This window comes from Drosophila grimshawi, unplaced genomic scaffold, assembly GCF_018153295.1.
Source record: "Drosophila grimshawi isolate 15287-2541.00 unplaced genomic scaffold, ASM1815329v1 contig_44, whole genome shotgun sequence".
NCBI lineage: Eukaryota > Metazoa > Arthropoda > Insecta > Diptera > Drosophilidae > Drosophila > Drosophila grimshawi.
Window position 1 is genome coordinate 11,204,629 of NW_025063240.1, and position 142,246 is coordinate 11,346,874.

Here is a 142,246-nt window from a genome sequence, read left to right on the forward strand (position 1 = left end):
TTATCAGCTGCAACCGAATCCGCTTAGCTAAGCAGCAGCTGAGGCAAAACTCTTCACATTGTTCATCGTTTGGGGTTCTTGTTTTTTCTGTTGGAGACAATTTGCTGGCCAGCAAGGATTAAAAAAAAGTTGCCACACCAGTCTCCATGGGATTTGCATTTATGCAAGCAAAACAGCCAAAACAAGGGGCAGCTCCAGCTGTAATCGAGGGAAATGGGGGTTGATTGTGTGGGTGGGGAGAGTGTTGGTGACTTTCGAATGTTCTGCAGGATATGCTCGGATGCAGGCCGTGCAGGAATTGCTACTTTTGGGCTGCGTGGAGCAATGTGAACTCGTTGGGCTATTTGCATTTTAAATCCACGCTCGCTGTTTAATAAGCCTAGCACGGCTCCTGGACCCGGATACGTACCCGGACCCGAGCAGCTGTTTGTCCCTGCGTGGTCCTGTTTGCCTGCATGTTCACATACGGCTAATGCAATCTTGACTGGCAGCGTCTGTCCGAAAATGAGGCATGTCGCTTCAGAATCTGATTTCTGATTTCCAAGTGCCAAGTGACGGAGGCAGGAAGAGCTGTGTTTTTGCCACACAACGTTGCTTGTTGAGCCGCCTGACAACATGCTATGTGGGTGTGTGTGGGTGGGTGTGGGTATGTTGGGGCTTCACTTTTTGATGACATTAAGAATGCGTACGAAATTGCCAGCGCGTTGCTTGTTGTTCTCCATTTTTGGGCGAAAGCCATGAAAAAGCAGCAACAAATAGAAGAATTTGCTACAACCGTTCAGCGGTATTTTTATTTCACATTTGTTGATTCCGTTTGCCACAATTTATTTTTAAAAATCGCATATTTTACTATTTATTTTTTATAATTTCAAATTCGATTGTTGACGCGCTCAGTCAGTGTGTTATCGATAAGAGCTCTGTTACAGAGCAGCGCTGTTAACGTAAAAGCACTGTTCATGACTGCAGACAGTTCGTGGTCGATTTAAATTCACGCGCTGTATTAACGGGCATCGCGTGGAACTTTTGTGTTTCTTTTCTAAGCAAGTAAAATATAATGTTTTTAAGCATTTGTCAAATTTAGCGCTGATTACAAGCAAAACATATAACATATTTCGAAATTTGAATTGGCCGCCAATTCAAAACAATTTTAACACATCAACAGTGTTGCAAAACATCTAAAGTTTGCGCTTCTCTCGCTCTTACACATGCTCTGCCTCTCATTTTGCGCAACGCACAAAACATTCTGCCTGCTGCTCACCAGTGCTCGCATCCTCTGCGGTTTCGCTCTCTTCGCTTTCATCTCTCATTCGCATTTCAATTCTCGTTGCGAGCGGACGTCTTCGATTGTTGCTGCGGTAAATTAAAGCGTTGCGCGCGTATTTCCCTACCAATTGAGTGATTATTGTTCGTTTCTCGCTCTTCTCAACAAGTCGCATCGCAAGTGAAAAACTAACAGCTGAATTAAATAATCAAACATAATCAAAAACAAAACGAAATAAATCGAAATCAAGTGTTTCCAAATTAGAATTCAGAGTGCAGTGCAACCAACAAAACACACACAACAAATTGGAATCGCACAGATACAAAATGAAATGAAAAGTTAAAAATAAATACATATATATATGTATATGCCATCTCGCTCCTCTCTCTCACACACACAGACACACACATCAGCAGCGGCAACGTCACAGGCGCGAGGGACGTGATTTCTCTTGTGCCTGTCTGTTCTGTTCGGTCTGTCCCCCCATTCCCCTGTTCCCCTTCGTTAGTCGACCGAGGCCAGCATCATTGCTCATACAACAACAACAATAAATAGAAGAAAAAAATATGTATAAATTCATTGAATGCGCCACATGTTTTTGGCCGCCTTTCCTTCGTCTCCTTCCTTCGCAATTTATTTTGCGCACATTTTTCGCTCGTTACTTTTTGCTGATGCTGCTACTGCTGCTGCTGCTGTGCCTGCTTGTTTATCCTTTGATCCTTTTCTCACTGCCATTCGCTCTTTTTCTGATTCGATTTTCCATCGTTCTCTGTCTCTCTTGCGGCAGCAGCATCAACACACACAGACAGACACTCAGCTGCTTTTGTCGGTGTTTGCATTTTGTCTTGTCTTTCTTACATATTCCCATTCAATCAACGAAAACTAAAAATGTGTGTGCCAGATGTGTGTGAGACAGAGAGAGAAAGAGAGAATAAGAATGTGTCGTTGCCGTTGCCATCGCGTAACCAAAAAGTGCATCCAAGCTACAAAGCAACCAAAACAACGACAACAACAACAACAGCAGCAGCAGCAACGCGCCACAAATATTCGAATTGAGAGACAAAGCGTTGCCTTTGTGGTGCCGCCTTCAACTCGAATATGTTGCAAAGAGCAAAAATAAAAAATGAAAACGAAACAACAACAACAACATCGCGAAGACTTATCGCAAAATAAAGCAACCAATAATAACAGCAACAACAGCAACAATAATGTTCACACAGTGACAACAAAAAACTCAATAGTTTTAGTTGTTGTTTTTTCTTTTTTATAAACACATCATTTCATTCAACTGGAAACACATCCCGCACCCCTTGCCGCGGCACTCTCCCCTCTCTCGTACATTTTGCCTGGTCTCTTTTTGTTTCGCGTTTGCGCTGTGTTTTCATTCTTCGTCTTTTTGCGCATTTTCTGTTTTCGTTTCGTTTCGTTTTGTTTCGTTTCGCTTGCCACAGCAGCCGCCGCCATGCAACATCCTTTTTAGACCAGACTCAGCCAGCGGCAGGACGCGAGAACAACCCCTAAACAAAAACAAAATTAGTTTTACAAAATATTCATTCGTTCAAATTACGGCTCAAAAATAATATTCGAATCGCCCAAAAAAATATACGTTTAGAAAACTGCGCAGAACATCATATCATAAAAGTTGTGAAAATATATTCGACTAAATGATTTTTTTTATTGTGCACTTTTCAAATTCAAGTTCAAATAAATTTTGATTACCTCGTAGACTATATGATTGGGAAATTTAAACAATCTTGTGTTTTTTTGCGAAAGTTCTTAGATAATTTTTAAAAATATAAACTTTTATATATTTTTTTGGCAAATCTCAAATCATCTCTAAATTAAGAGCCAGCACTGTAAAAATATTTATATATTTTGTTTCTTTAAATTTTGTTTTTCTGTTTTGGAAACAAAACCGTTAAATAATTCAAATTTGTCATCGCTTAGCAGATTTATTCAAACGAATCGTGAGTTGCAACAAACATCCAAGTGAAATTTACCCAAATAATAAATTGTGCCAAAAAAATAAAGAAAAAATAAAATAAATTAATAAATGATACTGAATTTAATCAAAAATCAAAAGGAAAATTGATGAATATTCAAATCAAAAATAAATCAAATGCGACGTCTGCAAATTCAGTGTTAATTTTATCACTCAACAACAAGTGCAACCAGAAGCCAAGTGAGACTAACCCCATTTAGAGGAGTTGTGGACTAGCCCTAAATTAAAATAAAATAAAACACAATTGAACGGGGCCGGCTGTGCATATAATTTGCGACGCAACTGTAAACACAAAAAGCCGTCAAACTGTGGGGCTCCGGGGCATATTTTCTTCCTCCGCAAGGAATGTATTATCAGGTAAGAAACAACAAAAAAAAAACACACACACACATTAAAAACTAAACGTTTTGAGTGGACATTATGGCGTCAGAGGCGCTGTCAAGGCACAGGTCAAGCGACAACAACAAATAAACAAACAAACATGAGCACAGTGCTCACTATAAATATTGGGACAAGACAAACGGAGGACAGCTCAATTCGTTGTTTGCGTTTTTAGTGCTGCCGTGTTTCGCTTTTGTTTGTCTCTCCGTCTCCCTCTCCCTCTCTCTCTCACTTTGTCTATCGCCTTTAATTGTTGTCTAAGCACAGCTTTTACTATTTTTACCAACTACCGTTGTTTTCACTCTCAATTCATGTCGAATTCTTGGGCGTTGTGGTTGTTATTGTTGTCGCCGCTTATTAGTCGTGCTTGCTCTGACTCTCACTCTTTCTGTGTCTTTTCCGATTTGTTTACCTATTTACATAGCCAACAACAAATATGTGTGTACACGTATGTGTGTGTGTGTGTAAGCGCTATTTTCACACGTGTGCCGAAAACTCTTATTTCCCCCCTTGCCCCCGCTCTTGCTCTGCTTGTTGACTTTGCTTCTACTTGTATTTTTTTCGACAATGCGCGTAAATTGTTTACATAGTCTTCAGCAGTCGCCGTCTCTGTCTGGATCCCTGTCTCGTGGATGAGTGTTAGAGCGGGAGGGGGAATGCGGGGTTTATTTCGGTAATTTGATAGCTTCAAATGCGGGTCGACTTGCGGCTTTTAATTTGTTGTTGATACTTAATCGAGCCACCGCCGTCTGTTGTCATATTTATTTACTCGGCTCACTTTGTGCACAATTTTGGGTATTATAGCGCACATATTCTGCCCCTTCCTCCGATATTCGATTTGAGCCGGCCACACACAAATTCATGTGTCAACTTTTGGCGCCCGTTTCTCGCTTTCAACATTTTTCCCACGTAATTTAAGAGCATTAACGATAAAAAAAAGCAACGCGGAGCTTAAAAATACATAAAATTTTTGTTACGCGTGTTTTATGCAAATTTTGAGCCAACAATTTTTTCATATTATTAATTTATTTCTAATTGTTTTTTTTTCTTCTTTTTTTGCAGGTACGTTGCTCATTCAAATGCAAATCGCTTGGGTAAAATGTAAATATATTTTTGATTGATAAGGAAGTCAGTCGGCCGACCAGAATTTAAAGTGTGCTTCTAAAGATTAGCATCTTGGCCAGTTTTGCGTGACGTCAGCCATGAAGCGAACATTGGCTTTGATCTCCAGCGGGTGACATGAATAAAAAGAAGCGCCACAAGTTGATGTTGGCCTAGTTAATCATATGCTGTCACAGATATGTTTATAACGCCCAACTGGAATTCATTCCTCACAAAAGTAGTTTTATCTTCTATCAAGTCCATACTAAAAGCTGTTCAAGTATGCTAATAGCTATTAGGAATGACTAGACGCATTAACTTTTACTACGATATAATCATAAAATAAACATATAACACGCTTCAATATTATTGTTTTTGTTTATGCTTATAATCAATTCTTGTTGCTGTTCAGTTATTTCCTAATGCTTGTTGCAGCACAGCGCTTCTGTTAATTACAGTTCATAATTTCAACTATAATCTGACCATAATTTGTCATCGTTCAAAATGTAGCAGTTAGCAACATATTCCAAGTGTCATTCTAATTAATTGCAACTAAAAGTTTTTTAACGACAACAACAACAACAACATTTTGCACATGTAACATAAAGTTATGTGTTGTTGCACAAACTATAAACATACATTAAAAAAATGTACAAATAAATATATATATTTATATATAAACACGAGTCTCATCAAACGAAATCTTCCGGTTTGCCGTTTGTCGGAGACGCAATTGAAATATTACACATAAATTGCATAAACTGCCTGCGCTGCCCGTAAATTGTTATTGTAAAACTGAGCGCAAAGATGAATAGAGTGGAGAGGGTGTTAGTATAGTATAGTATAGTATCGTAAAGTATAGCATAGTATAGTCGCTTATATATATATAGGAGCTAGTTGTAGGTGGTTCCATTGTGCGTGCGCAGTTAACCGCAAAGTTGGTTCACTTTTTTTGTTGTATGCTCAACAGATTTTGATATCGCTCGACCTCATCGCTGCTGCTGCTGCTGCAGCTGTTGTTGTTGTTGTTGTAGTAGTTGTAGTTTTATGACTAACTTTTATGATATATGTCTATATCCGCTTATGCAATTCGGTTTTGTTTTTAGTGGCTGTTGCATTACAACTAGTACTATATATATCTATATAAATTTTATGAACTTCAACGAAAGAGACTTTCACTTAATTAGCCATTTGTGTCTATTGTTAGATTTCAATCAGGCCTGTCTTATGGACAACAGCTGCGGCCTCTTAGACTTTTACTTTATTTTGTTTTCTTTTTGGCCAATTCATTTGAGACAGTTCATCAATTCATCTAATGTGTGGGATGATGGAAATTCTGTCATAATGCGAGCATATTTCAATATTTCCAATTTGCTTGATTGATGGCTTTAATTTATGGGCATTTTTAAGTAGCACTCAAGCAGTACGAGTGCCAGAAAGAGGCCCGCAGATAACAGATACCAGCCTAGCCCACATATTTTTCAACATTTTGTTTTTTTTTTTCATAATAATTTTATTTTTTTTTTCATTTTGTTGTAAATTGCTGGCGACGAGTCCATTTTCATTTCCATTTCCAGGGCAAATGATATGACAATTTATTTCAATTAAAGTTGATTTACAAATTTTGCTGTGGCCGGCCGCCTCTCATTCTCCCATTCTGACATGCTCTCACGCTCTCATGCGGCACGGCACGTTGATTGATGAAAATGAGTGCCACAGCAGAGGAGGAGGCGGCACCATTCAAAATGTAACTGTGGCAAAGCCAAAGAAAGCCTCTCCGCTTATTCAAATGATGTTGTTGCTGTTTCAAAAGATGTCTTTATCATTGGAATCGGCCATAAAAATGTAATCGAAAAAAATGAAATAATTACAAACAGCAGCTAAGCAATCTAAAAGCGTTTTTCTTTTTTTGTTCTCGAAAGTGAAGCTTTCTTTGAAATTCTAGCGGATCGTGAAATTTGACTTACATTTGAAGTTACAAGTGAGGCAAATGGTAAAGTTAATATTTATTTTGTATTCTTGTTTCGGTTTTCCATTTTAATACTCATTTAAATGTAATATTTATTTATATAAAGCCTGAACTCATTGTTGGTAATATTGTAATTATTTTCATAAAGTACACATATTTTTGACCAACTTCTAAAGTCGCCTCGAGTTAGCTATGTGCCTCTGCGTGTGTGTATAAAGATAGAAATTTCGATAACTGTTCGCCTTTCGGGAATATCGATACAAAGATTTAGAATTTCAATTGATATATGACATAGTTAGACATATTATTGATGAAATGTGAATATTTTATGAAAATCGAATAAGAAACAAATCTGTGTTTCAAAAACGCATTTTCATATTGAAATTGTGATCAAAATGTCCACTATAAATTTAGCAGCTCTGCTTGCTTAGGGTCTCTTTGTTGAAGATTCTAGCTTCTTCTTTAATGTGTTAAGTTCACATAAGTATTGCGTTCCATTTCATTTGTATCTGTATTCTTGACAATAGCATTCCAAGTTCTTCTGTAGTGTGTTACTTTTTGCTTAAATATTCCATTCCATTCGTATCTGGATTGATTGCCTTTTATTTGTAGCTCGAAAGAATGCTTCTCTAAAAGCATTCCGTACACTTTTTGAATGCCTAATAACTGTAATTTCAATCGCAGATTCGCTTTTACGGAATCTGAACTCCAATCGCTATGCTTGGCATATTTTATGTGTGCGTGTGTGTGCTTAGAAAATGGCGTCGTACTTTTGCATATCTACGCGTGTACATATATATGTGAGTGTGTGTGTGCGTATAGTAAATAAAGATTTGCTACTTGATATTGACGCATGGCGAACACATAACATTCGAATTGAATTGAAGGCTGCTGCTGTTGCTGATAAGAAGCAGCACTCGATTTAATTATAATTAGATTGTACAATCCGCTTACTTGTGACTTTCATTTGCTGGCTTTGTCATTTTTTATATTTGTGCCAAATGCTGCTATTCGCAGGTCATTAAATTGAAGTTCAATAAAAATGCAAATTAAATTCACTTAAATCTGTGAGCCATTTGGCTTTTGCATTAGGCGCAATAATAAAAAATGTGAATCAATTAATTCGACAGCTTCGAATTACACCACATGTCAAATAAAATGTTCAAACAAACAAATTATATTTTTTTTTTTATCTTGCGAAAGAAAAAATAAAAATATATACAAAAAATAATTCTCGTATTTTCGCGACTCGCTGACAAGTGCAAAAGCTTGCAAGAGTCGTAGGCGGCAGCGGGGGCAAGATCGCTAAACAAATCAGAACCTACGGCAATGTGAACGACCCCCCGAACGGCAACAACAGTAAAGTTGAAGCCAATATCTTCATGCAAATTATACGGTTCAACGCAGCGATGTCGACGTCGACGTAGACGTAGACGCTAATCGCTAGTGTCACTCACACGCGTCGCAGTCGCCGTTGGCAATTAGCAGAGCGCCGCACGCCTGCGCGGTGACTCAGCAACTGCGGCAAAGCAGACGCAAACGCAACCGAACTGTAACAGGTTTGCTTGCTGCTGCTGCTGCTGCTCTTGTTGTTGCTGAAACGGTAATTGCAGCACCATTAGCTTCTCGTTCCATTCCATTTCGTTTCATTGCTCGTTTCGCTCTCCATTTCACGCCCACGTGCTTTTTCAACATTCCACGCTCCCCTCAACGTTAGCATTTTTGTTATTTTGTTGTTGTTAGTTTTGTTTTACCGCCTCAGTTTGTTGTTATTTTTTGTCACTTTTTTTAATTTATGCGGCCGGCTTTTTTTTTGAGTTTAGTTTATTTGCATTTCTGTTTAGTTGCCGCTGCAAATATTGTTGTTGTGTCTCTGGCAACTAAATTAACATTTTATTGGCGTGTCATAAACGTTTATGTTTTTGTATTATATATTTTTATTTCCTTTATTTACACGTATTTTTGCTGTTGTCATTTTTTGACCTGCTTGTACAAAATATTTCTCTGTTGAGTAACAAGACAATGTTGACAAATCTAAAAATAAACTCCGATTATAGTTGTGGAATATTTAATAACACGATTTGAATTCAGCTACTATATGCAAATGTGTATCTACAAGTGTTAGAAAATATATAAATGAAAATATATAACTTCAATGTCTAAAATGCCTCCCTTTGCCCGGCAATTCACCAACTGAAAGATTTCTAGTATTATTGGTTAGTTATATTTAGAATATATGTCATGCATGTTTTCTAATATATACAATCCCATTCAATATTTTGTCTTCTATCGCCTGACTCATTCTCTCTAACCGGAAGCTCAAATTTATCGTGCTTGTTCGCTCGATATTATCGAAAGTTAATTTGATAATTGATTCATTGATTGTAGCCGATCGCACTGGAATATCTTTATAATTGAATTCCATTTGGAATTTATGCAAATACAATTAAACAACAATTAATTATTATCGAAAAACAAAAACAAAAACAGCAAGTGTTACACGAAAACAGCAACAATTTAGCGCCCTTATGCATATTTACACGATTTTTTGCCATCAATTTCTCAAATATTTTAGCAAATATTTGTAGAACGAAAATAATAAATAAAAAAAAAGTAGAAAATGACCCGCGCGCGTTTTTGAAACGCGCATAAAAGTCGCGGGCTACTTGACGCTACTCGATGATTTTAATTTATTGGCCATTTAAAATGTGCAAATTTTTTTTGACTTTGTTGTTGCAGTGCTGCTGCGCTATGCTGTTTACTTTGCATTTATTGTTGCCAATTAGCATTAAACGGCAGCTAACAACAGCCAACAACATGAACATTACAAAACACAAGGTAAACCAGGCGAATTGCAATTTAAAGATAAATGAAGATGCATAGTCAACGAACTGGCAGCGGCGCCTCGCCATTGTTTGTTAACTTACGGACCATAAAAATCTGTGACAACATCACCTGGCTGACACTTTGACCTTTATGGTCATTTGTTGGCGACCTTCGTCAGACTCTCTTTATGGCTTTTTAATTAGTTGCAATGTGGAAGCAAAGAAAAACATTCATTTAAATCAGGCAGCCAGCTGTTCAACATAAAAATGTGCACTTAGTTGGATGGCAATATTCTAAATGCAACATATGACAACATCGCAGCATGTTGTACGCCATATAACTTGATTATGCCATAAATGCTGAATGCCACGTGCTACAAATGATTGCTAGATATATGCAATCGTCTACTCTAAACTATGTGATGAGGGGTATTTTTAGTAATTGCAAACATTAAAACGAAACCGTTCAAAATGTGTAAAAAGGGTATAATGGTTTTGGGCAACAGTATGTAACAGACAGACGTACGCGTCACCGATTCCATTATATATTAATTGATGAACATCAAAAGTCCAGTCGATTTAACGATGTTAATTCGCCGAGTAAGCCGATCCCAGAGCCCAGAAGAGCTAGAGAATTAACATTTGGAATATAAGTTCCCGTTTCTCTCGAATATCGAATAAAAAACCCAATTTGAAATTGATAAATAATATTCCATTAAGATCGGATTAGAAATGCAGATTTAGCCAACCAAAAAATATTTGCATATGGAACAAATCAATAACAGCTGGGTTTAGATTCTCTTCTGGTCGATCTCTCGCAACTATCGCATTCGTATTAACTCTTTCAGGACCATTTTTGGCCATAGGCAACAGTGTCACGTGTCATCACATTTACATTTTTTAAATTATTTATATTGTTGGTTTGTACTCATATTAAAAATAATACGACCGCAAATACTATTTTAGACACACAAATTTAATTCGGTTCGGAAAGGGTTAATAATGTCAAACAATGCTAAACATTTTTGCTCACTTCCTGATAGTGATACAGAATGACTGTTTTTATGTAGCATATTTACATATTTTTACATTTTGCCGTATTATTAGGGTATTTAAGTTACATTGTCTGTAAAATATTAAAAACATTTTTGCAGTTTTCAGGCTCACGCAAAATTGTTTGAGTTTTTTTTTGCGCTATTGCAACTAATGTTTTATGTTGTTTTTAATGGCCGCCAGACTTTTGTACAATTATATATTTATGTAGTTTTACATTATTTTATTTTGTTTTGCATATATATATATATAAATATAAATATATGTATTTATATGGATATGTATTTGCTTGGACCTGTTTTTGTCATATTTGCTGACGACCTTCAACTTAGCAGGCACAGGCAGCACGACTTGGCCATCAATTTAAACTTCTCTCTCACTTTGCTTTTCATCTTGTTTTTTTTTTTTTTGTTGTGCACACATTAAATTGCAATTAACAGGTGTATGGGGTATCTGTGTGTGTGTGTGTAATTCAATTAAGGCCTTAAGCGGGCTTAGTGCATTTGAAGACACGTTGCAAGGTGTGTTAATTTCTGTATTTGCAACACCTCAACGTCGATGATTGTTCGTTGCTTGACGCTCGTTTTGAGCATCACTTGAGAAAAACTAATAAGAATACCAATCACGTCAAGATGTGCTTTGTCTTTCAACATTCTGCCCAACTAATTCCCTTTGAATCGAGTCCTGACTGCCTTTCTGCCTGACTGCTGTCTAAAATAGACAACTTCCTTTTCGTATTAAATGCTATTTGTATTTCACTCACAGACCGAATGCCGTTTGACTATTTATTTGTTTTTAGCTTTCCATCTATATGCGGCTGATGATGCTGCCTCTTCAGCCTCTGCCTCCGTCTCTGCTTTTGGTTTGGGCATCATCCAATTACAAACGAAAACACGACCATTTGGTTGGTGGCTGCCGGGTCTTTGGGTATCGGTCTCGGTGTCCGGTTTTTTGGTACGGGACTCATTTTAAGCCGCGCCCCGACACGTGGCCAGCATCTGTTACAGTTTTGGATTCGGCATTAGGAATAAGAAGCATGGCAGCGGCATCGATTGTGTGAAGTTTGGCAACAACGTTTAACAAGAACGCACACACAGTGCCAACGAATTGTATACGTCTGCCCATTTATGGGGCATGCTTTAAACAAATCAAATTCAAAAAATAAAGGCAAGGAAAAAGGGCATATGCAACTGATGAAAGGAAGCATATGAAATGAATATACACAAAGGCAAACGGGATTCGGAATGTTGCTGCGACTACTTGGGGTCAGGGTCGTGTGTGTAGTCGTGGCAGTGCTCGTACATAGATTATATATAGTACATACAACATGTATGATGTGCATGTACTTCTCGTTAACACACACAAACAAACACAGACACACGCACACCTAACCACCATTCATCGCACTCGACTCGGCTCGCCTGCAGCTGAGGGCGCATGAGGGTTGACCCAAGTGCCAACCCCAGAGCAGCAGCATTGTGACATTTAAGAGGCTCACGAGAGCAGCAGCAACAGCAGCAGCAGCAGCAGTAGCATGGGTGGGGCAGGGGGCATGACAAAGTGTTGAGCTAAAAACAAAACACGCACAACCCAACCACACCCACACCCACACAGCAACACCCATCCACACCCACACACGCTACTCATGCTATTTTCGCAGCAACCCTCGCGTTTGTGAAGAAGGTGCGAGGCGACTCTCAGTGTGCAGCCTCTCAAAAGCACTGTATGAGTTCTCTGTTCTCCCCTCTGTGTGTGTGTGGATGTGTCTGTGTGCGCCTCACGAGAGTTGCATACTTTGTGGCGTTGCTGGCTGCTTAAAATAATTAAAAATCAATATTTAAACGCTGCCTACAATCAAGCATTACAGCACGAACCTTTTTAAAATGGTTTCATTAAAATGCGCACACTTCAAAAATATGCCCAGCAAAATTAAATACACAATGCAAAGTTGCAAAACGGAAGAAAGGGGCGGGGCCGGGAGGAGGGCGGAAGTCAAAGCTGGCAAAAAAGAAAGCGTTCAGCAACTTTACAAGCAGAGATAATGAAAACAACATTAAATGTGAAATATTACAGCCTACAACAATATTATCATAACTTTAAATATTATTGCTCGAAAGCTTAAGCAAATCACATTTAACAATTGAGGTTCTTTATCTCATGAACTTCAATAAATGTAAACTATTAAAGCCTTCAACAATATTGTCATAAATTTAAATAATTATTATTTGAAAGCTTTAGCAAACCTTTATCTCATGAATTTCCATAAATGTAAACTATTAAAGCTTAAAGTAATATTTTTATAATTTAAAATAATTATTATTCGAAGGTTTAAGCAAACCACGTAAATATTTATGTCCCCCCGACAGATTTTAATAATTTGCATAATATTTTGTTAAAGAATTTAATTATACCTTCTTGCCTAACATAGTTGACACAATTTGCATACAATTTCACTTGAATTTCAAATTGTGTTCTCACTTCCTCCCATTTAAGAGCGGCCACGCCCACATTATGCTACTTCCGCTTTGAAAAATGTTTGGGCCTTGTGAATGTTTCTTGGCATGTTCATTTTAATTGTTTGGAATCTTTAGGCCATTTGCTTTGAGCGGTGTTTAATTTAAGTGGCCGTCTGATGTTCGAAATTAGTTGGTCAAAGATCAGAAATGGTTTAAAGTAATTAAAAGACAATTTGTTTGATTACAATTTCAATATTTAGTGCGTAGATGCAAATCAATTTCAGAAATAGCCTATCAAAATAAAAACACACAAACATATTCTATTGACCGGGCAACTAATGGAAAAAGTCTGGCACATTATTATATATATATATATAGTTTTTATGTGTTCACATCGGTTATAAATAAAGCGAGTCAATGAAAGGTAAAAATCGTCGGGCAACTGTGCATAAATCACAAAGCACTGAAATGAACAGAAAATTATAGTATATGGAATTAAATATCATACAAACAATATTTAATGGCAAATGGAATTGATTTATAATCCAAAGCCAAAATGCTGATATGAAATTTATGCAAATTGGCTAGTGAAAAAATGATCAACCACAACATTTAAATGTTGATGATGGAGTCAATATGTTGTTAACTAATTCAGTTCGCTATCTTTAGTTTGCTATGTAGTTTAAAAAAAGTAGTGATTACGTTAAATAAATCAATAGTCGGGCCTGTTGAGCTCATCACGTATACGCCACCGTTGGCTTTTTGCTAAACGAATGTTAATTAACGCATTTCTTGGGCACCAAAAGCCCGCTTGAGCCCGCCGTAAACTCCACGTTAACTTTATCCATAGCCGTGCAGTTCATTAAAAGCTCGTCACAAAATAAAGAAAATAAAAAACTTTTCATTCAGCTTACAACTCATTAGAGAAGTATATAATATGTAATATATGAAAATTTGGGAACTTTGGCATTAAATGTCAGTTAGACGAGCTCTGCTTGTTGTTTTACTCGTTGTTTTTCTTGTTGTTGCTGTTGTCTGTTAACCGTTGTTGGTTGGTGGCAGACAGCCAATGGCAATTACGGCTCTGATAAGATAAGCGCCCAAAGCTGGCTGCCTAAACCAATTAAGTGTTCGGGAGGCGCCTCTGAGGAACAGCCCTTTTAATCGCGCGTAGCGGTGGCATATCACAAAATGAAATGGCGGCAGCTGTCACACATACACGCACACACACACACATACACACATGCGAGAGAGTGTGTGTGCTTCAATCAGAAAAGTTGTATTTTGTAAACGGCTTTTGTATCGCAGTTTGGTAACTTTTTGCTTTTAGCCCCGAACAACAATTTGACTGCTTATCTTGATGTATGTTACTGTCACTTGCCAACGCTTTATGTGTGTGTGTGTGTGTGCGTGCGAGTGTGTGTGTGTGCGTGCTAGTGTGTGTGTGTGTGTTGATATCTATGGCAGTTTTGCTTTGTTTGCCTTTTGCTTTTTTATTTGCTGCCAATCACAGCCACAAAAACAGAATTGTGGTTAAGGTGCGCGTCTCTCTCCGCCCCCTGCAGGACAAACCATAAAATATCTTGAAGATACATAGAATTTAATTGGTCATCTCTGGGCATGCCATGTGGTGCAATGGTGTTATCATTCGAATGCCAACTAAAAGCTACAAAGCCGAAACCCTCACTTCCTCCACCCTTAACCAATTCCAAGCCACATGTTTGTGTGCTTTTGTTTTATGCATGGTGCCAAATATGAATTCAATTTTCATGTTGTCCGAAATGTGCACATAAATTTACATTAGCTCTCTGTCCAAGCCATACACATGAGCTAGCTTTTATGTGTGTGTGTGTGTGTACGTGCCACTTGCCTCGGGCGTCAGTGACACAGTGGCAAGCTGCAAAGTTAAATGTGTCCAGGCTGGCGTTGCGTCATGTGTGCAAACATTTTAGTGACGCAGCCGGGGCATATAACCAAACCACACCCAGGGCATCCATGCGCCATGCTCCATGCCTTTGCCCAGGCCATGTACTACGTGCGTTGATATTTATTTTTTTGAAAAACCGAAAACTGTTTGTTAATTATGCGCCTTGGTCGACAGTGTGGCCAATAAAGGTTTTTGACCTGACAGCCCATGAATAAAATATTAATTAAAGAACCTTGACGGTGGGCTGCGGCCGGCCAGCTTTGACAGGCGTCGCTGGACGGATAAGCGAAAATGCTTTTGCCTGTAAATTTATTAAATGTCAACATCAAGCTGAACAAAAAAACACTAATAAAGGAAAAAAAAATGGTCTTCAAACAAGAAATCCAACAAGCTGATAATGAAAGACCGAAAATTGTTGTGTGTCAATTTCGGGCAACGAACATTAATTAATTTCAACTGCGTAAGCCCACTGAGAAGCACAAAGGCAGCTCTGCGGTTGTAGAAGACAAACACAAAAGCCAAAGCTTTAAAGGAGGAAAATTGCCACAACATTTACACATTTTATACTTGATAAGCAGCTAAAGAGCAGTTGACTTTGAACTGAAGTTGCATTACCAAAAAAAATTAACAGTATGCTTTGAAACCCGTTCGGCTTCTCAATGCGCAACTCCATTTAAGGCTCTGTAGAATGTAGGCTAAATCATCATTAGCAGCAGCTGCTGTTGGCAAACGACAAAATGAGCTAATCTAATCCGATGCCACATCTGCAAGTGCTAGCGAATAGTGTGTTATTGTGTGTTGCATGCCGTATGCCGCATGTGTGCCTGCAGCAGCCATCCTGGCTGTCTGCTTCTTTGACATCCGTTTGGTATTAGCAGCTGTCCACAGTTGCATAAACACTGAATGCCTTGCACTTGAAATGCTTCCAGATGCCATTCGCACTTCGAGAAGTGGCCGACTCTCGTCTGTGGCACACACACAACATTTTGTGCATAATTCACAAGTTGTGCAGAGCACATAACTCTGCAATTTGCCAGTCGTTTATTTGTCCATTTGGGAATATGCTTTGTCCCTGTGTCATAATAATATTTGAAAGACTTGTCTCTGCTAGCAGACAAATATTAAAAATTTGTCGTATTGTGTTTATGTACTTGAATTTGTCTGTGATTGTCCATGACTGCAATTGGGCTGACCAACATCATCATGTTGACTTGCTGGCAACTTTTAGCCAGGTGTGGCCCCGGTGAAGGTGTTGAAATCAATTGCTAAAACTCAAGCTGAAGTTGTGTGTAAATACTCATTTGTGATTGTAATTACTTGGCATTCACTTAACTGACATCTCATTTTGGGCTTACTTATTACTTATTTTATCGATTCATCGGAAGACCTCTTAATTTTAATCTTGCTTTATCTTTGGCTGCCCGGAATATTTGTTTTAAATACAAATACCCAAAAGCCGTGAAATTACTTTGGCTACTTTTGGCATTAACTATGACTACAGCGGCTGGAGTTGTTCGAGTTTGAGTTTGAACAGAAATCAAAGAAAATCCAAAAGCAATATTTGAGCTGTGCGTTCATTGGGTTAATTAAAATAATAACTGTGGGCTTCCTGCTGTCAGTAAAAGCCAGCGACGAGAACCCACCATTAAAACGCCAAAGACGTACACGAACCCAGAATGAGAAATAGATCGATGGATAGATGGAAATGAATAAATGAAAAAGATGAAGAAATCGAAACCCGACTCACAACACAACAACAACAACAAGAACAACAACTAATTAGAGCCTACAAAACGTATTTAGTTACACTCGCTAAACGCTGTGATTATTAATTATAATTTTATACGCTTTTCGTGCATATTTCGTATCCAATTCATAATAAGTCAATCAGCACACAAAAGCCAGACAAAATAATTAATCAGCAAAAGCATTTAAAGATTACTTTTGGACTATGAGATGCGCAGTATTTCACTTCAATGTTATATTTAATGATGTTGTCTAAAATAATTGAAATGGGTGCAAAGTGCAAGGGGCAAAATGAGATAAATAATTACTATAATGAGTTCGGCGGCACCCTTAAGCGATGATTCACTTGTATAGAATACACGTTTAATATTGAATGTGAATACTGGGTATTTAAAATAAATTGGATATGCTTTGATTTTAACATGCCTGTCGAAATATATCGAATAGAACTGCTGGCAATCAGAATTTGAAGAGAATCTACAACGCAGAATATTTTTGCACGCTTGAAGCGATTTGTCCTTGAGTCGAGGCTGACTTGCTGAAGTCATCGCCATCAACCATCAACTAGCACCATCAGCAGTGTCGTCATTCGAGTCATCGCCCAACACCAACACTTGAGCTCAAAGCCAGCGTCGTGGCTTACATAAAGCCAGCGGCGTCTGTTGGGCTGCGGTCTTGTTGGCCAGCTTTAACCAGTCCAACACTTGACAGGCAGCTGCGCCGAGGGGGTGCTGCTGCTGCTGCTGCCAGTTGTTGTTGGTTTTGGTGTTGGTGTGTCTGGTCTGATTATGACACCGATGCTACCACAAGGGGGGGCACACAATCGTCACAGACCGGCGCACATTAGAGGAACCGGATTAACCAGTGGAAAAGCGATTACTGCAAATGGCGAGTGCAATAACCCGGTCAACGACAGTGAAAGTGGTTTAACTGACAACTGCAAAAGTGGCCAACAACGGCGTGCGCCGTTATGCCAAGGATTTTAAGCTAGTCTCATTTTTGATGTCACCTGCAAAAATGTATAAAACATATATAAAATCCACAAACATTGCACATAACAATATGGTGACAGCAGACAACAAATATGGCGTTGCGTTGCGAGCATAAATAGCAATTTCCGGTGGGGTGGACAGCAGCAAAAAACATAAATAAATATATTTAAATATGTAATATGTATAATGTAGGAGCAGATGCAGGTGGGTCTTACAACAGACCTAGCTATATGAATGTATATATATTTGTGTGATATGAAGAAAAGTTGTCGCCCATTTGAATATGCACGCGCGAGTGGCTATAATTTATTCAATCAACGCTAAGGCGGCATGAAAAAAAATACCACAACAGCAGCGTCGACGCCTAAATTGTCTAATGATGCCATCATTTGAGGGTCTGTGCCCCCAACCCACCCCCACCCACACTCCACACCTCACATAGAGGGTCCGGTGGGGGAGGCGCTCGAGGCTAATAAAAATTTACGTATTGTGAGCACAGGAAACGCGCCACTGGCAGGAAGCGACACTTGACAGCTATGAAATATAGAATTTAATAAAAAATAAAAAGAAGAAGAAGAAGCAAAGATATGAGTTGAAAAGTGTGAGTCGGAAGGGGAAGGGAGCGAGCACGTGCAACAATAGACAGCTGCAAGTTAAGTGTGTGCCACACACTCAAAAGTGGCTTTAGAAACATTGAAACTCACTTAAAGATACGACAAATGCAGACTCAAGTACAATACGCATACAGACACACGCAGATGTAGGTGAATGTTGTCAGAATAAAAAGGTTCAGAGATGTAGATTCAAAGAATATATATATAGATATATATTGATATATGCAGCTGCTTATCTCATTTGTGTTAGCCCAATTCATGGCATTTCAGCAGCCATCAAAAACTGTGCACATGGCTAATTGCGAATGAAGCGCCTCGCCTTTTGGCACCTGATGGGGCATACAACTATATATATAATATATACACACTAACCGCAACAAGGAAAATAATCATAAAAATAGCCAAAAACTCAAGCAAATTTGTAATGACAGATAGACACACAGAGTACACACAAGGCAGGCAGCTGCGGTTAAAACGATCATCATCAAGATGATCATGATGTTGCACCAATACAATACAAGCCAAATGTATCTTTCAATGACATATGTATATGTATACATACACAGGTTATTCATAGACTTGGTTTCCTTATGCGAACTGTTGAACAAAGAACAAGTCGTAATTGTGTAGACAAGTGTTGTGAAACTGAGCAAAATAAAAACAAAAAAATTGAGAGAATACACTCAATGGTACTTGATAGAATTTAATTATCCCAAAAGCTAAGCGCCAAAGTCTAACAATAGAAATAGCTGAAGGCTGGCCGACCAATCGATAGTTGAGCTTAACGATGTCTATCGCTAGTTCAGCTAAACGAAATGATAAAGAACTAATGCCACAATACACTACAGGTTCAAACAGCTATTAGCTAACACCCATGGCTTATGTAAGCTTTGCTAACTTAAGCGCTTCATGTCCAGCTGCCAAGCTGCTTGTTGATCAAGACATGCCCACATCATTAAGAGGAACATATCCCCAAGTGAGTGCGAGAAAGAGCCCCAGAACGGTCGTTGCTCTGTTGTCAGAAAACTTATGTGCACATATTTTTTTCGTCTATGGACCACCGACACAAACAAATCCGAGCACACACACAAATAAAAAAAAAAGCCAAAAAACACATCATCCAAAAGATCTTTCGTACATTTTTCCTGCTTAGCGCGCTGCGCCGCCTTGTCGCTAATTCAAAATCATCAATCAAAGCGAAGCAGGCGAGGCACAAACCTAGACACAACGACAAACTGAAGTTTCGGTGAGCCATCATTGAGTCATTGAGTCACTCAGTCAGTCGCTCGGGGGAGTTCGCACTGCTCACACAAGACAGATGCACTGTCGCCTAACCTCCACATTGCTATTGCTCTTGACGTGGGCCTTTGGAGCAGCAACAACAGCAGCAACAGCAGCAGCAGCAGCGAAAGACAAATAAAAAAAAGCCAAGACAACAACTGCAGCAGCAGCGCAAAAACTTTTCAACTCTTTTGTCTGATGATAAAAGTTTTTTGTAGGCGCTGCTCCTGCTGCTTTTGCTGTTGCTGCTGCTGCTGCTGCTGCTGTGACTTTGACAATGAATTTAGCCTTAAGGCGCAAAAGGAGAAATACAATCAAAAATCCTGTTTTGTTCGAAGGAATGGAAAACTGGTTTTCTGTTGTGGGAGTGTCGCCACAGCAGCAGCAACAACCCTGCAGAGAGTCGACGTCATCAGGCCAGCTTTTGTGAAAAAAAAACCAATATGATAAAATAGCAACGACAATGGAAACAACTTGACTGGGCGCGTTGACAAGAGAAGAGATTGATGCCCATCTAGAGCGGCATCATGTGCTGTTGCATTGTGTCCGTAGGCTTGTCGGATTGTGGGCATGTTATAGTGCTGATGATGCTATTGATGGATTGGGAGTCGGCTGAAATCGTGGCCAGGTACCAGTGAAGAAGAAATTGCAAAAATGAATGGATCTGTCTCTAAGCGGCTAATTGGCAAACCAGCAAAAGATGGTCAAGAGGTGTCAGAAGCTCCGACTAAACCAGCCGAAAGCACGGCGAAAAATCTTAAAATGTTTCACATTCTCTCGATTAGAACATTAGCCGTGTAAACTTTAACTATCAACAAAAAGTGTGGATGGTTTTCTCTCGCTCTCTTTTCCTTTGGTTGTCATTAGTTGAAGTATGGTAAAAAGTCTACATTACAAGCTCAGTTATTTAACAGTTTTGTTTTTTCTTGTTATGGACTTTCCCAAGCTGCTCGCTGCCACTTTTTTTATAAGCCACGCTTCTCATAAGCATTCTGACTAACACGCTAATTACTTATTTTTCTCATTCTTTGTTTTTTTTTTCCATTACAGGTAAGTTCAACAGCTTCAACGAGTTGGCTCATAAAACCCAGCGGGTCTCAAACATTAATAATATTCACCATCCCCTCCACCCCAAAACGCCACCACATCGAAGTGGTTGCCCCGAAGCCGCTTTAATTAAGCAGAAATCTTCACGCCGCTCGCTAAACTCTGGCGGGGCCCATAAATCTGTCAGGTAAACAGCTAAACAACAGGTGAAGTCCAACCTGAAGTCAAAGTCGAAGTCTCCGCTGCAAGTTAATTGAATTGATGACAACAACAGCAACAACAAAAGCACAGATGAAAGAGGCCTAGACAAGGCGACTGGCGAATGTCGCACCGTTAGAAATGGACAGCCAGAATTTTCAATGTCTTTGCAATATTTATGTTCACAAAAAATCCATGGTATACATTTTGTTACCTGTCAGTAAAAGCAAAAAGCAAAAAAAAAAAACAGCTGCTCCGCAGATTTCCAGCGAAGATAAGTGGACAGAAAGAGAGAGGCACAGAGAGTGAAAGATGGAGGGAGGGTGTGGTCATTTAAAGGGGAAGAGCGAGAGGGGGAGGAAGAGGAGGCAGCTGCCTTTGGCGGACATTTCCATGCTTAACAAGATAAAAATCTCTACGGATTATTTCATACACTTTTGGCTGAGCGTAAAATTTTTTATAACTTTTCTTACCTTTTTTTTGGTTGATGTTGTTGTTGCCGCAACCACGCCCAGTTCAACGCCCAGCTTAGCACTCAAGGCGCTTTGCGGTTGCCTCTGTTTCACTTTTGGTCAAGACACAATTTTTTTTTGTTATGCCTTTTCTCATTTTATTTTCTTAGTCAAAAAGTTTGTTCTGTGTAAATTATTCGCAGCGTCGGTTTTTGTGTAAAAACAACTCAAAGCCAAAGACAAGGCTCTGGCAACGGGTGGGGAATAGAATTGCTTCCATGTGACATGTTTTGGCAGTTTTTTTTTCTTTTCTTTTTATATATCTTATATTTGTTTTTATTTTGTTGAACAGAGATTAGAACGTCGTACAAGTTGTAACTTTTGAAGTTGCAAAAGATTGGCAAACAGTGCCACAAAGTTTTTGCACTTCGACAAGCAAGTTGTTAGGTCTTAAGCGCTTCTTGCCATATATATTAGTTGCAATTTTGAATTTTAATGTTCAACGCATAAGCACACTCTGAACTCTGAGCTATGCACACACACACTGGCAGTCCAATAAAATGTAATGAAAATAATGCAAATGACAAGCTCATAAAAAGATATATGGCATGTTGATCATGATGCTGATGATGATGATGACGTCAACGATGATGCTGCTGGCTGTCGTCTCGCATAAAATGTTGCATAAAATCTCTGTTGTCTTGCCGGTCGCCCTTTTCGTCGCCCTTCTGTTCTATCCTTATCTCTATACGCCTTTCATGAAGCGTGCAACAAGAGCAACAACAAAAGTTGTCATTGTAACTGCATCAAAACGAAATGCAATGAAAATACCCGCAAAATACTCAAACCAAACACACAGAGAAATAGCAGCCGCAACAGCAGCAAAAACAGCAAAATAACAGCATATAAAAATAATTTGAAATGAGCAGCCAAAGGGGGTTGAGTTGGTGGGGTGTTTTGGGGGCTGCTGTTGTTGCCTGCCACAGAAATGAAAGCTATTGAATGTCAAACAAAACCGTGGATTCGCAATCGACAGACCCAAGACAGAGGAGAGAAAATGCGCAAGAGAGAGACAAAGAGAGCGATAGAGAGAGAGAGAGACAGAGGAGGATAAGGGGAATACTGAAATGCATGGCGTATACTTAACCAAAATATTTACTCGCGTAAAATCGTGGGATGTGAAATGTGTGTGTGTGTGTGTGTGTAAATTGCAGTATGGCTACTCTGCTGTATTGCATATATGCACTGAAGATTAAATGGCTTTTATATGTATTTCTCAAATAGTTGTTGTGGCTGTTTGTGGCTTTTCAATGGATAACCAAGTGGTGCATGTACCAATTTGTTAGATGAAGTTTGAAGTTTACTCGATCCGATATGAAAATGCAACCAAGTGTAACCTATAGCCAAAGTTAAGTAAAGGAAGGTCATTAAAATAAAGCTGATTCATAAGTTTTTCGATATGCTTCAATTCAATTCATCATTATTTCAAATCTACACTTTTTAAGAGGTTCTTAAGTGCTTCTATTGTCATAGCGTCAATCTTCAAAATTTTGTCAGAAGAGTAGGCACTTGAAATAATTATTATAATTTATTTAGCTCAATGACTGACTGTTTTACATCTAATTCATTGCCATAAGTTCAAAGCTGCAAAAGCCATTTTCGCCCTTTAACAATTTCGAGTACAATTTAATGGCCGTGACAAATGTGTTTTACAATTTTGGCCAAAGTCTTTTATTATAGATGTCTGCACATTTTTTATTTGCCATACTGTGCACCATATGCTTTCTTCGTGCCACAGATAAATCACTGCGCAACCGTTTTGTTGGCTATTTTTAGGCCACAGGGCCGTGAAAATGGCCACTCAAAGCCATCGATCAATGTAAATGCAAATTCACAGCTGATTTAAAGGAGGACCTTGTGTCTGTGCCTCTCTCTCTCTCTCTCTCTCCTTCTGCCTAATCGCCACGCTTTATCTGATGCTCCTTTGTTCAATGGGATACAAATGCCAAATTTTGTATTTTATTTCAGTTTGTTTAATTAGTTGCCCGTCATTTGTATTCGTAACTCAGAAATTGTCTTGTCTGCTCAGGTCTTTAATTGAATTAAATTAAGTACCCAAAGAAAAGAAAAGAATAGCAATCTAACAAATGCAATTTGTCAAATCAAATAGAAAAATTGCGCTCATTTGGTGGCAGCCAAATAGTTTTTCTTCTTGCTAGTTTGGTTAGATAGACAAAGTACTCAGATAATCCGCTGAGGTTATCCATTAGACAAATCGTTGTCGAGCTTGTGTCGCCGGCACTTTTCTCTAAGCTCTGTCATACTCAAATTAATTGACAGCTGACTTAAGTTGCATTGTGTTAGGCCAGCAAATTGTGGCGCCACTAGCACAAAAAAACTTCCCGTGCCCATAAAAAAAAGATGGGGAAACTTTGAGAAAATTACTTTGGCATGGCCCTTGGCCAATGGGATAACAATCCACTTTGGCATAATTTTAGATCAAAAATTGTGTGCATAATCAAGTGAGCTATTAAAACGCTTATCGCAGATGCTCTGCTGCTCTACTCTGCTCTGCTCTGCTCCTACGGGCACTCAGAACTTCCTAGACCCTTGGAAAACTTATTGATTAAACTCGCAGTAAAGTTTTCATGCAGCAGTCAGTGACTTGATCAAGGGGAGGGGGCAATGGGGAGATGGGAGGCCCTAAAATGCGACCCGACACGCGAGCCAGCAATTTTATACTTTAGTTTTAGCACCCAAGGCGGAGTTGAGTGTGTGTGTGTGTGTGTGTGTGTGTGTGTGTGTGGGTTGGCAAAAGGGGCGTCGAAGCGGGGCGTGTGTGCTAATAAGCCGAGGAATTGATTATTTTTGTTGTTGTTATTGTTGTTGGTCGTAGCTATTATTATTGTTGTTGTTGCTGCTATCGCTGTGACTACGAATTGCTTGGTTCTCATTGTTGTCGTTGTTTATTATTGCCTAATGGCAAATGTAAACAATTTAGAAATTTAACGCTGCATTTATATGGCATAATACTAACATTTTTTTGGTGTACACTTCTGTGACTGCCCATAGTAATGAAGCAATTAAATTTATTAGACAAATTGCTTGTGATAAAAATCACAGAAAATGACAGAAATGCGAATAATGTCTCGACACTTGTCGTTTTAAATACTGGATTAATTGCTGGGCTCAATGAAATCGGAAATTGATTATACGCGGCGTTGCCGCACATATGTTGAGTGCTGTCTACGTATAAATAAATTGATTAACCCAACACGGCGTATGACAGCTTATTGCGACTTTAATGGATTCATACAGCATATTTTAATTAATATTTGAATATATGTACAACATTTTTTGACAATGCACCGTAAAGAATCACTTTGCTGCAATGCCACACAAAAAATGCGCTTCCATTCGTAAAAGATTTAAAGCCGCGTCCGCCGACGCTGACGCCGTCGCCGTGTCTGACGCTGATTTAAAATGATTATACGGAGAGTGCAGCCAACAAACGGTTGCACTTCAAACGAACAGTACCACACTGCCACAAAGCGGACATGCCACCCATTCCCTCACCATGTTGTGTGCATGGACAGCATTTTTATTTTCAAGTTTTTGCCATAGAGTTCTTTATTTTATTTTCTTTTATGGCACGTTGCTCGTTTATAAAAATGTCGAGAATAATTGTTGAGAGGCCAACAGTGCACGAAATGTGCAGCACTTGTTACCATTACTGTTATTGTATCCTTTTGTGGCACATATGCAAATTTGAGATATATTTACTTGCTATATTTTAAATAATAACATAAATCACCTTGACGTGGTGGCATGTGGCGGCGCGTGGCAATCAACTGCATTTTGCGCTTATGCCGCAAATTTGCACTCTGGCAAAATTATTATCTAATTATTGTTGCATCTTAATTACATGTCAAACCTTTTTATGAAAACAAATTTAAATTTGCCATAAGCCAGAGAGAGAGAGAAAGAGAGAGTATATTAAATTAATTCGTTTTAATTGCATTTATAATTTATGCAGTTATTAATAGACTTTTGTATTTAGATTTGGCCGAAATGAAACTGTTTAAAATTATTGAAAGCATAATTTATATACCGTTTTTTTTATGTAAATGTAAGGTAAAGTAAATAGTATTTGAAAGTAAATGTTTCGGTATGCAGGCGTCTCATATTCACATCTCATTTTTGCCACGAACCGTTTTGTGTCCATTATGCTGGCCACCTTTTGGCTTTCAGCGATTTCCTTGAAAATGTTTTCCAATTTTAAAATTCTTGTAGCACTTTCCCCACTGACAGTCACAAATTTGGTGTTGCGACACAACAATTTTTTTCCCCAAATCGACAAACAATTCTTTTCAATTTTGCCTGTCATACTCAAGTTTCTTCAATGCCGTGTGTCGCACTGAACGCAATAGCCCAGCATCTTTATATGTACAGACTTTATAAGCATATGGTACATGTATAATATATCGATATGAACTGTCAATAATGCAGCCGGCTGATCCAAATGGTATGAGGACGACAACGATGCCGACTCATGCATAAACTCTTTGACAATTTCCACGATAAAAATGTGTCAGAAAATATTCAAAATTCACCACCACCTTCAGATGGCGGAGAGAAGAGTGGGTCTTGCACAGCTTACACTTTTCAATTTTCATAAAATTCTTTGGCACAACGCCAGTCACCAACCAACTGATTTACGGCAACAAAGACGCGAGTTTCTCGTCTGACTCAATGTGGCTCTGATGTTCCAATTGATGGATGCTCTGACGTAGCGCTGACGTTGCGTCTCTCCCAGCTGGTGTACTCAGTAGAAAAGCGGAAGTGCCCGACTCAATTATTTATTTAGCTCTCAACAATAACAAAAATTAGTTGCCTTTTGTTATGCAATACAAATATTTGTTCTATGTCCTGGCTGGCCAGCCATGGGACGGACGACTATTGTTGGTGGGTATTGTAGATTTTGGCATTAGCCAGCTCGATGCTCCATCCACCTTGTTGTCTCGATGGTTGCTGATGGTGGTGGTAGCTGGACAATTGCAATTGTTGCTTCTGAAAGCAGACCTAACCCACACACCCATCACCTCACCCTCGCTCTCTCTGTATGTCTCTCTCTCTCTCTCTCTCTCTCTCTATGCACAATTGTTTGCATGTCAATCTGTAGTGCAGGTTGGCAGTGGCTTTGAAGCCCCCAACGCCCCACGCAAACCTCATATGGTTATGCTTGCTTTGGGTTCTGTCATTTAAGTGCCCCATAAAAGTGTCAACTTGTTGTTGCCTCTATGGCACTCGTACTGTCATGCCCTTTGGCACCGCCCCTCGTTCTCCATCGTTCTTCAACAGTGCCGTGCCTGGCACTTTATTCATTTTATTCATTCGCATGGTGTGCCTGCTTTTGTTTGTTTCCCCCTCACAACTATTACATACATGTATATGTACATGTATGTATATGTGCAGTGTCCAGTTATTTGTGTGTGTCTCCTATGTCTGACTGCTGCTGCTTGTGCTTGTTTGTTTGTATGCATGTGTGAAAGGATTTCATTTCATTTCTTTGGTAGTGCTTCTTCTCTTTGTTGTTGTCAACATCGTTTTGTTCGCTTTTCATACCTTTTGATAGTCACTCGGACGGAGTTCGTCTGTCCAAGCACTTAATACATATTTTTGTCACTCTTATCTGGTCAGGGACGTCACATGCTACACGATAACATTCTCTCTTTGTGTGTGCGAGTGTGTGTGTTTCCAGCACCAGTGTCTGTGAAGCAGCCCGAGGACCCGTTATGATTGTCAGGTTGATGGCTTGCCAGGAGCACTTTGGCTGCCTGTATTGGTTGTGTGTGACTGTCCATAGTTACTTGTGAACGGGCTTATATAGTTGACAACTTTATGGTTTCTATATATACATATTCGTTTACACCAATGATTGGGTTATCTCTTATCTGCACTTTGAATTAAAATTATGAACTTTCGTTCTTGGGAACTCAAAATATCAAAATGCCTATCATGAAATGTGACCGAATCCCAAAAATATGCTTGCATAAGTTATACATACAGAATGTTTAAAATATCCCCGGCACTCAATATCACTTTAGTTTTCTTAAAGTTATGTCAGTTTTATCTTTTGGAGATGCATATCTGGAGACGACGGAGCATTTGTACATGTGAACTGCTTTGGAACTCGCATTCATTTTATAAAGTTTTCATTATTTTAAGCACTTAAGCTGATTTCTTATTATTGTTTTGTTTTCAAGATTTGTATCCTTAAACTTTTCTTGATTTTTCTCGCCAAGTTTCCTTAACTTCCAGTGCAACGTGCAAACTCTGCTTTACCAGCAACCCCAAACCCCATCTGTTGTTGGCAACTTTCCGTTTACCCGTTACCCGTTTACCCGTTACCCGTTTTCTGTGTTCTGTTTTCCAATTATAATTTACACATGAAAACCATTTGTCTTTTGCCTGCCTGTTTGAGGCTGCCGCTTACGCGATATTCTCATAATTTAGCCACTTGGCCATAATTTAAATCAGAGTCGCCTGCTTCGGTTTTACGGCTGTTTTTTTCTTTCTTCTTTTCTTTGTTTTTGTTGCAAAGTTAATAAAGCCCACCAGACAATGTCAGTTTCTGTCTCGCTTGCACTACTTCATTTCCGCGTTCTGTCACCGACAACACCCATACACGCACCCACACACACAGACATATGTGGCGGGACTCTCGCAGACAGTACGTGACTTCCGGCCAAAACAAAACGGTTTCTCAACATTTTATGATAATTTATTTGATTATTTTCTTGTTAAAGTGCAAACTTTGTCATATTTTTTAGTACGTTTTATCTACTCTTTTTTTGTTGTTGTTGTTTTTTTTTTTATTTTTCGCACTCAATTTGCGATCCGCTCAGTTTCATAAGCTGACAAAAGTTTATATTTTATTTGTATGAGCTATGAGCATTTTGGTGTAGGCGCCGGAAACGGAAATGTTACACAACATATGCGACACAAAAAGTTATCTGGCTGCGCTAGGGTTGTGTCTATGTGTAGACATGTAAGTTTGTGATCTGACTTTGTCGCATATTGTGTGCACAAATAAATTTTATTGCATATTTTTCGGCAGCACAATATGACATCTCATCCCAACACAGGACTGTATATTTATTGTGTATGCCTGTAGCCCTGGCGGTCCGAAATTTTTTTTGCCCTGTTGTGCTGCTATTCAATCGAGCTGGTAGAAAAATCAAGCGTGAAATAAAAACAAAGCCTCAAAACTAGAGCCAACATTTGTTTTTTCAACAATATTTTTTTTTCCTTTTCGGTTTTTTTTTTTTTTTTTTGTGGTTTGATTTTTGCAGGCCAGTCAAAGTTTGTTTGGCATTGGCAATATCCTGAATGTGGCAGTTGCTGTTTAACCTTCGCTTTGCGTATTGCAAGGTGGGAAACCAACCGAAAACTGCTGAAAATTGTGCAATTTATTTAGTACTAAAATCTCGAGTGTGTGTCAGAGTATTTGCATCGTTGCAATGTGTGTGTTTGTGTGTTGACCAAGCAATCAATGGGAGTGGCTGATATAGAATTGCCATTGCAATTTATTTAATTAATTTTCTGTATATGGATTATTATATTATTTTTTTTTTTACTTTTTTCGAGTGCACCAGCGGTATCCAAAATGTCGCCCGGATTTCCTTCCGTCGCCTTCCGTCATTTTATTTGAATTTTTTTTTTTTTCTTGCACGTTTCATAATTGGAATGCATAAATTTGGTTGGCAGTACTGTTACAAAGTTTGAAAGCATCATTTTATATTTACCATATTATAGTAATATTTTCTGTTTACCACATTTGCATTAATCCCGATGCCATGCCAGCTCCTGCCGCCGCCCCACGCCAGTTCCGGCTCTTCCTGCGCTCGACCTTATTTTGTGCGCTCGATTTGCGGGCAGGGCACAACACAAAAGCGAATTAAATGCGCATTTTACGCTAAACAATTGCCTCGAGAGTCTGTGAGAGTGCCCGAAGTTTTTTTCTCGCTGTGACGTTACAGCCATTTCATCATCGTTTGCTACAATTCGCGCCTTGGTCGAAATGAAAAAAAGAGAAACACAAAAACGTATATATATATATGTAGTTATATATATTCTCATTGCGGTTTACGCCGACATCCGACAGCGCTTCCTATTTTCCTTGCTCACTGTGTGTTTGCCAGTTGTTGCTACCTTTTGGGGCATGCATAAAATACACATTTGGCGCAGCTTCCTCTTCAGCCAGCTAACAGTCACAGCCGTCGTCGTTATCTTCTTTGCATTGTTTCCTTTTCTTGCTTCCCATTTTAATTCCAGAATTAAGGCATACAAATGCAATAAAGCATAAAAATGCGGACAGCAGTGACCCAAAGGCAGTGAGGAGACTTCTCTTCATCCTCCTCACAGACACAGTCACAGAAGACCGAAAGTCTTCGTAACATTTTGGGCCAATTTGGCGAGCAGTAGGCTCCGAATCCTTGGCTCTGGCTTGCTTCACTAATTACTTGCTCTTTGCATAATTGCGCCTTTCATTAAAATCGCCAACAAAAGAAACATTCGACGCTCTTCAACATTTTGTAAATCTTAAAGCAAACGTTTTGTATTTTTCCTCATGCCTCATGCATATGCAAATAATATGCAAATTTCTTAGTGCATATGCGCAGGCGCCTCTGCTGGAAATTGTTAACATGACTGCGAACTGTTGGTGACTGTGACTTGGTGGTTGGCTGGCTGGCTGGCTGGTATAAATTTGCACATGACCATCAAAGTCGAACAAACTTCTGTTGGGCATTCGATAACAGTCGACAACAAAAGCGATTTCCTTTTCTTGTTTTTCCTATTTGCGTGTGTGTTTGAGTGTTAGGTGTGTGTGTGTGTATGTGTGTGTGTGTTGTGGTGTGTGTATTTTTATTGAAAACAAAGTAAGCTGACAACATTTTTTGGCTGTCGGTTGATTTTAATTAAAATGCCCAAGTCTTATGCATCTTGCTGTTTAACAAGTTGAATGACTATTTTGCTAGAAGAAACCTCCTTCGTTTTCATAATAGTTTTTATTCCATATTGATTTAAATTTTCCAAAACCAAAAACTTATCCTCATAGAATATATGCTGCTCTCATATGCTCCACATCTGTTTTATATTGAAGATCTTTAGCCTGACAACGCTTAGCTAATTGTTTTTACCAACGTTTTTAAATCTTAATTTAAAATGATACCGTCAAGATAAATAATTTGAGCTCAAACTCCTTTTATACTCCTCTCTTTCTGTCAAAAAGTGGCTCCGGTTTGTGAATTCTTCGGCACGCAAAAATGACTCAATTTTCGCTTTTGCAGTTTTGCCTGTCACAATTGACACAACAAAACAACTCGTGGAAAAGTTTTCAGTGAAGTTAACACCGTCCCCATTCCGAATCCCATCCCTCCCGTCCAATTTTGTCGTTGCTTTTTTTGTATTTGTTTTTTTTTTTTTTTGGTATATTTCCTCTTTTGCGTTTGCTCGGGCTTTAGAAATTAATTAAGCATGGTTGGAGCGTTCTATACAAATTTTCATTTGAAATGACAGTTGCCCAAGTTTGTTGCTCTCAATGTTTCGTTGCGCTGAAGCGTAAATCTCATTTTAATGCCAAGAGAGTTCTTAATTTAGTTTAATTACAGCAAACACACATACATACTTATGCATGAACATATACATATACATACACTTATACATGTACATATACATATACAAATATATATGTAGATGTATGCATATACATACACGTATAATATATAGTAACCAGTCAACAAGTTTGCTGCGTCACCTCAAAGGCAAGTCTGGCCTAACTGTCAGTTGTCGTGGCTCCGTCAAGTCCTACCTCCATCACAACCAGGCTGGATGTGCTTCAATGCGATTTTAATTACAAGAAATATATATGCAGTGAGCTTTGCTGATGCAGCGTCAGCCAAAGTTGCGACTGCGGCAATCTCCTCTCGTACAACATGACGTGTGCATCATCAGTGAGTGTCAGACACAGACAGAGTAACAACAGCAACAACAACAACAACAACAACATTGACAACAAATTGTTACGCTGATGAGCTGCCAGCTAAATACGTATGTGTGTTCGCCTGTTGGCATGCAACACTTTCGTGCTTGCCACGTAATTATGCGCTCGCGAAATAGTTACAAAATTTGCAAGTGAAAAGCAACAACAACAGCAACATCGAAGACAATGGCAATGGATGCGCTCTGCACCCAGTTTAACTGCCATGTTGATTATGTATCCCGTGTCCTCGGAGCGTTGTGTGTGTGTGTGTGTTTGTGTGTTATACCTTTGCTGGCAGATTTTCGCAAGCGGCAACACTTTCAATTTTCTAGTCCCCGTTTTGCAATTAGCAACGCTGCTGCCTGCAAATTGTTTGTGAAAATATCGTTTGCAAAGAGTTGTGTGCAGCAGCGGGGGCAGCATCAATTTAAATACTTTCATTTGATAAGAGACAAGTGGCCTATCCGGGGCATCTCCTAGTTCTGGCTTTCGCTGAGTGCAGCATCCTTCGAGCGGCGAAACGTGACAATGTAGACAAGCGGACTGGCGGACTGGCGAACAGACCGACAGACAGGCGGAAAGCAAGCCAAGGCAACACTTTATCATGTCAGTTAGCAAAGTAGAAGACAGCAACTATGTGTAACACTTTATGCCCCGCTACCCTAGGCAACTGCAATGCCGAATATTATTTTTAATTTCATGCGACTCGGCCAACGATGCCAAAAGATACAAAACAAACTAAGTAACAAACTAACAAAGTGAACAGGGATGATAGCCAACAAGTCTGAACGAACTTGGCATGCTCTTGAAAACGCCAAGAGAACAGCACAAACTATTCGAAATATACTCGAATAGGATTGATATAAAACAACTTAATTGTTTTTTAAGACCAACTTCAACTGTGGAAAATCATTTAGTTGGGGATTAAACCTGATACCCATAAAATAAACGCTTTTATAGCTCAAGCCAGCAGATGGGCTACAGTGTGTTAGTGCATTTTAAAAATAGAATAGTCTCTGGTTAACATGGCGTAAGTAGAGCTCACAAAATTACACTGTGCAACCTGTTTCCAATGTTGCCAAGCTTGTGTGAAAGTTGTGTGCGTGTTTTGTGTGTGTGTGTGTGTGTGTGTGTGTGTGTTAGCTGTCTCCCATGGGTAAGAACAACTGAAGGAGCAGGCCATGTGGCTTGGCAAAAGTTAAAAACCCCAAACGAGAGCTGTGCGAGGACACCGTTGAATATGCAAATGAAAATGCCACAACAGCAGAGCAGAGGCAGCAATGGCAGGAGGACGAATGAGGTTAAGTTGAGCAGCGTCAATTGTAGCTGACGGAAATGAAAACAAGATGTGTATGTGTGTGTGTCGTTGTGTGTGTATGTGGGAACAGGGCGTATGCGTTACGTTTGTAACTTACTTGGTTGTTGTTGGTGAGTGTGGTACGCTCTTGGGCATAAAATTCAAATGAAAATGTCGCGTGTGTTGTATAAAAAAAAAAAAACTGCAACAATGAAACGACTTCAGAGACGTGCCGAGGATTTTGAAGTATGAGCGCAGCTAAATTATTTTCGTCAACCTTTTGTTTTCTTTTTCTTTTTTAATTTGATTGTTAATAACTGGATATGCTGGCACGTCCTGGCACAAACAATTTTGTTGTTGTGATCTGTTTTTTGTATTTTTTTTTTTAATTAAAATTGTCCCATTGGAAATACATCGAAGCGACAGTTCTAAAAATGTCGTCATCGTTCACTTTTGAAAGGGAATCAATTTTGAACGCAGGCATTGATTGCCTCTTGTGAAAAAAGCACAACAATCCAAATGGGAAATGGGGAATAGTTAAAACTTTGTTTGCAGTTTGCTCCTTGCAGTCGTGCGTGTCGCATAGCAGCACAGTAACATTCACACACACATACACTCACACATGCACATACGCAACAATATTGAAAACTCATTTGGACGAGGCAACAAAAACAATTTGCAAAATAAAAACAAAAAAGCTCGATTGCCACTTTTTTTTTAGTTTTTTGTCGTTGCGTACTCTCAGATAGACTTGACAGCCGTAATGAAACTTCCAACTTTGTTGCCATAAAATACCTACAAATTGTAATAAAAAAAAAAAAGAAGAAAAAAATGGAGCTGATAGATGGGCTGCATTAGGGATGACCTTCAGTGCTCAGGGTCTGGACTGGATGCTGGAGAGTTGGTCAATGGGCTACGCTGATGATTCTCACTGTCATTAGCCAACAACGAGCGAGTTAAGTAACTGAAGCAAGCGCGCGTGAAAAAACTTATGAAATTATAAAGCAGACAACGCACATTTTCTGCACTTTGTGTTTCTCTTCTTCTTATTTTTTTCTCTTCTGCTGGCCTTTTAATTATGTGCCTGGTTTTTTGTTAACAGCTTATGCGTGGCCAAAAAGATCGTAATGCGGCCCCGGCTCGAATAATAATAAGTGTTGTGATCAACGTTCGCTGCTCATTAAAAACTAACAACTCATCGCATTTGAGGCAGCGCTTAACGAGTCTCAACTGCTTGCCATTGTACTAGGCCAAAAGCAAACGTTTCATTTATTTGCCTCGTTTGTTTCCCCATATCAGAAAAGTGCCCAGTAATGTTTAAATATTTACCCCGACCCTTCAGTTCTGTGAGTTAAACATGCCCCCAACATGTGTATATACATCCAACGTATAAATAACTAACAATTGATTAAACAACATAATTTTTGAAATGTTTTGATCGATGCCGCGTGTGTGTGTGTGGGTGTGTGGGTGTGTGTGTGTGTGGGTGTGTGGGTGTGTGTGTGTGTGTGTCTGTGTGTACTGAACGCCATTTGTCTTGGTTATATTTGCAGGTATGTAGCAAATGACAGCTTCGAGTGCCTCCTGCTCCGCCCAACTCTGGTGGAATGTTGGCAAAGATTGATGCAGTATTAAGTAGAAATTGATTATCACATACGCAGCATGCCTAAGATTTTGGGTGTGGTAGTAATAAATTGTTGGTATTACAACGCGAACAAGTCAACACATTTCGCTTATGAATATTACGTATGGTATTTCTTCTGCATTACAAGATTACCAAATGCTATATGGCATTGCTAACATGTAGTAACCAATGAAATAAGGAAATGATTGCCAGCAAAATATGTAGTCTTGGTTTGCTTTTATATCGTTGTTCAGAGTTATTTTCTGCTTTCATTCATTATGTCATATATATTATTTGATTTAGTTTTCCCATTGGAAAATTCTCGCTTCAATTGTAGTACAAAATGGATTCCCCCCTTCTATTTTAGTATGAAATGTTTGAACAAACTTTACAAACGCGCTTTTAAACCAGAGTGGACATAGCCATCTGCTGTTCATATAGTGGTTTCAAATTTTTTATCTACTCTTAGCTGCGTCTCATCTATCGAAAACAAATTTCCACTTACCATCATCAAGTTGATGTTGCACTTCTTCCATGTTGACACTCAACGAGCTGCGAGCCTTGAGTTGCCTCTAAACATTTCTCGCCCCTGATTTTCTCTCCCTTTCTCTTTGTATCTTTTCCTACTGCTAGCGGATAACGTGCCATTTCGCCTCAATCATTTCAATCAGCTTTGGCTCACTTATAGCCTCAGTTACATTGACTTGGCTTTTGGCTTCTGGCTGGGTAACTGACTGACTGACTGGCTGGCTGGCTGTGCGGCTGCTTCTCAAAAACGATGGCTTGATGGTTGCCTGCTGAGCGGCCCTAAGTGTTTATGTATATCCAACGGATGTATCTTTGAAGGCGTTTGCAAGTATGTGTGTGTGTGTGTGCGTGTTCCTTGTGTACTTTGTGCCTTAAGTTCGAACTTTAATCAAAGTCAACTTTTATGCGAGCTTTTTAAGGCGCTTTTTGTCCTGCTCCACTTGGATGGATTTTAAGGCATCACCACTTAAACCCCTCCACCACTCCACAACCTGTTTTTAAACCCATCATGTGTTCATCCTACGTTGTGCGTTTACCAGGGATCCGGGGCGTGGCATATAAAAGTACAACTAAAAATGTTACAAGTTGCTGGGCGACAGAGGTTCCGAGTGAGACAGACAAAGTGTGAGGGAGATGCACACAGAGCAAAGATATAAGAAAACGCAAAACTTTAAATTGAAAATTGTATTCAAGCGTTAAATTGGCTTTTTCGGCATTGCTCTCCAGCGAGCTCTCCAAAAAAAATAAAGAGAAAAAACCGCACGCAGCACACATAAATACTCACCTCTGGGGCGGCGCTCCTTTTCACTCCTTTCTCAGTGTCGCTGCAGCATGTGCTACTGCAGTTTTTCATTTTTTTCCATTATCTTAACTGTTTTTTGTCCCTTTCTCGCTTCGGGCATGCTACGTTTACGTTATGCTTTAACTTTCATATCTTAAATCAACTGTGGTGCCTGTCATTGCCCTTTGGCTGTTATTGTTTTGCCACATGTGACCCCATGTTAATAATTGCATCAAGATTTTCGTGTTTCCTGCACGCAGCTGTGCCCCAATCGCCCACTCCCCCCTCGCTCTTTATCTGCCCTTTTCTCATTGGCCAAAATACATTCCTATAATCGTTGTATGTTTTGCATGTTAATTATGCATTGTGTGGCATTCTCTCTGTCCCTCTCTCGTAACTCTTTGTGCATGCTTCATTCTAGTTTTCAGGCTTTTGCGTATTCAATAAACGCACCAGCAACGGCCTACACATGCCGAATCACTGCCCACCCCGATCCAAACCTCACCTCCCTCGTTCCACCCTCATTGTCTGCCACACCATTTTGATAGTCGATTCTATGATTTTGACATTTGTTTTCGGTTGCCTCTCTGCATGCAAATGACACTAGCTTTGATAGCAACGCAACGCATATGATGGGTGATTAAAGGGGAGGCAGCGGGGTGGGTATGTGGCTTATATACAATACTACAGTGCTTGCAAATGGCAGGCGTAAATGATAGGGAAACGACTGCTTTAACATCGCACACACTCACTCACACACACTTAGATAAGCTCGCTGGTGTCATTTGTTTTGGGCCCGTTCTGACAGCTGTGCCTGAACGTAGCACGTTATATAATGAAGTGTGCGGCATTTGGTACTGTACATACAAGTTAAATGAGTTACGCTTGTGTTTCTGACCAGGTCTGCAACGCATAAACCTTCTAACGAGATATAGACCATAGCTGTTATCTGCAGAATGTCCTCTTTAATGCTGCTGTTAAGCTTAGCCTCTTGTCAAATTATTAATCATGCTGTATAATAATAATTAATTTTAGCATATGTTCGATGCTGTTGGTTTTCTGCATTTTTAGCATATCTTTTAATAAACGCTTTGTTCTTTGACGGAATATCGTTTTATACATCAGCGTTCTTAGCGCTGATTTTAAGTCAACTTATAAGAAGGCAACATTTTATGTGATTGTGGCAAACAGTAGCTGCATCCAGCAGGCAATCAAAACACTTCAAATTATCTTTGCATGATAAGAATGTAAATTAATGTTGTTGCCAAATCGGTTGCGTGCCAGATAGTCATCAATATGCTGGCGATATTTATGAGGCGCGCCCGCAGGATACAGGCTTTAATGATACCCTAAAATAGGGCACTTAATTTCAGCTTCATTGAGGAGCTGCTTCTCCCGTTGTTCATGTTGTTGCACCACACAATCAATAACGATTTGATGAGGGCTGCCACACAGTATCTCACATATCCACCTAGCCGAGAACCACTTAATTGTGTATGTGTGTGTGTGTGTGTAAGAGAGAGCGAAACGAAAGCGAAATAATAATGAGGGTAATATTAAAGCAGCAAAAAAAAAAAAAAAATTGTGTAAGAAGCGAAAAAAAATCAAAGAAATTGGTCAGCAAAAACTACAAGAACGTGAACGTGAACGTGAACTGTGTGCGCTGTGTGTTGTGTGTGGCTGTCAAGTATGGGTTTATTTCAGTAGATTGTTCCAAACAAAAGCGAAAACTAAAAGTAGCCAAGTTTTTGCCTCATTTCTGGTTGTTTTCAGTTGTTTTTACTGGCCGTGTCCTGGCAGCCATTTAATGCGCGACTAACACGCAAGCCTTCCAACTGCTAAGCAATTTGTTGTTGTTTATACCACCGTGGAAAAAATTCTTTTATTTTATTTCATTTTTTTTTTTCTTTATACTGCTTTGTGTTGTTGCTGTTTTGTTTTTTTTTTTAGCGTGTGTGAAAAAACTAATAAAGGGGCAATTTAGGCAATTCTCGTTGATCGTTTGCTGTGGGCTGTGGAAATTTGTGATATCTGTTCGTTTGCCGCCCAACAATGGAATTTATAATGCCAATTATGAGAATTTATTTCAACTGCACATTTTACCCCAATTGCTTGTGAAAGCTGTTGTGGAGGAGGCAAATAAAAATCGCATTGCAATCATATCAGTTACGAACAGTAGTTAAACTGAAACATTATTATACTTTAATTATAAAATTATGTAAATGAACATTAAGCCGCGTTAAGCCGGAATGTGCTTAAGACCAGAATGGAATAATTTATTTATTTTTTTTTTTTACATTTATATCAACTTAAAGCTTTTAATTGTCTGTAAATTTTGTTGCAATATCAAAATGGGATATTATAAAAAGCTGACTGAAATGCGTTTAATTACATCGATATTAGCTTACTGTTCTGAACGTCATATTTATTATTAAAATGTACTTTTTTTTAAATTGGATTTATTATTTGATTTGCCATATTATTGCTTATGAATGAAACCAAATTTGAATACATTATTGTGTCATGCTTGTCAAATGCGAAAAATTGATTTGCAATAACATGTTTAAGTACAAAATACACAACTCGCTTAATGTTGTCAACATGACTGGATAATTTATAGTATTAACATATAGTGTACGAAAAGATATGCTTATAAAACTCTTTGAAAATAAACATTTTCTCCAAGTGTACGTCTTGAATATATGAAGCATCTTAGAATTGCGCATCTGCTTAGTTGGAAGCATCTGTTTCCATTTCACTTTATTCATGTACAAGCACACATGTGCACTTCATCAACGCCTACACACACTCGTATGACATCGCTGCTATACATCTTTGTTAAGTCAGCGCTTTGGAAATCAAAATAATACACAGCTTTTGCCACGCCCCAAGCTAAGATCAAAATAAATGTTACTGATTTTCTTCGGTTGTTCTCTCTCCCGCCCCACTTGTTGTTGTTTCGGTTGCAAAAACCATTAGATTTATTTATGTGTGTGTGTGTGTGCGTTGGCTCAGCCCTCTTGAATGGAGGCTCCTTTTGCGTTGCCACGTTTGCCACAAAGACCGGAGTAGCAATCGCCTCGTTTGACACTGAGCCGTACATTTATATTTTGTTTAATTTCCATGCAAGTCACGCATATCCTGACGTGATGCGCTGCTCGGCCTACCGCTTGTCATTTACTTTTAAAGTTATTTATATATTTTCGCGTGTGTCGTAATATTTGTATCTCTGTTTCCCTCCCTCTCTCCATTTCTCCATCTCTCTCTCTCTCTCTCTCTCTCTTCTCTCTTCTCTGTCAATCTATGTTATCTCTGTCGCGTTGTTAATTTTGTATGGTTTTTGGCATTCGCCTGGCTTACAAGCAACCTGAGCATTTCCTCTTGCTGTGTTTGTCATTTTCCGGCAAAGCGATAATTAGTTGGACTAGGTACGGCGAAGACTAGCACATGGCACATTTTGAAATGCTAATGCCAATGGAATGACATTTCGATTGGAAAATGCCTCCAGCTTATCTATTTTAGAAATTTATAATTTTGAAATGTCGTCGTAAAGAGCCAACGCCCTTGCGACGCCATTCTGAGTGCCGACTGCCTCGATGGCAGAAACAATAACGAAACAAACGAAATATTTCTATCTTAATGAATTTGACCCCCAGTGTCAATTTAGACTGATTAAACGGCCAGACTGGGCCTGAGAGCTGCGCATACACAAAATGTGTAGTTTTTTTTTCCTTTTCAAGTACACAACGAAGCGGAGGCCTTCTCTTACTCTCCAAATTCTCTCTCTCTATATATATATAAATATCTCTATCTCCCATCTCGCTCTGATGCGTCAAGCGGAAGCTACTCTGTCAACAGTTTACGCTCTTGTTTATGTAATTGAAATATTTGCCAAAGATTTAATGCTTTCATTTATTTACATTTTTATGATTTTCTGTGTGTTTTAATCACTTAAAAACAATTCCTGCTTATACGTATTGGACTTAATCACTTAAAAAGAATGCCTGTGTATATATATTGAACTTAAATGTATATTTATAATTTTAGAATTAGTTTTGTTTACATGTGTTTCGTTATTTTTAATGAGTGTTTTCAATTGCTGACATTTACTTTATTGTGGTGTCTTTTGTGGTTTTCTATTTGATTACAAAATTAGCGTAATTCATTCAAAATACATATGTGTGACAAAATACTGACAAATATTTGTTTAAAGAAAACATTTCACAATTGGAATGATTTGGTTTCCTCTAATTATGCAAATTAACTAGTTATGCATTTGACTAAGCAATATTCTGTGGCAATAATTAATCAAAATTTAATTAATTCTGGAGTTGCGCGAAAAATGCAATTTGTGAAATTCACAAATACAAAAAGTTTTGATTGTGTTTTCTAGTACCCACGGGCAATATTTTTGCATTTATTGTGGGAAAAATAGAAAAGAACAAAAGTATTTTAGTTTTAATTAAAATCAAATATTCAAATTTAGTTGCCAGTAGCGACTATTGAACCAATTTGACTTAATTTTGAAAACTTAAATTGTACAATGTTAATATTATTCACATGATTTAGACATAATCTGCTCACTGAAGCTATTAAAATTAAGCTCAAGACTAATTATGTTACTCTTTTCTTGTCTCCTTTCAGGTATCTGCCATGTCAACAATACATAACACGGTAGAGGTATAAAGTAAAACAAATTGTTGTACTTAAGTCTTTAGCTGCCACATGTCTTCCATCATTGTATATAGCCTCTTTCAACAAAATCCACTTTCATTTACCTCCAAAATCCACTTGTATATATGCCGTACGAACCTAAGGCTCAGTCATAAGTGCTATTATGCCTATTTTAAGCCCCATATTTATTATACGCTCCCTTTTGGGAAGCCTACCACACTGCTGTAAGCGCACGGCCACTACGACTGTACGACTGTACGTCGGAGTGTGTATCTATTTATGGGTGTGCATGTATGGTCATGGTTCCCCATATCCATTCCACCTTATTTACTAAGCATTAATGCCACAAATTAAAATGCTGTGCCGTATGTCGTTGCCATTACCATTGGTGCTTAATGAGTGGAGCTCCTACAACTTGCAGTGCCCCTCGGTTGTCTGGAGTCTAATTTTAGCTATAGCTGACTGCCAGCCTGTATGCGGCTTGCCTGGCTCCGGGATCGCCTCTCAGACAGTAGTCCACAGTGGAATATACACAGCATGGGGTGACCGTTCTCAAATCTCAACAACGTTGAAAAGAAAAAAAGATACAAAATACACACTCACTCACACGGTGGTAGCAAAGACGAAATGAAAGAAAACAAAAAGAGCTGAAAAACTTTATTAAAGACCTGAGCAGACTGCTCCGACTGTCTGCGCCTCACTCACTGACGACGACGACGACGACGACGAGCTCTCCATACGCAATTACGACAAAATCCAGTGCGCTGTATGTGCGCCGGGTGATAATGTGAACGAGCGCCCGAGCAGGGATAAAAATAGACAAGCACATATACACACACACACACACACACACATACACACAGAGTTACTCAGTTAAACACAGAGATGTTATCAAAAAAAAACAAAAAATTGAAAACAGAAAAAAAAAACGATGCTCGAGCCAGAAAGGATATTGCAGCAAATGGCTGCAAACGGACAAAGGGGCAAAGCCAACGTTTCGAGAAAGTGCAAATAGCAGAGAGAAAGACAAAAAAAAAACACATCTCTGTGCAGTTGCCGCCATGTGTTGCATTTCAAAGTGTGTGAGTTATGGGGCAAGCAAAGCGACTGCCAGATGAGTCAACAAAATGAGCTGACTGCAATGAACACTGAGCAACAAGAAATTTCATTCGCTACAATTACAATACCCACACGGAATTACTCCTATTATATGCACACACACACAGACACATACATATACATATATTTCTAAATCATATATATCATGTACCACATGCGCTCGACTGAACAACGGGAAATGTTACTCTGTCTGAAATGCAGTTGCAAGTTTAAAGCTACCATTCCAAATCAGATTCGACAATAGAACTAGTTATATGTTTTGAATGTTGCAGTGAGCAGACTATAGTCTACACTCTGCTTAACATTCCATATTCCTTAAATACGCACACAGACATCGTGGTAAGGATTTTCGGTAGCTTGGAGCTTGTATGCAAATTAAATACGTTTAATTAATGCCAAGAAACCTCTGAATATTGCACTCCCCGCAAAATGCGGTTCTCCCCGCAAAATGCGGTTCATGCTGGCTGCATATTGCAAATATTTTTATAAATAGCAAAAGTATGTGGCATAGCATGAAATGTGTATTAATATCGCTTAGTTGGCAGAAGAAGCCAAAAGCATGCAGCAGCGCCCACAGCTGAAGTTTGTGAGTGGAAAATTTGGGGAAAAGGTGAACATTTTCTGCATGCAAAGCCGTTAATATGCATTGTACAATCGCTGTGTTGCAGCTTATAACAATGTGAAGGAGTTGAGGTTGAAAAAAGGTCAAAATGTGAAGTGTGCCCTATCAAAGTCATATAACTTCCAAGTCACTGACTCGGAAAGTTACAAGTCTTTTGAAAAGGTTGATTTACTTTCTAAAAAATATATTTTACTATTTGCTTTAAGTTGTCGTTTCTTGCTAAGTTTTAATTTGCTCTTGGACTGAAAATTTAACAAATGCTTTTTTCTTTCCCCTCTCTTCTTGTTTTCAAAGCAATTAACTTGTATTTTCTAAAATTCCTGCCTGCAAATTCTGCAATTTTATTTCATATCAATTTGAACTATGTAACTGGGCGCACATTTATCACAAGAGGCCAAGGATACTTTACACCTCGTAAGCCTATATGAACAGAGTGAGCCTGGCCATGTGTCTCCGTGTCTCACCCCCCTTTTGTGGCACATCCTATTTCGACAGCCAAAATTTTAATTAAGGCAGCTTCTAGGGCACAGCAGAAGGAATTGGTGGCAGCCCATTAAGTCCCAAGTGTCAATGAGTTGAGGTCACAATTTTTGCCTGCACTTAACCCATAAGTTATGCCGAAATAGGGAGAGAGGTGCCCGAAAATGTGCCAACGTCAGGTGGCGTTGCCACAAAAAGCAGTGGCAGCCAACCCATTTTCCGTACTCCAAGTTGTTGGTGTACAAAATGATAAATTATCCGAAAAATGTGCAAAGTTCTGAAAATTACACATTAAATCATGCAGAAAACACTGGTACCACCTTTTTAGCTATAGCTGTGGGGATGTTATGAAAAGTCATTGTTAAGTTTATGACTCTGATTGCGGGAGTAGTCAGTGATATGGGAAGGGGTGAGGAGGGTGAAGCATAGTGCGTTTCGGGTTATAGGGCAACAACAATTTTATCGCTCGCATGAGCAAGACCTTGTATTGCATTACCTGTTTATTTGATTCGTTTCTTTTTTTTTTACATTTTGCTGGTCACGTTTTTTTTTTTGTGTGTGTGTGTCGTAAATTTGGGCAAACAAACAGAGCAACAAGATGGCAACAAAAGGTAGCAACGATTTTCGTTTCATAGTATACATTTTAAGCAGCAGGTTTGTCTATTTTGTATTTTCATTATTATTACTATCCATGCTTAGTGCAGACATTGTGTTATTGTTATTGTTGCTGTTGTCAGTTACTGTTTTCCTTAGCCTGGCACATATTTCATGGCTATGATTTACTCGTTGTTCAGGGCCGTTGGTTGCTGAACATCCAACAAGCAACGACTCAAGCTGAACAAGTGCCCAGTTCAGAGTGGCCAGCCCCTCATAACACCACACCCCACCCTCCACCCCCAACGACCATCGGCCACCTACTATTCGAGTCGACTGTTTGTTTATTTTGGGCTGACTTGGGTCAACTAGTTGAGACATGAACCTAATTTACTGGCTGAGTGCCTTTCATGCTCAGCACTCTCACTCACTCTCTCTATCTCTCTCTCTTACATCTACTTTATCTCTCTTAGTGCGCATTTGAAATGTCTTATTTAGTTTTGTTTATTTTTCAAGTTATACACATCGCAGTTTATGCACGTGCTGACAGCCATATTAAAGTTGGCTAAGCCATGTATGGCCTTAACTTTAAGTAGCCCCCAGTTGCCCAATTACTCCAAAAACGGCATAATAGTACATTATTTGTTGAGAACAATACAGCAATAGAAGCCATATGAAGAGCAATCCAGCTTATAGGAGAACAAGTATGAGAGATTTAATTAATAAAATAAACTTGTCCTATTAGCTGAGACGGTCACTAAATAAATTGTAATAAATTTAAATATGCTTGATACAAGCTTTAATTTGTTTTACCTATAAAAGTCGGTCTTCATTTCCTTAATAATCAAATTTGTTTATTATAAATCTCGGTTAAATGTAGTATATATCATTCATGCTAGAGCAACTATTTGCCACATCATTTTGTAAATGGTCAAAGTCAAAGCAAATTAAATATACCAAACCGTGTTCATTAGCGTTGGCTGGCTATCTCTGTCAAAAAATCAGAGCAGCGATGCATGAGTGATAAACCACCAGGCAAACTCATCAGTCGGCCAGGCTTGTTAAGCGTCAATGTTTGCCAATTTGGTCACGTTAACGAAGTTGAGCTCACCGACTCATCCTCATTCCGCGCCGTACAGTATGCAATAAAAATTGTCTGTATGTGTGTGTGGTTGTTGTTGTTTTCTTTTTTTTTTTTGATTTTGTTGCTTTACGGTAATTTTCCCCATTTTAATTGTTTTTACGTCTCAAATTACGCATGTGAGTGGCAGTTTGGTTAATGGCTGACATCCCTTTAAGTGGAAAATCAGCAAAGTCGCGTCAATAATTGCAAGTCAGCTGGTTAACTGTACGACACGAGCCACGCACGTCAACAAACCAACACATGTTCGGTTTGAGATTTCGCTTTTATTCTGCTGCATGTTGCGAGTGTGCTTAAACGTAGTCTGTCTGCCCCTGCGTGCTTTCTACAAGCACTTAATAAGCTTTACATGTGTTAAAAGCCAGCTCAGTGGGACAACCAGAGACAAACACACCAACACAGAATGAGTTAGCCGAGTGCTCAGTTTTTAATGAAAGCTCATCAACATTGTCGGTTGGGTGGCAACAACAGTAACAACAACAGCGTCAGCAGCAGCAGCAGCAGCAGGTAACTGTAGCGGGTGGCAGCAACTGCAATTGCAACTGGCAAACTGGCTTAGGGTCTAGTCTGGTCGCATATATAGCAATTAGTAGTCATTGTAGCTATTACGCCCACTTTATACTCGTTGGTCTTGCTTAATTGGCAAGCCCATCTTATGCCACAGCAGCCACTCACTTAGCAACGGCAGCCTCTGCACTTATCCCAAATGCATCTCAGCCACGCATTGAGCATAACAACAATAGCAATCAAACCCAACTCAACCCTAAGTGGCAGAGAACCACAAGCCGTACAGCCACCAATAGCAGCTCAGCCGAATGTGGCCGTTGATACGGAAGGCTTTATCTAGGCAAGCATCCTTAACGATTCAGTGCTCTTAATAATCAAATATATTTTATGATTCCTTGCTCTTAATAATCAAATATAATTTATGATTGCTTGAATTTTGAATTTGAACACAAAATTGATTAAACTGAAATAAGTATAAAGACAATGTTTGCCATGCATCTTAATTTTTGAGCGCTGCGATTCATAGTCAACTTGCCCACAAAATGGATTTGTTGTCCAAACTTGTAAGAGTGTTCTTTAATTATAAAAGTTTTCAATGCACAAAATAAATTTTTGACTGCATTTGAAAGCTTTCAACACACTCGATGTGGTTGCCGCATATAGCTTGTTTATTTCTCAAACAAATCCAATCACAATCTAACCAATAATAATAACATTTCATATTCCATTTAACTAACTTTGCACACTTCTATCCACACACAAGCACACACACACACAAGCACACACACACACACGCAGAAGCACACATTGTGCCACACACGCAATTGACCCACTTATAAAGCTTCAAAGCCTGAGTATTAATTACATTACCAGCAATTCAACAGTCACTCAAGCGAATCCCAAATGCCTATACACAAACTAACCGACAATTTGCGAGCAACTACAGCTACAACGGCAAAATAAACCCAACAGAAATAATTCCCACACTGTTGGGGCTTCCACAATCCTTGTGGCAGTCGAGCATAGTCGAGCTTAGCCGGCGCTTAAGCCAAATGGCCAACATCAGGTGACGACTAACAGGAGCAACAGCAGCACCAACAGCAACAGCAATAGCAACAACAAAATGCTGTAAAATTAATTGATTTACAAGTGTGAAAAGCGTGAAAAGCGCAGAGAGCCACTACAGTCATAACAATAATGTTGAAATGAAAACGGAAACAAGAACTGAAATGGAAATGGAAATGGAAACACAAACAGAAATAATGCCAAAGAGGGTATTTAGTTTTAGCTTAGCTTGTGTGCGTCTTTATGAAATACAATCCGCTTAACAGTAATTGCCAGCTGCAGGTGTATTAGTTCCAGTTGTCGTTAGTACTATACTATATATATCGTGCATACGCCGTGTTGTTTCTCCTTCTTCTGAACGAATTATTTCATTGTCGCGTGCTCTTTAAAGCGTCCCTAACGCGCATTTAATGGCACTTTATATACATATTTGTATATACATATATATATATATATATATACATACTTTGTTGCCACGTCCACGCTTCCATAAGTTGCGTGTAATGAGTCGACTCTTCTGTCCCAATAACATAAAACTAGCGCATATTTATTTTTCATAGCTTGTGCGTCAGGAAGTAAGCTTTTGTTTTTAGCCGTCAGTTCCTTCCGCTTTTGGGCGTTGTTTGTTTTTGTTTACCTAGCCACCCATCTCGCTCGGCCATTTAATAAGCCATAACAATCAGTTTGGGCCCGAAGCCCGAAGCCTTGCGTGCTTGAAGCATTTTCAATATGCAACAAAACTTATTGCCTTAAGGTTAAGGGCTGTCAGGTGTTTCTATTGATTGGCGCACGGCTTGATTTATAGCTAGGCGATGCTAGGCGTGGCCAGCTGATTGCATTTAATGCCAATCCGAATCAATCACACCAATGAATCCAATGTCTTCTGCGCTTCTCTGATTTGTTAGTCAAGCTTCTTCTTTCCTACCCACTCACTCACTTTCTTTCTCTCTCTCTATTGTTGTCGCAATTGTGGAAGAAGAAAAAACTGCAATCACAATCATAGCTGTCGTTGATTTGTTTGTGTGTTTGTGTATTTGCGCTTACCTCTCTGCATTGCCTCCGCTGTTGCTCAATTGCAGTCGCTTAACGGGTAATTCAAGTGGCACGCAGACAACCAGCTGAAGTCCCCTCTCCATTGTGTGTGTGAGTATGTGCTTGTAATGCGATATTTGTGGCTTCATTGCGCTCGCATTGCGTCAAGAGTGAAATGAAATCGCAAATTGTCGTATCAACTGGTTATTCCAGTCCTCTAACTTTCAATTATTTTTAAGTAATTTAATATACTCCTCGCTATTGCTGTCGAATTATCCCAAATTTTTCACTTTGTCAAAACTGAGTCGATTTTCAAAACTGCGTTCAAAGTTGGAAACTTGGAAACGACTGCAGCTCGAAAGTCATGTTAAAATTTTACCTTCAAAATGTGATTTTAGTGAGTAATTTCCACTGCCATAACTCAGTCAAAACTGTGTCGATTTTCTAAATTATTACTGATATGAGCAATAAACACGATTTGTTGGTTCAATTGCCGTAAAAATTGTTTATCACCATCGTAAAAACTAAACCGATTTTGACAAGCAATTCTCTTGTGTTTATGGATTGTCATCCAAATTACTTCATTGAGAAATGTGCATATGAATAATGAGTGTCAAGATTTATAGATTTTCAAAACATCAAACAAGATATATATTGCTTTTGCATATATGTGAAAATATTTAAGTACCATGAACCAGGCCAACAATCAACGCAAACTGTCGCCAAGACATAAGTTTTCCATGTGGCAGCTCGCCCCATTTAAGCGGCTGGTAGAGAAGGGGATACGTAAAGATGAGGACAGTCATATATTTAATATATATAATTATAAGCCCTTTCGACGACGTTGGACACGCTTCCGTGAGCCTATGAATAACAAGAAAACTGTTTTAAATACAAGCAATACGCTTTCAAATGAAAGTCTCTCGAATATGGGATGCACTCGAATAAGTAATAATATTAATATTTATTCAATTTGAATACTGTTTTATTCGAGACTATTGTATTTTAGAAAGGTTGCCCAATCTATTGAACAAACTGTAACATTTTTGCATTGGTCATGTATATGCCCTCGATCTATATAGGGCATCCAAGTGTGCTAAAAATAAAATACCAATTTAATGTTTTTATTTTTTGTTTTTTTGATGTCGTGCAATTTGACAGCACCTTTAAGCATGTGGCCATAATTCGTTGTTGTCTCTTATACTTAATACTCTTCAGCTTCTGTCAACGCATCTTTTGGCTGCCATAATTCAAGTCTGACAGCCTGCCCGCCAACTGGTACACCATTTGCATAGCTAAACATTTTCTCCTTAATACAAATTTCAATGATTTTCGTATGTACTCGTATTTGCACGCGTTTCGGTTTGATGTTTTGGTCTGTGTGTGTTTTTTATTTTATTTTTTTTTTCTTCTGTCTTTACTCTGCCTCGTCGTTATTGACATGGTGAAGAACGTGAAGATTTTGGTAGTGTGTACTTTTGATATTTGTCTTCATTTATTTTTATTGACTTTGCTGCCGCTGCTGCTGACGTTACTGCTTTGGCTGATTTACTATATATATATATATATATATACGAGTAATGTATGTATACCTATATAGTATACATATAAACCAGGAGTGGCCAATGGCCAATTTCGTTTTCATTTTTTAAGCCATTGAATAATCACAATGCAATTTTTTTTATGTTGGTTTGCCTTTAGCAGCTTCCATTTTGGCCTGGCATTTTACGACCTCTGGCAATTTTCGCACACTCTCTTTGGTTGGTGAACGATTTCAATTATTTAATTTTCCACTCACGTTCGTTAGGTCGACAAAAATTTAGCGATATAAATCCGGAAAGTGCATCTTCAGCGTGCACTTCGACGACGACATTCTCACGTTTTCATTGGCATTAAGGTTTAGTTGATCGCCTCCGCTGTTTTTCGCCGCATGCATCCCCCTGGCCTAGCCTTCATTTGGCTTAGCCCACTGCTGCGGCTGGTGGAGCTGCTGGAGCTGATGCTGAAGGCGATTGATGGCACAGTGTTAAAGTCAGAGCTAAAGCCAAAGCTAGTCGAGAGTTGCAGTCACAGACAAGAGTTGAAGTTGAAGTTGGAATGGGGCACTTGTCGGGCTTGCCTGCATAAATTCCATTTAAATGGCAAGCCAGGCAGCCACTCGTATCATCATCATTATTATCATCATCATCATTATCGTGCTCGTCATCATCGTCGAGACATCTTCGGTTTTAGTTGGGCCATTAATAACAACAACTACCGCAATGTGGGCAGCCCAGTGACACACAAAAGTGGTAACTTACATCAACAGTAAAAAAAAAAAAAAAAACAAATAAAAAGACGGAAAAATCTCAAGTTCTGGATAGACCGCATTTGAATGCTAGGCCAGTTCTCTACATTTGGTTGAGTTTGTCTTGTTTGGCTATACGTTTTTGCAGATGCGCATCTAAAGTTGTTGCACCCTCCCCCACAAACTACTCCGCCACTCCACCGAGCCATTAAGCCGACCGGTTTGTGGCCTAAGCCAAGTTGCAGGCCAGTTAGCCGTTTTAGGGCCAACTCTTGCTTTTTTTCTCTCTTTATTTGTTCTGTTGTTGCTGTTGTTGTGCACACCTGCAACTGACGTTAGGGTTTACCGCAACTTTAGTTCACTTACAGTGTTTGGTTCAGTTATTGCCTAGAAAACAACTGCTACTTCAGCAGTTTTGAGTTCATGGCTCAAACGATGTTCGTAGAGTTAACCACACTCAGGAAACATTATATATCCTTCGAGATTAACTAATGGCGAAAAGTTTTCGAGAACTACACTAAAATTATAATAAGAAAGCGACCAAGATGATTTATGTATGTGTTTTTATCAAATATCTTGTGTTAAGCACTCTTGTAATATATAATATATAATCCGTCAGCATTGTAAACGCTGTTGTTGTTTTTCTATAGAAATAGTTTAACATATTATGTAAAGAATGCTGAATGTTTTTATTGCTGACCACCCCTAGGTAATTGCGCACAACGAAATGCTTTTCAAAACAATTTCCTTTGTTATATTTACACTTATATTGAGCATCGAAATTCCACATTCATTAAGAAAATTTTGAACTATATTCCGCTCGAGCTTTTTAATTAGGTTGCTTTGCAGCAACATTCCTATTGAATTATTTGAATGAATGCTGAATGTTGTTGTGCTTGTTGTTGTTTCGGTATTTGTTGCACGATGGCAACTTCAATTATAGCTGAATACCAATTTATTGCATTGCACAGGCCCAGCTGAAAATTACGTGTTCGCCGTGTTGTGTGCCCTGCTCACTAATTTGTGCTCGTTTTTCATTCACTTTCGCATGGCACTATTGCAGACTCTGTCTCTATCTCTCTGTCACCCAGTCCCGTGTTATGTGTTCGCCTTATTAAGGATGGAAGAACGTGTGATGGCATTTCATGGAAAACACGGTACATTTTGTATTTTGAAAATAAATTTCCGGCTCAGCCGTTGATTTGCAAAACAGAAACCTCTTTGCTAAAGCACACTCGTATCTGGTATCTGACACCTACACGCTACATTTGCAGCGGTGCCATTGGACGGCGGCGGCAGGGAGGAAGGGACAGTCGTGGCAGTAGCAGCAATAACGCCAGCAATTTCTGTAGTCATATTACATGTCATGTCGGTGCAGCCATCTGAACTGTACAGTACACACAGACACACACACACACACATACACTGACACCTGCTGTAGATCCTAGACACATCCTTTCACACTTCAACACGTTTTCACTTTAATTTCCTGTGCGCCGAGAGCTAAATTGTAATCCAATACACAGAACTGGTTTACTAGTCGTGTGAGCTTGTATCCGTTGCCTGCCAGCACTAATTCAAAATAACTTTACAGTTATCAAATTCTTTTGATAGTAGCAAGGGCTTACTTTCCGAATATTGCCTAGTTAATTGAATTGACGGCTGGCTGTAATGGAAGTGGAAATGACCTTCATCCGGTCAATTGCAGTTGAGCAAATTGACTTAAACAGTAACTCACAGAATTCACAAAAATATGCAGGGCGCCGTTTGCCCAAATGGAAATGGAAAGGCAATCGTGATTAGCATCGACCTAGAAAACTTTCTAGCGCACGCCCAATGAGCAATCGAGGCACACAAATTTGGCAATGATAACAACAACAACAACAATGTTAAACAATCGACGCGTGTTGTACAAATTTCAATTTCAATTCGAATTTGAATTTGAATTTCAATCGACTGACTGTTTTAATTGGCATGCAGGTCGTCGTGATGTTGGCCAACCAACATGGATTGGCCCCTGTCCACTGGCTCTTGGCCCGGCTTTTGAACGAGTGTCGCCAGCACCCCAAATTTGCCATTGCATTTGACCAAAATGGGCGCTTCGTTGGCGTCTATTGCGTCAGCAGCAAATCAACAGCAACTATTGAGCAATTGGTCAAATGCTTTTCACTGTGTCAGGTTCAAACTTGGAACATGTTTGGTTGCCAATCGACATCAACATCGCCGTCGCAGTCGCAGCTGACGCACAACGACGGTCTGGGAAAGCACAAATTATTTTGGCCTGACAACATATACTGTGTGCTGTTCGCGTCATTGTTTATTAATATTCAGTTGATGTAATGGAACTATATATTTTCGGCACCATATGCAAATATTTGTGCCAGCTTATTGTTGTTTTCTTATGCGTGCATACAATAATTTCAAATTATCAAAAAAGTTTATTCCTTGACTGATTTTTGAATGATTTCCGTTTACATTGTTCAAAAACTTGACTTCAAATAAATTTACGGATTATTTGAGGTACTTTTATTTGGCAAGGTGTATCAGAGCAAGTTTTCTGATATCTTAAATTATTATTAATTGTTTTTTTCATATGTGTTTGAACATGTTTTCGAATTTTTCAAAAGAAATATACAATTATTAACTTCATTAACCATCTATGCATAGCGCAATAGCCTTGCACGATGATTTTAATAAGCTATTCCTTCGTTCTCGCTTGTCACATATTTTGAAATAACAAATTTCACACGATTTTTCCCCATTTTTGGGCCATCAATCAGCTTGGCGGTATGTGACATACTTTATAATCAAGTATACGCAGCGTGCGACGCACGCATATTTCAGCGAGTGGAACATATGAATTAAACGAAAATTGCGTCTTTAATATACATTTAACTTAATGGCAGAGGTAAATATGTACTCTCTGCAGAATGGCTGGTGCATTGATGAAATTTTGCGGCAACACTCAAGACAAATACTTCAAATACCACTAGAAAATGCAAACGCAATTGTTGCAAAAATGAAAAGCGTAAAGTGTTTTGTTGAAAATGTTCCAAAAACAACATACGACTGCTGCGCCGCCAGCAGACAAATGTAAACAAACTGTGTGCACCCGAAAACGACGCCGTCGACGCAGTCCATAAAACTGCGCCAGCTGCTGCCAACTGCTAGGAGAGGATGGGTGCTTGTTAGAATGGGCCAGTTTGGGACGCTTCTGGAACGCCAAATATAAATTGCAGTAGCAGGCTGGCTGCACTACAAAATATTTGCCATGCAAATAGTGCACGAAAATAAAAGAGAATGCTTCACTCTGACAATATTCGAGTGCAATTAAATGCAAAATATATAACAATGCAGTAATGCATAAAGAGCGAGAATCGCTCAACAATTTGACGTTTAAAAATAATAAAAGTGCTGCCCACAATCAATGGGCAAGTTAATTGCTCGTAATAAATGTAGAATATAAGTGTGGCTGTGTGTATGTGTTTGTCTGTGTGTGTGTGCCTGTGTGTGTTTGTGTTGTGTGTGCATTGTTTTAAGTGTCACTCGGTCTGCACAATTTAAGGAGCTTGTACACCAGCCCTAACCGAGATCATGCTGAGAGACCCATTGAGAGGCACACAATGGCAACAGCGACGACGATGACGACGACACATTTGAACATGTTCAACGTTGAGTGCGTTTATTTGATGGCACACATCTCTCTCTCTCTCTCTCTCTCTCTCTGTCTCTCTCTCTCTCTCCTTCCCAGCATTGCCTTTGGCAAGTGCATAATTTGCTGGCGTAAGTAACGTTTGCCCTCGTCGCAGCTTGTCACATATTGCACGATGTTGCATAGCGAGAAAAAATATATATATATATATATATAATAGATGTTTCTTTTCGCATTGGAACATCAAAATGAATTTACGAAGAATTTTATGTAAATTTAACGTGACAATTTTCATTTTAGTCGTGTATATCACTGACATAGAATATATGCATACTATGTATATAAATAATTTATATATCTTACCGCACAACGCGGCGGATGCGCAACGTGTACGCCAATTTGCACGGCGGATTACATCACAGCCAAGGGAAGCAGTGACAAACGTAGGCGAAGCCGGATTATGAGAGGGGAAGTTGGAGAGCAAGAACTCAACATGTCTTATGGCTTGCATTTAATTAACAAGCTAATTTTTCAAAGCACAAATCGCTGAACGCTGCAATACGAAAGAAGCAGAAGAAGAAGAAGAAGATAAGCAGCAGACTTATGAGGCACAGTTGAATGAGGGGGAGAAAGAGCAAGAGCAAGAGCAACAGCAAGAACAAGAACAAGCAATTGCTGCCGACGCCGGCGCCGGCTGTGTGTGATGCCACAAGAGATGGGGCGGTGCCAAAAATACAAGTATGAGCACTGACATCTGTCTGCATTCGCAGCGCATGTCTATATGGGTTGCCTAATGAGATGGGGCACGAACGGCAGCCAATGCATAAGATACGGTTTATTATTGGAAAGCAACTGCAAGAAGCATTTCTGTGTACTAATCTTCTGTTTAGTACACTTTTCTTAACTTTGATCTTTTACCTTCTATGTTGCAGAAAATTAAAAAAAGAAATAAATACAAATTTTTAGCTTATACTTTTCTAAATTTTATTGCTTTTAAGTTTTATTCGCAGAAAAACAAACCGTTCTTGTAAAATTTACACTTTTCTTCTCTACAACAGCAAAACAATGCGCTTGTTAGTCTTTGAACAATAGTCGTACTTAGTATTTAGTTGTTTTCTGGATTTATTTTGTGGTATTTCTAAAACAATTTCATTTGGCTATGTGGCAGCAATCTCATGTCAGTTTCAAAAATTCTGCAAATTCTTCTGATCCTAAATCGCCAAAATTAATAGCCATTTTATGTAGCATTTGCAGTTGCAAAAGAGACAATGCAAACGCTGTTACCAAAATACACAACAGCGGAAACAAATTTACAGTAAAACATATTAAAATGCCACTCACACGATAATCTCCTTTTGCCATCATGCCCCGTCCCCTTCCCTTCCCTTCTCTCTCTCGCTCTCTTGCACTCTTGCACTCTTTGTCTCGCTTTGCTGTGCTCTCAAATGACAAAAAGTTTGCTGACAAAATGTTTGGGACTTGGAGTTGGGGTTTTGCATTAGAGGTTTGGGATGAGGTTTATTTTGCTACAATAAGCTGCAGATTTTGCATATTTCATAGATGTTGACAGTAGCTGTGTGTTCGTGTCTCTGTGTGTGTGTGTGTGTGTGTGTGTGTGTGTTCGCTTGTGTGGGTGGCAGCTAGAAGTTAACCCAAAGAAAATAATAGCAGACATTTATACAAATAAAAATTGCAATTTAAAGCGCGCCCCGCTGCTCCAACAATGTATCTGTGTATTCCACGTGTGCGTATGTGTGTGTGTGTGTTTGTGGGTGTCAGTGTGAGAGTGAGAGTGTGTGTGTGTGTGTGTGTGTGTAACTGTTGCCTTTGTCTACCCGAGAGCTTAGCGGCTGCCATAGATACTGGTCAGGGGTTACCTGTAAAAATAAACTTTATGGATTTCATTTTGCACTTTTATAGCAGGCCAACTGTCCCAGAGAAAAACACACAGAGACAAAAATGCTGGTAGTCCACACAAAATGAAATGTATTATCAACGGCAAAGCTAACAATGATGTACAACCAAGTACCCTGTTATAAGATACAAAGAAAAACCCGAAAGTTGAATTTTAATTCAGCATATAAGCGTAAATAAGCCAAGCTATATGTTGAAATATAAATAAAAAACGACAATTTAAATTGACAAAGTGGAGTAGTTAAATGTCGCACTAAACTTTTAATACTCTATTTTAATATTTCTACTGGTCATCCAAACTAATACATGTAATACTCGTTGTAAATGTAAATACCCAAAAAGGATTTCAATTTCAACTAATCCAAATCCACTCTTTTCCCCGTTCTCATCATTTACAGCACATGGTGCAGACTGGAGTGCCGTTTTCGGGCGCCCCGGCTGCCTATGCGGCCGCACCAGGACCGGCGGCTGCGGCCGCTGCAGCAGCTGCTGCTGCTGGTGCGCCCACAGCGGCCGAAAGTTTGTCGCTGGCCGTCACAGCAGCAGCCGCAATCAAAACTGAGCCTGGCATGCAGCTGAAGGCAGCCGCCGAATGCGCAGCAGCGGCCAATGCCAACACAGGAGCAGCTAGTGTGGCGCCAGCTCCAGTCGCAGTCGCCACCAGCGTGGCCGATGGCGTTGTCGTCAATGCACCGTTGTATATTCAACAAAAGGTGAGTGTGGTCTGCCAACCTACATTCTATAATTACACTCTGTCTACATCCCTCTATCTATTTTTATATATGTATATATATATATGTGCGTGCGTGTGTGTGTGTGTGTGTGTGTGTGTGTATTAGTGTTTGTATTGCATTTTGCTTAGTGTAGCGTTTATTTGGTTTTGGGTTTGCTTTGCTCTGTTTTGATTTGGCTTGGTTTGGTTTGGTTTCGTTATATTGTCCTTAGTAGTCTTTGACTGTGCGTAAAAGTAAGCACACACACACACACACACACACACACACACTCACGCACATTGCGTACGCCATTTTTGTTATTTTTGCTTTGACATTTTTTGATCACGGCGAACACTGTAGATGCTAAATAAGCATTGGCAGCATCTAACACACACAGCACACCAACACACACACAATTTAGCATTCAATACTATTTGTAGCATACTTTTAGTAGCTGCTGCAGCACGTCGCTTTTGTTATTGTTTATGCGCAGCAGCAAATGCTGGCGAACGTTTTGCTCAGCTGCATAGTTTATTCTCTTCGCATACATTTTGGTTATTTTTTTGTTCTTCTAATTAAAACACGTAGCACGAAACAGCACACGCACCACAGCATTGCCAACAACAGCGACAACAAATGAAACCTGAAATCAAATCACAAACTTTGCGTGAAATTTAGATTTTCCTGTCGCTCTGCGAAATTCACATCAAACATTTAAATTTTTTGATCAAAAATAAACTAAATGCTTACAACGACAGCTTAAAGCGAAACGGTTTTCATATTTTAAGAGTAGCAAACACAATATGTGCACAAATTTAATTTGGTTTATTTGCATATGCGAAGCAATTTTATTAACGTGCCTGGTTACGCCCATTGCAGAGGTTAGCATGTTCTTATTTGCTTATGAAAATTGATTCGTGCATTTGAATAATTTACCAGATGAGCTTTGCATTTTTTAGCTAACATTTAATTTTGTGTGCAACACAATCGCACACAACGACACAAAATCACACAAACATACACACATACACACTCGATTGTTTTAATTGTTTACATTTAGTTATTGGTGAACTTTTGCCCCATGTAATAAATAATCAAATATTTAATTATTGGCAAAAAAAAAATAAAAAATTGCTCGCTGTGGCTTTTGAATTTTGGTCCTTTACTTATTGTAACTGTTGGTCTTTTGTAGTCGAACTTTATGTTTATTTTTATGAAAATATGCAATTTTACTAAATATACATATATAGCAATTGGTTGATTATAATGGATCAACTCTCCATTTATTTAAACATAATACGCATACGCAATGTTGTCAAAAATCAATTTAAAAAAAAAACACCATTTGAAATGCAAACTGTATTTATGTATAATAGGAAATTCAAATAGTGAATAGTGTTCTGCAAATGTATTTAATTTTTTGTAGGAATGAGGTATAAAATTAAATTGTATGCATCAAACAGAAGCTATTTTAGATGCTGCTTTAATCAATTTAGTTAAATAAACAAGAGAAAATTTAAGAATAATAAACATTGCTATGAAACGACGAATTAATGACTGAGAAGCTTTGTGGCTTAAACCAATTTTGACAGCCATCACTTATTAACACTTTGATTTGATAGTAAATACTGCAAGTCGTATTGCATTCACTTAGGCAATTCACATTCCGTTTCTATTAAATTCATTTTTAATTGGGATAAAACAAGGACAATAATAACAAATTGATGTCGTAAATAAAACATATCACGTTCATGGACATGAACTTCAGCACAACAACAGCTGATCAAATGTACTGCAAAATGCTGAAAGGAAAACACTTGAAATAACACAGATAAAAACAACAAATAAATACCAAGAGAAGACAGCATTTGAGATACATCCTTCCGTCTGCAAATAAATGCTTAAGGGAATTGTAGTAAATGACAAAGCTCGAACTAGCTTCATCAGTGATGGGTGAATAATGACATGTCTGAAAGGTATCCGTAATAAATCCAAACTAATCTGTAATACGTAGCTGAGCTGGGCTCGAAACCCTAGTTTGAATGTCTTCTCATGTAAATTCCTAAATGATTGCGCATACGCCCCATTTGTTGGCCCGCCATTTGAACTAATCTAGCTCTATATTAAAAAAATAAATAAATAAATAAAAACGTCATATACTATATAATAAATATATACTTATAATATGTGTTGGTCGCATGATTTATTGACAGATTATTTATCTACTTTACTCTATCTCTCTCAATATATATACATATATATCTGGCTCTCACTTATTGTTAGTAAACAACCCCTTCAATGTTAAGCAATGCTTTAAGTTTGACAGTTTTCTAAACTGATTGATGAATTGTTATTGATATTGATATTGACTGGTTGATTGAGTCACATGTGTGCCATTTAGTTAAATATAATCCTTGAGATGTACTTGTATGTTTTTTTTATACATATATATATGTACATGTTTATATATTTACCTTAAGACTGTATAAAAATATCGACAACAAAAAAAAAAAACTGGTTAAACAGTTCTAGTTTCTCGCATTTTGTTATATCACTATTTTTGTATACTTATAATTAACAATATGCTAACTGTACTCGAGGCATGTTCAAGATATAATAAATATAATAAAACAACAACAACAACAACAAAAGCAACTAAACCATGACTCATGCAATTGAATATGATACTTATCTGAAACAAATTACTTATACACATATTGCAATGTAATTATATACTAAGCAATTTTTTGGTGTTGGTCGTTTTGGTTGGCTGCCTGACCGTCTGCCTGTCGTAGTCCTTGTGTCACTCACACTTATCTCTCTCTCACACACACACACACACACACATGCACACAAGCACACTCACATACACAACCACACACAAATATATATATGTATATAGACATGTACAACGCTGAAAGAGCCCGTGATGCCAACTAAAACGCAAATCCTTGTTATCCGCAAATTTATCACAGACAAATCTGTCAACACAACAACAAACACTACAGACACAGTACAATGGCGGCATCAGCAATGGAACCGCAGCCATCGTAGCAGCAACTGCCACGGGCACAACTACCACGCCGCTGGTCACGCAACAACAGCAGCAGCAGCAGCAGCAACAGCAACAGCAGCCACCCGCACCTCTGACAAACGGACACGCCATGGAGCAACTGCAGCAGCAGCAACAGCAGCTACCGCATACGCCACAGAATGTGCTCAGCATTGTGAGTTTGGCCAACACAGCAAATGCAAAAAAAAAAATAAAGAAGAGAAAAAAAATTATAATAAAATATACAGTCAAGAAAGAAAAAAAATATATACAAATAAACGAGAAGAAAAACTTTGGAGCAATGCAAGCAATTCCAAAAATATACGTACTATAAGTGTGCTTCTCTCCGTTTCAGGCTTGCTCTGGTTAGCACAGTGTAGTTTATTATTTTTTTCTATGTCCTTAGCTGGACAGCTCCTTCATTAAGCAAGTCCTTGTTCCCCACAAAGTTGGGCCACATTTATTGCAGCTTTCGCATTAGCATCGCCTTTGCGTATTTTTTATTTGTTTTTAGTTATGCGGGAAAATAATTGTTATGAATTGCATAGCAGTGTGATTTTGTTGTGTATGGTTTTAATTCAAGTTGATGATTTATAATGATTTGACAACAGACTTCGACTGCAAGCAAGAAAAAATGGATGCTCCGAAATTAAGCAATAATGTATATGAGGAAACAAGTTGTGTATTAATTAATATTAATAATTTATTCATATTAAAAAAAAAAAAATACAAAGAACACAAAATTTACACTGTAAAAGAAACATTTTTGTACAGGAATATAGCACTAAGTTAGTCATACAATCTTCGTTCAATGCGGTTTGATTATACATGAACCAAAACAACACTTAAAGTAAATCTAAAATTCTTGAAACGGCAACCGCCCTCAGAAAATGCCAACACCTTTTGCATTCAAATCAAAACATTTAGCTCAAATTCCCGTGGCTCTGCCATTTGCATGTTGTATTTCCTTGATTTTAGGCGACTCGAAGCGGTTTTTTTTTGTTGTACAAATATTTTTGAAGCCGCATCAAAATGCGAGCGACCTTTTTGCTGGCATCGCATCGCGTGCCTCAACCAAGCATTTTATAAACTAAAAAGCGTTAAATGTCATTTACGGTAACCCAATCCTAAACCTGCAATTCCATACCACCATCGACCTATGTTATCGTTAGCCATTTATGCGGCCAAAGTTTTTCACGCCATTTCACTTTGCCCCCCACCGGCAAATGGATCCAAAGAAAAAAGCGAAAATGTTCGCTTAACATGCAATCCAAATCGTACAGAGAATATATATATATGAAGCTTTTTTTTTGTTTTTTAGATTTATATGTCAACAATGCGCATTTAATACGATCATCGAACGGTTCCCAAAATTAAGTTGGCGTCATTTCTATTGCCTACTTTACAGGGGTTGGTTGCTCGAATTTATTTGCTATTATTGTTATTGCAGTCGTTTGCAGTGCACTTTCATCGTGTGCGTAAATTGACAATAATATGATATTATTCAGACCTCTCTACACATAAGGCTAGGTAGTGAGAGAGCGAGAGAGAGAGGGGGAAAGAGTGTGTGGCATGGGCATGGCCTGTTTGGCTGACAACAATGCCGATAGGCAACACTGCCACATGTCATTGTGCATATTCAGTTTTAATAATGCAAAAATACAAATGCAAACATTTCCGCAGGGTCGTCGCTGGGATTTGGTTGCAATGTGGGCAGGGGGCGGTGTAGGGGGGAATGGGAATTGCAGCAATACTTGCGCGACAGTTTTATTGCATAAGTCAACAACAGTCTGTGCCACAAATGTACTATTGCATAGGTTCGACTGTCTGTCCGCTCCGCCACTCTGTCGAACTCTGTGTGCTCAGTAACTTTTTTATTGGGTCACCCACACAGATACACACAGCGGTGCATATTGTGTGTGTGCGTCCCATTCTGCAAACCACTTGAAAATTGTATTTTCATTTCAATTGTTTATTTATTGCGGCACTTGTTCGCATTCGATTTCCCATGCAGCGCCAACAGCAACAGCAGCAGCAGCAACAACAACAACATTCAGTTCGTAGACGAATTGTGCCGCAAAACAGATCTCTCAACATATCCACCAAATTTTTAATAATGCAGTTGTACCCAATATGCAATTGCTAATAAAAGTGCTTTTATATTGCATATTTGTCATTCGATTTATTGTAAATCTGTTTGATGCAACAGTTTAAACAAAATTAAACATTAAACGGTAAACAGTAAAAGAGTTCTAATCTTTTTAGATCACTCAGTTCCAGTTTGACATTTGAATTAAAAATATTTAAAAATAACTCATTCGCATATCAAATTTTATTTGTACTTTTATTGGACTCATTAATAAATCTTTCATGAACCATGAAATGGTTCGAACGAAAGACCGAGCTCAATAAGCTTTTAATTTAATAATATTGAGCTACAATTAAGTATATTTATAAATATAAATCAAGGCTTAAGCGGAATACTCAATTGCAATGGCGATTTAAGAGCGAAATCGGTATCAGAAAAAACATGTGAGCTTAAGCTTACAGAATACAGGATATGCCAACCACACGTTACTAATTAATTTGTACAATTTGTTTTCGTTCTCGTTTCTGCCACAGTCCACAGTATTGATTGCCAATGAGGCAGCGGAGCCACAGCAAAACTCAGCGCTGCCACATGCCGGTGGAGGCGGAAGTGGAACTGGTGGTGGCGGTACGCCTGGCTCACCGCTCAGCACCTCACCGTCCAGCGTCCCAGTTGCTGCAACAGCAATCACACTCAATGGCAGCAGCAACAGCATGCCCAACGAAGGTAACATCTCGGGCAACACATCACCCATTGCTACCGGCGAACCGCTGTTGCAAACACCACCAGCAGCACAGCAACAGCAGCAACAACAGCAGCAGCAGCAACAACAACAACAGCAGCATAATATAATCAGCAGTCCAACAGCAGCAACTTCAGTGACCGCCACATCTATAGCAGCGGGAGCATTGGCAGCCACCAGTAGCAGCCTATCGACCGGACTACTGCCAACAGCTGGACTGGATAGTAATGCTAATTGTGGCGTTGTGCCCGCAACCACCACGCAGGTGATTGCGCATCTAAATGCAGCCGCTGCGGCGGCCAGTGGCATTATGACCGCCTCCGTGCAGTCACCGAATGTGGTCAGTAGTCTTAGCAGCGCTCTAGTCCCGGCACAGTCGGTCTCATCGGTGTCTGCCGCCATTGCTGCAGCTGCCTCGCTGGAGGCCAAGAGTCAGCCCAAACGTTTGCACGTCTCCAATATACCGTTTCGGTTCAGGGATCCGGATCTGCGAGCCATGTTTGGGGTAAGACAACTGCAGCCGCTGGCCACAACACCAATTTGCTTAAGCTAACCGCCATTTTATTCCACCTGCAGCAATTTGGCACCATATTGGACGTGGAAATCATCTTCAATGAGCGCGGAAGCAAGGTAAGTTGCCCGGATGGCTTTTCTCCTCATTGCTGTTGCACGAATCATTTAAATTATGCACATAGCGAGCACTTGAAGCATTGTCAAGTCAACTGAACTCCGGTTGGTCCAGGTACGTTGCTAGGGCAACCTTGGTCCATTGAATTACGGCTACAAATATTACTGGATGTCCTTTTTGCTGCTCGTAAACGACTATGGCTGTAGCACAAATAGCAGCAACAACAACAACAACAACAAGAATGCCAATAACAACTCGCAATGCTCCAAGCAGCATTCTTCTGGCGGCATTCGTTCACAGATATAATTGCATAGTTACGGGCACTGTTGCCATACGACACGAAGATGTGCATAATTTAAGGCGCTGATGCATGCCTCAAGATGCTCTCCCAGCATGTCCTTGGGCCCGTCCCCACGCTCCCTTCATCCCCAGTCTGTTTGTGTGTATATTGTAGCTTAGCATTAAATCTTAGTAAAAACTTTGTTTTAAATCGTAATTTATATATATATATAAATATATATATATACTCTGCCTATATATACTCAATATGTTTCTTTAATTGCATGTTTGATTGCGAATGGCAGGGATTCGGTTTTGTAACATTCGCTAACAGCAACGATGCAGAACGAGCACGCGAACGTCTACACGGCACCGTGGTTGAGGGACGCAAAATCGAGGTGGGTGCATGCAACCAATACCATAAACCATACACACAGATACATCTGTCTCACACCAACACACTTACACATATCGTTCTATTCCGGTCACATGGCAAGCTATTTTCTGCAACTAATTGTAAAACTATCACAAGTTTCTCATTTAATATAAAAAAAAAGGATCCTGTGTGCGAGAAGTTGGATTTTAACTTGCGGCATTTGCGTGTATCGACGTGATGTAGAAAATTTATCACGTATTTTTCAGTTACGTAAACTGCATTTAAGTTGTCCTCTTTTTTGTTTTTTTATTTTTTTTTTGTCGATTACGAAATGTATTTAATGTCGGATTCACGCATTATCAGCGCATTTTTGTTTTTACATTTAAATTGAACGATTGATTTTTAAATTATTTGCCGTTTTTATTTTATTGCCTTTAATTAAAAGTTTTTTATCCATTTATTATTTGGCATTTTCTTTCCGTATTAAAGTGAAGTGGACAACCGCAAATAATTTCCATTTAAAATGTGATGAAAATATGCAAAGTGCCAACAGATATTTATACAAGCACATTAACTGTGACGTCCAAAAGGCAGTAACTTTTTATTATTTATTTCATTTAATTAACTGCACCAGCAATATTTGTTATCTACCTAATTACGCGAAATGTGCAAAAGAATATTATTTGTGACATTATATTTATTTTATATTGACTTTTTCAATGCGTATAACTACGAAGTTCAGGGAAGCGGCATTAATATATCTAAACTTTGTCCTTATCCAGTTGCCTTAACCGCTTAATAAATATTACCACACTCAACACACACACACTTACATACACCCATACACCTCATTCAATTGTAATCGTTTAACTAACACATTTATTTCTACGTTCTTTATACATGCGATATGCGATATGAACAATATATATATAAAAAAAAATATATATGTGATGTGTACATGATATTAAAAAATAAATAAATAAAACAAAAAACCATCACCAATACCAACCACGCTCGCTGCAACTCAACTCAACTCAACTCGTTACTTTGAACTCGTTACTCGAACTCTCTCTCTCTCTCGTTACCAATAACCATTGTGAAGGTGAATAACGCCACTGCACGTGTACAAACCAAAAAAGTGACAGCAGTACCCAACGGTAAGTTGCTTTAACACACTCACACACACACACAGACACACACATACACCTGCTTTATACTCATACACACACACACACACACACACACACACACACACACACACGGAAAGACAGTTACTATTACACCTACATGGAGCTAGTGTAAGCCATGTAGCGAAACAAGTTTAAATGTTGAACAAAGAAATGCAATTACCTCTGGCCTAGAAGAACTATAAGAAATGAGAAGCACGCAAACGGAAACTTAAATACCAACAATAACAACAATAAACTTTAACACAACTGCCATTACATTTGACTGGCCGTTGCCGTTGTTGTGTTTACTATTGCTATACTTTTCGTTTCTTTTTTTTTTTTGTTTTTTTTTTTTGTCTTTCGTTCATTTTTTGGTTTAATTTTTTTTTTTTGTGGTTTGTTGAACTTTTCGCATCAACTTCTTTGGTGGCTGCTGAAATTTTAACTGAAGAACGAATGTTTCTTAATGAAAATGTTTTTGCTCTTGAAAAATGGATGTTACTTTTGATTTCATTTGAAGAACTTGTTAATAGAGTATATGCCAAGGCGTTTAGCAATCAAAAACTTGTTAACTGAATTGCCCACAATGCCACACTAACGACTTTCACTAGAATTGCGGCGGTTAGCCAACAACACACACACATATACACACACACACACTCAAACACACATCTATATTCGTTCTAATTTTTGTGTTGTTGTTCGTTACGTTTTCTTGATTTGGTATTTACTGTCGATGCATTTGAATTCATATTACCGATTACTGATGATTGAACAAATTCTGATAATGGAAAAACAACCAACTTTTTTTTATTTTGTTTTCTCTCACACACCACACAGTTGTACTGACCAAAGACGGTGCCATACCGGCTCCAGCTCTAGGTGAGCAAATCAGAGAACAAATTAAAATGAAAAAAACCATAGAAATGCATTTGTTATATATCTTGTAACATTGTAACTTGCTTGCTAAAATCCAAAACAAAAATAGAGACAATAAAGCCTCATGCATAATTAATCCACACTTAATGTTGTCTATAAACGTAGGCATTGAAAAGCAAAATAAAACCAAAAAAAATAAACTTGCAATGCATAACCGTTAAATGTAACACCCAACTCTACTATAAACAACTGTTCAGGCATGTTGCACGCTCAAGGTGGCATGATACAAGTCCCAATATTGGCTTACTAAATGAACTAAACTAATTGAACTTTAATACCACTATAAGCATTGCCACTCACAGTCCCAGCATGAATAATGTCTAATAAATCCATTGTTTAACTTGATTATACACTTGCTGTATGTATATTCCTTCACATAAAAGTTTGCCTCCACAAATATATAAAACAAAAAGAAACACACAATTCTTTACTGAAACTTCAACTTATAGATATTAATTTTACCTTTAGCTAGAATTGTTCTTTACTAGAATATATTTGGTTCCTTTTGCCTTTTGTGTGGTTTTTAATGCAAAGTTCTATCGGTTTGAACTTCTTAGATATATATTCAATGTTTCATTTCGTTTGCAGTGCGCACAATTTCATTTGATGTTGGGGTTGCTTGAAAGTTTCTTCTCCAACAAATCGAACTGCAAAAAAATGGCAATAGCTAAAAAGTTTTGCACGCCATGTATAATAAATAAAGCTGATGAATAAATCGTCTTTCCATGCAAGTTGCCATTAAAAAGTATTCACAGCGCAAAATCTATACTTTACGTTTGGTCAAATACGATAAGCCGCTTATCAAACCAACCAACCAACCCGAACAAAGCGAGCAGAACTGAAGCAGCTGAAACGTTGCCAGCAGCTGCTCCCATAGAGTTTTTGCCATCATGTGGACAGGACATGCAAAACGCTATTGTATCGCCAACAAACTTGGATCTAGACAACCAACCAAGCAACCAGGCAGGCAGTCAGACAAACAAACAGACGGACCAACCGACCAACCAACCAACATGAGATGGGATGCTGCACATGCAGCTACCAAGAGCGTCTTTAGTATTTTTTGAGACCAGCTTCCTTTTGGGGCAATTGCCTTTACTTTAACTGGGCTTGGATTTTCTTGCCTTGCTGCTTGCCACGTGCACGTAATGCGCTTCATTTGCGTTGCACTAAATGCGAGCTGTGTGGCCGTTGGGACGGCAAGCTATTTATGCGGCTGCCGGCATATTATAGAAGTAGACAGAGACAGTCAGTTCGATACGTATACGAGGGGGATGGGATACGTATAGATGCAGGGATCTTTTAGTAGCAGGCACTGACTGTATCACGTTTCGAACTGAAATGGTTGGCAGCATTAGCAGTAAGGGGAATGCGACCTTATGTTGTTGTCCTGCTCGTTAGGTTGGCGGGTAGTCAGGATAATTACAAATAAACCACAAAGTTGCAAACATGTTGCGGCACACACATAAATTTCACCAAAAAAAAAAAGAATGAAAAATATAGAAAAAGAAAACTTTCCTTGAACTCCAGATGCCTTCATATCCTTCGGCTATTGCAGAAGCATTTTATTTTGACTCCATAGTCGTTGTGTCTTATGCAAATGTGTTCGTTTCGCACACATACACACAAACTGACACACAAAAAATAATAAAATAAAAAAACTCTCCATCTAACACATTCATGTGCATTTGAAGGAAAGTTAGTCGTCTACTTGGTACTCGTATGTTGATTTCCCGTCTGCACGAAACACCCAACATCCATACATATATGCATATTATTTATTTTCGTTTATTTTTTCCTTGATCCTTTGACATGTTAAACTTAATGTGCCCCAGCCAACACCATGAACGACAACTCTGACTGCCTGTCTGTCTGTCTATTTGACATGAATTTCTCTGCATTTTTCGATTTTTCGCTAGTTATAGTTACCCTTTTTATTGGGATATTTATTTAGAGTCGATCGTAAGAAGATTACTTTGAAAATAACCAAAGGGCAATAGTAAACATTTGACATTATTTGTTATTTTACTGACATTTCCATAGCATCATTGTGTTGTGAACACTGAAGCATTTGCTATTTTCTATTGCATACTTTTCTGCGGCACTGCATCGCCATGTGTGACTGCATTTGGTTTATATTTTGTGACACGAAATACAACAAAGCATGCAAAGCTGTAAAATAAACTCAAACAATGGTTAAGTCAAAGTAAATAGAGCCAAAATATTGTTGAACAGAAATCGCTTTCAGCACAATTTCGTCAAAATTCATTTGTTTTGACTGCTTGCATATATTGGAGCTGAATGCGTTATAAGTAAAATGAAAATTAAAACAAAAAAAAAAAAAAAACTGAATATTGCTATACAAATACAACTAAATCAATGTTTGTTGAATGCAAATAAGTGCATGTTCTGTGCTGACCCCACTCCCCGCATCAAAATAAATTGAAAGATTTTGTAAACTATACTGTTACTGCAATAGCACGGCCCAAAACCTGTAAATATAATTGAGCTGCGTGTCATGTAAAAAAAAAAGAAACAGAGTTACTTTCTATACGTACGTGTATATAAAATGACAATATAAATGTAAAACTAATGCAAATATTTTCTCTTGACTTTTTCATGCCTACAACAACGACAACCACAACACCATAATAAATAAATCCAACGAAAAAAAACACAATAACAATTTCTATAAATTGAACTGAGTGCAGTTTGCGTACAATGGCCTGAAGGTAAGCGTTCTGTCACGTTTTATTTGAATTTTTTGCTATATTTGTATTTTGTTTTTATTGCCTGCCTTATTCTGTTATAAATTCTCAAGTAATACACAAAACTGAACCAATCACACAAAATCACACACACACACAGAAAAAAATAAGTTATATTTAATGTATACAAGGCCCTTTCATTTTTTAATATAAGTATAAGCCATGGAATATTTACTAGCATGTAAGCGACAAACTTCCCACATACATATATGACAAAGAAAATATGAAAATAAATGCTAGGCAGGTCTACATAACAAGTAAATATCTCTGGGTTCTATGACAGATCAAGAAATCATTGTTGAAATCTCATTAATTTTTCAGCTAACTACAAGTTTATTCCAATTTTTTCTTTTTTTTACTTATACATTATTTTACTTGTCAGGTTCCGCGTTAAACTGTATGCATACTTATATTATACTCGTATCCTACATAATTATTATAATACTAAATATTTGATGACTGTTTGTAACTGTTTCCATTTGTTTTTTTTTTTTTTTGCGTCATTTACTTTGCATATAATCCAAAAGACTTGAACCATAAATAGAAACAAACGATAATTTAAGAAACAAATTGAAAAGAATAATCTTAACGTACCGCTCGATAATCCATTCTAAAAACAGGCGCGTCGCCATTTACATTCCAGTCTTGATGATGATGATGATGATGATGATGATTTTATGATCATCTAATGATGGTTATGAATTTAGCATATTGCGGCTGTGTTGTCTTATGCATACTACTTAACTACTATATACTATTTATAAATATATATATTCACTATATATTTATATATATATGAGCAATCAATATCATTTTGTTTGACACATCTTTTAACAAGTTTTGTTGTATGTGCGTTTTGTTTTTATGTCCTGAGTTCGTTTTACGTTTTGACATATTTTGGTCTGGTACTTTGGTCTGAACATTGTCGGAAATGCTCCTTAGCGTAATTACTTATTACTTATGTATACACTCACAAGCATACACACACACATATATCACCACACAAAACCACACATATACGAATGTTTGTAACTGGTAACTTTCGTCGCGTTCCAAGCTGCTTAACTTAGCACTAGACCTAAGCAAGACCACAACAATAAAACCAAACCAAACCAAACCAAACAAAAACCGAACCAAGAGATCTCCATTCACTGCATCCCCGAATTCGATATGTAAATACAACACACACACATACATTCAAATATACTCAAATACAACCCCACAGACACACACACACACACACATATATATACACACACACACACACACAGCTCATCCAAACATCGAATGTTACGCAAAAAAAAATCTAACGAAATTTATGAACGTGTAATATGAACCTTAAGGTTATCGGCTGCCTGTGGCCGCGGCTTGGCCATTTTTGGGGGCGCCCGTTGGTGCCGGAGCGCCGACGTTGCAACCGATGGCGCTGCAGATGCCACTGCCAGTGGCGCAAGCGGCGACAATGGCTACAGCGCCGCACAACGCACCCACGCCCACAGCAGCCCAGGCTGCCACGCCCATTATGTTAGCGCAACGCCATCCAACGCACGGTGCTGTAACAGCGCAAACTGCAGCAGCAACGACACGGCGGAGGTACATTGAAAAGTTTCGATCGCATTTTGTTGAGTGTGTGCGCCAAAAAAAGCAGAATTCAAAAATTGATAAAAATCGCTGATTCACAGAGACACACACAGAGACACACACTCAGACACACACAGACACACACACGCAGACACTGCGAGACAAAACTACAACAGCAACAGCAACAAGTCACAAATTCTTAGCTATGAGATCTGTACCATATTACCTACATACCAAAAATATATATTTGTTGTCTTGTTAATTTGGTTACGCATTTGGGTTTGACTATATGCTAAGTACTACATACATATATATTGCATACTTTTTGGCGCCCTTGAGATTGCATTGTTCTTCGGCTAGGCACACACACACACACCACACACACACACCCACACACATAGACATAAACTTAAACACAACGAAAAAACAACAATAAAATCCCAAGAATCAACCAATCAATCAACCAACCAACTAGTGGCAATTTTCACATGACAACTGTAATTAGCTATTAAGTATGGAAAGGTTTTCTAGCTTTAACCATAGTGTACTTACTATCTAATGTATATCGTAATTTATAACGTACCCTTTATCGTGTGACGGTAGCCAATTTATTGCGCAGCAAACATTTTTTAAGGCATTTCTTTAGAGCATTAGTTTTTTTTTAGCATATCTCGTACTCTTTGCTCTCTCTCTCTCTCTCTCTCTCTCTTTCCCCTAAATATCTCTCTCTGTTTATACTCTCGATATGTTTTTACTTGGCAATTTTGCACGTTTTAACTTATGTGTTTTCATTGCTTTGGACTAGAACCAAAAAAAAAAAAATAAATATTTAAAAAATTACTGTGGATTAGAATATTGAAAAAACAAACAAAAAAAAAACAATAATAATTGTTACTCGCAATGTAATTGTTGCCACATATTTAACGCGTTACGTTTACAATTTGTTGCATGCGACCAAAAATCATGGCCGGAAGTTTTGTACTTGATTGCTTAGCGCTAATGCTTTTTCATTTGTAAATACAAAAAAAAATTGAAATTTAACTTTAGTACTCGAAATGAAAATTGTCAAAAGTGATATAAAATTGATCAATCTTCTGACATGCTTATAACTATGCAAATTTAATTATAATTGCATAGCAACCAAATGAATTTGTAATTTGGTGTTTGGCTTATGCCTATCAATTATGATTTGTGCGTTCAACTTTCAACCAGCGCTGCGTAACAGTTGCCACAATTATAGCTGAGGTCATCAATTATGGCCAGCAGCTCGCTTTAATGGTGCTTATTGCCACCAAGCTGCAAACTGTTTGTTTTTGGTGACAATATTGCTTGTTAATTGCGCTCCAAGCATCCCAGAATCAATGATATTGATTGATATCCAGCTAATAATATATTTAACACACATTGCGGTAACTGGACCTGAATTCAATCAAATATACGCACAGTTGTTGAAAGCTAACAGCTAACAGCCAACAACAGCTAAACAACAATTTGAATGAGGGTTATTAAACTCGTAGGATTTTTCACCTATTTGTCGTTCATCTACAAGCGTTGTCCATTCGGCACTATCACTACATAGTTTAATATATATGTGTTTTGCTAGTTTTGATTGTATTTTAAGGTTGAAGGGTTTTTATATATATGAACATTACCAACTTTATAAATATATATATATATATATATACGTACAACGTTTTTTTTTATTATTGCTTTGTATACGAAAACCTCTAATATACACTCACCAAAATTAAGTGCAATGAGTTTTTTGAACAACAAAAGTCTTGCCGCATATACACGTAAAAAAAAATAAATTCTATATATGTTTATACTAAACTGCAGATCGGTCTAATGTTTTTCGTATTGTTAATGGATGATCATATAAAGTCGTAATAAAAAACAAAACTCTGCGTAGCATTTCTTGGTAATTCAATGTTATAATGTTAAGTATGTTTCGAACTGAATCCCCCTTTATATGACTGACTTCACGTATGTCTTATGTATTGTTATATGTATATACCAAAATCATCTCAACGCTCAATCGATACTTAAACTATATACATACAAACAGTTACTACATAATGCCTAGTATTTGCTAAACATATACTATATACTATATATATTATATATATATATATATATATATATATATATATATATTTACTTATATAAAAAGAGAGAAAAACTAACCGCATGAGTTTTATGTTCTTTTCTTTTCCTTTTTTCTACTTTTTGCACACGAACACAAAACAAATACACGCGAAACATATATAAAATGAAAAACCGTGTGTACAAACACCCACACACAACACACACGCACACTTACAACACTCACACACACACACACACTTACTGGTAAAAATGTTGTGTAAAAATCGTTGCAAAAACAAACAAAACAAAAAAAAAATCAATCAAAAATCAAAATCAAAAAAAAAAACCCTTAAAAAATCGTTTGGCCGCCTCACAGCCGCCGTAGCCGCCGCCGCTGCCATGCGTGGAGTTGCCATACAACGTGGACACGTGGGCGTGGTCGGTGCCACACCCTTCCATCATCCCCATCATCCGCACCATCATCAGGCGTTGGCCGCTGCCGTCGCCCAGCAGCAACAGCAACGTCAAGTGGCCGCCGCTGCCGTGGCCGCAGTAGCCGCCCAACAGCAGCAGCACCAGCAACAACAACAGCAGCAGCACCAACAGCAACAGCAGCAGCAACATCAACAGCAGCAACAACAACAGCAGCAACAACAACAGCAACATGCCGCAGTAGCCGCCGCTGCCGCTGCCCAGCACTCACAGCACGCCGCTGCCGCCGCCGCAGCCGCTGCTGCCGGCCACACACATCCGCATGCCCATGCGCACGCTCTCGCTCCTCAGTTGGCCCAGTTGCAGCCGACGCTGCAGGCTGTCGGAGTGCCCACTGCCGCTGGCAATGCTGCGGCTGCTGCCGCTCAGCAACATTCGGCGCTGCAGCAATCGTTGGCTGCGGCCGCAGCTGCACAGAACTCGGGCGTGGCTGGTAATGCGAACGCTGCTGCCGCCGCGGCGTATGCGGCACGCCTCTCTGCTGCAACATCCCAAACGCCGGCCGCTGCTGCTGCGGCTGCTGCTTCCATGGCAGCGTCGGCCAATGCGGCCAACAATGCTGCAGCTTTGCATGGATTTGCGCCGTAAGTAAAGCCCACACAACGTTGCCCCAAAAACTCGTCGTCGTCGCAAATATCGCCACAAAAAAAAAAAAAAAAAAAAAAAATGAAATAAATCTATATAAATACAATGTAGCTCTTAGTTGTATCTTGATTTGATTATTATTTTTTGTTAAATAATCTTTATATATATTGAATGTAGTTTTAGCGCACTTACTTTTTGTTCATGTGGTGTCTACGCTCGCTCTCAATCGCTTACTCAACAATCAACAATCAAAAGCTGCAGCAACTGCAGCAGCAGCAGCAGCATCAGCAGCAGCACAAACAACAACTGGCAAACTTGTCTTGCATGTTATCAATTATCACGCATACGCCTTGTTGTGCCTACTCCTGCTGCTGCTGCTGCTGTTGCTGCTGCTGTTGCTGTTGTTACCAAGACACGCATCATCATTTTATACACTTAACCCCACTCCCCAATTAGACCCACCCAACCATAATCCACATCACACCCACCAAACCAACCAACCAATCGTCGAGCGCAAAGTTTATCCATAGCTTTAAAGTTGTTTTTGTCTCTCTCTTTTTTGGTCTATGCGGTGATTTATTTTTTTAAATATTTAGCTACCTTGTGTGTGTAACGTTTTAATAAGTATATAACTATATATATCTATGCATAGCGTCACATTTGCCTAATGTACCATCTAATTCAATCGCAAGTTTAGACTTGCCTCTTGTATAAAAATCAACTACAACTACAACAACAACAACAGCTACAAGCAGCAAACTGCAAATTAACGCACGCCAACTACTACATTATCTATTTAAGCTACTTAAAAGCATATACATACTATATACATATATATTTATATTTGACCGAGAGCAGTTTTTTGGCATCGTTGAATATATTTATGATTTATTGATTACTTTTTTTTGGTTACGGGGACGTACCTCATTGTATATTTTGTACCACTAGGCGTATGATGAACTTAAACTAAACAAAATGTTATTTTATTTGTTTTTTTATTTCTTTCTCATAATTAATGCGTCTGCTGCTGCTGCTGTCGCGCATGTTTCCTTTATATCTCAATTATTATTATTTCTATATACACACAGACACACACACACGTTAATTTTGATTTGTGTTTTCTTACTGTGGCTGCTGTTCTATAACTAAATAATAATAGCGAATGAATAACGATGATAACGATGATAATGCTGCTACCATTATATATGAAATCTACCCAACTAATTAGCTAGGTGCATGAGTGTCTGTTCTGTCTATTAAAATGCAGAAGTCGAGCAAGAAATGTTTTTTCGTAGTATCGGGCAAATGGAATGTGTACTCGTACTTACCATATATGGTTGATTATCCTTGCTAGTGTTCTACTTATGATTTACTTATGCATATGCATTACCTAACTATCAGCTCGTCATCAATTAGGAACGGGACAAAACGGAGGTTATAGTTATAGTTAGAAGAACAAAATTTGTGTTAGTCGCTAGGCAATTGAGGTGGTTTCCTTTTTTGGTTTACTGCTAGGATTTGCCAGGAACTTTCTTACGTTTTCAGTTACGCCTTAAGTTTCAGTCATTTTACCCAATGCACCCGGTACAAAAAAAAAAAAAAAAAAAAATATAATAAAATAAACAGACAACGGCAAAGACAAAGTTTTGGCATCAATTTAAATATTATTTTACCCATTGGCAAGCAACCAAACTTTGCCTTTGCCTTCTGCTCATAGCGCCCAAAACCAAACACCCACACACAAGTGCGTTAAAAACCGAATGAAAAAATATAAATCCAACAAAAAATGAAATATATTAAAAATGTTTTGAATTTTGCTTTTAAGTGCTAGCAATGTGACAGCCAAGTCAGATTAATGAAATCGCCAATTAATAATAAAATAGTTGAATCTTGATCTGGCTCGGCTGACAGACAAATAATTGAAAACCAGTCACCAAATCAATTATTAATAAATCGAATCTTTTTTATCCTTCTTCCTTGAATACACAGCGTATACTATGATCCCTTCTTAGCAGCCGCTGCTTCCGCTGATCCAAATCTACGCTTCCAGGTAAGTTTATCCAAATTGTATCCAATATTAACTAGTTCAGCGATAATCATTTAGGCATATAGACATTGTGTAAATATGTTAAGATATGTTATTGTCTAGTTAAATGCAGGCTAGCCAAATAAAACCAATAACATTTTCAAAATATATATGCATATATATATATATATATAATATATAAATTTTACAGGCAGCCAAACCGGTCACTGAAGTTCCAGCCGCACAGCCAGCCGCCATGTTAAATGTAATGAAACCTATTCAAATTTATACGCTAACCGTACAAAAACAAAACCGAATTAAGAACGCTCTCTTAACTATTTATTATACTCTCGTACATATACATTTATTTACACTTTACTTTACGTTTTTGATGGTAGCTTGTGAAAGACACCAATATTTGACTTGGTTTTTTTTTTTTTTTTTTGAAAAGAATATTCATTTTATTTGTTTTATATATATATATACCTATTATTTTTGTTTAGTTATTGCATTTCACACTAACGACGCGTTTTGATCTACACTTTTTCTATACATACGTACAACATACACCTTGAGAAATGATTTATTCTATTGTTTATTATACTTTGGTAACTGGTCGTGCAATTGCGTCTGTAAAATTTTGTCATATACAAGCGTATATACATGTAAATCACAACACAAAAAAAAAAAAAAACAAACAAAAGATATATATACATATCTTATAAATACACACTATAAAGGCAAAGGGATGAGAGTTATTAACAAATTATCATACATAAATAATTGCTTTTATGTATTTACATATTCGTATATTTATGTATTTTACCATTGTGTTTGAATACTTAAGTCTCCTTCTACTTATAAAGTGATTACTTATTTGCATCCTTAATTCATTTTGTTAACGCATTTTTCCAACTATCTAAGTATTACATTTACACGCGTAGTGTTCAAGAATAATGCCAACAGCTACAATTACAATTACAACAACAACAACAACAACAACAAATGCTTTTGATCAGCGGCCCATACATTGCATACTTTCAGGCTGCATGCCGCTCTCTCTCTCTCTCTCTCTATCTATCTATCTATCTATCTGTCTCTCTATTTTAATTTCAATGTGCGAAACGAAAGAACTTGAGACTTTATTTAATCTTTATTTTCATGACATTTCAATCAAGAGATCACGCAACTTTTGGTTTGTGTTTCAATTTTGCTTTCGCAATCAATTTTATACATATCATACTGATATCTACATACAAATCTATAGTTAAGTAGCATATAAATAATTATTCTTCAATGCTGTGAACATTTTCGTAATTACTAAGTATGTATTCTTTTTTGGTTAATTTTTTCACGACTTGTACAACACACCCAACAACAACCACAACAACAACTGCATCAAATATCGTTACAACATTATCGAATCTTAAAATGAAAAAAAAAAAAAACTAAAAACAAAAAACAAAAACAAAAATTACGAAAAACTATACCAAATATATCGAAAAACTTACAGCGCCGCACTGTGACTACGCTAAACAGTACCCCACATACGATCAACCGCATTCCGGTACCACAGAATGTTTTGGTAAAAATAATCATTTTTAGCTAGCAATTTGAAAAATGCAAATACAATAATCAATTAAGATCCATTTGAGAATTTGTTCGTTGTGCCCAATTATTGAATTTTGGTTCTGTGAATGAATGTTGTCACACTTTGTTTTATAATTTTCTTCGTGGAACTGCGCTTTATGTCTTGCACCCATATCTAAGTTACTTAAACTTAATCCTAGCTCTAAATTATATGCCATAAGTTCTTTATAATACCCTGCACATTTGGCGCTTTTGTTTGTAGCATTTACTTACCACTTATGTATATCCAATGGATCTTTGGCATCTTGGGTTTGTAGTTTGAATTCGCTGGTCACCACAACATGTTTTCTATTTTCATGTACTATATATATATATGTATATATTTATAAATATATATAGATATATATATAAAGAAAATCACACTGATATAATTTGTTTGCACTCCCTTAACGTTTTTTTTTACGGTTTAGGTTCTAAACTCTTTTGCCATTTTGCTCTCTCTATCACCTGTCGCTAGTTTTGTCGTTGCCGATGCATTTAGTCCTAACTGCGCCCCTTTAACACTCAATTTGCTTCACATTATTCCAGGCCACTGCTCCGCTGTTAAAGACACCCCTGTCTCAGGCCCAGCAGCAGGCGTATGCCACGGCGGCCACCACCTACACGGCGGTCGCTGCCCGGGCCGCCTACGGAGCCGCTGCAGCTGCAGCTGCCCAACCAGCACTCGGCTATGCCACCGTAGCAGGGTAAGTGTTCACCACATGCCTCCATGTGTTCCATGTTGCTGTCTTAGCCATAGTTGCAGCTTCTCCACTCTCACAAATGCTCCACAAAACTCACAACTAAATCCACACCAAACTCATAATATTGAGCAGTATTCATATAATCTAATTATAAGGCTTTAACTTTAAATAAATTGTTTTTAGACTTGGTACATAGACTCAGATGAGCTTTTTTAGTTGGTTCACTTTCGATAGTACAATTATTCAAAATTTGTTTCATTTTACTTGCATATATATTTTATAGTCTATTTTTGTATTATTATGTTTTCCATATTTTTGTTTAATTAGAGCTTTGACTTATCCGTTATGTATGAAAATAATTTAAAAATCAACTTTATCCATTCAATTTGTATTATGCAAGTCGTATTAGTATTATATATGTATATCTATTATTTCAATATTATTTCCATATTTTATAAGTTTTTTATGCTAATAATTTTATAATTTACTAATCATTTGACTAATTAATATGATTTGATTCTCTTTCGTACAATTCTATAATCATTAAATAACTTATCGAGTGTAGAAAGAGTCTAACACCGAAAATCGGCGATATACAACTAACCACTGAAAACTTTTGCAAAACCATATCAAAACTAAACAATTTTTACTAAAATCATCCCAAATGAGATGGCCAAATTATGATGCTGAACCTTGAAGAAATACCATTAATTAAACCATTTTTATATGGAGAATCAAGATTTCATGTTAAGAAAAAATGTTGGAGCAAGAATCAAAATTAACAACTAATCAAGAAGAGCAATTACAAAAAGCACACAATAAAAGCACATTAATCAAACCTAACCCAAATGGAGTCATCACAAAACTATCGCATTACTAAAACATATTCATTAATTAATCATATTTATCTAACACGATGCAAACGAAATATTTTTAGTTACGCGCGCGAGTATGCGGATCCCTATCTAGGACATGGCATTGGACCCGTGCCCGGCTATGGGGTAAGTTTCCTTAACAAATCTAAACCACATTTTTGGCAAACAAACGATTTTCAAATATTTGTTAACTACTTACTTATTGCTTGATTTGTCCATCTACTCTACTATCTTTTCGCAGGCAACCATGTATCGGGGTGGATTCAATCGTTTTACGCCATATTAAAAAGCAACACAAGTCAGCCAAATAATGCACTTGAACTACTCTCGAAAATGCTCAAGTATGAACAAAAATTAGCCGTAAATACTCCTCCTCTACAGTGCAGTAAGTAGCAGTTAAATCTAAACCAATAGATGGAGATACTCAAATATCACAAAGAACAGACGCTCAAAGATTAACAAACAAAAACAACAAAAAAAAAACCCACTCAATACTTTATGGAGAGTTGAAAATCAAAGCTATAAGCAGCTGGCCACTAACTTGTGGCAAATTAAACTAAAATTAAAAAAAAAAAACAAAACAAAAAAAAATTGCAAATCAATGTCGTCCAACAAAAACAAATGCAGCATAAACAAAATATTTAAATGGCAATTAGTTTGCGAAACGTGCTTCATGCGTAGATTTTTACCAAAAACAAAAGCTGAAATTTTGTGCGGGAGATCAGAATTTATATATATATATATATATATGTATATATTATATATATATATATATATGTATGTATACCTACGGGATCTATAAATATTATACCTTTAGATATGGTATTTGTATATCAAAAATGAGCAATTTTATGTATTTTCAGGATACCCACTGAAAATCAACAAACAAAAAAAAAAAAACATATTTTGTTTAATAGTTTTGTTTATTAAGTTAGCTTTATATTTATATAATTATTTTTGTTTCATGTAATTGTTACATATAGCATTGTAGTTTGTAGCAAACAAGAAGCAACAAAAACAAGCGCCACACAACAAATTTGATATTATTTTTCTATAAATGTACGCAAAAAAGTTGCCAAAACAAAAAAAAACAAAACAACAAAAATTAAATGAAAATTTAAAACCATACCTTAATTTCATCATAAATTGTCACATCTCCATAGAATACTCATTATATTATTGTTGTTCGAGCAACAACAACTCTTTTTGTCAACGAATTTATTTTTTAAATGTTTTGCTCTGCTTTGCTTAATTATTGTTCCTAGTATTTTTATTTCGGCAGCTAGAACGCTAAGTCAACTCAATGAAAATAAAATTGCTCAACTTGTAGCGCATAAGCAAATGCAAAAGATCAACACGTAGACATATCCTTGGAATATACAATAATTATTACTTTAATGCGGCCGTAGCAGCAAAAAAAAAAAAAAAGAAAAAAAAGAATAATGAGTAATAAAATACAAATAATAATACATAATAGTTTTTAACTTCAAGCTTCCAGTGACAGAAAGATAGAATAAAAAAACAAAAATCAGAAATGAAAACGTGAAAATTGTGTAGTAAGCATTAATATAAAATACATTTTTAGCTCTTACTCCGTAGCACTTTCTTTGTGTGTTGTGCAAAAAGAACAAACAAAACGAAAAACAAAAAAAAAAAACTCCAAATTTATAAATTATAAATAACTTCACATCGTTTCAATGTCGTTCATTTTGGGTATAGAGCCCAAAACTTCCCTAAGCAAGCTAAGAATTTATTTTACACACTACAAAGTCTAACGCACACAATTAACTTTTGACGTTGTGGTACTTTGAAATGTTTGTTGGAAAACAGAAATCTAAAAACAACACAAAAACAAAAACAAATGAAAATGAAAATGCTCAAAAAGTAATATGACGTCGTTCTCTATTTCGATACTTAGGCAGCTACTGTCGCGAAATTTATACTTGTTGTTTATAAACAAAACTATGATAAAAACAAACAAATACCTTATATCCTTTAATTCGTTATTGTGTGTGTGTTTAATTGTGCAATCGCTCTTTAGATGTTCCCTTCAAATTTCTCCTTACGAATCAAACTAAATCCAATTATATATATATATATATATTATACGTACGTATATATGCTCCATTTAAGAGAGCAAATGGAGTCTATTGAGTCCAAAGAGCATACATTTTGTGTTTTATTCTACAATTCGATGTTTCAGATTGTATATATTTATGAATTTCTTTCTAACACACAAACACACACTCGCGCACACACACACAAGAGCAACTCGAAGCAACTCAAATTTGAAATGTTTACAGAATGTTTCTTTAAATATTATAAAAACGAAAATAATAATTAATGTTTTAAGCATAATTACGTTGACATTTTTCAAGCCAAAGTTTATATTTAAAAATGATTTTTAGTTAGATTTAGTTTTTATGCTGATGACAGACACAAAAATAATAAAAATAATACACATAATGAATAAATCAAATCAAACCCAACAATTGCCAAATTAAATGTAGCTTTCAAGTGAAATAAATAAATAGACACGTAATTAACTTTAACAAAAAAACAAAAACAAAACATTTTAAAATAGTGCAGAAACAAGTTGACGAATTACACACCAAAAAGTGAGCATACTTTTTGGTCGCACATACACGAAAAACTGCAAAAAAAAACACACCTTTGGGTTTGATGAACATGGCAAAATAAACCAAGTAGTTATTAAAACTTAAACATAATAGAATACATATAAAAATTTATAAACTCAACTTCCACCGCAAATTTTTTAAAACAAAAACAAAACACAATTTTTGTCTTAAGCAAGGTATGAACTAAAATAAACCTATAAATATGTAAAATGCAAATGCAACTCAATCAAACACTGCAGCTATAAATATATATACATACATACATACCTACTTATAAACGATAATATTTTAATTTTTATTTCATATTTCAATATTCTGTACGCCCCCCTTCTCCCTAAAAAAACACACCCCCATTCTAACACCCAGTACAAGAGCAAGAAAAAGAATGACGAGAATCTTTAAGCTGTAATCTGTAATCTGTAATCTGTGTAGTCTAACCATAAGCCAGCGCCGCTTTTGTTCAATTTCACATAGAGCATAGGCATTATATAAAGTATAAATATAAACTATATATATATATAAATATATATTATATGAAAAGGAAAAACACTAATCATTAAAGATGTGCCAAATTGTAAGTTGTACCATTTGTTTTTATCAATGGACAAAGCAAACAAATGCAAAACTCAAATTGAAATAAAAACCATATTAAAAATATATAAATTGAAAAAAAAAACTTGAGAACAGAACTCCCCCTCCCAAATATATGAACTCTCTTTTTGTTTTTTTAGACAACATTTAGATGATAACGGAAAATATTTTTAAAATTTAGCATTGTGTATAGAAACGAGAATTACGAGCTAAGCGTCCCAAGACGCTTCCTTACAAACAAAATTAATAATTGAACAAAAGAGACGAATAGTATTATATTAGCGGACTACCGCAACAATCACACACAGCAGTTCCCCCCTCCCTTCAGCCGACAAAACATGCTCAATACTTGTGTTCACTACACAACAATTTTACAATCACTTTAATTTATACACACATACAGATACAACAACAAAAATAATAGTATGGCTATACACAAGAAATAAATTTCATTACGAAAAAAAAGAAACTATTTATTGGTTAATATCAATTTTCAATTTGTAAGGTTGTGACAAATTGTAAACAAAAGCATAAAAAACATAAGAAAACAAACAAACAAAAAAAGGGAAATCCTTAAAAACGTGCAGAAAATGTAATAATGTATGCGAATGGCAAATAAAATAGTAAAGAGATACAAAAAAATATTTGAGATTCATACAAACGAAAAAAAAAAGAAAAAATGCAATAAAAATACATTTTAAAAATATGAAATACAATTTAAACTGGATTTTTTTCTATACCGATTAAAGTTATTCATGGATTTGATTTCTTGATTTCTATTTATTTGGCTAAAAGCAGGAGATGAGGTTAAGAGATGGCTCACATCAGCTGGAAGTGAACCGAAATTCAAGAAAATCGATGGCAATTATGGCAAATCCGGAAACCGTCTGCTGTTTTATATCCGAAAGCACACACGCACGATATAAGATGTTCAGTCAACAAATTTGCATGTTTGCAGTGGCAGTTTCTGCCTCATTACTTCAATCCCTGGCTATTATACTTATTGTGCGGTCATTATAAGCATTTAACACCTCTTTTGTCCACAAAGAGCGACATGCAAGGCTATTAACCCGATTAAATCAAAAGAGCCAAACAGCGTGTTCGCAATGGGCCTCTAATTATGCAAAGTCTTCCACATTTGATTGAAGAGTAACCGACAAGGCTCACACACACACACACACGCACACAGAGACACACACGCAAATACACATCCGCTGGTTTTAAATGGGCCATGACAAACCAGTCGACCACAGGAAGTAAACGCCCACACACTAACCTGCTAGTCACAAATGGGTGGCAGTTCAGTTTGTCGGTGCCGCCTGCCCTCGCGGTTGCCCCAGTGGCTGCGGCCATTGCGGCTAACAGTGTGACATAATAAATTATGCTGCATGGCTATGATTAATTTGAGTTGTGCATGTAACATGACAGCCGGCCTGGTGTGGGGCATCCAATCAAATGCATACAGAATGAGTGCTTGGAATTGAAATTGGAATTGGCTCACACACACACACAGAAACACACACACACACACAGAAACACACACACGTAGGCACACATCTGCTGCTCCATTTTCCATTTAGCCAGAAAGAAATCAGGGATTGCCTGCTGGCAGTTTGTGTTTTCGTTTTCCGTCTCCAACCATCGACTATTTGTATCTATATGCGAGTCCGCGTATTTGAATGTCCCGCCGGGACCCATGAATTATTACGTGCAATTATTTTCTAATTAATTATTTGACAGCGCTGCGAAGGACGCCAAGCTGCGATAATTTCAGCATTGGATCTGAAGCCGGTGCACATAAAGCCTGTAATGGCTACCATTAAATTGGCGGATGCTACTCTGTGATTCTTCTTCTGTTGGCAATAGGGAATGCGGTCAAATGTATCTTCCCCAACCCCAACCATGTTAATATAAGAGCTACTTAAATATTACTCGTAAGTATACTATGTATATGGGCACCAGGACTAAGTAGGACAAATTTGAGATTGGACAGCACAGTGACAGCAGCTGCAGGCAAGTATTTAAGTTATTGTAGAGGTAGGGCAACTTTGGTTTATTAATGGTGCTAAGAAGTATACATTTGTAACCGTATCTAAAAGCCCATTAAATTTCCATCAGCAGACAGTAACTGGGCTCTCTCGTGAAACACGTCAGTTCATATTTTAGGCAGAGCTCCAATTCAAGTCAAAAGCTTCAATTTTTCTTTCATCCAAACTGATTTTACAACAATCGATTCCCTTCGAGCGATACAATGAAATTGAAAACCCGTCGAATATCTGTCAAATACAACACCTTTAGTTAGAATCAGCGCATGTACAACAACTCCATCCAGCAGATGTGCGTAAAACAATGCCCAAATTGGGCACACAACAAGAGCAGCGTACCAATTGCAATGCCACACATAAACCACTGCTAACCGCGGCACAAAAACTAATTACATTATTTAAAGTTGATGCAATCAGTGAGTGCGTATGCCCCCAACGGCTTACACCAAAAGGCAATCCACGTTACGGTTCAATTGAATGTGCGGACTGGGCTAAAAAAAAATTGTATTGTTACACAGTACACACACACACACACACAGACACTGAATCTGACAGGCCACGGGTCCTCGCAGGACATGCCAGTGCATGCAAATCACTGCAAAAATGCAATGAGCTAACAGAGAGCGGTTTGGGATTGGGTTTGAGTTTGGGTACGGTGTTCAAATTCGGATTGGAGATCAGCAACAGTAACAGTAACCGGAAACGGTAAAGCGCATCCAATGCAACATTGTTGGTTGCTTTACGAGCCGCAACCTCTGGTTGCGCGCAGCTCAGTGTATCTCTCTAGCTGTCAGAGTGTGAGTGTCGGATTAATGCTGCCAGCTGCGTTACCCTTGGGCTGCACACCAAAAACAGAAGAAAAAAAAACAAATAAATGAAAGAAAAAAAGCACAACACAAACCTGCGTGCAACAGAGAAGATGAACCAGCAATAATTCAGTGGCAACAGACGAGCAAAAAAAAATATCGAAACAGCTGCAAGCGTTGCATCGCTAGCCGCTATTTATTGTTGCACGTATTTGTTCGTTAATTGCCGTTGCAGCGCAATAAAAATGCACAGTCCAAAGCACACACATACATTTATATATATATATATACATAAAGATATATATATATAGAGAGAGAGAGAGATTCAAGACTTTTGCTGTAATTAAGAGCGTAGTTGTCGCTCGCATTTCAATTAAACGTATTTTAAATCGTCGGTAATTGGGCAAAATCGCGGCAATTAAAGCCATGCGCACAACAGCACCAAAAAAAAAAATAAAAAAATAAATAAACAACAGCTACAAAGGCAAAACCCGTCTAATTAATCGAATTGTACAGTCGAGTGTGTAAAGCAATCCTCTCAGCGCCTTTGCTGCGTGTGCATTTTGCACTTTACACTTTGCCCTTTGTCTTTTGCCAATATGGCGCTTTTAATTAAAAATGGAGCGAAAATATCTCCCCGGGCTTTTGGCTTTGCATTCTCATTTTTACTTGTGCTTCAGATACCAAACGCAAGCAACTTGTTCCGTTCACGAGGGAAGTGAAAACGCAACAGTATCCTGACGAAACAGCAGAGTTCACTACTGACTCATATATTTCGCAAATCTATCGATTTGGTTACTGAGCATACAAACAAAAGGCAGACGAAAGCATATTTGTTCCCTTCAGAATCAGCCATATCCGTCTGTCCATTTGATTGGCCGTGTTATGCATATGCAACGCATATATCGTCTACAATTTCACATTCCTAATTTGTATATGTCTGTGTGTGTGGTTTCTGTATCTGTTTGCCTTGCCATTTGACACCTTGAACACACTTGCCACTTGACATTGCATTGTGGTTGCGGATGGCTGCTTGCGATGTGCATCTTAACTATAACATGAATGTTTCGTATGTCCAAACTATTGCTTGATTGCGTAAATATTTAGATGCGCATTGGAAAATCAACAAATGTGCATAGGTTGCTTGATGGCCATCGCAAATTGAATCTTTCTATTCAATTTGTTGGCAACCGAGCCGCAAAAATGTATGCTGTAATATTTATGCATGTCATTTAACCAATTCAGTTATGCTCTGCTTGAATCGGCTTTCCTAATTGACGGATATTAATAAACAATAGTTATATATCAAATAGTTGAACCGTGCATTAAATTTGGTAAAGTAAATACAAGAATAAATAAAGAAAATACAATTCCCATTCAGATGTTTAAGAGCCTGTTTGAATTCCACAATTGTTGTTGAAAGTTTGTAAACTTTAAATGTAATTATAGTTAGTCAAATAAACTATAATTGAAATTAAATGATTTATAATTATTTATCAAATGCAAATGTTATTATAAAAAAAATGATTAACATTCATAAAATAAATTGGAAATTGTTTGATAATATGATTAATGCTGATGAGATTCAATTCAATTTAAATTTGCGCAAACATTTTTGTTTGATTTTGTTGACCCTCAGCAAATTACGCATCCTTGCGTTTGAGAGGCCAAGGCTCCCAGCAAATCCTCAAACATCCTGAGCTGTCAATTTCAATGCATAAAACTATTCCCCAAACTGCCAAAGTCACCAGCCACACCAGACACATCCTCTGACTTTGTGACCTTAGAGGAATGTCATAACTCAAGCTGGGAAACTATCTCTCTCTCTCCTCGAGCTCCTGCAGCATTATGCAATGCTGCCATGCAGCCATTTTTCAAAAATTCAATTGTATATACAATTCAATTTGTGTGATAAACAACGTCAACATTGACAGACCCCAGGGGCAAGCGTGGAGTGAGGCATATATATAAGGCGTCAAGGTCCTAAAACTCTAAGAGCGCTACAAAACACTTTGATGTGGCATAAATTTGTGGCCAGAGACCAGGCTGGCGACTTGGCATGGACTGGCAAGAAGCTTCTTTCGATTCAGACTGGACAGCTACAAAATTGTAGCATACTTTTATGCTGATTTCCCAACAAGTAAATGGCCAAATAATTACGCTAATTACGCGTGCCAGTCTTTCTAACATAAGCCAGCATTGTATCGTCCTGCCAAGTGCTGGCCACAGCTCTGTGGTCATCAATCACTGAAATTGTGCTCTGGCAAGCTTGTAAATAAATCATAAAAAGCGGGAACAGCAACAACAACAGCATCTCGACCAAGACAAAGCTCTAGCCGTTGTCCTGACTGCGGTTACCGGGCGCTTAGCCAAGGACCATAGCTTGACAGTGCTTTTCAGGTGTGTGTGTGTGTGTTTGTGTGTGTGTGTTTGTGCAGTTGGGTGTCTTGTTTGCGCTGATGTCTGTCTGTGTTGGTGGTTTTGCGGTTGCTGACATTGGTTGTCGCTTTTAGCCATTTACTTCTACCTGTCACTGATCACAAGCACACACAAGCACACAGACAAACTAAAGGAACTGGGAGTGGCAGTTGCGTGGGAACTTCGCAAAATTGCCTCCGACCATTTCCAGAATAAACGAGAGCTGCAATGCAGTTGGCTGTAGTTGAACTCCATTCGTTGTTTGAGTTTGTGTGTTTGTTGCGTTACAAGCGCAATGGCATACAATTTAAGCGGCTTTGGATTTGCTGTTGTCGTCGATTCCATTCAGATTTCTGTTCTTATTCACTTAAACTTTTTCCGCATGTTGGACATTTAACGAGGCAATTTCATGCAGTACTTTTCACACGTATAATACGTTATTAACAGACTTTTTGAGCAGTAGCTAACACTTTTGGCCATTTGCCTGCAACTGTTGGCAAAATCCTATCTGTTGGCAAATACGTTCGCCTTATGATTATTATGTAGTGCATTTGTAATTTCCATGTCGAGTTATTTAAAATAATTATGACAGCAACAATGGACTACCATTAGCCAGATGGGGAAATCAAAAGTTTTTTCATCTAGAATAAAGTCGAGTGGCGGCTGCCAAAGAGCCAACAATCAACAAGTTGTCTATTTCTATGTCTGGTAATGGTAATTTGGTAATGCGGAGCCAAAAGCATGCGGCTTATGAATTTGGCAGCATTTTATATCAAGATGGGCAATGAATGGCCTATTCAAATATCGTAGAAAATGTGCCAAAATGTGGCAATGCCATTTAGTTGATGCTCCGAAGAGGTTTTTAGTGTTGTTTAATGATGGAAGAGTAGAGCTACAGGATTGCTTTGGCAGAACTGTAATTGAGCAGTTATTGAATGTAACTGAGCTAAAATCATATATAATAGGTAAGAAGTTTTCCACATTCCAATATGGTAAGTTGGGCTTGTAAGTTAGGCTTTTAAAATAGTAAGCAATTTAATATTGAAAACTTTAAATATGAAAATATCTGATTGTTTGGGAAATTAATGCTTAATTGCTTCTTATGCAATACATTCAAGTTGCAATTATAAATTTAGGAGCACCTTATCTAACTTTCGCAGAAGATGAGCTTATAGTGCACAATTGCCCACATAAATGCATTGATCAAAATAGATTAATTGCAGTCACTGCTATACACCAATCTCCCCGTTGTGTCAGAGTGCATTTGACATGCGTGGGTGCATTATTTGCCTAATTGTATTAGCTGACTCCGGTCTGCCGATACCCAACGTAAACGCATTATAACGCCTCATAAAGCCAGTCACCCAAATCTACCGCAGGTCTCTTCACCCCCCCGCTGCGTGGCAACCATCGCGATTTGTATGCTCATCTAATCAGACAATTACATATTACAATTACACGAGAAGCGCATTGAGGCGAAATAAATTATGTGGATGGGGAGGGCCATGTTGTCGGAACCGCACTTGAAATGTAACTAAGTGGAGCCATGCTCCACAAGCGCCCAACCAACGGGAATGGCTTAATTGTTGTGTACGCGCCCCAAAGAAAATTGTGTCCTCAACAAGTTCGGGAAAATCAATAAGCCAGCAACAAAAAGAGGAGAAAGAATGGAGAGGGGCGCCTTATTAATTGGATGGCGCTAAAGCGAAAAGGCTGCAAAAAATACTTTCACGCTCGTTTCAAGGCGGCTGCTAAGGATAAGGATATTTTCTTTTACCTTGTGCCACTGCCACGTGCTCAGCAGTTGTCAGTTGCCGTAATGGCTCTACAACACGCAAGGACTTGGGGTATGTGGCAAAGGGTACTGGGACTAGAACGCACCTCGAGACAAGCATCTTGAGGTCTTTACTCTACCTTTGCTAGCAGGATTAGCAAAGTACGTGTGTGTGAGTGTCTACTGTTTAACTACTCAACTTGGCAAAAGAGGGTAGGTTGGGGAGAGCAGTTACCTGCCTATGAGCTGAATTTATGCTGGTCACTGATTTCACTGGCGGTCAAGGCTGACAATTTACCTGGGCATCGCCATAGCCATAGCCATAGCCAAGTCCCAGTTAAAGTTCCAGTTTCCACTGTAGTTATAGCTATACACAGTCCCAGTGCCACCCGGTAGCTGCTTGTAAATTTATGTCCATAAAAAGGCATAAAAAAGGAAGCGGAAAATGTGTTGTGTAAAAGGGACGACGTTGAAAATAAAATCAACAATAAATTTTGCATGCAACAACATTACGAAACAATAGCGAATCCTCTGCCTCAACCGCCTGTGTCCCCATCGTCTCCTCGCTTATCTCCTACCCAATGTGGGTGTACAAACTGCAATTGGTATTTTTATTGCGTGCTCAACACGGCGAATGCGTAATACGAGCACAAGGCTACCAGTTGGCAAGCCATGCAGTCGTTCGGATTTTTATAGCCTCTTTTGACTTATGCGCCATAAAATGCCATAAAATAAAATTAAATAAACGAAATGTAAAACTCATTTTTACATATTGATTGCAATTTCTTTCAAAAAAATTTGATATGTCCATCGGACACGGCAAGGACACAAGCAAAAGGGTTACACCATCGAAACAATGATGACAATAAGAAATTATCTTGAATTGGTGGAGATTGATCAATCTAGAAATTGTAATTCGAATAACCTTTAAAATTGTTTCACCAACTGGCTTGCTTTAAGAGTTGCTCGTTTCGCAGCAGTCGCCAAATTGTAAGCCATTTCTGTTTGCTGTTGAAAAAGAGTTCATGGTCTGTTAATTTAAGACGCATTTCGAGCTTATGTTGCGCACCGCGTGTCAGTGGGCGGCGCGATTACGTGAGTCACATCAAAGTAACCAGGAGACGCGCCCACTTTTTACGCTTGAGGCATCGCGTAGAGCTTGATGAAGAGCTGCAAATGTAGCATTGAGTTGGGATCGGGTTTGCGAACACAACTGGTTGAGCTGATGCCGTGTTTGCTGATTAAAGATGCCTCTGTGAGTCACGGAGCGAGCATACACTTTTGTCATCATTAATCAACTGACGTCGTCGTGCCTATTGACAAACCCAGAGCAATGTGAGCAAATTGTCGAGCCTGAATGTGAATGTGAATGTGAATGGAGATGTAGATGCTACACTTGTTTTAGAACTCCACACCTGTACTGTGTCTATGTCAAATGATGTTGCCTAACAAATAGCACAATATCAACAGTTTGACACCTTATTTTTCAGTGCAGTGCACAGCTGAGTATGATTCAAAATGAGCTGACAACATGAAACTTTGAACTTCAGATCGAAGATTTCAGATTGGCAGACTAAAGGGCAGGCAAGACAAGACGGAAGCAAACTTGCCAGCAGTTGGACAGGCAGCTGAAAACTCCCTCGTAATTTGCCACATAGCTTTCCAAATCACATACAAATACACACAACGCACAATTTGAGCATTAGAGTGGCACAAAATGTAACAACAATTACATAAACTTAATAACTTGATAGCCAAACATAAAGTCGGAAGAGCCGCAAGTAAGACCAAACAGCCAAAGAGCTGCCAATTGCCCATGGGGAGCTGTCCGCATGATGTGAAACTGCCCGCCGGCCCATTCAGTTTACAATTTCGGAACGGGCCCCTTAGGAGTAAGAGGGTTTTGCCTTTGCCTTTGCTTTTGCTTTTGCCTTGCTTGAGCTGCACACACAGTTTTATGGCCGCAAACAATTTTGCACCGTTTCGTAAACTTTTCAATGAAAATAGCCACAAGTCTTGGCGCAGCAGGCGTGAGGGGGTTAATGTTGCTAAGAGATCCAACTGATATTCTTGCAAATACACTTCACTTATTACACTTACAACAGTAAACGAGAGGCGGTCAAATGGTCTCTCCCCTTTCGGCTCATCGGGCTCGTTTTTTAGAATAAGAGTTTCCACTTAGGGGCCAACTGAAAGCTGCATGAATATTGCAAATGTGAAAGTAACATAGAGCGTCAAGTATGCATTTTACAAAAAAGAGAATATGACAACCATTTATAAGAGGTCTTGACATCTTATAAAGAGGCGTTTAATATACTTATGACGACGGAGTACTTATTGATAATGAGCAGCTGTCGCTTGAGAGACCGCCGCGTCTCCAGGGTTATTTGTATATAGTCATAAATCAAGCCATCATCCAAGCAGACAACATTTCAAAATGAGTTCAACTTATAGCGCACACATCACATCTGTGCCATAAAAAAACGTTTTTACAAATGTGCCAACTACTTGAAAGGAGCAAAACCGAGTCAACATGCAAATGAGCAGCAAAGTATGCAATGAAAATTTGATTAGCATTTCTACACAGAACAGCAAAAGAAATTACGGTTTCTCTTCATGGTCTATAAACAAGTGCTGAATAATTTGAAAAATACTACTTTCAACTTGCAGCAATGTGCCATATGGAAATGCCTTGCTCACAGATAGAATCATTTACAAACGGTTCTCATTACACAAAGTTTACGGAGTTTAAAGTCAATGGAAAAAATCTAAAATGTTTGCTATGAAAACTAATTGAGTTTTTCATTAGATATGCTTTACAATTCTAAATGGGCTAAGACCCAAAAAATATGCCAACACTGCCACTGTGCCCTTGCCGGTAAACTCATCAAATAACAAGCAAAAATGTGTGTTTTCAAAATATTGCGTATACGTCACATGTGAACCTTATGGAAAGCCTAGGGAACCGGGAACAAAAACATTTGCAAACTAATTTGGCAACTATTTGGCAGCCACAAAACTACAAGGCCCAAAACTGTGGCACTTCAACGCACAATCCAACGACATGGGTCCAAGATAATCATTTACAACAATAACAAAGCAAAGCAAAGCAAACTTGGCAATAACATATGAGAGAGACGTTACCCGGGCAGACAAGCAAAAACAAAACGATCCAATCTTCTCCCCCCCCCCCTTCCCACTTTCCCTTTCCCTTCCCCAGACCCAATGAGAAAATGAAAATAAACAAAAAAAAGAAAAAAGAAGAACAACTTTTGCGTGTATGCCCTTTGTGGCCATAATTTATAGACTATCTGCCAAAATATTCCAGCTGAACCATAAAGATTCAATTTCACAAACAATTTATATAGCTGAGCAGACACCCCTTTTGGAGCAGACAGCAGACTGCTCGAATAAACAATTTATATACCCACAGAGATGTGGGTGTGGCCAAAGGGAGGCCAGCTGCACAAATGAGCAACATACTCGGACCACAAGCTCTTATTTATATGCCTTAAACACACGTACTCCACAAATTGACCTGCTGAAAATGGGCTACTAAATGAAAAAAGCACGTTCTCCATTTTGCTCATCACACACACACATAGAAACTTTAACACTCAATTTGCATTTGAAAGTTGAGCGTAGATTGAATTAAAATTATTATATAATCTGGCCGAAAGGCTGAGACAGACAGACGGAGAGACTGACGGGCTGACTAACAGACTGACAGAAAGTTAGACAAATAAAACACGTGCGAAACTTTAATTAAATCATATTTTATTTCTGATGCAAGCAGCTGCATCGCCAGGTTTTATGCATATAACTCGTGCATAAGTTGCGCTATCCTCCGCAAAGGCCCCGCCCCACACATTTGCCCAACAACTTTGCATTAGATGAGCAGAGGGAGCTTTTGTATTGGAGTGTGTGTGTCTGTGTGTGTGTATGTGTGTGTATGTGTGTGTAAGAGAGAGAGAGAGGACGAAGCAGGAGTGGTGGCATTAAAAAAGTTTTAATTTGTTGACTTAACCGCAGTTACAGTTACAGCGCTTCTGCTTCTGCTTCTGCTGCTGTTACTGCTGCTGTTGCTGTTGCTGTTGCTGAAACTGCTGGCGGTGGTGTTGCTCCTGTCCGGTCATAACTTTACTTTACGCAACTTAACATGCATATCTCGTCGCTGGCAACCCTTGGGAGCAGCTCTGTTTCTCGCTTATCGTTCGCTGCACACGCAGCTGCAACATTTTGCATGCTGCCATCCCACCCAACTGCTCTCTCCGCAATCCAAGCGGCCATTGCATTTTTTGTTGCCGACTCTGCTTAGCAATAAATATGCAGCTTAAAATGGCTTTCGACTGGCGGCTTTCGGATTGTGGTTTACGTGGAGTATGATTGATGCCACTCGGGTGAGATGCTACGACGTTTTTCTGTCGCTGTACTCTTAGCCATCAAGCAAAATTGTTTGCAAACAACTCGTCTTCCTAATGACCAAAAAGTTATTTATGGAAAACTTATAAGATAAAGTGAATATGTAAAATAAATATTAGCGACTAAAACTGATGTGTAAGGATGTTAAACAACTTCACATTTAAACTAAAACGTAATTAATGAGATTTTAATTAGCAGCGTATATAAACCAAATATACCTGGTACACATAATCCCAATTGTAATAGCGTATCAAATAGCAAACTCTGCAATTATGCATAATTATGAATCATACGTCATGTGCGCCCAATCTGTATTACACATTTGCATTCATTGATTCAGTTTTAGTGAATAATAAAAACTGAAACTGTCAAAACATTGACTATCAAATTTATAATATTTTAAAAACTTTTGTTTTCAACTGCAAATATTTAAATCCTAATAGCAAACTGAAATTTCTGCTCGCTCATTTTAAGCTAATAAATTATGTGCCAGTGAAAGCGTCCTTTCCAGCTGTAAAGTAAGCACTAAAAAGGGGGAAATGTGATGGAAACTGGGGAACAGTTCTGCAGAAAAGTTAAGAAATAAATGTAATCACCAACAATTGTCCCGCTGTAATCAATCGAACCCAAAAAGTTTGCCAAAAGTCGCTCACTGCGCGAATTACTAATGCTGCACTTCCCAGGCTCAGCCGCGTTAGCTCTGTGCTCAATACAATTGGAGTAAATAAACGAATAAAGCAAATTTATAAGTGTAGAAAAAAAATCTTCCCAAAATATAGATTTTGCCTTGTGTGTAGAGCTATGCAAATTGATACATCACATGCTCACTGGCAAGCCAAAAATCAACAAAAGTTGCGAGTGGTCGCTTCAAATTTTTCATTTTTCACGTTTATTTGAACTTTACTCCAGCTGCCATACAATTTGTTATTCTTGTATTTTTTGTTCTACCAGAGTTTCAGTTTGAATTCTACTTAGTCGTGCAGCCAGAAATTTGCATTGTGCAATGAAAATTGAGCTGACTCGCTCTTGGCTAAAGATAGATTACACATAAGGCCGCACGGCACGGTGGCAACTCAAACTCATTTGTGTGCTGAGTATACCCCCCGAGAATTGGGGTTTTGTTCACGTTTTTGATGCATTTGCGTTGCTAACATGTTCGTATACTAGCCAGCCTGTCATAGACAGGCAGAACAGCAATAATATCAGTTTAATTGATGGAAATATCATGGGACCTTTATGCACTCACTTTGACTAACTGACTGGTTTGGCTGTCGCTATGGGAGACTGGGGAGCTGAGGAGTTGAGGAGCTGCGGAGTTGCGGAGTTGCGGAGCTGAGTAGTTGAGGAGCGCTGCCTGCACGAATGCGAATAAAAAGGTAACGTAGCAATGCAAGCATTTTGTTGCCATGTTCATTAGATGGGCGCCATCATTGTTGGGCCAGCAACAATGTTGCACCAAATGAATGAATGAATGAGCAACTGAATGAGTGATGGTATGAATACAGAAACGGTTCGGTACGTCGACAATGTATTCAGCAGTCAGCAGTTACAAAACGTGCACTTGCCAAATGCTATGCAGTTGCAGCTGCAACATGTGCAGGTAGCTAGATGCTAGTTGCATGCCACGCCCCCAACCCATTTGTAGCATCACGTGCTAGCATTTGCAGTGCTGTCATTTCAAAATGACTAATCAGTCAAATACCAGTTCGCAACTGCATATATAAGTACAAAGCAGCCGCACAACGATGCGATTTTCCGATATTTCGATTTTCTGCTAAGCGAAATTTTCCATTAATTTAATTGTTTCATGTAAATCCCCGGGTAGCGTATTTATAGCGTCAGGTGTGATTACACCCGCATCCACGAGAGCTTTTATATACTTCCCCTCTCTCACTCTCTCTCTCTCTCTCTCTCTCTCTTTTTCTATAGATCTCTGTTATCTCTGTTTTAAAACAAAATCCCGCGCTGCTGTGCTTGCAACATCCTTTAATGAGTTTTGTTTTCAAACTAAATTTCAGTTAATATGCGCTTCGAGTGCTGCTCGATACAATTTGCGTAAAGCACTTTAACCGAATGAGTTGAGTTTCTTATCTAGTGCTGCAACAATGCATTCACACACACACACACACCAACACACACTCGCTCACACACACACAATCGGTTGAGGGCGCTTATCTTTTGTTGCCAGGCTTTCATTAGTTTTTGCATGCAGCCGCCACATACATATGTGTATAATCAATGTGTGTCTGTGTGTGTGTGTTTGCCACAAGTTTAACCAACACTAACTTGTTGTAAGTTGAAGTTGTTGCTTAAATAATGCTGCCTGGCTCCAAACTAATTAAATAGTATTATAGCATGTGTGCTATACACACACTGAAACACACTCATAGTCAAAATACAGTACTGATTATGGCAATTAACATGCTCGGCCCATGCTCGTCTTGGCCTGGTTCAAAGAATTTCCTGCTCAATGCGTCAATGCCATCAATGTGCAAATTAGCCGACTGATGGCTAATCAGGCCACAGAGGCAGTGCCACGCAAAGCCACGCTTGTCGACAGCTGTTTGTGTGTTTGGGTGTGCATTTGCGTGTGCGGCACGTAATCCGATTAATAAAGCGATTAGTGTTCAGTGATTAACAATATTTTCCATAATTAGTAATCAAAGTCAGGTCGAAGTCGAGGGCAAACAAAAAAAGGGAGGTTTATTATATCATTTTAATCAGTCGAAGAACGATACCAACTTTTACATCAAGATAAAGTTGAAAGATTTGTTAAGGAAACGTCTTTTCAACATTTACGCAAAATTTAAGATACCAAACTAATTAAAAGAAAGTCCCATGAGCTTATCTTAACTGAACATTGAGGGAGTGAATGCTGATTAGTTTCTGAAGCAACAGTTTTTGTGTCTCGTGTTTATTAAAGTGAGTGATTGACAATACTTTAATGAAAAACTGGCCGCAGCTAAGCCCTAAGAAATTCCATAGAGAGAAAGATACTCAGCATATTTAATTTAAACTTGGAGCGCAACTACCGACAGTTTTTTAATTAAAATACCAAAAACAAAGCGTGGAATCCAACGCTGCTGAATGAGCTCGCTTTTTCTCACACCTCTTTATAGTGTCACAGCGCAAAACAACGCGAAAAACTTGGCGAAAAGTTTGAAAACACCTGAGCGGCTGCCCAACTGGCAGCCAAGGGGGAAAAGAGCAAGCATGTTAAATTATTATAAAGCACTTAACTTGGCTACAATACGATACAGTTGCGTCCTTCTTAAAACTGTCAACTCTGTCCACAGCCAGGTTCTTTCTTGAAATGGTCGCACTTTATTCACAGCAAACTTTGCGTACAGCAAAGCGCATTGGAATTGAGCTAAAGACAAATAGACAAATGAAAAACAAAGCAACAAAGATCAATGGCAAACTCAAAGCAATACTTAAGGCGGGGAGCTGGCAGGTTACGCAATTGGCAAACAATGGAGGGCACTCTGTGTGCTTACCCCCAACCCGAAATGCTTTAACCAATAGCCAATTTGTATGCCCAAACTTATTTGCATAGTACACTTGACAACGGAGCCTGTGGGGTAAGTGAAACAGGGGGCCAGCCACGTTTGTGTGTTCTCAATGAATATTTAAACATGGGCTGAAAGAGCAGCCAAAGCTGCAGTCGAAGCAAAAGCTGATACTGAAACGGATGCTGTCCGTTGATGATAATGAAAGCAATTAATTTTTTAAAAATTACTCGAGTGCAGTTTCCTTGGCCACTTAAATGCATGGCTCAGCTTTTATCGTGTCCGTTAGCCGCTTCGAAAGTGGAATGTAATTGAACGCTAAATTGGGGAAAAAGCTTTGAACACTCAGCAGCGAAATTTGTACTTAATTACTTTGTGTGTGTCTCGGGGACATAGTTCACAAGTATTTTGCAGCATTAGCGCCGTGCCAAAAGAGCACTGTCTAAAGGAAGCTGGACTAATGTAGCTAATAAAGAGAAAACTCTTGAGCTGTTGCAACCCACTGCTCTTCCCTCTCATCATAATACAATCTACTGAGCAATTCGATTTTCAAGAATTATGGATGAATAATATGTTAGCTGCTGATTGGATTGCCAAGCTGTTGAGTTGCGCTAAGCTCGAGAACAATAATTCATTCAATTATCCGCCAACATTTGTCTCCGTTCACACTTGCCCCCCAACCTTCCTGATGGCATCGCATCAGACTTACAAACGAGACACCGTTCGTCTCATATGTGTACTATTTGTACAAATGACAAATTGCAGAACCGTCTGGCTTGGCCAACTGAAGACAGCAGCTTCATGGCCAGGACAAGACAGCAAATGGCAACTGCTACTGCAACTGCAACTGCAACGGAAGTTGACTTGAATGCGCTTCAAAATGCTGTTAAATTATTTTGAAACGTTGCAACTTGAATGCTCTTCCTCTGACCCTCACTAAGCACTCTTTACACAATGGCGCCACTTGAGTGCTCGCAATTACCGTTAAGTGTGTGAGTGTTGAAGAAGCTCAGCTGCAGTTGCAATCACTTTTATTTCGGTAGTGGATGACCTGTGTGCGGGTCTTTACTACATGGTGAAAATAAATTAAAAATTGTTAGCAAGGAATAAAACACGACCAGACCCATCAATCTGTCATTTTGTACTCATATCACTCACTCTATCGCTCTCTCTCTCTCTCTCTCCTATTTCTCCGTCTGGTCTTCGGCATTATAAATAAAACATGATTTTGTTGCGACTGCAGTGGTCCATAGGGGGACTAGATGCTGGTCATGGTATGGATTTATGTTATAATACCTACTGTTTTGTTGTTGGTCTAATCGATAAATCCAGCAGCAGTTTGCGGTCTCCTCTTAAATCCATCCAGACCGAACATGTGACTCATGTCAAAAATATTATAATTTTGATTTACTCTTACATTGCTTTTTTTTTGACAAAGTTATTATGCATTGCATATTCGATTTATTTATTTTTTTGCCATCATAATCATAAACCACACGACGTATACGTAATTAGTGGCGTTGGCATTGCAAAATTGTCCAATTGCAAAATATTTCCTATTAACCTATGCACATACGCAGCATATATGAAGTACGATAAATATATTTGGGATTACTTTGTATTTTTGAAATTTGGCTCTTCGATTTGTTAATTTAATCTCACGCAGCATGAGATTTTTAGAATAGCTGTGACAATTAAATTAAACACAGAAACAAATATCTCGATTAAGGCCAAAATGAAAAATGGTTTTCACACAATTATTTATATTTCACTTCAGATTGAGTCTGTATTCAAATCTAAATGCTAATTTTCATAAGAATATCTGGTTTATCGGGAATCATTGGGAGTAAGGTAATTGTAGGGACAATTTAATGCATAAAATATTGTTTTACTGTATTGATAAAATGATAGCGCACGCACGCAACCCATATGATATGCAAATTTAATTGTATTTATAAAGCGCATAAATCACTTTAGTCTCGTTTTTGCCGTGCTTCTTATTATATATTTACTTTTTATTTTTTTGTGGTGTTTATTGTTACTTATTTTCATTAACACACACTTTTTTTGTGATGCTGTAGCGATTTGTTTTAATTAAATCACACATCCAATTGAGCTGAAATTAAAGCGTACACATTACAGATTTTGCAAGTTCATAAGGGGAAAAAATATATGTTAATTATGTTTAAAAATACCAAATTAGCAAAGTCACCATTTATTTAACAGTTTGTGTTCTACAGATCAGATAAAATGTGTATTTAGATTTTTATATCTACAAAACAGGTTGTAAAGGTTATTGACTCTATATAAACATAATTTTTTCTTCCTTAATTTATTTATTTATTTGTTGTTTTTTTCTTTGCCTGCGTGCATTTGCCATTAAAATTAAGTGAAATTAAAACGCAGCCCCAAAGGCCAAAGGCCCCACTATACGGGCTGTAAATTGTGCCGCAGGACCAGGTCAATGTCCAGATGAGAGAGCCGTCACGTGCTGGACAAACCCGAGTTTAACTGGTCAGGAGAGTGAATGAAAAGCTTTAAGCTTGTATCACAGCATCAGCACCATCACGATGGACTGACCGGTGAACTGCAGCACAAATGAGCACCGCAACATATGCAGCAGATTAGCAAGAAGCAGTCGCTGTCCCTGCTCTCCTGCATGCTTGTATGTGTGTGTGTGTGTGTGTGAGTGTGTGACTTCTTTGAGCTGCTGCCAATGGCGAGTGTTCCGATGCATCACCATAGCCATAGATTATTGCATAATTTCGAAACACAGACACTCACGCATACACACACATACAACGGGCTCATCCTGTCGTGGCTGCTAGACAAAGTGGACATCATTTGCAAGTGAGCCACAGCCCGGAGCTCTTTACCCTATGTTGCTGTTGAGCTGCAGTATCATTGCATGGAGAAGGATGTGGGGCCATTCAAGCTAATCCTTACAGCGATGATAAATTGTTAAAGTCCATCGTACTGGTTAGCCACAAGGCGGACACAATGCTATGGAAATTTTGTAATTAATTTTAATTTGCGCTTGCTTTTAATTAAAAGCGTACACTGCGTCATTAAAAAATAGTTTACGCCTGCTAATTTTTAGCTAGCGATTTACATAATTCAATTAAAATTTAGTTATGAGACAGACGCACATTTCATCCACATTGTCAGGGAGACGGAGACGCCCCGAAACGGGTCCGTCCACCTTATTTGCCCTCATACCCATGTAAATTATGCAAGTTCTCCAAAGAGAGCAATAGAGACGAAGATAGAGAGAGAGAGAGAGGGAGAGAGAGGCGGAAGGAGTAGCCGATTGTGGCAGTTGGCTTTGTTTGTTGAAGCAGCAAAAATAAATAGCGCAAAAAGAATAAATGACAACGGTTTTCGGTGAGAAAAGCAGAACTGAAGATACAAAGAGAAAATGAGCTGGCCAGGACTACAGAGTGACAGACAGAGTTGAGCTGAGAAAGAGTTGGCATTTTGCTACGCAATTTTGAGCAGCTTAATGATGCGCCACGCAATTCACTTGAATTTTCTACTTGTGTTTGGCTGTTGCACAGTGGCGTTGAAAAGCTGAACAAAAAAAACACAGGTCACAGCTAATGACCTAAGCAGCTTAGAGGCTAATTATTTAATTAATGCATCTAAAAGTGTATAATTTTCTTTGGCCCTTTAAGCTGAAAGTAAAACCAGAAATTGCTCTTGAAAACAGACTACTATTTAGTTGTATCTACCAATTAAGTGGAAAATTGTATCAACAGAAGCAAGCACTAAAAGTCAATTCGATTAATGCTGCTTTAACTTTGACGATAAGCGAAATTTTTTGAAGCGATGCTAATAACAATAACACAAAACACATACACACACACACACACAAGGATATAAGATGATTCTGTTGCTTTATAGCAATAGGATTTGTTACAGCAAATAGCCAAGTCCCGGGTCCAGGCAGACAGCTTGCCAACCAACATGTTGTAGTTGCTATGGCCATCATGCAAGGATAACGACAACTGCCCTCTGCTACACGGTAATGACTTGGGCTTATCTACTGGCCCCAATCTGTACAGCTCGGCGCACAAAATTGTCTGAACGTGGGGCACATTAAGGCAGGCGACACAATTTACACTACATTGACAATCAAAATACAAGGGGCAAGTGTAACAAGCAACAACGCACTCAATTATTTTTATTGTCTTACACACGCTCAGCAAATTTGGCAGCATTAACTGCGAGTGCGAAGCCACACCCAGACGCCCACTTATCCACTTACCCACACACCCCACGCCCTTAGCCCAGCTCCGGTCGCCGTTCCCTGATGCGTGGCAATTGCCACCCGGCAGCACAATGTTGATGCCAATCAATCAGTGAAATGGTCGGACCCAAAAACTTTTTCCCGAGAAATACGCTTTAATGGATTTCTTGTTGCCACACAATTGCACAAAATTTCATTACATCAACGCCGGGTAACCAAAAAGCAACAGCAACACCAAAAATAACAACAAAATAAAAGGCAACGAAAACTTTTGCACAACTTTTTCGTGGCATTAAAGTGAAAATGAATTGTGAATTCGCCAGTTTGAATGCGAATTCGAATGCTGCGCACCACGTTGCGTATGAGTGATCAAGAATATTTGACTGCTCGCGACTAATGCCTGGATATAGCTCGGGTATGGAACGGCATGCCAGGGATCTGTTTGTGGTATTTGTTAGTGTCACCAGCTGCAGCTGAAGTGAAAGTTGACAATGCGGAGTCAGCAGAAATTGTTCGGTCGAAGCTCACGTAGCCGCCGACGCATATTTTGCTATATGCCACTATAAGCAAATGTCAGGCGAAGTGCAAAAGGTGGCAACACACATGAATAAAATATTGAGCCTGCCAGCTGGCTGCCACATGCCACCCAATCCGCCCTCAAATACATAAATTTACATTTTTGCTACCGCAATTTTTGTTGTTTTTTTTTTTTTGTGTCAAAGTTAGTCAGCAAAAATTGCCGGAGACTGCGGCTGAGACAGCAGTGGGCAGGAGTTGAAAACACAACTGGATAGCAAATAGCAGCACCAGTTGGCCATATAAGTGGTAGTTGTACTCGCAGTTTTCGCTTGTTTTCTTTGGCATTTCAAGATCCGCACAAATTGTCGGCAAATAGTTTGCGATGAGCAAAGACAGGAATACCTACGCATACTTGCAAAAGTAGCATCAACAGTGAAAATTAATTAAAGCTTCTTTGTTACTTCATTTTGAGTTGCCGTCAGGTGGTTGGATCCCCTAGTGGTTCCCTTGGCGGTCGCTGCCAGCTAATTGTGAAAATAATGGCCAGGCTGCGTGAACTCAAACAATGGCCAGAGCAAACGGCAATACAACACATACAAAGACATTCAACTAAATCCTTTCAGTGTCCATTGGGAAACGAAGTTTGAATCAAGTCGCGAAACTTTCGAAATGGCAATTAGCATTGAAAGTTGAATCAGCCAAAGAAGAACACAACCCAATTGTGTCTTCAACTGCAAGTTTATTTTATATGAGAAATTAAAACTACTCGTGTTTGATTAAGCCCAATGCGACTAAGTAGAAATTGTGAAAACTACATGAATCATGAGACTTATTAGAAATAAAATATTAAATAAATTACAAGTTTAAAACAAATGTCAATCGCCTTTTAATGTTCTAAAGAAACAATTTTAAATATATTAAAATATTTTATAAATAAAAGAAATTCTTAATGATCTACTAAGAAATCACATACATTTATATTATCAACTAAGCATGTTGTGCAAATCAAGCAGAATGACTAGCAGCCGAATTTAATATATTTTCATTTAACTATCACTTCATACCAAAACACTTAATTAATTCAAGCCACCCATGATGACAAAAACAGTGACAGACTTAAATTTTTGTGTGTTTGTGTGTTTCTTCTGCTGCTGTCCAGTTAGCAAATCCTTAGAACAAAGCGCTGGAGCCTGCAGAAACTGATTACAAATGGAAAGCATCAACTGAGATAGAACAACAGGAACCGCGCGTAAAGGAAGTGCGCCTTATGCCATGCCACGAGCACTAATTACGCCTGCCGCACAAATATCAACAGCAAAAGCAACAACAACAGCAACGGGAACGTTAACTGGAAAACCAGAGGCAGCAGCTGAGGTAGAAACAGCAGAAATGGCAACTGTAGCGACATTAACAGCGACTACAGCAACGGAAACTGGCGCAGACTTGACTTGGCTAACAAAGCAACAATGCTGCATCAGCAGCACCATCAGCAGCAGCAGCCAGAGTAACAGCGACAAAACAGCAAAAAAAAAACATCAAATGCAGCTTTAAAAAATAAACTTATATACATACATGTATACACCACGTATACCCCAAACATGATTAAAGAGTTTGCCTTTCTACGATTTTGCTTTCCTTGCCAATTTCAGTGCTGTTCCATAAGCCGGAAACCATAAAAAAGCAATTTGTTATTAAAACTGCAATACACAGAGCAGAATATGGAACAAATGTGAGGAAACGAGCGTATTTTCAGTAAGCAGAAGTGTGCATATTCTCTAAGGCAATGATTCAAACTGTTTTTATTAAAAACATAATTAGAATATGTACAACAAATATAGCTAAACTCGAGAGCATGATTAAAGAGACAATCGGTTCTCAGTGAAACTTATATATAAGAAATGAACACGAATTTCCAAATGTGCGTTACAAAAATACCCAGTGAACTAAAGTATCCGACAAGGTGGGATATGAAATCGTTGGTGAAATATAAAGCGTAGAGCGTAACACTGCAATGCATATTGATAATGCACACAGCAGCCATAAGTAACTGGCGTCCTGGCAAACGTGACCGAAGAAACAACCGGCAACAACAACACACATCAACCCACTTAAGAATGGAGACAGAGTGAGAAAGAGAGAGAGAGAGAGAGAGAGCAAATGACATGCAAATAAATGAGAATAAAAGAATAAACGATTGGCCAGGACCCAGAAGCGGAGCCAGAGTCAGAGTCTGTCGCAGATCCAATGCCTGCCCCTGGGTTGTGGCTGCAAACGTGGCAGTGGCAAACGAACCGCATAATTTTTGCTGGCTGCACTTTGCGGCCAAGAAAGGCGCCAGGATGCAGTCGTCGGACGCCCAGCTCCTGCTTTAATGAACTATGAAGCGGCCAAATGAATGCCATATTAATAAGATGTCGGCTTTCAGTGCCATTGCTGCACTGCATCGGTATCTGGGGATAAATCAAGGTAGTTGGGGTAATTTATAAATCGGATATGTGTGTGTGTGTGTGTGTGTGTGTGTGCAGGCGTGCGTGTATGGAGTGGCTTATAAGAACTAATTTTTAGCCATTCCATATACATAATTAAATGGCCAGACAAAAAGCATAAATAACAGAAAAGCTTGGACAACATGGACTACGTAAAAACAGAGCCTTAGGCTGATATGTATTCCAGGTCTTTGCCTTTGTTGTCCCGCTCACGTCCTTTGCTGATTAATGCTTGTTTGTTTGCATGCGCCGTGTACCCACTAATGGAATTCACATGTTGCGACATGACTGATTATGTACACATTAGTCGACTGATTTGCAATTCCTAGTGTGTGCCAGTGTGTGTGTGTGTGTATGTGTGTGGTCATGTCCTTCGCGCCGTCACCTCAAACTCGACACCAAAGCACAACTTTTCACTAATAGTATGTCCTAGAAAACAATGTCAGCGTTGTTGTATCCTTAGAGCGACATATGTGGGCTTCAGTTTGTGTGTGTGTGTGTGCGCGCGTGTATATATATAGCACGTATCCTTTGCCATTCTGCAAAAGGACTTGGCCTGACTAAGCATATTACAGTGACTGCTTCGTGCCGAGCAGCGCTAATTGCCAGCCGCTTTGTACTGCTCAACTTGCTAAAGCGATTTGGCGTCCTCGATAATTTACTTAAGGCAAAAGGATGCGGCTCTAATTATGGTGGCATATTTTAAAATTGTTTAATAAACGTGTCTCAAGTTTATTTACTAAAGTTGACTGAGCTCAAAGTACAGCTAAGTTCACTTCACGTGTCTTCCTCACTTGAAGAATGTAAATATAAACTAAAAAACTCTACCAAATTCGATGGCAACCTTGCAGAGAATAACGCAACTAAAAGATTAAACAATTTCTATTATATTATAAGAAAATAAATAAATGTACAGAAACAGCAGCGGAAATTGAAAGTTTAATATTTCCCGTTACAAGCGCCTTTTCACTCGTAATATCATAAAACATTTTTATTCGGCTGGCTCTGTGCCATGCAATTCACACACACACACACACACACACAGAGACTTACATTTTAGATTTTATCTGTCTGTATGTGTGTATATTTGTGCATCGAGTTGAGCGACAAATATGATGCTATACAAAGCGTGACTTTAGTTGGCTCTGGTGTCATTTCCGGCTTAATTGAGCATGTAACAAGTGAAGCTTTTGCTTTTAGCATCACACATACGCACTGTATGCCAACGCCAATGCCTGGGACAGAGCTATGCAAACATAGGCAGCAGGTAGCATGCTGCTTGCAGCCTGCAGCTTCTGTCTCCAACCCGTTTGACTGCATTGCCAGAAACATGTGCGCTCTGTTATATGTTTTGTGTGAGTTTATGTTGGCTGCGTACATAACAAAAACATGCACAAGGCTGCCATAGACAGCATTTGGTTGCAAGTGCAACAAAGTGCCAAACTATATAAGCGGCTAATTGCAACCCAAAATTATGGGATTATTGGTATCAATGGCTTGCACTAATTCAGAAACTGTTATTCACTGACTGGGTTACAAAAGCTCACCAGAATCTCGAGCTGTGTTATGTATTCCCCGCTCTGATTCGATTCGTTTGATTCGTTGTTTTTTCTGTTTTCACCGCACGAAACGGAAATCAATCAATTTCCTGAGTAGACTTTGCAATTTAGATACTCTTCACGTTCAACTTTTGTATTTCTCAACAGTGGCGAATTACGGGGGCCACATAAAACATGAAAAGAAAATTTTAAAATAATAGTAATTGCCGTAGGGGCTGTTCAATATTTTCCATTTAATTTTAAATTCATCTTCAAATCCAATTTGAGAGTTTAATAAAATTGCTTATGGTGACTGCCAAAATGTTTCCATGACTATAACTTTGTCAAAAGTCATCCGATTTTGAAAAACCTTGGTTTTTTGATTATGTTCTGACCTCTAGATTAATGTTGCCTTTAAAATTGGAGGCGCGATTGTGGCTCAATTTTCGTATTAAAATTATACCCTCAAAAAGTGCTAAGGAACCTTTGAAGTCTGCTTTCCTATGAACGTATTCAGATCTTCTGTCATTACCCTGGGGATTCTCTTAACGCTGCCATAAAATATTTGCTTGTTTTGTCGAAATAAATAAAAATCTTAATAAATACAAAAAGTCCATCCACATGGCTATCGAAGCCATTGCCGAAATTGACAAGCTTTGAGCTGTTTCGAGCTACAAAGAGCAGCTGCCTCGTGCCCGGCATTCCCAATGGATTTTGCAGTTGCTCGTGCGTGTTGACAAGAATTTCAATTTGCAAACAATAAATTTTGAGCAGCCAGTGGCTCCTTGGAAAGTGAAGTGGAGTGGAGAGGAATAAAGTGCAGTCCATGGCAGCCGAGAAGCGGTCCACGGACTCTTTATTAAAGAATAAATATATTTATTTTTATTTATGCTGAGCTGCGAGTTGCAAGTGACAGTTTGGCAGCTTGGCAGTTGACAATGCCATTGATTTGAATGTACTTTGGCATAAGAATTTGATTTGTACAAGGCCCACATTTTAATATTGCATTACTCACTGTTAGCTTTAAGCTGATTATATGTCTGCTTTATAAGCGCTAGTCTCCGACCGGAAGTGCTGAACGAAAAAAGGAAATGAATCAATTTCCGTGAGCCAGACCATTAAAAAAACTACAAAGCACTAGAAGGCAAAACAAAGCAACTATAAAGTGTGCTATAAAAAATGGCGCCGGCAAAAACAGTGCAGGAGCACATTATTCTTCTGGTTTTTCTTCATGACAGCCACGGGCTGCAAATAACTCACTTGATTATGCAATTGCAATTAAAAAACAGATTCAGCATTCTGCCTGAAAAGTATATTATAGACTTTAACAGAAGATTATATACACCCAGCTAACAAGGTATACAAATTAAATGAAAATAGGCAGGCTCTCAAAAAAACTGGCAGTACAAACAAAATTAACTATATAGACAGCAGTCCTAAAACTCGAAAATATTATATTCATAGATCTGTATAAAAATGTCGATAATTATCAAAGGCGCTGGGTACATGGCGCTTATTTACGAGGGTTTCAATTCAGCTCTCGGAATGGTTGGGATGGTGTACTTTGCCTCACTCATGAAGGTAAGCAGTCAGTTTTTGCGACCAATTTATAAAGAGTTCCTTTAATACAGTACGATATGGTGGATGTCATGATATTGATTGGGGAAATGTTCAAGCTCATTTGCTTCGGCATCTTGGCGGTGGGCGTCATTAGCGTAAGTAGCAAAGTAAGCTCGTTACTGCAAATGGATATGGATTACAGATTCCAAATTACAGCGCTCAAAAATGTTGGTAAAACTTTGGCTACTGACGTCCTATGTTCAGATAAAATGGGACGCCGTTGGGCTAATGTTTCATAATATATATGAATTTTACTTCACTGAAAAGTACAACACCACTGAAGAATTCTTGGAGGATCTATCTCATATACATGGTTCAATACTTGGCCAAGTATTGTCACGAATCGGCATCATATTGCTTATCTATAGATACTATTTGCTGCTTAAAAAGGAGAAGGCACAGGTTGACCAGAAAGCAGCCGAGCAAAAAGCCAAGTAGTCAAAGGGTCTGATTAAAATGCTGAAGCAAGATTGTTTATTGTTCGAAAATATACATATGTAAAATTAATATAAAAAGTGCAACATGGGATTGCTGGATGTTGTTTGGTTTTCAGTCGATGATTGCCTTAAATTCCGGTAAATATTGTATATAACATATAGGAAACCAAATTCAATAGCTAGAAAGTCGTACGAGATTAGAATATGACGAATATGCCAGAAAACGGGGCATTAGCTGAAACTTGCCCATAGCTAAAAATGACATCAGAATATTGGTCAAGGCCTCAATGGAATCGCCAAAGAACAGTTCAAAGATCCACAAAAGTAAAAATACCACATCGAATATTAGTCCCCCAAGGCACCAGGAAAGCCAGACCAACAACAACTGTGGCATATGCTGCAAAATCCGTTCTTAGTATTTGGATGTGCCGCATTAGATATAAACCTAAACAACACGCACCAATATAATTCCGGTTACCATAAGCAAGGAAACTACAATCCACATATTCAATAGGAGCAGATAGATCCACAGCATCCAAGGGCTTACACGGTTGCCAAGGAATCCTGGCAATGTTTGAGGATTACTGAGGAGTTTGCTGGCTTGTCGCCCACTCACCTGTCACATATCCCTTCTCCAGCTGCTCCTGCTGCTGCTGCTGCTGCTGTAGTTGTGTTTGGCTTTTAACTACTGTCTGGATACCATTTCTTCGCCATAATATGCAAATAATCATCAACTCAAAGAACACAGCTCCAGTGATATCCACGCAACCGATGGCCAAGCCAAAGCCATTCAATGCGCTCACCATTTTTCCTCTTTACAGAAAGATTTGTTTCTATTTATTTGCTTCTTTTCTCCTCTTTTCTGACACAAATAACTTTAAGTAAAAAAGTCTAGAAAATATGTTCAGCCACACGACTGACTGCGCTGACTGCGTGCAAAATGAGCGCGAAAAAAGAAAATTATATTTGACATCAGGGAGGTCACACGGATTGAAGCTACGTACGTGTGTGTGTGTGTGTGTGTAGTTGTGTGTGCATACCCACCGCACGTATTTCATCAGGCTGACATTATATAAGTATACGTATGTGTATATGTAAATGTGCACACATTTTTTGCATAAATAGACAAAAGTATGCTGTCTGCCAGCAACGGGGCGACTTGCGGCTTAAGCTGCGAGTTCTGCGATGCTGTTTCCTGTTTCGTTTTGTTGCCTTGTTTTCACTGTTGTGCAAATTATCTTAAAAGGATTCTCTTTTCAGCACTGGCAAATGCGCGTGTGTGCATAGTAAATATTATAATTTTAAAGCGCTTGCCATCTCGATAACTGCAAGACACTTAAGTTGCTGCAAAGTAAATGAAGTTGACCATAAAAATATTCAGCAACGCCATCGAATATATTGAAATCGAATCTGGGGCACATTTATGAAAGTTGTAAACGGTTAATTGAATTTACTGCAGCGATCCTGGAAAGTAATTAACTAGTTTATTTAATTTTATTCTATTGTCCTTTAACACATATGTAAACATAAAAATATAACTTAATTCAATAAACAAATCTATTTTTTTTGCTGTTCTTCCGTTTTGCCTGATTTACTATATGATGAATTGATGGGACCACAGGTGTACAAGCTATTTGGACCTTTAGTTTGCAGGATGTTGCATTTATAGGATCGAGAACTTCTTTTTGGGGGCGCTGGATCTGTTTTTGTCTTTGGCTTTGGACTGGGCTTTGACTTTGGTTGCGACTGCGACTGCACTCGCTCTTGACATGTACACCGAGGCACTTGAAAGTTCTTCCCACAGGCATTGCATTTGGCAACCGCCAGATAGAATTGATATATGATGAATGCAAAAATGGTTTCCACAACTGAAAAAGAGAGCTTGATAAGCATTTTTCAATTTGAAAAGGGGCTTCTGCTCACTTAAGCCAATGCACAGTATTGAAAAGTTCTTAGCAACGCCAGACTGAAATGTGCTGTGGCTTAAAAATGCATACATAATCAGACAAATTTCCACAAAAATGCCAACGGATGAGAATATAAGCCAATATCGCACGAGTTCCGATTTCCGCTTTAAACAATAAACAGTTGATAGCAAACTTAAACATGATAAATGTAGGCAATAACTTACCTGATAGATGCCAAAGATCAGCACGATAATTAGACCCAACCAAAACAGACCAAAGCAGACCCCAAATATAGTTAGCCAGCTGAGCTGTGACACAGAATCTATTACATCTAATAACCAGTTTCCTACATTAAATTTGGCTTACATGATTGTGGATCTTGGTCAGACTGAACACAGCAAAGAGCACGCCGCATAGGAGATCAAAAACAGCGATGGCATAGGCACAATATAAAAGCGATTCCTGATTTACTCGCATGACGACATTTTCTAGTCTAACTGGAGTACTAGAAATGCTTGGCCTGCTTTAGAACGGAGTCGACATAAAGTTATGGGTCACTAAACTGGCTTCCTATGAAAATTCCGCTGCTGCTCCCTTAGAGCAGTCCTCTCCTCTCTCTTGTAAATGCGTCTGAGACGTTTGCGTTCTTTGCGTTGAGTGTCACTGCTGTTAGAGATGTCTTTGGTGTTTTTAGTGATGGAACCGCCTGAATATCTGCGCGATGTCAACGGTATCCACAGTTCGTGATCTATCATATCCAGATAGAAAATGTAGATTATATAAACAAACGTCATTTCCACAGCTATGAAGTGCTTTGATTAAGATTCGACTTTGTCAAGACTGGGCAAGAGACTCACCCAAGCCCACGAATGGTAAAATGGTAATCTTAACGCCCTCCCAATTGACTGATACGACCAGTGTCAGCCCATAAAGTAGTAAAATTGTATCCAGCATAATGCCTAAGCAGGTGAAAACCAACCAGTAGCGCACAAGGGTCAAGTGACGCCGACGAATCCCCAGTAGCAGCATCAAAATGATGCATATCCAAATGATGGAGAAAATCAAAGCTACCAGGGAGGTCCAGTGACTCTGCACAGTTCGTAGCACTTAGTTGAATAAGCTCCCAACTGAAGCAACATGACTTACGTGTTCTGCATATAGTGTGGCCGAGACGCTGGCAAAGAGTATGGCGGACACAAGATCCAGTATCGCAATCGCATAGCTGCAAATTACCAAATATCCATCAGAGGAGCCGTCCATTCTCATCTAGCAAACATTTCAGCAATATTTGAAACGTAGGTCGAAATTGTGCACTAAATCAATGCTGTAATGATGATAAGCACGTAGTTTCAATAGAGCACACTGCGGGAATGAGGCTACTGCTGTTATTCCTGTTGTTGTTGTTGCTGCCAACGTTGCCTGCTGCTTGTTAATCAATGCCATTTGATTGCCAAGCGCTATGGCATTGCCACAGTGGTAACAGTGCCATTATAAATACAAGAAATATAGCTTGTGATTAAAAACAAAAGCCCATTTCGCTTGTTTGTTGATGGGCACTATATGCAATATGCCATAAAACAAATACAAAGTATTTAAGGCACATGTTTGATAAGAACAGACCACTGTGCATTTGCTGTGCGACAAGTCTGTTGGCCATCTTTCATTTACGGCGTTTGTTTTGTCAGCTGCCTCATAGCCGTTTGGCGATTAGATTTTGCCCCATTGACAACGTGACTCTGCCAAGTCAAAGTTCGTGATGGCCGAGGCAAAACAAAAAAAGAATAAACACAAACGGAATAGGAAAACTATCTAACTCAATTATTATTATTGTTTGTGCTAGTAGATTCGAATTGATTTTGGCATTGACGTTAGCCAGCGAATTGAAATGGGCAGTAAATGCCAATCGAAATCTATTAATTCTATAGACACACAAAACTACATGGTACTTCATTGTTATTTTGTATTTAACACTTATGCATGTCATATGTATGCAAGTGAGTAACTTATAATATCAAATATATATTGAGCATGTTGTACTGCCTTCTTTTAAAAGCTAATAATCCGTGTTCTTTACAATAACGAAGCTGGGGCAGCTTTCTTTGACTCAGTCGCTTTCTTCTTTTGGATTTTTGAAAGATTGGTCATGTGACACTGGTCTTTGTGATCTGGAAGTATAGAACAAGAAATAAATATATGTTGTTTGAGTCTTATCAGCTTTTATAAGTACTCTTTGGACTTCCGCACATTTGAACGTCTTGAAGGCTGCTCAAATTGGTTAATTGAAATATTTGAGATTGTTTTCTCCACAGGATTCTCAGCAATACTACCTATCTCCAAGTAGTATTTGTAGACAATATAAATGCAGAGCCATTCAACAACTGAAAATAAAAGGGCTTATAAAGGGGAAAAATCATATTTTAAATTAAGATTTCTAGCCACCAATGCCCAAATAGAGAAGGGTAAAATGTACAATTCCTCTCCATGCTATAGATTCGGAAGTTGAAATGGTCCATATAAAAAATAGTATGTCCACAACAATGCCAATTACCGAAAAGATCAACCAACAGGAAATTAACCAAAGACGACGCTGCAACACAATTAAAAATGTATCGATACGAACTTTATAAACTCGTCATATACACACAAACCTTCCAAAGGCCCACAATAAGCAATACAACCATCAAAACCCAAAAAATCGATCCGAGAAACGCTAGTGCTGAGTATAATTGCACCTGGAGATCAAGTTATCAGTATCAATAGTATCAATAAGTATCAATAACACAGACACTTATTACCAATAAACTGGTCGATTGAAATAAAAAGTATGAGGACTGAATCATATCGAACATGGCTATAAAATAACAGAGTTTACCAATGACATTGGAACACTGAAGTTCATTCATCTTGATATCCGTTGATGTAAGAGATAATGTATAGAAATGTTGATTTTAGACTTATGTATATTCAAAATATATTTATTGTGGGTAGGACTCGTAGCCTACTATGACAAAAATAAATTGATAATATATTTTTGACACTCAAAGTACTAAAAGCGAATACCAATTATTTTTTTCCTTGTTTTTTCTTATTTTTCTTGTCGGACTTCGTACTGCTTTTATTGCTCTTATTCTTGCTTTTATCTATGAACGACGAATATGTATTTTTTCTCAAATGTATAACATCTACATACCCGCTTTGCAAGCCTTTGCATCCACCTTCTTTTTCCTTTTTTTTCTCTGGTCACTTTTATCGGGCACGTCCACAAGTCGACATGGATCCATTCTTATATAGAAACAATGTACAATATATATACAAAGGCTTTCAATAACTGAAATAAGTAAGGCTTGAGATAAAAATGCATAATGGAAAAGTGCCACAATCTCACAAATTCCGACAAAAATAATTGTAAACCGTTGTAAGCGATCCCAATTGACTTTTATAGAAGACGCAATTCCCCATATTAAGAATCCTATGTCCGTAATAAAGCCACCTATTGAGAAGACAAGCCAAGCCTTAACTAACAAGGGACGTCGCTATTTAAAGTAAACGTTATTATTGATTCCGTTCGTTTAACTGAACTTTAATAAACTAATTTCTACGAACCTTCCACAGACCCACAATTAGCAGTATGACAATCAGCACCCAAAATATTGTACCTAATACCGCCAAGGTTGAGTATATATCGAACTGCTTATTGGATTAACTTAGAGGCAGCATAGATTTATCAAATATCACACTTACTTACTCTCAAGACCAGCGAAATGGTCGCTTGTATCACAAAATAAAGCGCATGCGCCAAATCGAATATACCAATGGCGAAACAGATTTTCAATAAATGTTTACGAAGGAAGTATGCAATTGCCGATTTGCCTTTTATTTTGCCTGATGTTGACTTACCTCCACACATTATGGAATTTACATATTTGTCATAAGTGTGAGTGCTTTAACAAAGCAATTGAAAATTGTTTTCTACAAAAATAAAGAACTTAAATACTGAAGATCTCTAAGATTTCTAACCGCTCTATTGTTTTGTTATTTGGTCCATAAGATTTCGATAGTCCTATACAAATTATGATAATTATCTCACATATAATCCAGATGTTGCATCTTGCTTCTAAAGCAAAAGCAATAAGAATATTAATCTCGGCAAAATTTAAAAGTTTAATAGGTGTTAACACAGCGGTTCAACGGTCTTGTAATGTACACTTAATGTAATGTTAATTAACATAGCGATAACATCTGTTTGTGCAGTGATGTGGCAACGCTTTTTGATGGTAGCGTACTGCAGCAATCTTACAGCGCTAAACAGTGCTGACGTGCATACAAATATCTTTAAATTTAAACTGCATTTATAAACAAAAACATGCCTATCATTGTCAAAACGTAAGTAACAACATAAAGCCGTAAAGCTATCGCAAAATATTTCTTGCTCGTAGGAATAGCTCAAGTAAAAGTACTTTGCAACATTTGGTAATTTTTGTCATTATTCGCGCCTTTTTCGCCGCTGTTTTGAGTTACCCAACACTGTGCAAACATATGTTTTAGTCATGAAATAAAGTTTAGTCGGGATACAATTTCATGATGGGTCCGCCAAAGAAGTCGAAAAAAGACCGCAATGCGGGCGATAAATTTGGTAAGCATTAGCCCCACCCGAGAGTAACCAGAGAGCCTGGTAAAATTGCAACGAATTCACACAGTTAAGAAGCGACGCGCTGAGGATGAGGCGTACACCCAGCTGGTGGACGACAATGACAGCATGGACAATGCCAGTGAATCGGACGGAGTGCCGGGCGCCGCATCGAAGAACGCAGAAACCAACGACGAGAACATCAACACAGATGAGTACGGCGCCAAGGATTATCGGTCTCAGATGCAACTACGACCGGATCACGCCAATCGACCACTGTGGGTGGCACCCAACGGTCATGTATTTCTCGAATCCTTCTCGCCGGTCTACAAGCATGCGCACGACTTTCTCATTGCCATCTCGGAGCCGGTCTGTCGGCCCGAACACATACATGAGTACAAACTGACCGCTTACAGTTTGTATGCGGCTGTTTCCGTCGGTCTGCAAACCCACGACATTGTGGAGTATCTGAAACGCTTGAGCAAGACGAGCATTCCAGAAGGCATCTTAGAGTTCATACGCCTTTGTACGCTGTCGTACGGCAAGGTGAAGCTCGTACTGAAGCACAATAAATACTTTATTGAGTCACCGCATCCGGAGGTGCTGCAGAAACTGCTTAAGGATCCGGTCATACAGAAGTGCCGACTCATCCGCAGCGAGGGCGAGGGCTTCATACAGGGCACCGTGGACAGTAAGGCCATTACACAATTCGGCACCAAGTTGCCCACAGTGGTTGACAAGCCAGCTGAGGAATCACCCAGCACCTCGACAGCAGGAGGTGCTACGCCAGCGGAGGGTGCCGCTGCTGTTGTTGCTGTGCCCGATGACATAACCGACTTCTATGAAAAGATTGACAAGGAAGAGGAGGATGAGGACGAAGCTAACCTGAAAACGGTATCCTTCGAGGTGGCACAGGAGAAGATTGAAGTAATACAGAAACGTTGCATTGAGATCGAGCATCCGCTGCTGGCAGAGTATGATTTCCGCAACGATACCAACAATCCGGATATTAACATTGACCTGAAACCAGCTGCTGTGCTACGACCCTATCAGGAGAAGAGTCTGCGCAAAATGTTTGGCAATGGACGCGCACGTTCCGGTGTCATTGTCCTGCCCTGCGGAGCTGGTAAATCCCTGGTGGGTGTCACCGCCTGTTGTACGGTGCGAAAGCGCGCCTTGGTGCTGTGCAACAGCGGCGTCTCCGTGGAACAGTGGAAGCAACAGTTCAAAATGTGGTCCACAGCGGATGACAGCATGATTTGTCGCTTCACATCGGAGGCAAAGGATAAGCCCATGGGCTGCGGCATACTGGTGACCACGTATTCCATGATAACGCACACACAGAAACGTTCGTGGGAGGCGGAACAAACGATGCGCTGGCTGCAGGAACAGGAATGGGGCATCATGGTGCTGGATGAGGTGCACACCATACCCGCCAAGATGTTCCGTCGTGTCCTTACCATTGTGCAGTCCCATTGCAAGCTTGGCTTGACGGCCACTTTGCTGCGCGAGGATGACAAAATTGCCGATCTTAATTTCCTAATTGGTCCCAAGCTGTACGAGGCAAACTGGCTGGAGCTGCAGAAGAAGGGCTTCATTGCGCGCGTCCAGTGTGCGGAGGTGTGGTGTCCCATGTCGCCGGAGTTCTATCGCGAGTATCTGACCACCAAAACATCCAAGAAGATGCTCCTCTACGTGATGAACCCCTCAAAGTTTCGCAGCTGCCAGTTCCTCATCAAATACCATGAGCAGCGTGGAGACAAGACAATCGTCTTCTCCGACAATGTGTTTGCCCTGAAGCACTATGCCATCAAGATGAACAAGCCCTTCATCTATGGACCCACATCGCAAAATGAGCGCATACAAATTCTACAGAATTTTAAATTCAATGCCAAGGTAAGTAAATATTAATTTTTAACGCAGAACTTTGCAGTCACATTGCACTTCCTCTTTGCCGCAGGTCAACACCATCTTCGTGTCCAAAGTGGCTGACACCAGTTTTGATTTGCCCGAGGCGAATGTGCTCATTCAGATATCGTCGCATGGCGGTTCACGTCGACAGGAGGCACAGCGTTTGGGTCGTATTCTGCGCGCCAAAAAGGGTGCCATTGCCGAGGAATACAATGCCTTCTTTTATACGCTCGTCTCGCAGGACACCATGGAGATGAGCTATTCACGCAAGCGTCAGCGTTTTCTTGTGAATCAGGGCTATAGCTATAAGGTGATTACACATCTCAAGGGAATGGACACTGAATCGGATCTATTTTACGGCACACAAGAGGAGCAGGGTCAACTGTTGCAACTGGTGTTGTCCGCCTCCGATTTGGACTGCGAGGATGAGAAAGTGCCTGGCGAGCCGGGCTATCGTCCAAACGGCCCTGGCACCACTAAACGTATGGGCGGGCTCAGCTCGATGTCTGGCGGCGATGACGCCATTTACTATGAGCATCGACGCAAGAATATCGGCAGCGTTCATCCATTGTTTAAGAAATTTAGAGGATAAGTGAAATAGTTCGCAGCTCAATAAAACTAACTCACTCAATTAATGTTGTTTTACTGTTCACATAATGTAGATCACTTTTCAATTATCTGATATCTGATTGTTCTTATATCATTGCAGGCGTAGCACAGGTCCGGACGATTGGGCCATCATTGAGCTGCAGGGTGATCTGGAGGTGCGCAGCAATCAGAGCATGCACGATCAGTTCATAGGTGATCTCTACTACAACAAATATGGACAGCCCGTAAGTCTTTGTAGTCAAGCAAAAGCCTGCCAATAAATCATGTGATAAAATTGATTTCAGATACTCATCATAGGCCATCACATACTGCAAGGTCGGGAACAGAAGCTGGACAAACCGTTTGCAGTGCTCGAGAAGTCCAAGACAAACGAGGGAGAGCAGCTGCTGAATGTAACGAATGCCACGCTGGATGCAAGTGCGTTGAATGCCACAGCAGCAGCTGAACACACTGTGCTGGATGAAACCGTGGCGCTGGAACACAAGAGTCGCCAGCGAACCGAGTATACAGTGAGAGCCATCTGCACCAAGAAGTTAATCTTCAAGTCGCGACCCAAGCCAATCATAGCCAATGTGGCAAAAACAGTTTAGTTGATTGATATTTATATGATTGATATTTAATTGAATGCATAGTAGTTTTTAAAGTAAATGTAAGCAGATTAAACGATTTCCATTTCACGCTCGATGCCAACAAATTTAAGTTGCTCGGTGGGCCCGTATCTGTAGTCAAAAAAGAGTTCCTCACCCGGCTGAATGGCGCGCTTGGCAAAGATCCCAATGCGATGATCACCGGTGACCATCATGACCTTTGCATAGCAATTGGGATTGATTGAATGATTGGCAAATCGAATTTTGTTGCCCTTCCGTGTGGCATCCACAACAAAATCGTTATTCAAATTAAACAGAAATGAGCACATGTATTTGTCATACACTTTGCCACGGCGATCGGCCTCATCCTGCGATATGATCTCGCCACAGTACTCGGATATGAATTCATTTTTCTGGGCGCCCTCCTTCAGAAAAATGCCCCAACCAGCAATGTCGGAAGGTGCCATCAGCAAATGTTTATCTGCAAAAGCAAAGTTACAGCACAGAATTTAAAGAATTCGATGATGATCAACTTACGCAATCCACGCTGAACGCACACATTCTTGCAAGTGATTTTGGTCAGCTTGAATTGATCGGCACCACAAGCCTGACACAAATCCGGGTCACACTCTCTGACAGCCAAATAGCAAGGGCATTGCTTGGTGTTGCACTGCGCCTTGCAGCGACAGCCAGGGAATCGGTTCTGGCAATCGCTGCTGCAGTTGCAGAACTTCTCGCAAAAGTTCTGGGTCTGTATGCACGAGCAGTTCTCGTCGCAGGGACCGGCGTGATCGCAGGGAGTATAGTTGCACACATGATTCGAGGACGAGTCCTTTTTCAACTGGATTTTGCGGCAATGCAGCGACCACAGACGTTGCTTCTTCTTCTTTTTGCGCGGCGGAGTAAAGTCCTGACGCAAGTCCTCAAAACTGAACTCGGCTGCCTCCTTCTGCGCAAACTCGTACACCTGGCGGCAGGTCTTTGTCAGCATATTGTGCGCCACAGCACAATAGTTCTTCAGATACACCTTGTGCAGCACCCGGAAGAGCGCTTGATCGGCACCAGTCCACACGCACTGCGTGCTGGTAATGTTCATCATGCCAGCTGCATCAGAGGGAGAGACAGTATTAAAACAGTTAACATCGATTGAAATTTCAATTTTGTTTTACCCATAATGGAGTTAATCTCAGCGCTGTTGACCGCTATGCCATTATCCTTGCCAATTTCGGGATTGAAATCCTTGTTGCTGAACTGGCTGTTGCTATCATTACTGTCCTCTGAGCTGGCCTCGTTGCAAGAGTCAATCGGCGGCGTTTTGCTATCGGCTGCCAGCTTTTCCTTCATGCCATCCTGTTAGCAAAATAAAAATAATCTCTTGATTATTCAGTTAAGTGGCAGTTGGCAACTTACAATCAACATGTAACAGGAGTTGCTGCAGGGTTCCACAAAGGTCTTCAATTCGGGATAGCGTCGCTTCTGCAGATTGGGACCAGCATGTCCCTGCAAACCTGTTAACCGAAAATGCAAAAACAATTTTAGTACTGGATTTCATGTAGAACTAAAGAAGACGGCATGACTATGAGACGCTTAGGGTTAGAACATGAATCAGATACGTTAACTTAACGAAGGATGCAACAATGTTTAAGGCAAAAGCCGCACGAAATGAGGCGAGAGACACCAATAAAATTTTGACGCAAGACATATTTTTTTTTTTTGCCAATTTCCACAGACATAATACATATACATTTATATATAAAGGATAGATAGTAGATGATGATGTGGAGCAAGGCGACGTTTTGGGCCTAGGCGGCATGAGTGTGTGTGCGTGTGGTTATCGAAAACAACAACTACAACAACGACTCACCCTGTACATGGTGACCTAAATTGCAGTTATATTTTTTGTATACAAGTTTTTTAAGGTTTTTTTTTTTTTTTTGGTGGACAAAAGAAATGTTTTGCAACAATTTTTGTTTGTTTTCCAAATAAAGAGAAAAAGCAAAAACAAAAAGTTATTAAGAGGATACTCAGCTGTGTGGGCAGAGCGGAAACATGTTACTTACGATGAAGGAAACAATCATATTTGAAGCAGCGACGACAGAACAACGTGTGAAATGAGTGCATCGTGCGCTCCCTGGAAACACTCTCCGCCTTGGTGCCATCGATGTTGGGCGTGCACTCCTGCGGTCGCTCCGGATCCTGATGCTCGGTGAGCTCAATGTACCTGAATGCAATGAAATGGAAAATGTTTAACACACAATTCCAAGGATTCACACACACACAAGCAGAACACACTTTTCCTTTAGCTCCTGGGCGGTGCCCTTGTCCGGAAAATTGGCGCTAATTGCCTGGAATATAATTGGTGCCGGAAACGGTAGTTTCTCTTTCGTTTCCTCCACTTTGGGCTGTGTTTCTGTTGCAGCAGACACATCCACATCCTTCTTGTCCTCCACATCCTTGTCCTCGACATCCTTATTGTTATCATCAGCTGCCACAGTAGCAGAAGCAGCAGCAGAGGAGGCAGCTGAAGAAGTTGTTGGCGTTGTCTCCACCTCTGCTGGTGGCTCCTTTTTCTCCTCTTCCTCCAATGTCTTGCATGTTATAGTCTCTGTTTTGATTGTGGGACTGGTCACAGTTTCCTCCAATTCCTTGCTATGCGAACGCATCAGCGCATGCACCAACTCCACAAATATGGCATCGTCCATGAACGATGGATCCTTGTCGCCGTGCACTTTGCCGTCGTAGTTCTTTATGAGCTCCTCGATGAACTTGCCATCCTTATCGAGCACCTCATCACCCATATACGGTATGTTATGCAACACCGTCTCATCCTCGACCATGAAGTTCTGCTGAGTGGGCGCCCATGTGTACATTGTGGGTATGGGAGTGACAGCGTTGATCACACAAATGGGCACTCGCTGCGGCCCACTGTTGCCCCCATTATAGTTGGTTACCTCGGCGCGCTTCACACAGTCCACGTGCGGTGGATCGTAGGGTTTTGCTTGCCACACTTTGGACTCGCAGTACAAGTCCTGCACATTGTGGTTGTGTTCGTCCCTGCAACAAAAATGGAATGAGCGCGAATGCAATAAACGCGACGCCAAGTTGCACGTTTTATTAGCGCTGACTGCTTACCAGTTTTTAATCCATGCCTCCTTGATTTCATCGGCACGTTTGTAGCGCTTTTGCTGACGGATTTTCATGTACTCCAACTTGACCACGCGTTTCCATTCCTTGCTACTCATAATTTTTTTGTTCACTTTGTTGCAGCAATTATTTCTGGCGGACTCTGTGAGTGTTTGCAAGCGCAATTAGATAGTAGTAAATAGTGTTGCAATATGACACAGATATAGTGTTAGTAAGCTTTGAAAAAGTCAAACAGCTGCGCTTGTTTACACCGTTGCCACTTGTGGCATAAATGCAGAAAAAAAACAAGCCTACTCAAATTATACCTATTTCCTTTTTTTTTTGGTAATTCCTGATTAAAATAAACTATTTCAATTGGCAGTGGGGTTATTTATTCCCGCTTATTAAATTATAGTGTATTTCGAAGGAAGTTCAGAAGGGCTGCTTCGACCGGTTTGGTATTTTTTTAGGTATAAATATTTGACAATATTTAGGAACAATTTTCACACAAAAACAAATCAAATGTGAAATCTTATCAAAAAAAGGAATTCATTACACGAATAAACTGGACAATTTCAAACACTTACAGACAGCCACGAGCATCGAAGAACTTGGCGCGATGTCACAATCAGATTGCGAGGATTTGAAGGCATTTGAGAGACGCCTCACCGAAGTGGTATCATCCTACAGGCCATCCACGTTCCGCTGGCGATGTAAGATTGCACTTATTTCTCGCCCAAAACATTATTAAATGAAAAACGTTTCTTTTAGTGATACTATCTGCTTTGTCCGTCTGTACGGCAATTAGCGCCTGGTACTGGCTGAAAGATCCACGCACAACGGTTGTGCCGCTGACAGAATCACTATGGATCCACCCCGTGTTTACTGTGGCTACCGTCACATTGATAGTGCTCTTCATTTTGGGCATACAAAAACTGGTGGTGGCTCCACAGATAATTACGTCACGCACACGAAATGTTTTAACGGACTTCGCTCTGGACCTGGAGCCGCACACCGGCAAACTGATACTGAAGCCGCGACAAAGTAACAACAACGGCAACAATACATAAAGCTTTAGGAGGGGACACCGATTTAGTTGTGGCTTGCCCTATTAATATAAACAATGACTATGATGCACACTTCCAAGATAGTGGCTTAACCGCATCCAAAAACACTAGTTTAATACATACTACAAAAATAAATATTTAAGTTTATTTTGGTTAAATTATATTTGATAACTCCAAACTGTACAAATTAATTATTTGTGTTCGTTTTTATTTGTTTATTAATGACGTTGTTAATTTCTGCTGCCCAAGCAATAGTTTAATAAATGACGTTCTCTTTGAGTCTTGTCCATTGGAATTTCTGCAATAGCCTGAGTCTACTTGGGCTATAACTGCTTATTAACTTGGTTCTACGGACGAGTACAAAGTACACCTGACTAGAGACTTTACCATGTCGAACGATTTTCCAAATGTATATTTATAGTTTTGCTATTCTTACTATATTTCACATACTTTAATTATTATTTTATTTTTGTAAAAAACAAAACTTGTAAGTTAATGGCTAATTAGCACCGAAAATTTAATTAAAAGCTGTATTTTATGAGAACTTTCTGCAAGCGTTTTATTTTCACCTGTTTAGCTTATGATGAAATATAGTAATTTGTCGTAGCTCATTAAACTGAGTATTGTAAGTTGTTAGCGGCCTTGGAATCCGGGTATAAATAGAGTGCGCTCTCCACCGTAAAGCCACAGAAGCCAGTAGCTCACCCACCAATCTCAACTATGAAGATATATCTGTTCGTCGTTGTCATCCTGACTGTCGTTTTCGGCATGGCATCAGGCAAGTTGAACAAAATAAAATTGATTAAGTTTTCCATTCTGATTTTCGTAAAATTAAAGCTCAATTGAAAAATTCGATGCCCAAAGGACATCATCAAAGGTTCGTACGCAACGTCGTCGCGGCGGCTGAGATCGACCAAACTAATGTGGCGCCAGATGCGTGCTGCGGTTAAGAGGAGCAGCCAGGACATAACAAGGATGTTCTGAAATGTTCGGCTCCACTTATTATAAATAAAAAAGCATCATTTTAAAATCCAAATGAACAGTCTTTAAAATTGGTCCAAGCTTTTGGGGTATGGGATATTTAACGTAATTGATTCATTGATTCTTTGACTTATCTTCGGCGAGACAACTAAACAACTTTTATTCATATAATTCATATTGTGCGATAACTTTTTTATTTTGATTTTCTTGTTCTCGGCAAGTGTTTGTTGTTGTCGCATATACATATAAATCTTTCGGCGTGTTTTCAATTTATTTTTGTTTTTTTTTTGTGTTTTCTTTTCTCAATACAGTTTTATAAATTCCTATTTGTAAATCTTAAAAATTAATATTATTGCGCAGCATTCTTTCATAATCAGACATAGAAAGGTTCGTTTTAATATGTTTATAAAATGTTTTCTGTAGAAAATGGAAATATAAATGCATCTGCGTTTTTACTGCGTGTGGTTTCATTCAGTTTGTTCAGGCCATTTTAGTTGGTATGTATTGTATTTTGTTCTTTTTGATTAATTGTAGTCATGTACAAAAAAATAAGCTAAATTTGATTTAAAAAAATGTATTTAAAGTTATAATCTCTGGTTAGTAGTTGAAATTGAAATTTAGGATATTCATTTCTATTATTTTATTTTATACTTTGCGCTAATTTACTTTTCTCCTTTTTTTTTGTTTCTTTAATCAATTTGTAATATTTATTACTTAATATTAGTGCTAAAATATGAGCTAAATATTGTTTTGTTGCTGGTTGTTTCTTGATATATATTTGCATATTTACTTCACAAGGAGGCGCGCTAAACAATAAGAAAAATTACAAATTAATAGAATTGTTGGAAATTCATAAATAAAACTAATTGCTGCCTCCTTTCTGCACAACACTCACACAATTTAAACATAATATTTATATATATTTATATACTCGTAGTAGAAGCCTATTAATTACATAAATAAAAAACCGTTTAAATCATTAAACAAAGTTAACGTTACAAATTGTACACATAAACAAAACGATTGTGGGCGCTTGCATTTGGCATTATCCCCGCCGATCTCCGCCATTATGCGGCCAGCAAATTGCGAATATTCTTCGGCGTATTCTCCTCGTTGAGATGCTTCGTCGTGTAGCGCAGGGCATTCAGCAGCGGTTCCGCCTTTATCGCCGGCTGTGCCTGCAGCAATCGCACACAGCCCTTCACATCGACGTGGGCGCCGCGCGCAAACGCTCCCGTCGGATGCACATGATCGTAGAGAATGACCAGTCCGACCATGACGCGTAGCACCAGCATCTGTGTCTCCTCCCGCTCGATCTGTTGCAGCAGTTTGCTGTAAATAAAATGGGGGCAGCAGTCAATAGTAATTCAGTATGCGGATATATCCAAGGGCCACTTACGGATTCTCCAGCATTCGTAGGCACACTTTAGCCATTGTGCCAAGCGTTTCTGTCGTATTCTGGACATCGTCCGCATTATCATTGACGAACCGCGATGTCGCCTCGCTGAGCACCTTAAGCATGGGCGTGGCATTCGCATAGAAGAGCGACATACGATTCGCCAGCTCAGCGCTCACCTGCATATTCTCTGTGGAATCCACACGCTGTCGACTCACAATGCGCCGATAGTAACTGAAGTCATTCTGTATGGCAGGTGTTTTCATCTAAAAAAAAAAAAACAGTGGAGCAAAAACCATAGATTAATAATTAATAGCAAACTGTGTGCACTGCTTGCAAGTGCAGTGCAGTTTACTGCTTTTGTAAATAAGAGTTATGCACTGCTTTGGTGCCACTCTAATTGCAGCTAACATTAATTTATCTCTAATTGCAGTACGTGACATCGCAATCGGACTTAATTTTTATAATTCGAAGCCAGGCCCAAAAACTAAGATTTGAGTCGGGCTGGCAATTTTATTTAACTATCAGGGCTGCACTGGTGTCGTGCGTGAGAAATACTTCAGAGAGCCGCCGCTGCCATTCAGAGTGTGTATCATCATTTACCTTGGGGTCGGCACTCGAAACATGCCAACGTTTTATACTAGATATTGTTAACGAAACTCTATATATAAATACGTTATTAGCATAAATCGTTCTAACAGTATGTAACAATGCGCCAAACCGAACGGATCCACATCAGCAGCAGCAGCTTCAAAAGCTGTGAGCGGGTAAGTGAATTTTGTTTATTGATTCGACGGCTATAATTAAACTCACACAAATGATTAATTAATTGTTGATTTCCAGATACTCGTCGTATTGTTATTGTTGATAGCGTCAAGTTTTACAACGGCCCAATATGCGTCATCAACGTACAATACGCAGTTTTACGGCATTAATCAACAACAACAACAACTGGTGCAACAACAGTTGCAACAACAATTACAACAACAACAATACACCTATCAATATCCTGCAGATGGTGTGCAATCGGTGTGGTCCAGTGCGCCCATCGTAGTGAATGATGAGGCCAACAGCCTGGAGCAGCAACGAAGTTATTTGCCAATTAAATATTACAACAATGGGCAGACAACGGACAGAAGGCAGCAACAAAATTGGATCAATAACAACTATATAGCGACAACAATGCGAGCTGCCAATCACAATTACAACAATGTGCCCGGCTACTTTTACTATCCCCAAGTACAATCACAGCCACAATCACGACAGGAATTGGAGCAACGAGAGCTGCTCACCGTGGCCGACACCCGGCGCGAGGAGGAGCGAACCGTTCGAATTGGCGGCACTCGCTCACTGGTCCTCAACAACAATAACAACAACAACAGGAACAACAACGAATACTTTGAGCCAAGTCAGCCTTGGCGACGTCCCAACCTGGAGGCAAACTATGCCAAACATTATGCAGACTATTTACGCAAATATCCGGAACGTTTGCAGCCGCTTTTCAACACTGGGGCATCCTTTGTCGACAAGTAAATTAAAATAAAACCGACTTATTCACATATTTAAATTAAATTCAATCCACTGTGCGAAAACTTCAACGGTATTTTACTTTGTTAATTGTTTGTCAAGTCGAAAAATATTTAAATACTTATTAAATAGTTGTGAAGTTTGCACTTCAACTGCTTTGCCAGTTCAGTCAACTGCTTGCATGATGCAAGTAACTGGAATGTTGCAGCATACTTTGCGGCAAGCCTTTAAAAAGCGGCAACAATGTGGGGGGTCAGCGAGCGAGATTATTGCCTAGAAACACAAGTGTCTGTTATTATTACTATTAGTTTGTGGTAAGGCACGTTCTGGTCCCTATATATATATATATATATATATAAGTATGAGTGGAATGAAGTGCACAGACTTTATGCAAGTCTTTGAACTGACACTTAAGCATACAATGAACGTGCAACCAGTATGCACATCAGCCTCATCATCATCCTCATGCTGATGCTCATCATGAGCACCAATATGATCATTTACATCTTTTGTGGCAGACACGAGAGGAGAGAATCAAACGATGCCATTGCTTTCTGACTTCTTCTGTCATTTGCCTGCCTGCCTGCCTGCCTGCCTGTCTGTCTGGCAAACCACATGCTATTCGATTTCATCCAACTTTTACAGAACGGAAACGAGCCATGGGAAAATGTGCATACACAGAGATTTGCCACAACATTAATCGATTTGTTTGGTCCACTCAATAAAACTGCCAGATTTACTTATGCCTATGTGTATCTGTGTGTGTGTGTGTGTGTGTGCGTTGGAGGCAGAGAATTCGCATCCAATTTAACCTACATTGGACCACAATTGACTGTAACAATAAACTGCAGCAAACAATCTAGAAATATGTATATAATATCTTAATTGAATAAACACACATTTATTTATATATATATATATATATATCTATTCAACTTTTGCTCATTTTTAAAATGTCAGCTTTTTTTTTTAAATTGGACAGCATTAGTTATTTCCAGAGCAATTATCAGATGCAATGGAGAAATATTCACTACGCAACGAGGGGAGGAGTTGGGGGCTGGAAATAGTTGTTCGTTCCGCTTTGCGTGTTCAGTGATGCGCCGACAATTGGCCAACACAGGCCGTTTAAATGAGTGCGTGTTTGCGTTGCTCAAATGAGGCTTCACTGTAGAAGAGTAGAAGAACACAGCAACAGTTGAACGATTTTTCATCAATGAATCGCAGCACGCGCTCGTCTCAACTGACTGGCAGGCAGTGGGACTGGGGACTGGGGACTGCCAATTAAAAATGCAACCACGCGCGCAATGAGTTGGCAGCAAAGACTTCCACTGTCTTTGCTGCTGCTGCTGCTGCTGCTACTGCTGTTGCTGTTGCACCCACATAAGGTTTGGCAAATGACAACGTTGCAAACGTTGCTTGGCCGCGGCTCAAAAGAAGACATAACGCAGCTGCTTGACCCACGCGCCAAAGTCAAGTGGGCGTCTCGTCTGTCCAAATCTGGCAGACTTGTAACAAACACACACAACACACGCATTCAACTACTAATAGTAAATGGGGGGGAGGGGATTTGAGGGGCTACTGCTACTCACCTTGTACTCATCGAATTTCAACACAAATTCCAATATCTCGGCCAGCTGCTTGACCAGCGCCTGCTGCGTCTCCAGATGCTGTGTCGGATTGAGTTTGCCGCCAACCAATTGACCCAACAGTTTGGGCACTATTTTGTCCAATTCCATGGAGTGCTCGTAGCACCGTTTCAGCTTCTTGACCAGCGGCAGAACGGCGGCCCACGCCTTGCCCTGCACCTCTGGCGATGGATCGGCGATTGCTTCGCGGATTTCTTTGTTGGCGCCCTGTAAAAAGGTAAAAACATGTTCAATATTTTACAACATTTTTAATTCAATATATTTGAGCCTGGCACCATTAAATGTGCGCTTGGCATGCGAACAAAAGATGAACAAACAAATAAAACGTGTAAACGTATAAGTGAATAAACGATTTTCCTCGCGTTTTATGCATTTTATTTTTTTATTTCTGCTGCTGCTGTTGCTGCTGACCACATTTCAGAGGCGCTTTTGTTTTAAGTTAACAAACGCGGACAACTGTGAGGCGTTGTGGCTTTTGTTATTATTATTATTATTATATATACGCCGCATGCCACATGCAACTACAACGACGATGTCGTGCAGTGACCAGCGCAACGATCTAGATTCAAAATAAAAAATAAAAATAAAATAAAATCAAACAGAATATAACAAAACCATAACGAATGAAAAGTTGATTTTTGCCTCCGCTTTTTATATACATATAAAGTTTTATGCCGCAGCGGAGGCAATCAGCAAATGGCGTTGATTATTTCAATTGATGCTTTTCAGTTTTCTCTAATACAAAATACGACAAGCGCTTTTACAAATGGCCACTAACTAATGACAATTAATTCCATTAAACTAAAACTAAAGTGAATGAACCGTTTGCAGAGCATTCAATGCATATTATTATCATAATATTTATTGCAGGCATTTTGTGCTAAACACTGCGAGAGTTAAGCAAACCAATTTTCGCTGTGCAACACAGCTACTACTTCATATCAGGATCGATAACTGACCAAGCAAGCAGTTCATTTTTGGTATGCGCAATATTTGCGATTTTAGCAAATCACCTCAACTTTTGCCTTGCTTACGCAACACACGCCACACCACGCCACGCCACGCCCACAAATTTCAATTTTGCTTTGACCAAACAGCGATTTGATTAAAGAGTTCGCGTGTCTGAAACGGCATTAGCATAAATTTGAGAATTTGAGTATGTATAGAGCTAAAAATAACTGAAACTGCCTCCATTTCCACTGCCTCCTAGCCACTTCACTTCTTCAGGGCCAGGAATGCCAGCACATTTAATTCGTGTTATGTTACTCTTTGGTTTGCACACCTTTTGCTGTAATAAAGAAATGGGCACGTGTTGTGTGTTTATAATTAAATTGCAGCACATATCAACAAGAATCATAAACAGAAGCTGCTGCAGCAGAAGCAGAACAGAGACACCCTCACACTAAATGTTTGTTTGTCTGTTGGTAGCATCGACGAGTGCTTCAGCATAATCAAAATGCAACTGTCTGCATTAAAAACAACACATGTATGGAGAGCCGGATGCATGCAACCTAGTCTGAAGCCACCTTGGCGCATTTCTTTATGTGCTCCACATCATCATTTACACCTGTCGTCCGCAAAGGCAAGCCTTGTGTGTCCTTGGACAGCAGCAAATGCTGCACTTGAAGCAGCGCAAATGTTTAACGCTTGCAAACAAGTCAACAAACAAAGAGAGACGGGGAGAGAGAGAGAGAGAGAGCGTAAGCAGTGTTGAAGAGCGAGCAAGTAGAGTCCGCATTCCTTTTGACATTGCTGCTGTTGCTTGTTACTTGTTGTTTTTGTTGTTGTATATTGTCTCGTATACGCCAGTGACTCTCTAAAGGACTCTTCTGGCTAGCCGTCAAGCGGAAACTGCAGCTCCTTCTGCAGTTGTTTGTGTGGGCAGACAGATTTACAGGCAGAGATTTTATGTGTCTTAGATGATTGTGAATCAACACCCCCCCCCCCTCCCCTCCCCTACACCATTCTTTTTCTTTTTTTTGTTTTGTTGCATTTATCTCACATCGCGACATGTGCACGTCAGGAACACAAAGACTCTGACTCTGACTCTGACTCGGAGCAGAGCGTAGGTGGACTTTTCTGTTGTTTGTTCCAGTCTTGCGTTTTGTCACAGGAAACAGACAAACAGTTTTCCGTACTCGGCCGCATTCAACGTTTTGTTGATTCATCGCCTCTTTTTTGCTTTTTGTTTTGTTTTTTTTTTTGTGCTGCAGCATCGCATAAAACGTTGCATGCTCCAATAACAAAGCACGTGCTGTTTCTGTTTCTGTGCTTCATGCATTTTAACAGGAAAAACTTCTCACTTCACCCACAACAACAGCAACAAACTTGAACTTGCATGACTTTTATGCTGTGCGGTAAAAACTGATTTCGTTTAACTGTTTTCTGTTTTTTTTTTAGCTTTTTAATTAACACTTAATATGCCCAACTTAATGCTGCTTGGCGTTCTAGCAACAACAACAGCAACCATAACAACCTTAATCAGTCAGCGTTTTATCTTGTTCGGCAAAAGAGATATAGAGAAATATAGAGAGTTGGAGAGCTGCATAGTTAATTAACTTGGCGAACTACTGCACACTGAGTAGAAGAAGTAAAAGCGTTGTTACACACTGGCTGCTGCTGCTGCTGCTCTTTTAATTGTACTAAATGAAATTAGACTCGATGCGGAAATGAGGAGGGTTGTTGGTCTTGTCTTGTCTTATTGCGGTTACTTTGATGGACACTGGCAAGCTAAGCACAAAACGTGACCACAGATTGATTAATGTACCATTTATAATTATACTTTAAATTCGAATGCCAGTGGCGGTAGGCAGCTTGCTTGACAACGACTACAACTGCTGCTTATCGACAACTTTTCACACTCTCTCGCAATTAAAGTGAGCGCCACAACAGGAAAGTGTGGGTGGCCAGTGTTCAAATACATAGAATGTATGAATGTCTATACATGTATGTATGTATGTGTTTCTGTGTATTAGCTATGCGTGTAAGTAACGCATTTGCAGTCAAACATGCCACAATAGTTGCTTTTGCAGTTTTTTGTCTGCTGTTTATGTAAGAGGCTTGTGCCTGGATTGTTTGCAATGGCTATGCAGCATTCGGTGGCCTCTCGTGGGGCGAACACAATTTTAAAGCTAGTTGCTCAAATATATATGAATATATATAGATATTGTACATATCCAGATTAAGGCTACTCTTTACTTATGTGCAACAAAAAGCACAATTTTAGCATGTGCTACAAATAAATTATTTATTTGCTCTTGTTTTATGAAGATAGATTGAGAGAGCATTAAAAACAGCTGCACACACAACTTTCAATCAAAAAACAGATGGATATTTGCATAAATATTAGATAACTCACTTCATCATCAAATTTGCATCAGCCATCAAACTTGCAACTTTAATTCAAATCACGTCGCAATGAATGAATGAATCAATGAATCCGCCAGCTTTATGAGAGCAGCAAAAAAAAAAAACAAAAAAAAAATAAAATAAAAAAAAAAACACTGAAAAAATCTGACGATACTCAAAACAATAATGACGACGACGTCGACGATGGCAAACAAATCAAAATAAAATTCCACGAAATATGGAGAGACAGAAAAAAAACTTGTAGGCACAAATACAAAAATAAACAGCATTCTGTTTAAAACTCTGCCGATGATGACTATTAAGATGAAATAATTTATAGTTGTTAAGCTGAAAAGTCCCACTAAATGAGGCAGATTCATCAACATTAGCCTGTGGCAACTCTCACAGACAACGGGCCGCCCCGCCAGACCGAGGTGACAAGTGTTGCCCACAATTTTCCCATGCTGCTGCTGGTGGAGAATCCCCTCATCAATGCAAGCAGCGCCGACTGACTATATAATCATAAATATTTCATAACAATTTGAGTTATTTTTCTCTTCCTTTCCCTTTCGCCCTTTCTACCCTCTGTAGATCTGTGAAATGCCTTCCGCTGAGTTGGGCTTCTTAATTATTCAATAGACTGACTCCCTTGATATCCGATATACGAACACAACATATGTTCTTTGCTTATTGCAAAACTCTCTTTGTGTGTGCTGACAGCAGCAATACAGAATACATACAAAAAAAAAAAGAATAACAATAACAACAACGATATAGTCATGTGAGTCATAAAAGCTGATCGTTCACTGGGTTCTCTGGGCTCTCAACTACTGCAAACAGCAACAATAACAAAAAAGACAACAACAACAACTGTCGACTAGTTGTCTCTCGACAAATGTCGGCGTTTGTTTTGTGGCTGCTTTGTTGTGGTTACTACTCGCGATATTACCAAGAATGCTTATTGAGAATAACCTTTAGATGATGTAGGGCTTTTTAAATAGTTGCTGCCGTAATCTATACGAATATTGTAAAAAAAACGAGTGATTATACAAATTAATTTGAAAGCGAGAGCTCGCAATATATGGGCGGCACAGATTATTGAAAATGAATACGCAACAAATGCGAGCGAGAGTATCTGAAACAGCTGGGCTCAGTGAATCACAAACATCATTCATCCAACAAACTGAGCTGACGATGATGATGATGATGATGCTGATGCTGATTATGGGGGGTCAGTTTTGTGGGCTGACTAACTTTAACTGGCTTTGCATAGTACAAAGGCATAAATACATGAATACATAATGCTCATGAGGCATGAGAACAAAGAGGCTTATGGACTCAGTGAACTGCGCAGCAACGCACAGATGCTAATTTAAGTACAACTCGCGTGTATGTCAAACTCCGACAGACAACTGGGCAAATGATGCGTAAATTTCAGTTAGCACATTTAAAAATACAACGACAATGGCCCATTTTCAGCGCGTTTTTCAAGGGCTGCGTGTGGCTCATTAAAAGCAACTACAAAAACGAAAAAAAAAAGGTTATAATGTCCCGCCCGTTGGATGTCACGAGCGTCGTAATTTATCAAGATAATCGAAATAAGCAGCCAGTCAGCCAAGTGCAATAGCAACAACAAGCTCATAAAGATAAGATAAACATGTCAATTGTCAATTGCGTGCGTAAAAAGAGAGACCCAAACAGAGAGAGAGAGAGAGAGAGGGAGAGAGAGAGAGAGAGAGAGAGAGGGAGAGAAAAAGTGTCAACGACATCCGACAAAATGAAATGTACAATATGCCAAATGATTGCATTTAATTATCGACCATTGCTGCTTATCTAGAACCAATGTCAGAACATGCGTTTTACGCGTTGTGCGTTCGCAGGCGCCAACAGTGTTGGTTAGCGCACTTATATTTCAGTATGGCTTAACAGCTTAAGGACTCATTAATATAATTGCAATGTTTGCACATTCAGTTTTGCCTTGATTATACATATTTTTACATATTTCTTCTTACTGGTTTCATTTATTTCTACATTTTATTTTCAATTTAATTTAATCTATTTTTTGTGTGTGTTTTTGTGCAGACTGACTGCAGTTGACATTAAATAAATAAAAAACTACTAGATTTACTTTTACAAATGTATCAAATTTAAATATGAATGAAAAAATATATGTTGACAAAGCATTCTGTTAGAAAATAAGTTTAGTCTTTTAATAAATAATCTTTATCATAGTTACTACAATGTGTAATTGTCTTCAGTTATGCCAAATAAATCGCAATCGGACAATTGACTTCCGCGACCAGCTGAGCAGAAATATGTATATATATATAAATTAGCTGTGACTGCAAAAAATTGGGTTAGAACGGAAAAATCGACGGAAAAATTGTCGGCATTTTAATTGACTTTGACGACACGCAAAAGATAAAAAAAAAAACAAAAAGAAAATCGAACAGAGAACGCAAGCAAAATTCCTAAGCCATTTCACATTCAGCGTGTGGCATCCGCCTGCTGTTTGCTGCCTTGCAACGCGTACAACAACGAAAAAATTGCCAAGAAATATTTTTGTTGTGCAAATTATACACACAAATAAACATATACACATATATATATATATACATATATAATATATATATATATATATATATATAAATATGTCAGGTGTGAATATAAAAATGCAGTAAAAAAAATATAGTAGAAAGATAAAAAATGAACTCGAGACTTGCAATTTGCACACCACGTGCAGGTTGGTTGTAAGCCAGACAGGCGAGACTTGTGCTAGACACAGACACAGACAGAGAGACAGACAGTGGGGCAGAGAGGCAGACAGACAGACAGGTGTACAATTTAAGTTAAATGGTCACTGGCATTTTTAGTGGCACTTGAAAGCCGTTAACAAAGCAATTACAGCAGCAACAGAGACAAGTTCAAGGCACAAGGTGCCACAGACACACAATAGTTAACTCGGAGCACAAATTGCCGCAAACAAATGCTAAAAAGAGCCCTTCATTTTATCTAATCCTGAGCTAGACAAAGTTAAGCTTCCCCTTGTTGCAAGGTGTTGAGGATCAGCCATCTTTGAAGCAGAGACAGACACAGACAATGCAACCACTGCAGAGTTGCCATCATAATTTGCAAAAACGCTGTCAGTTTATTCAATTGAAATGAGTTAAATTCGGTTAAGCAACCCATTCATTCAGTGCCATTTCAATTCACTGGCATATAAAAAAAAAACGCGAAAGCAGAGGCCAAATGAATTTATGCAAAATTTGCGCCTCAATTGCCACCTGAGAGAACATAATGAGGCATCAGCATCAGCTATGCCGAGTGTGCTTCAAGTACTCTTCTTCAAGTGGGCGGTTGAAGCGCAAAATGTAATTACAGAAAAACATAATAATAATAATAATAACAAACAAGACTATTCCAACGAATAAGACTCAACTGATAGATACTGCGTAAACAATCTTTGGCACGATGCCTAATTTTTTATTATTGTAACTTCATCAGATTCAATAAATTAGTACAATTTACTTAATATTAGAATAAATAAGAGATTTCCAGCGAATAAGGCTTAACTGGTAAATATCACGTAATCTAATTTTTGTTAAAGTCAACAAAAAATTAGTAATATTTAAACGTGATTAAATTTAATATGATAATGGAGGCTTTAGTTCATATTTAAGACGACTTCTCAGTCAGCAAAGTTACAAATCAACCCTGTGCAAACTACACCACTGGATATTTGCACAAAAATATACAATAATTTATGGACCAAATTTCGCATTGCGATTGTAAATTGTTTAAATGTGTTGTTTACTTTACTTTTTGTTTTTTTTTTTTATATCTTACGTTTTCTTTTCGGCGCAATTAATTTGCAGCTGATGACGTCGGAAATACGAAATACTTAGATATAGTATATACAAATTTCTAAACTCACATCTACTTATATAGTTGCTGTCCAAAAACAATATGAATATTGCAATGGAAAGTGAAGACTCACAAATGCTAAAAGAAAACGCATTAATAACTTAGATTGTCGCTAAATTGGTCGTTGAAAAGAAATCGTTTTTGAATATTAATTACTATGCAATAAGGCCAGCTTCGCATGCAATTAAACACATTTAAGCACATTTACCGATTGTGCAACACCAAAAAAAAAACAAAGCAACTTGAATTTGAGAAAAGCGAATAGGGAAATCGAATTGTCAGACAAACAACGTCAAACAAATCAAATTTTGATGGCTTGACCAATTCTGGAGAGGATTCGACGCGGACACAAGCGAACATTATGTATATTTTTTTGTGTATAATATGCAAAAAGGCTTGTTGGGCACGCACATCATTACAACAATTACTTATGCATATATCGACAGACTGACCAACTGAGCAATTGACTGAATGACTGACTGACCAGCACCGGAAGTGAGACAACGCAAAGCTTAGTTTTCGCATTCGCCCCCCATCATTTAACAACACGTTCGTGGAACTGGATAAGCGAATGGAGCGAGGAGAGGAACAACAAGAGCAACAACAACAACAACAACGACAGGAACTGTGCACGAGAATGGGAATGTCAGCTGGAACTGGAACTGGAAAAGCGGCTTTGGCAATGCGACCAGTCAGGCAGTCAGTCCCTAATGACTGCTCATTTTGTCATTATTCTGATTGTCGCCGCCTGTCGCTTTCATTGTAAAACTGACATTAAATATTTAAGTGTTTGTTTATTCATATGCATATAAGCATAGTTTGAATATCTCGTCATTTAAATGTGGAGCACACATCACTTTATATATGGGTCGGAAATCTGTAAAGTTTATTTTCGGAGGGAAGGGAATTGGGCAAAGTTCTACACAGAAAAGTTAATTATTGAGACCGACCCCCTTTATTATGTTATAATCAACATGATTTAAGCTAATCTCTTTTCTTTTAGTTTTGTTTGCTAAAATATAGGGAAGGTTGTAGCGCTTTCTACGGAATACCATTTATCAAACGACTTAATAACTAAATCTTCAAGACAATTATGCTAACTGGAAACCACAAGCTCATTTAAAAGTGTGCCAACTGTTTCTGCATCAGAGACTATATATATATTTATATTATAAGCACTCTTTGTTTTACCTGTTTAGCAATTGTTCCGATTGACCAACTGAATGATTTCTCATTTCATGACTCAAAATGCTTGTGACCTCATTGAACTCGAATCAGCTGCAAATTATAGATTTATTTATATGTACATATACATATATGGAAAATATCCGACTTGATGTACAACATGTGTAACCACAAAAACGAATTTCACAATCTATTTTCAAATTCAACACTCGATGCCATTGTCAAGTGCAGTGCTAGGGTTGGGTCTTAAGTTACACCCTATAAATATATAGAATGATGATACTATATGTATACATATATATATATTTATATGCATTTAATTACAATCTTAAACTGTTCGCTTGTATTACCCAATTAACCACATTTTGTGTTTGTTGGATAAATAGTTCATCTTCAGCTTCATTTCAATGGCTTTTTACAGCTCTTTTTTGGCACACACTTTGTGGGTTACCGTTATCTGTGCCCCTCTCCACCTCTGCTCCACATTCCACAAGTTGTTATATTGTATTAACGATTATTGTTGGAGGTGTGCGGATATTGTTGATATTTTTTATTGTCGTTGTTATCGCAAGCTTTCAATGAGCTTGCCTCACAGTTGTTTAGCTGAAGTTGTTGTTTATTGCGCACAAAAGGCGCATTTGTTGATTTAGTTTGCCTATTTTGGGCGACAATAGCCAGCTGACAATAGAATGATCTATGCTATGATAGATTCGCTAACTAATTGGAAAGTGGTTTCGAATGCGCTTCAAATGCTTTCATTTCTGGCCAGAAATGAAAATCGCAACCAATAAAAACAAACCAACCACAACATTGTACGATATTCTTAGAGGGTATTTTAATTTTGTGATAAACTATGCAACACATAGAAGAAAACTTATCTTCTTTGTAATGATTATATAAATGCCGACTAATATAAATCGAATTATGAAATTAAATCTAATATATAATTTTAAATAAAATATATGTTTACTTTCATTTTAGAAAGGGTGTTTGAATTGGGGCACACCAAATGAAAACTGTTCTTGCTTTTAATATTTTTTTATGTTTGCTCTTCGCAGTTTTCACTCTATTTATAGCAGCAAAAAGTGCAGAACGTGAAGTTTTTTCCTTTTTCTTTTCTTTTCTTATTTCTTTGGCTGCATTTGGCGCCAGGCCAAAGATTTGTGTGTCAGACAGGAGGCGTGGGGGAGAGGTTGGGGGAGTTGTTGGGGTTTGTAAACATCACGTATATAACCAGTTTACTGCCTTGGTTACCAATCCACCCAAGTAACTCCTTCTGCTAAAAACCGCAAATGCAAACACTAAAAAATTGCAATGAAAATAAAATATATGCGAAAAATGAATTGAGCGCATTTTCAGCCAGTTCCCAGGGGAGTGTGGGAAAATGGGGTAAAGTGGGCAAAGGCTTCAAAATGGTTACGAGGTCGTCTTTGTTGTTGTGCGTTGGTCACTTTTACCATTGGGTCGTACACACACACACACAAAGACAAAGAGCAAAAGCACAAAGGAAATGAGCTCATTTGGTTGACATTTTCCAGTTCATTTTGCGTTGATTAACGCGCTGGGCAGATATTTCTTTTCATTTCATTACGCATGGTTTGGCGTGGCCGAAAGCCAATTAATAATTCGCACCACGACACCAAAATCTAATTCGAGCTCGAATTCGAATACGAGCTTGGCAAGGGTCAACAACAGAAATAACATTATTTCTAGACGGGCAACCGGCGCTGACTAATCCATCCACGCATTCGAAGAACGAAGAGTGCAAAGAGTAACGGCAAGAACTGGGCGCAGATTGTTAGTTACTTACGTAGTTACTTACGTCACAAGCAAGAACCACTGCGGGCAGCAATATGAAGTAAGTCGATTAGGCGTCGATCAAGCAACCGCAAATGAGTCAGTAGTCAAACTACGTAATGCAGTCAATGTTTAGTTTACATATATGTAGAGAAGAAGCAGTTAAAAGTGCAGAGCTGATTAGCGAATTAATGTAAAATTTGAATAAAGTGCAGACGCACTTCCCAAAAACAAAGAAATAGGCGCAAATCTGATCCCAGTCAATAAACACAATTTGACAACACTGGCCACAAACACAAGCATAAGAGTGCGAGAGCAAAAAGAATATAAGTTTACCGAAAGACAGACAGACAGAGAGAGAGAGAGAGAGGAAGCGAGCGTGAGAGATCATATAACTGTTGACGCTGCTGGCAAAGGTTAAATGCTCAATTTGTTTATTCTGTGTCTGTCTGTTGGTCTGTCCCCCCTTCGCCGTTATATTTCGCACAATTTCATTTGATTATTGCGCACTCTCTCTTTCTCTCTCGATTCCACTTATCAGCTGAAGAGAAAGAGAATGGGAAAAGCGCAACTAAATATGACATTTATTTACAACTACTACTATACCAATAGCCCGTTAGCAGGTACTTTACCTGTGAAACGGGTTAATTCCGCACTCACCTTATAGATTTGTATCTCGGTTAGAACGACATCCGATTCCTTGAGGACTCGCTGCACTTCATCGAATAACTCGCGTTCCGTTTCCGTTGGTTGCGCATTCTCAAAGTCGAGGAACACATCGTAGGATTTGGCGGCGCAACAATTTGAATCGTCGCGTGACAAAAGACTCAGCAGTTTGCCCATTTTTGTAATTAATTTATTACGTATATATGTACGTGTATTATTAAATATACTCCTTCCTCCCCTTTTGATTTTATTTTTCTATCATATATTTTGATTGTCTCAAAAGCACTTATCACGCTGCAAGAGAGAAAGAAATGGGTGATATGAGCACTGAGCAGCTGTTAAAAAACTGCACCTGTTGTTGCTGCTGCTGCTACTCAGCGGTTAATAAATTTGAGGCCGCAACAGCTGCTAAAGATCACTTAGGGGACAAAATATAGTTTTTATCTATGTTTTTTCTTCTGCCCCTCCTTTGCCAGTGTGACAGAGAGAGAGAACACAAAAAAAAAACATTTTTAACACTGGCAATGCAGCAGCAGCAACGGCTGCAGCGGCCCAGCAATGCATTGCGGGGGGTTGAACAGGGACAGAGGCTGTTTGCCATGTGTCTCCTTTTGTGCATGTTACAATGCGTGTGTGTGCGTATGTATTTGTGTGTGTGTTTATTATTTGGAGTGCTGCTTTTGCGCAGGAAATGATGCGAAACTGAAACCTATCGAAAATTAGTAAACAACACACACGCATACTCATGCAAACGCCACAAGGCCAATTTTCACACGTCGAGTGGGGAAAAATAAAGCAATTTTCCTCGCCACGCAACCACATGTAAACATTTTAGGCAACCCCCCACCCATCGCTGAAAAGTAATTGCGAGAAAAGCAAAAAAATTGAGCGAGTTTCTTTTATTATTAATGTATTTATAAATGTATACGAGTGTGTGTTGCTTTGTTTTTATCTGCATCGCCTTATCTGGCTGACATTTCTTCTTCTTTTCCCATACCCTGAGGCAAAATGCAAACGGTGTAATTGCGAACCCAGAAGGACTAACAAACAAAACGTGTTGGTGAATTGTTCAATTAAACAAATGCAATACACACAAAATTAACTAAACATAATGTTGTTTTATTTTTAGCACGGCTTGTAATTTAGGAAATCACTAGGTATCTGTTAGTCGAGCACTTGCAGCTGCAGTTGTTTGCGCGCTTATCTGTTTTTTTTTCTTTCTTTTTTTATGAACACGATTTACAATTTTATTTGCCGCTGAGTGTGTTTTAGGGTGGATTTGTTGCTGTAAATTGTTCCTGCATTGGAATTTCAGCAAAACAAGAATTTCCTCATATGCAAAAACAACAACAAGAACAACAACAGCAATTGCGCGCTTATCACCTTTTTTCACAGCACTTTCGCGTGTATTTGTGTGTGTGTGTGTCGCAGTATTCACGTACCGTAGGAGCGCCCTTTTGCTAAATTCGTTTAATTGCGGCGATTATAACATCGCTGTCATTTACACAAGGTTTATGTTTAAATCATATAAAAAACAGCAAAAAACACGCCGCAACACACAACACGCACCCAACACTCATCCACTCTCGACGGTAGCTGAAAACGTACTAAATATGACAGTCAGCAAACAAACAGACCGTATGACTGAACTGATGTTTGCCATTCAAAATGGTATGCTGTTAACTCGATCTAGCAATGCTTCTTCTTTTTTATAATTGCATATAGTAAAACGAAACATACTCTATTTGATATATATTATATAATCTATCATTATAATAAATTACAATAATCTATTGATGCATTAACATTTTATTTGTATTCCATATCACACATAATGAACTACGTACCAATTTGTTATCGTTGAAGTGTTGGCAAGCACGCGCAAAACAAAAAAGTTAAGTCTGCTTCAAGGTGTGCACACACTGGCACTCACAACTCGTTTCCCATTTTTGCCTCGCTACAAAAAATAAAAAAATAACGAGATGAAAATGTCCCAACTGGACGACATACAGCAGCAGTTGATCCAAAGCATATCCAAGAATGACACCGCCGGCTTCAAGCAACTGCTCGGCCAGCTAAAAGGCGGCGGCGTTAACTTTGTGGATGACAGCGGCATGTCAATTTTGGCGCACGCCAGCTTCAAAGGCAACAAGGAAGCGGTTCAACTGCTCCTGGACATGGTAAGTTTGCATATAGAATAAGACATATGTGTGGATACTTGATGCCCTATCTTCCTTCCGCTGCAGGGCGCTGATATAAATCTGAATCAGCATGGCGCTGATTACACACCGCTCCACTTTGCCGCTCTCTCGGGAAATACGCTCGTCTGCCGGCAGCTGCTGGACGCGGGCATCAATCCGGCCAGCATCAATAAAGTCTCCCGCACTGCCGCCCAAATGGCCGCCTTTGTGGGCAATCATGCCTGCGTGGAGACCATCAACAACTATGTGACACGCTCCAGTTTGGAGTATTACACACAGCTGCATGGCCAGCAAACGGAGCCGCTGATTCCGCCTGTGCTCCTCAAGTCGTTTCACAGTTTTGTCACCGAAATCAATTTACATCCGGTACGCATAACACTGAATGCCCAGTCGCTTGGTCTGCTCAAAATACTGCCTAATCTGCGCAAGACGCTGGCGCTCATGTGCGAAAAGGAGATGCAAAAGACGCATGATATCAACGAGCTGCTGGCGTTCAAGTTCCACTATCTGGGTTGGATTGTGGGCGAACTGTTGCGCTGCGAGGAGCAGTTCAAAGCACAGCACAAGGAGAAGGAGCAGGCGCAGGAGAAGAAGGTGCAGGACAAGAGCGATTTCATTGAGCTCTTTGTAAAGCGTGTTCTCAAGGAGAACAAGCTGGGCCAGCTGGACTATGTGGAGTATACGGTGCGTGAGTGTGCGCGAGAGTTTCCTTTCCGCGAGTGTACGATCTTCAGGCAGATTGTGAGCCAGCTAAGTGCTAAGGATGCGCCGCCAGCGTTGGGCCTGCTACGGAATGCCATCAATGGCATGCGAGGATTTGTGGTGAGTCCTGGCTTATAAGATATCCTTGATATAAGAGTCTGTAATAAATCATCTCTGATTTGGCAGGATGAGAGCAGCTATTGCAGTTCCTGTGGCCAGGAGAAGCCGGATAAAAAGTGCTCCAAGTGCAAGGCGGTGCAGTATTGCGATCGGGAGTGCCAGCGACTTCATTGGTTCATGCACAAGAAGAGTTGTGCACGTTTATTGGCTGCCGTTCAGGCAGGCGCCAAGGATCAGCATAAAGCGCCCATTGACACAGCCGAGCTGCAACATGAGTTGTCCAAATTATCAGCATAAAACTGATGCAATACAAATGATTACCTGCATTTTAAATAAACCAATTGCGAGTTGTTTAAAAGCATTTAAGTCACTATTTGTATATATCGTATGACTAATTAATATGGGCAATGTAAGTTGATGTATAGACAGGTAGAAGAAGAGATCAGCTAGCCCATATCCCTGATTAACAAATGCTTCTTCAAGTCGTTCAACCCCGACACAATTCTTATTTGTCATGGAATGGACTGCTTGCGCACACTGGCGCCATCTAGCAATTTGCTTGTTCCTCCAGACTAACGACTCCGTCAACTGCTTAGTCACTGGCGCCATCTAACAATAACACCAAACTATCGACTACTTAGTCAATACGCGCACCTAAGCCATTGACTCCGCTAAAGTGCGATAACTCGTTTTACGGCTGCTCTTAAATTTAATTAAATATTTCAGTCGTTTCTCGTTATTTGGGTCGTAAAAGCAAAGATGCCAACACTTTAACGACCACATCGTATACATATATTATAATTAGTAATATATAAAAAAACAGAAATCCAAAAAAAAACATAATGCGACACACACATAAAATAAAATGAAACAACGACAACGGCAACACCTATACAAAAACAATAAAGCATCATTAAAATATACGTATTATCATTATCAACAGCTTTGCCCGCAAAACCGGATCGCGAAAGCCGATCCACCAATCTACCTACACGCATTTTAAATTCATTAAGTATATTAAAACAAGCACAAATTAGAAACGTGAGCGAATAGATTATTTACATGTTTATCGCATAATCTACGAATTTTGACGCTTTTTGCCACTGTTTTTAACAAGAAAACAACAATCTGAATATGCACATATTTATATATATATATGTCTATGAATTTATAAATCCAACCCAATCTAAGGCTCAGCGTTTAAAAAAACACTTCCAAAGCGCAAATGCCGACTCTTTTTTTATTTTTGTGCTAAGGTGAAAACATGCAAATCCCATAATTTAATTGTTTCAACATTTAAAAGGCAAATTTATGTGAAAACAAGGGGACAAAAAAATACATATATAAATAGTGGACTAAGCCCAAAATTAGTCAAAGCCGCTCCAAAACAATAATGTCGCAACTTCGTGTAGTCTGTGAATTATTTCGCGCTGTCTTCAAATTTATGCTAAAAGATTTCTATCAATGAAAATTAAACAATAAAATAAGCATTTTTAAATTGATATTTTTTTAAAAGCGATTGCGGCGGCTGTTTTTTGAACTAAGCCAGCAGCAATCCGGCGAGAATTTCTAGTTGCAAGCCCAAAAAAATTAAGAGTTGAAATTTAATTAAAGTTATTAAATACGAAACTGGCTTTGTGGCGCCACCGTTAAGGTAGCCCCAAACAAATGTGCATTTAGATGGATATATATATTTGTAGACCGCACGCATGGCAGCAACGAGGCAACGAGAATGTCGCCCGCTGCCTGCTGCGCCGCTTATCGTATCAATTATGCTGGCTAAAAAGGCAGCCGCCGTCGGCGCAGACAGATTTGTCGCATTTGAGGCGATAATAATGCACGAGAAATGGCCACACTACTCGTTGTGCCATGCTTTGCCCAGTCCTACTCCAATGGCTTGGCTATAAAAGGTGCGATAAAAACGAAAATTTCTCAAGCCAACAACGAGAGAGAGATAGATGCAACAGCAGTTGTTGCCGTTGCCGTTGCCTTTTCTGCGTCATTCGTCGGCAAAAGACCAAACGTCTCTAAAGCCGTCAAATCGCTGCTCATAATGGATGCCTTATCTGCGAGAATTGTTTTAACTACTACCGGAGTTGGTTTTCAACTCTTTCTCTCTCCCTCTCCCTCTCGATCTCTCTCACTCTAGAGTGGTGCTGATGGAGCACATTAGTTTGCTTAAGTTGTTTTGTCCAACTGGCAAAACCTGTAAAAACGGAAGCCTCGCACAGCACAGTTTGTGCTGTGGTACCCAGTACACGTTACGACCAACGGACTAGCCTTGCAAAATTATCGATAATTGCTCAACTTTCTATAGGCAACATAAACTTATAAGAAAAGAACAAATATGTATTTTTTTTGCTATATTTGTAATTCTTTGCTATATTTGTAAGCTGCGCTTAAAACTAATTAACAGATTACGACTTATATGCTAATATACTGCACATTGTGATCACAACCAAGCTTA

At 38.9% G+C, this 142,246-nt stretch overlaps 15 protein-coding genes across 23 annotated transcripts in view; 7 read left to right on the forward strand and 8 right to left on the reverse strand.

The window, feature by feature from the left end:
* The first annotated feature begins 3,342 nt into the window (after positions 1-3,342).
* LOC6558570 (ecdysone-induced protein 74EF) lies at positions 3,343-78,751 on the forward strand. 7 transcript variants are annotated; one of them, XM_043215286.1, is made up of 17 exons: positions 3,343-3,620; positions 40,225-40,260; positions 55,066-55,380; positions 58,356-58,607; positions 61,055-61,768; positions 61,840-61,893; positions 62,476-62,568; positions 63,649-63,703; positions 64,556-64,597; positions 67,366-67,386; positions 68,766-69,015; positions 74,158-74,218; positions 74,406-74,459; positions 75,708-75,779; positions 76,373-76,530; positions 77,465-77,528; positions 77,644-78,751. In XM_043215286.1, exons 1-17 carry the CDS (start codon positions 3,609-3,611, stop codon positions 77,686-77,688), a joined length of 2,298 nt encoding a protein of 765 aa, XP_043071221.1. In that variant the 5' UTR covers positions 3,343-3,608; the 3' UTR covers positions 77,689-78,751. The 7 variants fall into 7 exon arrangements, with proteins under 7 accessions (XP_043071221.1, XP_043071216.1, XP_043071219.1 ...); XM_043215281.1 differs by lacking the exon at positions 68,766-69,015 and adding an exon at positions 71,468-72,167; XM_043215284.1 differs by lacking the exons at positions 58,356-58,607; positions 68,766-69,015 and adding an exon at positions 71,468-72,167.
* Positions 78,752-105,853: 27,102 nt separating this feature from the next.
* LOC116805963 lies at positions 105,854-106,561 on the forward strand. Its single transcript, XM_032741344.2, has 3 exons — positions 105,854-105,979; positions 106,030-106,113; positions 106,175-106,561. The coding sequence occupies exons 1-3, from the start codon at positions 105,875-105,877 to the stop codon at positions 106,454-106,456; spliced, it is 471 nt and encodes a 156-aa protein (XP_032597235.1). The 5' UTR covers positions 105,854-105,874; the 3' UTR covers positions 106,457-106,561.
* A 3-nt stretch (positions 106,562-106,564) lies between these two features.
* Positions 106,565-107,302, reverse strand: LOC6558897. Its single transcript, XM_001984543.2, has 3 exons — positions 107,072-107,302; positions 106,916-107,019; positions 106,565-106,852 (listed from the first exon to the last, which is right to left on the reverse strand). The coding sequence occupies exons 1-3, from the start codon at positions 107,259-107,261 to the stop codon at positions 106,628-106,630; spliced, it is 519 nt and encodes a 172-aa protein (XP_001984579.2). The 5' UTR covers positions 107,262-107,302; the 3' UTR covers positions 106,565-106,627.
* A 632-nt stretch (positions 107,303-107,934) lies between these two features.
* On the reverse strand, positions 107,935-108,866 carry LOC116805881. The gene is made up of 4 exons (XM_032740910.2): positions 108,729-108,866; positions 108,587-108,670; positions 108,379-108,526; positions 107,935-108,323 (listed from the first exon to the last, which is right to left on the reverse strand). The coding sequence occupies exons 1-4, from the start codon at positions 108,837-108,839 to the stop codon at positions 108,013-108,015; spliced, it is 654 nt and encodes a 217-aa protein (XP_032596801.1). The 5' UTR covers positions 108,840-108,866; the 3' UTR covers positions 107,935-108,012.
* Positions 108,867-108,919: 53 nt separating this feature from the next.
* On the reverse strand, positions 108,920-109,663 carry LOC6557779. The gene is made up of 3 exons (XM_001984542.3): positions 109,509-109,663; positions 109,220-109,451; positions 108,920-109,164 (listed from the first exon to the last, which is right to left on the reverse strand). Exons 1-3 carry the CDS (start codon positions 109,626-109,628, stop codon positions 108,920-108,922), a joined length of 597 nt encoding a protein of 198 aa, XP_001984578.2. The 5' UTR covers positions 109,629-109,663.
* Positions 109,664-110,308: 645 nt separating this feature from the next.
* LOC116806476 lies at positions 110,309-111,257 on the reverse strand. Its single transcript, XM_043215515.1, has 6 exons — positions 111,235-111,257; positions 111,149-111,164; positions 111,011-111,094; positions 110,802-110,949; positions 110,590-110,740; positions 110,309-110,527 (listed from the first exon to the last, which is right to left on the reverse strand). Exons 3-6 carry the CDS (start codon positions 111,041-111,043, stop codon positions 110,467-110,469), a joined length of 393 nt encoding a protein of 130 aa, XP_043071450.1. The 5' UTR covers positions 111,044-111,094; positions 111,149-111,164; positions 111,235-111,257; the 3' UTR covers positions 110,309-110,466.
* A 93-nt stretch (positions 111,258-111,350) lies between these two features.
* Positions 111,351-112,299, reverse strand: LOC116806455. Its single transcript, XM_032742770.1, has 5 exons — positions 112,108-112,299; positions 111,966-112,049; positions 111,748-111,895; positions 111,553-111,690; positions 111,351-111,502 (listed from the first exon to the last, which is right to left on the reverse strand). The coding sequence occupies exons 1-5, from the start codon at positions 112,267-112,269 to the stop codon at positions 111,426-111,428; spliced, it is 609 nt and encodes a 202-aa protein (XP_032598661.1). The 5' UTR covers positions 112,270-112,299; the 3' UTR covers positions 111,351-111,425.
* Positions 112,300-112,651: 352 nt separating this feature from the next.
* LOC6558117 (chromosome transmission fidelity protein 8 homolog) lies at positions 112,652-116,193 on the forward strand. Its single transcript, XM_001984540.2, has 3 exons — positions 112,652-112,745; positions 115,610-115,733; positions 115,794-116,193. Exons 1-3 carry the CDS (start codon positions 112,726-112,728, stop codon positions 116,097-116,099), a joined length of 450 nt encoding a protein of 149 aa, XP_001984576.2. The 5' UTR covers positions 112,652-112,725; the 3' UTR covers positions 116,100-116,193.
* Positions 112,740-115,531, forward strand: LOC6557969 (general transcription and DNA repair factor IIH helicase subunit XPB). The gene is made up of 3 exons (XM_001984541.3): positions 112,740-112,995; positions 113,060-114,885; positions 114,950-115,531. Exons 1-3 carry the CDS (start codon positions 112,941-112,943, stop codon positions 115,490-115,492), a joined length of 2,424 nt encoding a protein of 807 aa, XP_001984577.2. The 5' UTR covers positions 112,740-112,940; the 3' UTR covers positions 115,493-115,531.
* On the reverse strand, positions 116,104-119,396 carry LOC6558285 (histone-lysine N-methyltransferase E(z)). Of its 2 annotated transcripts, XM_032743490.2 has the most exons (8): positions 119,229-119,396; positions 118,389-119,150; positions 118,157-118,317; positions 117,961-117,975; positions 117,507-117,604; positions 117,266-117,446; positions 116,634-117,200; positions 116,104-116,577 (listed from the first exon to the last, which is right to left on the reverse strand). In XM_032743490.2, the coding sequence occupies exons 1-8, from the start codon at positions 119,336-119,338 to the stop codon at positions 116,168-116,170; spliced, it is 2,304 nt and encodes a 767-aa protein (XP_032599381.1). In that variant the 5' UTR covers positions 119,339-119,396; the 3' UTR covers positions 116,104-116,167. The 2 variants fall into 2 exon arrangements, with proteins under 2 accessions (XP_032599381.1, XP_001984575.1); XM_001984539.3 differs by lacking the exon at positions 117,961-117,975.
* Positions 119,397-119,642: 246 nt separating this feature from the next.
* Positions 119,643-120,449, forward strand: LOC6558337 (nuclear envelope phosphatase-regulatory subunit 1 homolog). Of its 2 annotated transcripts, XM_032743491.1 has the most exons (3): positions 119,643-119,689; positions 119,809-119,932; positions 119,991-120,449. In XM_032743491.1, exons 2-3 carry the CDS (start codon positions 119,839-119,841, stop codon positions 120,287-120,289), a joined length of 393 nt encoding a protein of 130 aa, XP_032599382.1. In that variant the 5' UTR covers positions 119,643-119,689; positions 119,809-119,838; the 3' UTR covers positions 120,290-120,449. The 2 variants fall into 2 exon arrangements, with proteins under 2 accessions (XP_032599382.1, XP_001984574.1); XM_001984538.2 differs by lacking the exon at positions 119,643-119,689 and having other exon boundaries at positions 119,705-119,932.
* A 931-nt stretch (positions 120,450-121,380) lies between these two features.
* Positions 121,381-138,365, reverse strand: LOC6557835 (CYFIP-related Rac1 interactor B). The gene is made up of 5 exons (XM_001984536.3): positions 138,140-138,365; positions 136,751-137,050; positions 125,780-126,043; positions 122,667-122,929; positions 121,381-122,599 (listed from the first exon to the last, which is right to left on the reverse strand). The coding sequence occupies exons 2-5, from the start codon at positions 136,931-136,933 to the stop codon at positions 122,335-122,337; spliced, it is 975 nt and encodes a 324-aa protein (XP_001984572.1). The 5' UTR covers positions 136,934-137,050; positions 138,140-138,365; the 3' UTR covers positions 121,381-122,334.
* LOC6558156 (probable serine/threonine-protein kinase cdc7) lies at positions 123,349-124,230 on the forward strand. Its single transcript, XM_001984537.3, has 2 exons — positions 123,349-123,430; positions 123,507-124,230. Exons 1-2 carry the CDS (start codon positions 123,374-123,376, stop codon positions 124,194-124,196), a joined length of 747 nt encoding a protein of 248 aa, XP_001984573.2. The 5' UTR covers positions 123,349-123,373; the 3' UTR covers positions 124,197-124,230.
* A 163-nt stretch (positions 138,366-138,528) lies between the features above and the next one.
* On the forward strand, positions 138,529-140,145 carry LOC6558474 (ankyrin repeat and MYND domain-containing protein 2). The gene is made up of 3 exons (XM_001984535.3): positions 138,529-138,936; positions 139,003-139,779; positions 139,846-140,145. The coding sequence occupies exons 1-3, from the start codon at positions 138,739-138,741 to the stop codon at positions 140,074-140,076; spliced, it is 1,206 nt and encodes a 401-aa protein (XP_001984571.2). The 5' UTR covers positions 138,529-138,738; the 3' UTR covers positions 140,077-140,145.
* Positions 140,146-142,166: 2,021 nt separating this feature from the next.
* LOC6557666 (T-box transcription factor TBX6) overlaps positions 142,167-142,246 on the reverse strand; it is a 3,052-nt gene continuing 2,972 nt past the window's right edge. The window contains exon 5 of the mRNA XM_001984534.3: positions 142,167-142,246. This exon is cut by the window's right edge and continues 542 nt beyond it. The gene's annotated coding sequence lies outside the window, so the exon portion shown is untranslated.

Excerpts from the sequence above, each read along its gene's own strand:
- LOC6558570 (XM_043215281.1), top strand. Across the intron at positions 61,894-62,475 it reads TCAATGAGCGCGGAAGCAAG|GGATTCGGTTTTGTAACATT; the intron begins GTAAGTTGCCCG and ends TGCGAATGGCAG. Across the intron at positions 77,529-77,643 it reads GACCCGTGCCCGGCTATGGG|GCAACCATGTATCGGGGTGG; the intron begins GTAAGTTTCCTT and ends ATCTTTTCGCAG.
- LOC116805963 (XM_032741344.2), top strand. The coding sequence starts at position 105,875 with ATGTCGATAATTATCAAAGGCGCTGGGTACATGGCGCTTATTTACGAG. Across the intron at positions 105,980-106,029 it reads ACTTTGCCTCACTCATGAAG|TACGATATGGTGGATGTCAT; the intron begins GTAAGCAGTCAG and ends CCTTTAATACAG. Across the intron at positions 106,114-106,174 it reads TGGCGGTGGGCGTCATTAGC|CGCTCAAAAATGTTGGTAAA; the intron begins GTAAGTAGCAAA and ends TCCAAATTACAG.
- LOC6558897 (XM_001984543.2), bottom strand. The coding sequence starts at position 107,261 with ATGGTGAGCGCATTGAATGGCTTTGGCTTGGCCATCGGTTGCGTGGAT. Across the intron at positions 107,020-107,071 it reads GGAGAAGGGATATGTGACAG|GATTCCTTGGCAACCGTGTA; the intron begins GTGAGTGGGCGA and ends AAACATTGCCAG. Across the intron at positions 106,853-106,915 it reads TGGTAACCGGAATTATATTG|CATATGCCACAGTTGTTGTT; the intron begins GTGCGTGTTGTT and ends CGGATTTTGCAG.
- LOC116805881 (XM_032740910.2), bottom strand. The coding sequence starts at position 108,839 with ATGCGAGTAAATCAGGAATCGCTTTTATATTGTGCCTATGCCATCGCT. Across the intron at positions 108,671-108,728 it reads TGACCAAGATCCACAATCAT|CTCAGCTGGCTAACTATATT; the intron begins GTAAGCCAAATT and ends TCTGTGTCACAG. Across the intron at positions 108,324-108,378 it reads AATACTGTGCATTGGCTTAA|TTGTGGAAACCATTTTTGCA; the intron begins GTGAGCAGAAGC and ends TCTCTTTTTCAG.
- LOC6557779 (XM_001984542.3), bottom strand. The coding sequence starts at position 109,628 with ATGAGAATGGACGGCTCCTCTGATGGATATTTGGTAATTTGCAGCTAT. Across the intron at positions 109,452-109,508 it reads CCACACTATATGCAGAACAC|AGTCACTGGACCTCCCTGGT; the intron begins GTAAGTCATGTT and ends CGAACTGTGCAG. Across the intron at positions 109,165-109,219 it reads TTTACCATTCGTGGGCTTGG|CTGTGGAAATGACGTTTGTT; the intron begins GTGAGTCTCTTG and ends AGCACTTCATAG.
- LOC116806476 (XM_043215515.1), bottom strand. The coding sequence starts at position 111,043 with ATGGTTGTATTGCTTATTGTGGGCCTTTGGAAG. Across the intron at positions 110,950-111,010 it reads TTATTGTGGGCCTTTGGAAG|CGTCGTCTTTGGTTAATTTC; the intron begins GTTTGTGTGTAT and ends ATTGTGTTGCAG. Across the intron at positions 110,741-110,801 it reads CCTTCTCTATTTGGGCATTG|TTGTTGAATGGCTCTGCATT; the intron begins GTGGCTAGAAAT and ends TTTTATTTTCAG.
- LOC116806455 (XM_032742770.1), bottom strand. The coding sequence starts at position 112,269 with ATGTGTGGAGGTAAGTCAACATCAGGCAAAATAAAAGGCAAATCGGCA. Across the intron at positions 112,050-112,107 it reads CCATTTCGCTGGTCTTGAGA|TTCGATATATACTCAACCTT; the intron begins GTAAGTAAGTGT and ends TCCAATAAGCAG. Across the intron at positions 111,896-111,965 it reads TAATTGTGGGTCTGTGGAAG|CGACGTCCCTTGTTAGTTAA; the intron begins GTTCGTAGAAAT and ends TACTTTAAATAG.
- LOC6558117 (XM_001984540.2), top strand. The coding sequence starts at position 112,726 with ATGCCTATCATTGTCAAAAC. Across the intron at positions 112,746-115,609 it reads ATGCCTATCATTGTCAAAAC|GCGTAGCACAGGTCCGGACG; the intron begins GTAAGTAACAAC and ends ATATCATTGCAG. Across the intron at positions 115,734-115,793 it reads ACAACAAATATGGACAGCCC|ATACTCATCATAGGCCATCA; the intron begins GTAAGTCTTTGT and ends AATTGATTTCAG.
- LOC6557969 (XM_001984541.3), top strand. The coding sequence starts at position 112,941 with ATGATGGGTCCGCCAAAGAAGTCGAAAAAAGACCGCAATGCGGGCGAT. Across the intron at positions 112,996-113,059 it reads CAATGCGGGCGATAAATTTG|TTAAGAAGCGACGCGCTGAG; the intron begins GTAAGCATTAGC and ends GAATTCACACAG. Across the intron at positions 114,886-114,949 it reads ATTTTAAATTCAATGCCAAG|GTCAACACCATCTTCGTGTC; the intron begins GTAAGTAAATAT and ends TCTTTGCCGCAG.
- LOC6558285 (XM_032743490.2), bottom strand. The coding sequence starts at position 119,338 with ATGAGTAGCAAGGAATGGAAACGCGTGGTCAAGTTGGAGTACATGAAA. Across the intron at positions 118,318-118,388 it reads GCCCAGGAGCTAAAGGAAAA|GTACATTGAGCTCACCGAGC; the intron begins GTGTGTTCTGCT and ends CATTGCATTCAG. Across the intron at positions 116,578-116,633 it reads GTGCGTTCAGCGTGGATTGC|ATAAACATTTGCTGATGGCA; the intron begins GTAAGTTGATCA and ends TTGCTTTTGCAG.
- LOC6558337 (XM_032743491.1), top strand. The coding sequence starts at position 119,839 with ATGTCACAATCAGATTGCGAGGATTTGAAGGCATTTGAGAGACGCCTC. Across the intron at positions 119,933-119,990 it reads ATCCACGTTCCGCTGGCGAT|TGATACTATCTGCTTTGTCC; the intron begins GTAAGATTGCAC and ends CGTTTCTTTTAG.
- LOC6558156 (XM_001984537.3), top strand. The coding sequence starts at position 123,374 with ATGCGCCAAACCGAACGGATCCACATCAGCAGCAGCAGCTTCAAAAGC. Across the intron at positions 123,431-123,506 it reads GCTTCAAAAGCTGTGAGCGG|ATACTCGTCGTATTGTTATT; the intron begins GTAAGTGAATTT and ends GTTGATTTCCAG.
- LOC6557835 (XM_001984536.3), bottom strand. The coding sequence starts at position 136,933 with ATGGGCAAACTGCTGAGTCTTTTGTCACGCGACGATTCAAATTGTTGC. Across the intron at positions 122,930-125,779 it reads TGAAATTCGATGAGTACAAG|ATGAAAACACCTGCCATACA; the intron begins GTGAGTAGCAGT and ends TTTTTTTTTTAG. Across the intron at positions 122,600-122,666 it reads CTACGAATGCTGGAGAATCC|CAAACTGCTGCAACAGATCG; the intron begins GTAAGTGGCCCT and ends TTTTATTTACAG.
- LOC6558474 (XM_001984535.3), top strand. The coding sequence starts at position 138,739 with ATGAAAATGTCCCAACTGGACGACATACAGCAGCAGTTGATCCAAAGC. Across the intron at positions 138,937-139,002 it reads TTCAACTGCTCCTGGACATG|GGCGCTGATATAAATCTGAA; the intron begins GTAAGTTTGCAT and ends CTTCCGCTGCAG. Across the intron at positions 139,780-139,845 it reads ATGGCATGCGAGGATTTGTG|GATGAGAGCAGCTATTGCAG; the intron begins GTGAGTCCTGGC and ends CTGATTTGGCAG.